At 43.7% G+C, this 138,379-nt stretch overlaps 4 protein-coding genes across 6 annotated transcripts; 2 read left to right on the forward strand and 2 right to left on the reverse strand.

The window, feature by feature from the left end:
- Positions 1-970: 970 nt before the first annotated feature.
- On the reverse strand, positions 971-39,880 carry gnptab (N-acetylglucosamine-1-phosphate transferase subunits alpha and beta). Of its 2 annotated transcripts, none has more exons than XM_055650529.1 (22): positions 39,734-39,880; positions 38,296-38,502; positions 36,939-37,024; positions 29,649-29,768; positions 29,427-29,465; positions 27,428-27,633; positions 26,075-26,139; positions 24,618-24,752; positions 19,551-19,712; positions 18,399-18,578; positions 16,902-17,072; positions 16,512-16,635; positions 15,337-15,528; positions 13,592-14,763; positions 11,579-11,778; positions 10,552-10,771; positions 9,084-9,197; positions 7,426-7,511; positions 6,535-6,633; positions 5,770-5,937; positions 3,748-3,838; positions 971-2,280 (listed from the first exon to the last, which is right to left on the reverse strand). In XM_055650529.1, the coding sequence occupies exons 2-22, from the start codon at positions 38,422-38,424 to the stop codon at positions 2,203-2,205; spliced, it is 3,837 nt and encodes a 1,278-aa protein (XP_055506504.1). In that variant the 5' UTR covers positions 38,425-38,502; positions 39,734-39,880; the 3' UTR covers positions 971-2,202. The 2 variants fall into 2 exon arrangements, with proteins under 2 accessions (XP_055506504.1, XP_055506505.1); XM_055650530.1 differs by having other exon boundaries at positions 39,809-39,830.
- A 194-nt stretch (positions 39,881-40,074) lies between these two features.
- On the forward strand, positions 40,075-62,791 carry chpt1 (choline phosphotransferase 1). Its single transcript, XM_055650531.1, has 8 exons — positions 40,075-40,362; positions 51,329-51,476; positions 53,093-53,234; positions 55,139-55,223; positions 56,075-56,206; positions 56,292-56,450; positions 59,106-59,231; positions 59,825-62,791. Exons 1-8 carry the CDS (start codon positions 40,126-40,128, stop codon positions 59,951-59,953), a joined length of 1,158 nt encoding a protein of 385 aa, XP_055506506.1. The 5' UTR covers positions 40,075-40,125; the 3' UTR covers positions 59,954-62,791.
- Positions 62,792-88,496: 25,705 nt separating this feature from the next.
- On the forward strand, positions 88,497-115,075 carry dram1 (DNA-damage regulated autophagy modulator 1). Of its 2 annotated transcripts, XR_008725036.1 has the most exons (8): positions 88,497-89,654; positions 102,358-102,425; positions 104,236-104,378; positions 107,330-107,507; positions 110,969-111,027; positions 111,479-111,571; positions 113,431-114,294; positions 114,415-115,075. XR_008725036.1 is itself a non-coding variant. In XM_055650535.1 (7 exons), exons 1-7 carry the CDS (start codon positions 89,524-89,526, stop codon positions 113,503-113,505), a joined length of 747 nt encoding a protein of 248 aa, XP_055506510.1. In that variant the 5' UTR covers positions 88,497-89,523; the 3' UTR covers positions 113,506-115,073. The 2 variants fall into 2 exon arrangements, 1 of the variants encoding a protein (XP_055506510.1); XM_055650535.1 differs by having other exon boundaries at positions 113,431-115,073.
- Positions 115,076-119,478: 4,403 nt separating this feature from the next.
- On the reverse strand, positions 119,479-131,966 carry washc3 (WASH complex subunit 3). Its single transcript, XM_055650536.1, has 7 exons — positions 131,818-131,966; positions 130,956-131,054; positions 128,699-128,764; positions 126,406-126,513; positions 124,616-124,729; positions 124,231-124,295; positions 119,479-122,738 (listed from the first exon to the last, which is right to left on the reverse strand). Exons 1-7 carry the CDS (start codon positions 131,866-131,868, stop codon positions 122,657-122,659), a joined length of 585 nt encoding a protein of 194 aa, XP_055506511.1. The 5' UTR covers positions 131,869-131,966; the 3' UTR covers positions 119,479-122,656.
- Between the last annotated feature and the right edge of the window lie 6,413 nt (positions 131,967-138,379).

The following is a 138,379-nucleotide window of genomic DNA, read 5'->3' on the forward strand; positions in this document are numbered from 1 at the left end:
CAAACACCGTCAGATGGGGTGAGTGTAGATGGGGCATCTTGGTCAGCATGGGCAAGTTGGGCTGAAGGGCCTGTTTCTGTGTTGTACGAGGCTATAATGTGAAGGGCAACTTTTTCCCCTTTGTGGTGGTGGGTATATGGAATGAGCTGCCACAGGAGGTAGTCGAGGCAGGTGCTATAACATTTAAAAGTAGCACTGAACCTCGGTACAAATGACAATAATAAACTAAATAATAAACAGTAGGACAGGTACATGGATAGGATGGGTTTACAGGGTTATGGGCCAAACGTTGGCAAATGGGATGTGACAATGAACTAAACAAAGTGTAGATGGGGCATCTTAGTGCGCATGGTCAAGTTGGGCTGAAGGATCTGTTTCCGTGCTGTATGACTGTGACCGACTGCCACGCTGGCCTGTGTGATTAGACAGAATTAATTTGTTTAAGAACTGCAGATGCTGGAAAAATCAAAGGCAGACAAAAATGCTGAAGAAACGTCTTCAGTCTGCAGAAGGGTCTCTACGTGAAACGTCACCTAATCCTTCGCTCCATAGATGTCGTCTCACCCGCTGAAATTCTCCAGCAGTTTTGTCTACCGACAGAATTAATTTGATCAGGTAGTCACGGTTCAATGTGTTGGAACTGATTCAAAGGACATCAGATGAAAGATTCAAAGTGAAGTACACCAACAACTGTCAAATGTTTCCACAATTTCATTACGAGTCCATGAAGACATCATTGCTAAAAATAAAACCATGACTGCTGCATGACAGCACGCAGAGCTGCCTCGGCATCTTTTACTGCTACTAAATGGCTATGTTTGTTGCGAGCCTGTTTCAAGTATTCACTAAAATGAACAATGGCAATATGCCAAGATTTAATTAAAGACAAGGGAACCAGTTCCTGATAGAGTGCGCTGACACGGTGGTGAAAGACGGGTATTTGTATTTTAAATCTAAACACTAGTCATCGTCTTGCTGCCAACATTTTATTTTGAATTCAATGACCAGAAAAAGTGAACAATCGTACATTTATTCACACTGCCACGGAGATATAACACCAATTGCTGTGAAAAGTATAAAAATGGCTCTCCAGTAAAAACTTCAAACATCCAAGAAACACAATAAAATTTGTCTTTAACCTACTCAAACTACAAAATAAATAAAGATCTAACGCCAGCAGCTCTGACCTGCACCAACCACAACAGGCACTTGTGTACAGAGCCGTGTGGAAGGTTAGTGACTGGAGTGAAAGATGAGGTTAGATTTAAACATTCAAACTTCTTATAGCACGTTCAAATACATCAACTAATGTATTTCACATTAAAATAGAAGTACAAGCACCTTGAGTTTTAGGTCTGTTTGATTTAAGCGTTTTTGAAGTAACGCACTTGTTCATTTAATACCAAAGCCTGGTTTACACGCTCGTAATTTTGGAATAACGCACTCAAATGTACACCTGGCAGTGTAGTCGTGTATATGTATAATGTGAATTATGCGCTGCTTTTCAAGAACGTAACCCTGGCGTAATACGCAAGGTGCCTGCACCACCATGTAGCCCCTTTATAGATCAACTGCGATGTACCCGTGGTTGCATTACATGTAACCAAGTCTGATGCACAGGCCGACACCCCTTACAGGAGCTGGCATTAGAATCAATAATGCAGCTTCTTTGCAGCCCTCAAAGCAATACTACAATCACCTTATTTTACAATATATTGCAGGGAGAAGAGAGATCCATTTAAAAATATATATAGTGCAGTCATTTAAAGTTTCAGTCTGAATAAGTACAACACCGTTTCTGCAGACAGGATGGTGCATCTTACACGGAGTGGTACATCAATGAGTCGTGCGGAGATGGCTCCAACAATTTCCTTTGTGATATCGATTTGTCATCCTTATTCTGGGACTCCTGCAATTTATTTTCATGCTTTCAATAACTTGAGAGAATTCCCAAGTGGCGACAACCAAACAGGATCCCATCTCTGGCATTCAGCGAGAACGCTCGTGTTCTGGAATCATGCGTTCCCGACCCCTGGTCTGCTACTTTCCTGGGTAATTAATTACCCACTTCCATCCCTTTGAGTCAGTCACAGACTTGTTTGCTTCCGTCCGTTATTTAACTCATCCTGCCGAACATTTTCTTATTCTTGCAGGACAAATGTTTGAATAGTGCATGAACAATGTCGAAGCGTCGTTCTGTCCCTACACGCTGCTTCGATTGAAAGCGACATTCATGTATACTCGTCTTCTTGGGAAAATTTTGCGTTTTAGTGCAATTAACTGAAATAAAAACAGTAAGCAATCTTAGTTTAATTTCGAGAAACAGGCCCTTCGGCCCACTGAGTCTGTGCCGACCCATGATCGCCCATGCACTAGTTCTATCCCACACACGGGACAATTTACAGAAATCAATTAACCTACAAACATGCTCCTCTTTGAGATGTGTGAGGAATAGACAGCACCTGTAGTCAGGATCGATCCCGGATCTCTGAAGCTGTGAGGCAACAACTTTACCGCTGCGCTACCATGCCCCAAATCTTTACAAAATCATTTTTAGTGATATTCCGCAGCATAATTGCCTGCATGCATAACCACATAGATAACTGCAGAGAGCAATAGATCACACAAAACTACATTAGGTCAGGCACTGAGTTGATCCACAATATGGCAGGGCATTATTAATTTACTGTGAAATGTTTAATTGGGCAGCTTTTTATTTTTGCACTGTGAACAAAAAATGTATTAGTCAGTGATTAGTCACATGGAGATTAAGAACTGCAGGAACTATTGCAATGTTTAAGAAACATTTAGATGAATACATGCTTAGGAAAGGTGTGGAGGGATAAGGGCCAACCACAGGTAGGTGGAAATAGTGCAGATTGGGGACGTTGGTCAGCATGGGCAGGTTGGGCTAAAGGATCCGTTTACATGCTGTATGACACTAACTACACAGTCTCTTACAATTTGCCAACCACAGCACCATGGATGCATAGAAAATAGGTGCAGGAGTAGGTCATTTGGCCCTTCGAGCCAGGACCACCATTCAATGTGATCATGGTTGATCATCCACAATCAGAATCCCATTCCTGCCTTCTCCCCATATCCCTTGATTGCGCTAGCCCTAAGAGCTTTATCTAACTCTTTTGAATGCATCCAGTGAGTCAGCCTCCACTGCCTTTAGACAGAGAATTCCACTAATTCACAACTCTCTGGGTGAAAAAGCTTTTCCTCATCTCAGTTCTAAATGGCCTACCCCTTCTTCTTAAACTGTAGCCCCTGGTTCTGGACTTCACCAACATTGGGAACATGTTTCCTGCATCTAGCAGGTCCAATCTCTTAATAATTTTATGTTTCTATAAGATCCCCTCTCATCCTTCTAATATTCCAGTGCATACAAGCTCAGTCGTTCCATTCTTTCATAATATGACAGTCCTGCCATCCCAGGAATTAACCTCGTGAACCTACGCAGCACTCCCTCAATAACACAAAGTGCTAGAGTAACTCAGCAGGTCAGGCAGCATCTGTGGCGAACATGGATATGGGACATTTCGGGTGTAATAGGAATTGCAGACATCATTATGTTGGGTTGGATATCATCAGCTAAGCTCAGCAGCTCCATCCAGCACATATTGACAGACTCCGACGTTTAAAGTGTTTTCTAGAAATGCACCTATCATATTGGAGAAGATCTACCTATAATTGAGCTTTGAATTAAAGAGTATCTATGAAAATTTAAGGCTTACCCACCTGTTCAGCAAAGAAGGAAGAAATTGTGAAAACAATTAGAGTGACTAGCACACAATGTGTCCAGAACTTCAACTTGTCTCTGTATGCTCTCCTGTAAGGAAACATTCAGTTAATTACTTTAGCTACAAAGTGTAGGCCTTACAACTAATTGACTCTTGAAACTTTGCATCACAGCAGCCGCGAAACCTCAGCTTTTAACTTTGTCTCTACGTCAAGCCAAATCCAGGTCTGTTCACATGGGCTGTTTGGCATCCAGCATTCTTTCATTCACAATGTTTTTTAGTTTAGTTTAGAATTACGGCACAGAAACGAGCCCTTAGGCCCACCATGTCCGTGCCGACCAATGATCGCCCCTTACATAAACAAATCCTACATCTAGGGACAATTTACAATTTTACCAAGCTAGTTAACCTTAAAAAACCTGTACGTCTTTGGGATATGGCAGGAAACCGGAGCACCAGGGAAAACCCATGCAGCTCATACTGAGAACGAACAAACTCCATACAAACAACATCCGTAGCCAGGATCGAACCCTGGGTCTCTGGCACTAAGGCAGCAACTCTACCGCTGCACCACCGTGCCGCCCCAACTAAGACTGAGAAGAATTCTAATGATCAAAATTACTATGATTGATTTAGGAAAAGACAACATCTTTAATATTTTAACAGTCATATATTTAGACTGGGTATTGTCCAATTCACCTCTACCCCATTGCGGACATTGGACTTGTCAATGGAACTGATGCACTACAGTGCTGACAATTATATTCTGCACTCTGTATCTTCCCCATTACGTTTTGCACAAGTTTGGGGTGTGTGCGCGTGTGGTGATGTGTGTGCGTGCATATTAGCATGTAAAACATAAAAAGACAGCGTGCATTACATAAAATCAGTAAAACAAATCCTTCTACCATGAATTCAGTCTGTTCCCCAGAGGAGGGGAATCCAGAATCTGAGGACGTAGGCTTAAGGTGAGGGGAGGGGAGAACGATCTAATAGGAACCCGAAGGGTATTTTTTTTTCGTGAATAGGAAAGATTTAAAGGGATATGGGCCAAACACGGGCAAGTGGGACTATCGTAGATGGAGCACTTTGAACAGCATGGGCAAGTTCGGCTGAAAGGCCTGTTTCCGTGCTGTATGTCTAATAAACGTCCATCTATTTTGAAGCGTTGACAATTGGAATTATAAACTTCCTAGCAAATTAAAAGGTTGGGATGGTTTGTCTCTAATAAATCACTGCTTTTTGTATATTAATAAAACACAACATATTTTAGAATCAAATTTACCATAACATTACCCTGGTGTTTATAAATAGGTGTGTAATAGTCTGTAATTAAACTTATTAACAGTGAGTGTAAATAGGGCAAAAGCTATTTTTGGTAACACATGATGGCTCATTCCCCTCCGAGATAAACTAATTACTACTGGTCAAATGAGCATGACATGGTTTTATTTTGTACAAGGGGAAATAAAGGGAAAAGTTGAGATGCTGCCTAACCCGCTTAGTTACTCCAGTATTTTGTGTCTTTTTTTCCCCTAAACCAGCATCTGCAGTTCCTTGTGTCTACATATGAGACTGTTACCTGCAATTACCAGGCATTTCACTTCTTAAAATGAGGAATGACATTTGCCATCCTCCAATCATATGCTACATGATGTCTGACCAGTGAAGACATCTAAAAATCTCAGCAAGACCGCACTCAAAAGTCTCCGAGGCACTAGCTGGTGAGGTAAAGTCTAGTGCCATATTTTAGTTTTAGTCTTAGAGGTGCAGCATGGTCTATCACGCACATATTAGGCAGCAACTCCAAACAAAAATAAAGCGCCTTGTAAACTTATGTTGGAAGGAACTACAGATGTGTAGGAAAGAACTGCAGATGCTGCTTTAAAATCGATAATAGACACAGAATGCTGGAGTAACTCAGTGGGACAGGCAACATCTCTGGAGAAAAGGAATAGGTGACTTTACAGGTCAAGACACTTCCTTCTTGTAAACATATTACTCTCTTATCTTCACTCACCATTCCCGAAGCTCATGCATATGGAGAAACCGGTTGCGGTACTCCCTTGGCAGCTCAAACTGGGATGCCACGGGGAACAAGGACTCGTAGAAATCTCGAAGCACTGCCTTCACTGTGGCTCCATCCTTATGATTGTGATCAATGTTGTCATTTAAACAAATAAATTTCCTGTTGGAACACAAAGAAGCACAATTAAAACAAGGGTTAAACGATGGTTCATTAAATATTTGAACAGCACATTGAATGTTCTCCAGGGTTCATTATTTGAGGCCTATTTAAGAGAAAGATTCAATATATTTTACGGTGTGCCACAAACCAATCATCGACTCTTATGCACATTCTTTATATGGATATCATTTAGTCTAGATGCTTCCTCTGTGAGATTTGCCCACGTCCCAACACACCTAGAAGGGCCGAATGGCCTACTCCTGCACCTATTTTCTATGTTTCTAGATCATTTATGCTGCATAACAATTTTTCTCACAGTTTGAGGTTAAGTTCCCAATATTGGTTTTGCTGAATGTTGGATGTGCATGTTAAGGCAAAAGGAGGAGGGAGTGACCCGGGTGAGACTCGTCATTGATTATGCTGGTGGCCTTACCGAGTCAGCGTGCAGCGTAGATGGAGTCAACGGAAGGGAGTTTGGTTTGTGTGATGATCTGGGCTACATCCTCAACTCTCTGTAATTTCTTGTGGTCCCAAACGGCTGGGAAGAAACTGTCCCTGAATCAGGAGGGATTACCATGGTTATTCTTGCAAACATACCTCGGATTTCTTCGGATGTCATCCAATTGTCCAACCACATGAGAAACATTAGTGCGAATCATTTTAAAAGCTATCTCTTCTTCTCCCATGATTTCAAACCTGTGTATATAATAAGAGGACATTTATTTAGAAACTCTTATTCAAAATGTTTAATGTTACTGCTTACCTATTCAAATTCTGAGTGGAGAACAAGAAATAGGTGCCGAGCAAGGCATGGCCCAGGCTATTAAAACACACATTTATTGAAGATTGGAGCATTTCTTGGGCAAAGAAGTTTAGTGTTTACTTTCTCTAATCCTGGGGTGCCTGATGTCCACACATCGCTCAAAATGAAAAAATAAATCCTTTTAGAAACATCATCAAGTCATAAAATAAAAATGAAACAATTTTTGTTACAATGCCTTTTGTTACAAATCAGTTTAATTGAAAAATACACAATTTGGAAAGACACAAAGTACTGGAGTAACTCAGCAGGTCAGGCAGCATCACTGGAGATGTCCAGGGGTGATGTTTTGGGTCAGGATCCTTCTACAGACTGATTGCTGGGGTGGGAGAAAGAAAGTTACAAGAGTGGAGGGACAGGACAAAGACTGACAGGTCATGGCAGAATGGGAGTTCTGTGGGACCCTCTCTCACTGCTCTCCATCTGTGATAATGTCACTCCAGCATTTTGTGTCCTTCCTTGGAAAACCAGCATCTGCAATTCCTTGTTGAAGGCGTTTTTGGAGCCACTGTCCTGTAGGGTCTCGACCCGAAACGTCACCCATTCCTTCTAACCAGAGATGCTGCTCCAGATTTTTGTGTCTATCAGGAGTTCCTTATTCCACAATACACAACTTGGGTTTTATCATCTAAAAATACCACTTTGAAGAGGAAAAGCTCGGTAAATACTTGTATTTATTTTTGTCCTTGTAAGCCTTACGGATCCGATCAGTGATTGGTTTGCAGTTGATCACAAGTCCTTTAGTTACTGCAGGCTGCAGAAAGCAAGATAGTTAAAGACATTCAAATGTTACTGAAAGGAAAGAACAATGTTTGCCACATTAATGTTACAGCATGCTAAGCAAACATGAAAGTAATTCTATCTAGTGACGACATTAAATGTAAATGTTATGGAATTCTTTCCCCAAGGTTCTCGTCGCCAATGACTTCCTGAAATTTATCTATGCCAAGATTTTGGTGGATATTTTCACTTTGTTCATTTACCATCCTCATTTCACAGAGGGACCGTGTTCAATAAAGTACACTTGAACCATTGAATGCAATCTCTGTGAAATTGAGGTGTACTTCGAAAATGGACAAAGTGAAACTAAGAGAGATAGATGCAAAATACTGGAGTAATTTGGGTCAGGCAAATATAGACACAATTTGAGTTACATCAGCATTTTGTATCTATCTTTGGTGCAAACCAGTATCCAGTTCATTTTTATTACATAGAAAATAGGTGCAGGAGTAGGCCATTCGGCCCTTCGAGCCTGCACCGCCATTCAATATGATCATGGCTGATCATCCAACTCAGTATCCTGTATCTGCCTTCTCTCCATACCCCCTGATCCCTTTAGCCACATCTAACTCCCTCTTAAATATAGCCAACTACCTTCAGTGGCAGAGAATTTCAGAGATTCACCACTCTGTGTGAAAAATGTTTTCCTCATCTCGGTCCTAAAAGATTTCCCCCTTATCCTTAAACTGTGACCCCTTGTTCTGGACTTCCCCAACATTGGGAACAATCTTCCTGCATCTAGCCTGTCCAACCCCTTAAGAATTTTGTAAGTTTGTATAAGATCCCCCCCAATCTTCTAAATTCTAGCGAGTACAAGCCGAGTCTATCCAGTCTTTCTTCATATGAAAGTCCTGACATCCCAGGAATCAGTCTGGTGAACCTTCTCTGTACTTCCTCTATGGCAAGAATGTCTTTCCTCAGATTAGGAGACCAAATCTGTACGCAATACTCCAGGTATGGTCTCACCAAGACCCTGTACAACTGCAGTAGAACCTCCCTGCTCCTATACTCAAATCCTTTTGCTATGAATGCTAACATACCATTCGCTTTCTTCACTGCCTGCTGCACCTGCATGCCTACTTTCAATGACTGGTGTACCATGACACCCAGGTCTCGTTGCATCTCCCCCTTTCCTAATCGGCCACCATTCAGATAATAGTCTACTTTCCTGTTTTTGCCACCAAAGTGGATAACCTCACATTTATCCACATTATACTGCATCTGCCATGCATTTGCCCACTCACCCAGCCTATCCAAGTAATCTTGCAGCCTCCTAGCATCCTCCTCACAGCTAACACTGCCCCCCAGCTTCGTGTCATCCGCAAACTATATTTACAAAGTGAAAATATAACTAAATTTCCCTGGATCATGCTGGTGTGGCTCCTAATTGTTTGTGTACATTAGCAATAGAATTGATGAAATAAGTATTGTTTGGGTGAACACCAAAAAAATTTCATCAACAGAAGTATTACATTTTCGAAGCATAATAAAGTTGATCATATTAGATCAAGCAAGGTGTGTGGATTAGTATACTTGCAGTTCTTACCAAGTTCGGGTCATAATATGCCTCCTTGGTGGGAGAAACTCTGTCGATATGAGTTTCATTTGCAGGAAGTATTTTTGAGCAATTGATCAGCATTTGTTCCAAACTGGTTAAATCCTGAATATTAATAAAAACAGCAATTAATAGATAAGAAATGCTGACTGTTCAAAAGAGATATCTACCCCCAATCCCGTTTCAGTAAAACAATTAACTAAATATGGTCAGCAAGCTTTTTTGGGCGCAAAAAAGAGGAAGAGAATGGTTGGTGCCTGCAACATATATGGCCATGGAAAGTGGTGGAAGAAGATACGATAGAAATGTTTAAGCCGCCTTTAGACAAGCATGTTAACAGATAGGGAAAGAAGGGATGTGGATCACATGCAGGCAGATGTCCGGTTAAATTGGCACCAAAGGGCCTGTTCCTGTGTTCTACTGTTCTATGCTCCATACAGAACTGCAAAAGCAAGACACACAAAGTGGTGGAGTAACTCAGGTCAGACAGCATCTCAGGGGAACATGGACAGGTGACATTTCGGGTCAGGACCGGGAAATAAAATTAATAAAAATGAAACGTTCTTATTAATGCAATGCCTTATACCTTTCATTTAAAAGCCAGCAGATTCACTTATATCTGCCAGGTTTCAAACACTTAACCGAGTAGATGCTTAGCATTCTCAATGTTGGTTAAAGTGCAACCTCCCACCACAATAAAGTAACATGCCAGTGGAAGTTCATTGGTGCACCAGACTGCTGCAGGCTGGGCAATGTTTCCATTGGGCATACACAAGGATAGTGGGAAAGATTGGTTTGCCCAAAAAAGAGGAAAGCAGACGGTTTAGTTTTAGAGAAGCGGCATGGAAACTGACCATTCAGCTCACAACGACCATCGATCACCCATTCACACTAGTTCTATGTTATCCCACTTTTATATCCACTCCCTACATACTCGGGGCAATTTACAGAGGCCAATTAACCTACAAACCCACATGTCCTGAGGATGTGGGTGAAAACCGGAGCACCCAGACAAAATACAAGCAGTCACAGGGAGAATGCACAAATTCTACACAGACAGCACCGGAGGCAGGATTGAACCCAGGTCGCTGGCAATGTGAGGCAGCAACTAACCAGCTGCGCCTGTTCTTCTGCATTACTTAAGTAGATTATCATGGGTGTTTGTGGAAGGATTTGTAAATATATTCATTTTAAATGTTGATTTTTTTCTTCTCATTTTCATGTTGATTACAGATTTTTGAAAAAGATAAATCCTTGGTGTTTGGAACGGTGCATTATCAAATGTGATCACATAGCCCCATCATCTGATCAACTGAAAGCCTCATTGCAAGAAACAGTGCAGTAAGTCCAAGCATTGATAATCTTGTTGTCAACAAAAAATCTGCACCAACACACACAGTATTGGCTCGCCACTTAAAATCACACAAAACAGCAACCTGAATAGAATATACAGATTTACCTGCAAGCTCAGGGGAAGTTCATGAATCCTGGTTGCTAACGTCCTGATTTCCCGATCAGAGAGGATTCCTGATCGATCGGTGTCAACCTCATCAAAAACATCGGATAGGTTTAATGGCTGTAGTGCACTCATTACGTAGTAAAAATAGGAAAATGCAAACTGCATGTCCTCAGAATGACGGACCTTATGGTCAGAAGACTTGTCAAAGGCCTCTGGAAAACTATCAGAAGATAAATGAATTTCTGTAAGTGAACAAAATAATGCTAGTTCCAAAGCGAATCAAAACATTACTACATTGGAAAAATTAGCAAAGCAGCCATCATATATATTCTTCCAGTTTTCCCACACCTCCTCTCTGAAGAAGAGTCCCGAAATGTCACCTATCAATACTCTGCAGAGATGCTGCCTGACCCGCCAAGATACTCCAGAACTGTGTGTCTTATTTTGTAAACTAATTCCTTGTGTCTGCTCTCTTAACGTACTGGTGCCGGAGGCCTTACGATTTCTGTACACTTTGTTGCCATAAAAATCCACCCAAAATAATCTCATATGCAAGAACTTTCGACTATGCAGAGAAGAAAAAAAGATCATGATGGCAAGTCCAATTCTACCCTACACTGTAAACCTAAAGAGGTTTCTTGCATTATTTAATGCCAGGCTTTCAGTATGGCTGTAGCCACAAGCAAGCTGATTTAACAATAAACTCAAATGCAAGCTGATGATGCAACATGCGTACAGAAGAATGTGCAAACATTTAATACTTATTTTTATCAAGATTTTAGACTGTTACATTAGATGGTATATTAATACCAAAACATTTCCCAGTAAGACGATCTTGGCAAATTCAAAGTACTATAAGGCTAACTAACATAAGGGGAGTATTAAAATACTGCCATTTTTTAAAATTATGCTCCTGTACAAATTAGAATTAGAACACGTTACAGCAAAAAAATGGAATCACAAAATAAATATTAAATTTATTTAAAAAAAAATCAAAGCTTGAATAACAAAATTGACAATATCTCACAGATCTTGAAGATCACTCATGATAACACGATCAACCATGTGAGGCATGTGAGCAGGAACCTTACGAGAAGTAAATCCAAATTTGGTATTGAGAAGTTTATTCACATAGCGCAATGAGTCTGCAAACGTGTCCTGGAGTTTTCTTCCCATTTGTTTACTGTCAGTGTAATATGCATACGCCTTCTCCAGCTTTGCCTTCTCCTAAAATAAGATGTTAGAGCTCATGAGATTTTAATTTAAAAACTTGTAGCTTAGGTATCTTCAGATGTGAACTGATATATTTTTAAAAGACAATTATAAACACATTACTAAGGGTTAGACTTCAATTCAACATGGACAGGATCAAAACATGCTGCAGATTTGCAATTAAGTTAAAGGAACACATTAGGCAGGAAATGGTGTTGGGTAGACTGATGGGACTGAAGGCTGATAAATCCCCAGGGCCTGATGGTCTGCATCCCAGGGTACTTAAGGAAGTGGCTCTAGAAATCGTGGGTGCATTGGTGATAATTTTCCAATGTTCTAGAGACTCAGGATCAGTTCCTGTGGATTGGAGGGTAGCTAATGTTATCCCACTTTTTAAGAAAGGCGGGAGAGAGAAAACAGGGAATTATAGACCAGTTAGCCCGACATCGGTGGTGCGGAAGATGCTGGAGGCAATTATAAAAGATGAAATAGCCGCATATTTCGATAACAGTAACAGGATCGGTCCAAGTCAGCATAGATCCAAGTCAGCTGCCTTACAGCGCTTGCAGTGCCAGAGACCCAGGTTCGATCCCGACTATGGGTGCTGTCTGTACGGAGTTTGTATGTTCTCCTCGTGACCGCATTAATTTTCTCCGAGATCTTCGGTTTCCTTCCACACTCCAAAGACGTACAGGTTTGGAGGTTAATTGGCTTGCTAGAAATGTAGATTGTCCCTAATGTGTGTAAGGGCAGTGTTAATGTGTGCTGATCGTTGGTCAGTGCGGACTCGATGGGCCGAAGGGCCTGTTTCTGCGCTGTACCTCTAAACTCTAGAGGCAATTTCTTCGAGCTCCTAATCACCTGATTAAAGGGCCTATCCCACTTAGGCGACTTTTCAGCAGACTGTCTGCGTCCTTCAAGTTTGAAAACCGCGAACTGGAACAGCGAGCGTCAGAGTGGTCCCAGGGAATGCGGGGAGCATTGTTTGAAATTCACACGACACACACCGGAGATGAACAAATTTCTAGCACAGTGTACAGTAAGTCCTGTAAAAGAGCACACTTAGAGACACTTTTAAGAAGCCAGACAACTTTTAATAAGCCAGAGATACACAGTTGTGAAGTTTAGTGGGCATTTAACATTACTGGTCGGTTTTCCTTGGTTCTGAAAACTCGTGCTTACGTTTTTTTTCCCCCAATGAGCCAATTAAAATGTCCGGTCACGAGAAACTACCTGCGGCTACCTCGACTACCTACAACGACATGGCGACCCCACTACAATTGCACATACAACTGCAAAAGTATCGATTTTCTCCATGGCGACCAATTTTTGGACACAGAAAAATTTCAACATGTTGGGCCTGTCACACTTAGGCGACTTTATCAAAATGTTGAAAAATTTGCTGCGACCATACTGAGGCCGCGACTAGTTCCCAGAATGCAGGAACTTCTCTCGACCATGAAGGAGACTCACCAGAGACCACCAGTGAACATGTGGCGACCATGAGGTGAGCGCAGTCTCCTGCACTCACCTAAAAAGTCGCTTAAGTGGGACAGGCCCTGTACAGCTCTATTTCCTTCCTAAAAATAGATGCAAAATATTAAAATCTCTGCCGTTTCCTTTTTGTCCAGTATAATTTATCCTGAATCAATTCTAAGGCACCCACAATAAACTTTAGCTAATCTTTTCCACTATACACATTTATAAAAGCTCTTATCACCTACACAGAATAACTCGAAACAATTTAGTAATTTTATCAGAATTAATTTGTGATAGTTTTCTGTAATGCAGGCAACCGAGTGAATCGTGCATTTTATAAATCACTTACTTGCAACAGATCTTGAAAATACCCTTGTTTTTCCCACGGTAGAAAGCCAACATAATTTTCAACATAATAATGCAGTTTTCTGTTGGCATATCCTGTACTGATGCTTTTAAATTCAACTTCTGACGTCACAGTGTTGACCTCTCTTAATGCTTCAACTCTTTGCTCTTGAGCCTTGAACTTTGTATCAATCTCTTTGGCACTCTGATCCTGTTTTAGCTTGCTGCTGTCATTTGGAATAAGAATATGAAGAATTCTCTGTGAAGTGATGGGTTTGACATCTGATTTTTGTAACACTGGGATATCCTTGGGTGGGTCTTTTAATATGGCACTCATTTTCATTGCAGAGGAAGAATTCAGAGTTACTAGATTGTCAGCTTGTTCATTTCTTCCTGCTTGGCCATTCTCAACACGCTCTTTTGTCAAATGGTTCTTAGCGTTTTCATCCTTACCCATATACTCTGCATCAGTAAATCCCTTTTCTAAGAAGTCCAGATCCTTTACCAAAATATTTTCTGTGCGCTGATTCCCTCCTTCATTTTCATTCTTTTTTGAAGAATAGATAAGATTTCCAATAGGTTTCAAAATAAATAACTTTGTACGATTATACCCTTTAAGTGTAATATCACCTTCTTTCAATTTTGAATCCAATTCTTGCAATTGATTTTGTACAGAAATAGGCAGAAGTGATACATTAACAGACTGAAGATGGAGCAGAAGGCTGATGTTCAAGTCATCCAAAGTCCTTTCATGAATTTTGGGGAATAGCAGTTCTTTAGGAATGTCTTTGAATGGCACCTCTATTTCCAGTGGGGCTGCAGTGACATTTTTTGCCTTTCTTTCCTTCAAAGTGGAAGTTTGGGTTGTTTTCAGACTTTCTCTGGTGTCAACTTCAACAGCAAGGTGCATTTTAAATTCCTCATCATTTTTGTCCAGGAAAGTCAAATTAAAATAGACAGAGGTTGTATTAATTCCTCTGTGCATGATCAAGTGAATTGTCTTCCATTTGTTAGCCACGGAAGCGTGCCAAATAACTGCATTATCTACAAATGATGCCTCTGCGATCTTGTTAGCAAACCCCTCAAAACTGAAGTAAGTCAACGCCTCACCTTTCGGAATCACATAATGGGTCTGGTTGTGAAAAAGAATCACGCCGTACATCTGATCAAAGTGGTCTGTAAAGATAGTTGGAAAAACAGTCAATATAAAATGCCTTTAAGCAGCAGTTTTCTCTCAAATTTCCATCCTCTCTTTTCAGCATAACTGAAATCAATTGAATGCAAAAAAGAGTCAAACATATTTTTGTAAAATATTGGCAATAATCTGAAAAGCTAATATAAAAACAATTGTGCATCTTCTGAGATAAAGTGCACAAAGAGATTGAATGGATACATTATTCAAGAGAAAGGAAGTTAAGAAATGATTCTAAATGGATCAGATAAAGTCCATCCAAGCTTGCTTTACGCTGATCATTGGAACCTGAATTTCAACCTGCATTTGAAGTGTTTAAGTTCAAAACTAGCTTGCAAAATATTATTATGGTGAGGAAATGTAAATCATGGAGCAGACATCAATGGGGTTGAAATTAATTCTTCAAATATCTTGTTTAGAACACTTTTTTTCCTTTGTCATGATGCAGACATTGTTGGCAGTACTAACATTGATTGTAAAACTCCAGAGGGTTTGCTGATGCTGTTTAAAATTAATCTAGTCCAGTATTCCAAGATATAGAGGTCAGTTTAACTTACCTTGTCCACAATCACCAGCGTCAAATCCACATGATAAGACGTTACAAGCTTGATCACAAAATTTATCAGCCAGCCAAGAGTTGGCGCAACCTTGGTTGCAATACGTCAGTCCTGGAAGACCACCAGCAAACTGCCAGGCCTGTGCATTCACCACTCCTGCAGCACCACCGCCACGATTACTTGCAGTGTTACCTGTAATCAGAACACACCGTGTAACCTATTCAACAGTTCAACACAAAGTGCTAGAGTAACTCAGCAGGTAGACAAAGATGCTGGAGAAACTCAGCGGGTGAGGCTTCCTCACCCGCTGAGTTTCTCCAGGATTTTTGTCTACCTTCGTTTTTTTTTCAGCATCTGCAGTTCTTTCTTAAACAGAGAAATTCAGTAAGTCAGGCAACACTTGCGGAAGGTACGGACAGGCACCATTTCAGGCCAGTACACTTCATTCATTGTGTCTTTAATAGTGGAATAATGTCCCAAAGGATTTCAGAATAGGGTAAATACAGAGTTTTTTTACCTAGGGTAGGGAATCAAGAAGCGGAGGACATAGGTTTAGGGTGAGAGGGGAAAGATTTAATAGGAACACGAGGGGTATTTGTTTGTGGTAGTCGACCTTTCACAGGTACATGGATAGGAAAGGTTTAGGAGGATATGGGCCAAACACGGGCAGGTAGGACTAGCATAGATGGAGCATCTTGGGCTAGTTGGGTGAAGGGCCAGTTTCCATGCTGTATGACTTTTAAAATTTGATACTAAGCCTTGCAGTTTCACTTTGAAACAGATGATCTAAAGTTTGATCAAAGACCAAACGGGAGATTGAACTGGTGCTTCAAATTATACGTGGCTTAGAAAAGATAGGAAGGACCCAAAGGTGAGAGGGAAAGAGGGAGAGAGGCGAGAGAAGACATTAACTAAAGGAGGCACAAGATGAAAGATGTTTAGTTTCTGCCCCCACCAAGCAGAATTCGAGGATGTGGATCATCCTCTGAAAGAGTGTTGGAGGCAGAAACCTCCATCACATTTAAGAAATAACCTGATTTCTGCATGAAACAATGTGGCCTACAATGCTAGAGAAGGAGTTGGGAAATGAGATCTGCCTGCACAGTTGAATCTGCCCACGTATATCATTGCTTTTATGATTCTTAAAGCGATTGAAACCATTGGGTTTAACCTACCAAGACAATCGCCTCCATCCCAATCACAAGCTGAATTATTGCAAGCCTTGTCACAGTAGCCATCTTTAATCCAAGAGCCAGGACATCCATCAGCACAATTTGGAACTGGCCAGGTGAGGTAAACCTAACAAAAAAGTTTGGTTGGTTTCTTAACATTAACCAGCAACATGAACACACTGCAAATTTTAATTTGATTTAATATGTTGGTATAAATAGACAAATTAGTTGTCAAAGAAATGTATTTTGTGCCTTTCAAAAGTGTATGATTTTGCATTGTTACCAGAATTTATCAGAGAGAGAACACAATTACACTGCATACGTCAAATAAAAATGCAAGGTCCATATAATGTTGTTTAAATAGTACATGTGGTAATTAAAAGTACTGCTTACCTTTTGTCCATTCGAATGAGAGTAAAAGTCATCAGGCCACACTTCCTCTCCAAACATGACATCATCATTTAAATAGATGAATTTCTGAGAAAGGCCGGGAATGCGATGGAGATGTGTTTCAATGGCTGGCGAGCTAAAGGTTGGCAAATGGCTGAGATTCCTGAAGATCTCCTAAGGGAGGAAGGTCAAACATGAAAGTCAATCTTGTGTAAACAAAATTTATTACCGTTCCAAATTCAATTCCTGGAAAACGGGTTCACAGCAAACCAACACCGAATGCCAGCTTAATGATCTAAACAAATACAAAATAACCTGGAAAGGCTGGTGTCATTATGATAAATGTAGAGCAGAGATTGGTAAAGTATAATGAACAGGTACAATACAACTTAAACAGCAGTATTCTGCAAGGAATGGAACAGAACAGGACAGTATATGGCAGCAGGTACAAAAATAAGTCAGAGACAGCATGGAAACAGGCTCTTCCGTCCAACTCATCCATGCTGGCCATCATGCCCCATCTAAGCTAGTCCCATTTGCCGGTGTTTGGCCCATATCTCTCTTAATCTTTCCTATCCACATACCCGTCCAAGTGATTTTTAAATCCTACCTAAACTACATCCTCTGGTAGTTCATTCTATATACTCAACACCCTGTGTGGGGAAAAAAGTTGACCCTCTGATTCCTTTGAAATCTTTCCCCCTCTCACCTTAAACCTCTACCCTCTAGCTCTTGATTCCCCTACCCTGGGTAAAAGACTGTGCATCCATTCCATCTGTTCTCGTCATGATTTTATACACCTCTATAAGATCACGCCTCAGCCGCTCCATGGAATGAAGTCCTAGCTTCCCCAACCTCTCCCTGTAGCTCAATCCTTCAAGTCCTGAAAACATCCTTGTAAATCCTGATTTAACTATATAGTGGCAAGGTGGTAGTCGCTGCCTGACAGTGCCAAAGACCCAGGTTCAATCCTGTCGACAGTGCTGTCTGTACGGTGCTTGTACGTTCTTCCTGTGACTGCATGGGGTTTTTCCGGGTGCTCTAGTTTCCGTCCATACTCCAAAGATATTTGTATGTTGTTTGGCTTCTGCAAAATTATCATTAGTGAGTAGGAAAGAACTGGTGCACGGGTGATTGTTCGTCAGTGTGGACTTGGTGGGACGCGAGCCTGTTTCGATGCTCCATCTCTAAAAAACCTTAAATTAAAATCACATAAATAAATAGAAAAAGTGAATGCTACCAAAGTCAAGTAAAACTAATGGTATCAAACTTGATTCAGTGGTAATATTAAACACTTTAGCCAACATTGGAATGCTGATCGTCATTTTTCAAGCCTTTATATTCATGCAGATTAAAAATAATCTGCTGTAATTTTTGTTATTGATTTTGAGGCCTTTCTTTTACATCTCTATTTGCTACTTATCTTTACCCACAGAATCACGGCTCTAATTTGGAGCTGTTATACCTACATCTCTACCAACAATAAGAGAAGGAACTTGCCTGATGCGTTACGATTGTTACACGAGGATTGTCCAAGTTCAACCAAGATGGAATTTGGCCATTGGTTACGATAAAGACATGGCGTATCCATGGTGCATATCTCTCCACAGATCGCAGAGAGTAGCGCAATTCCTCATTGTCCTCAAACCGACTGGCTGAAATATCATCATCCTGCTTGGACTTGTGGAGAAGAGTGAAGCTGGTAATGAATGGACTATCTGTGTTATAGCTATCAACAGCTTGTTAAAAAAATCATTGCAGTAATAAACCGTAAATGATCCCCACATCTAATCCAAGTACACTATAATCGAAACACACGCAATGCTGTTACAAAAATGTCAACTTTTATTTGTGTAATGTATTTACACTATCTCAATTTCTCTTTCCACAACTGCAGTGTCTGACTTGCTGAATACTTCCACCACTTTGTTCAGATTTCCACACCCATAAATTATTAAACAGACACAAACATTTCCATTATTCTTTTATATAAAGATTCACAGGCTCACAATAATGAACGCCCAAGTTAAAATTCCAGAGCATGCCCCAAAATGCATTGGCTCATTGGCGAGGACCAATGAACAACCATCCATGGATGAATTGCTAGAACCATTTATTTGCTGGATGGTTTTAGATAATGAGACAATTTTAGCCGATTCCATTTGCCTGCAATTAGGCCCAAATCACTCTAAACCTTTTCTGTTCATTTATCTGTCCTTTATTTTTTAAATGTTGTTATTGTACCTGCCTCGGCTACCTCATCTGGCAGCTCATTACATATACCCACCACCCTTTGTGTGAAAATTTTCCCTACGGTGTTTATTAAATCCTGTGCTTTCTCACTTAATCCTATGTTCTTTAGTTCTTGAAATTCCGTGAAATTTTCATTTGTTTTCGATTTTCAGCATCTGTAGTATTTTACTTTAAGATTGGTTCCGCACTTTATTATGGTGCTTCGAGGAAGCAATCCTTTACTTGAAATAGACAGCATGGAACTTTTGCCGTTTCAGAAAATCAAACTGGAGATATTCACAAAAATTGTTACCCTGTCATTTTAGATAATTTGCTGTATAAAAATATTTTTAAACTCTTAACACAAGTGTACAATTCAAAAGTCCACATACACATTTGCTTACTTTGTGGATCACCTACCTGGCTGATAGTGCTGAGATCCCACAATAAATAGACAGGGTTGACTGTTATCTCTTTCCCCTCTATAGTCATGTTATGCTTGGGCTGCTTGGTTAGTTCCACAAAATCTCTTGGATCTTTGAGTAATAATAGCACCACACCGGCTTCAGAATATAACTGCAGCTAGAGGAAGAGAATCAAATTGGGAATTTGTCATTTTAAAATGCCTACCAAGATAACATTGATCACAATAGTCAGCAGCTTGTGAAAACTGTACACGTGACAATAAACTAAACAGGCAATAACAAATTGTTATGAAAAGTGCACAATTGTAATCAAATTGTAATCATATCATAATAATGGCACAGGAGGTGGCCATTGAACCAAGTATAAGCAATGTAATGCACACCCCCATATTACGTTGAAGATATGAAATGTTTCTTCCAATTACTGTTTTATTTCAATGGTACTTTATTGTCACACATAGTGAAATTATTTTTGCATACTCAACTGAGATCATCGATCGAATGCAGTAATGAGGCAATCCTGTATCATTAGAAATGTGCTTTACAATTGCACGTTTCCTCACTATTATAAAAATCTGAAGTACTTAATTGCTGGATAGTCTGTCCTTAAGTCCAAGGCAATTGGTTTTATCTTACAGTATTGGTACAAAGGTCCATTTACAAATCTTTAAACACCTTAGGTGCAGAGCCAGAGTTTTGAGTAGGGTATTTTCGGAGAAGAAATTCTTATGGATTAGCCAGTCGTAACATCATAAGATGTTTATTTCTTCATCTGTTTTAAGTTGTCATGTCACCATAATGTTTGGTTTTAGGTACTTACCACTATTATAACAGAATTGGTTTATATTCAAGATTGGTGCTCGGGAATAGGAGAAAATAATATTTCTATAAATTTGACAGACTAATCCACTAAAGAAGGTTGGAGTCAAAGAACAGAGCTTTTCCCAAAGGGGAAGGTTAAGAATGACTAAATGAAGGTCAACACCATATCCATGCTGCTTATAACAGGGGTCATTGAACAAGTTAGCTTCATAGCTAGTTTGAGTGAGGTCTGTCTACCAAACAGCAGTCACTTAAAAAAAAAAAAATAGAATAAATCATCTCCCTGGATTAGAACGTTCATATGCTCCCAATCTGATAGTTTACAATCAATACAGTTAATGCAGATGACACATCACTAAAGCAAAACTTGCATTACACATGAAAAAATGGCATAAAGGGAAAAAAAAACAGCAATTAAAATTAAACACTTTAAATAAGGAACTGCTTAAGTTTGGAAAGATTCACTGCATCATCCTCAAATTCATTGGTAAACTACAAACAGAATAATTTATTGCCATGCTACTTTTAGTATGACTTTTACACGATAGTCTAAAAATATTCCTTTAGCTAAGGCGTAAAGATCTACTATGTTTGTTGAGGCTTTTCAAGGAAAGAGGTTAAGGGTAGCCAGGACAATTGAAAGATGACCCTGAGCAGTGGCTGACTGATATTCTGCCAAGCTCGATTTGAATTTCCAATATGTCATTCAACTATGTTGTTGAAATGCAGAGAACCATTTAGGAGAATACATAGATCCCGTGTCTAATTTCCAAAATCCTGAGCGGTGATCAAACAATTTCCAATTACCCTGTGACAATCTTTACATTAGAAATTAATTTAAATCACTGCTGCAGTGTCAAACAAGTTCCTGATCTTTGAAACTTGTTGTAGTTTAAATGGAGATGCTGCAGAATATTGTACTGCTGTGCTTGCCTTACATGGTGCAGTTCAATGGAAAACTCCATCTACAGTCTCGTTATATTTTTCTGAAAAGAACTGGGAAACTGTGCAGGAAACTTACACTTTATCCCGAGGAAGTGGGGAACAAAAGTGGAAGATGTTGATAAAACAAATCAATTGCCTGATACCTACAAAATACCAGTGGACAAAAAATGGCATGCATCTTTATTGACATTATCTTTCTTTAATTCTAACAATTGCCAGGCTAATTTAGTAACCAAATTAAATTAAAGTCAGATATTAATTTAGAATCTATCCCACTTATGTTTAGTCGGGCAGAAGGACATTGACAAAAGCTTGTTTGTCGACTCTGATCCCAATTAAGAGACAATTGGGACAATTGGCTAGCTTTAGTGTGCATCTCAAATTAAAAAATAGTTTCCCCCACCCAAGTTGCACTTGCTTCTCATTTTCACCCTACAAACAGCTTACAATGGTCTGTTTCCTTTATCATTGTTACTTTTTTGCATAACTTTCATTCATTGTTCTTTATCTCTTCACATCACCGTCTATATCTCTCCTTTCCCTTATCCCTAACCAGACCGAAGAAGAGTCTTGACCCGAAATGCCACCCATTCCTTCTCTCCAGAGATGCTGCCTGACCCGCTGAGTTATTCCAGCTTTTTGTGTCTATCTTAGATTTCTAAGTGGGCTGATTCTATTGATATGGTCTATTCTAACTTTTTCCTACCTCATGGGGATCAGAGTGCATTCTGCAACAATAAGAAACCAGCAATCCTTGATCGTATTTTGCTGGCTTTACCTTGCACTATATGTTATTCCATATCATGTATCTATACAATGGCTTGAATGTAATCATGTTCAGGTGCTCCCCGATTTACGATGCTTCGACTTGCGATATTTCAACTTTACCATCAGCAAATGGCCGGCAACAGCAGCGAGCAACACGTAACTTTCAGTCATGTGATCGTAATGTATTAAATGCGTTTTCGACTTGCGATATTTTCGGTTTACGATGGGTTTATCAGAATGTAACCCTATCTTAGGTCGAGGAGCAGCTGTATTGCCTTTCTGCTGACTGGATAGCAGCAACAAAAGATTTTCATTGTACCTCAGTACACGTGACAATAAACCAAATTAACTAACTAACACGAATGGCCATTCAGTCCACACTCATGAGGAGGCCCAAGTGGAATCGCACTCAAGAATGCAGATGTCATCAATGCAGATGGCTACCGTGACACAGTATAATTTCACTAGTTTGCATAGAAATGGTGGAGATAGCAGTGGATGATGATTAAATAAAAGGCGTAACATCCCATTTATTTCTGTGCCTGAAGAAAGCCTCATCCAGTTTACAAAGGTGAATAGATAATTATTTTGTACAAAACTAAAGGGGAATAATGCCAACACAACAAGGTCTGGAGAAGGTTTCCAACCCGAAACAATCCATATCCATGTTCTCAAGATATAGTTCCTGACCCACTGAGTTACTCCAGCATTTTGTGTCTAGCAAGGAGGACATATCTGCTCAAGGTGCTCAATAAGGTGCTTGCCTGAGTGTGGCTGAAGATATCATTCTGCTGCCGCTCTTAATAAATAATCCCTCCAAAATTAACTTGCGATTAAGGTTACCATTCTGCTACCCACGATAAATTCCACATGGCACAATATACTTGAAGATTAAACTAATCTACTATACCTACACCGTGTACTAAAGTATGATTTTTGTGTATAGGTACATGTGACAATGTACAGAAACAATGAACTGCAGATGCTGGTTTATACCATTGACACAAAGTGCTGGAGTTACTCAGCGGGCCAGGCAGCATCTCTGGAGAAAAAGTCTAGATAGGGGGTCACAATCTGAAAGGTCACCCATTCTATTTCTCCAGAGATGCTGCCTGACCTGCTGAGTTACTCCAGCCCTCTGCATCTATCTTTGACAATAAAGTACCAGTGAACCCAAGGACAACTACTAACTAGATTCAATTGAAAATGCAGGTAGCACCATCTGGTGGCTGAAATTAATTAGTCGTCTCCAAAACAAGGAGTGTTGATGCAGTACTGTGGGGACAAGAGATGCAACTGGGTTGGGCCAGTTGCAGTCAGCATTCATGTGGGAATAAGAGTGTGTTTGCCAATGATGTCCCCAGAGGGCATCAGGCAGTTGAGATGTAGAAGGAGGCCACAGGTTGTCCTTGGAGAACAAAGGTAAAAGAGAAGCAAGTGCAGGTGACATGCTTTCTAAGTGGTCTAGTTCCACCCAAGCAATGGAGACAAGAGGTCAAGAGGACATCGTCAAAGGCTGCAGGAAGCACCAGAGTCCAGAAGGATTGGATGATGGGGGGGGAGGGGGAGAGAAATATGGGCCAAACATGGACAAATGGGACTATCTTGGTCAGATTTGGCCAAAAAGCCTGTTCCCGTACTGTGGCGGATCCTAAAACACAATTGAAGGCAATAACCAAATCAGCAACTCCGGAATTCTCTGTAAAGCCACAAAGCTGGAAGACATATTCCGTTTGGGGAGAGGGATGGTACATTCTCCCAAGTTAGTCCTTGCTGTAGCTCCCCTGAGTCTTCAGCCTTCTGGCTACTCCTCCTTTTCCCTTTCTTTTGGCATAACCCAAGCATTGAAAAATGGCCCGAAACGTTGCCTATTTCTTTGCTCATTGCCAATGAGTTTCTCCAGCTTTTCTGTGTAACCTTACATTATTTTATACTGTGGCGGATCCTAAAACACAATTGAAGGGAATCAGCAAGGAATTAATGTAAAGAACAAAGCTGGAAGACAAGGATTGAGAGGTAATGGTACAAAGTTAGTAGAGTTCAGGATTGGCATAAGCAAGCATTAAAATGGTCATCCTTGCTCATTGCCAATGAAGAAACAAAAGTGTAGTCATTATTACCATCAATAGAATCTTAAAATACAAACTCATAGCTCAGTTTCTAGCTACTTATATCTGCAGATACGCTAAATTTCACCCACATGCAGACTGGTTTCACCAGAGACAAATTTTCCTTGAGTGAGCATTAAACTAGTCAGCAATTTTGTCCATTTGCAGAAGTCCTCGTTTTCTTAAGGGTATCGAGCATAATAAAGAAACAGGCAGCAGAATACAGCTGTGGCCAAAACCAGATCAGCCATAAACTTACTGTGTGACTTGAGGCCCTAAATGACCTACTTCTCCTTCTATGTCTTATGTTCTCATGGAATACTGAGCTTCAAGCAGCTAAATTCTGATTGTAATCAATGAAATAACATACATAACATTTCCCATAAATTCCCAAAGCAGTTATAAAGACAAGATCTTACTTGTTTCATCTTGCCAGTAATAACTGGCGGTAGTTTGGCTCGGATATATTCCTCCTCTTTGCAGGATGCTGGAAAACCACTCAGGAACGCAAGATTCGGCATTAGGACCGATCCAGGAGATTCTTTATCTGTGGTCTAGCAAATAGTTTTCAACCATTATTTTTGCATAGTTTCAGTAAACTCTCATTTGTCTGGTGTTCATGCATCTAGGATTCTCATGGTACTGGCAAAAACGTTTAATAAAAAATAAGCTGAAACAGTGAATTTAAATTCACGTGTTATGCAAAATAGGTCAGTTACAGTCATACAGCCTGGAAATAGGCCCTCGGCCCAACTTGTCCATGCCTACCAACATGCCCCAACTAGTCCCACCTACCCATGCTTGGTCCATGACCCTCAATGCCAGTCCTATCCATGTACCTGTCCAATTGTCTTCTAAATGTTATGATGGTACCCGCCTCAGCATCTCTGAAGAACATGGATAGGTGACATTTTGTTCCTCAGTTTCTTGTTCTATCACATGGTGTTAAGACGATCAATAATTTATATGTTAGTAAAACAAACCTTAAAGCAGATGTTAACCTCAATCCTGAAATTACTTCTGTACTGTTTTCCCATAAAGCATGGTGGGTATTTGGAGGTTGTTGAGGCAGATACTGAACAAAGATTTAAAAATACTTTTGAACAGCTACATGGATAGGAAGTGCTGAGAGGGATACGAGCCAAATACAGGCAGGTGGGACTTGTGTAGGCTTGTTTCCATGCTCTACAAAGTGGCATAAATTTGCCGAAGGGTAAAGACATTAAACCGAGACAATTAATGCAAATGGTGTTGATGTATTACAAAGGCTACTGATGCATAATTTTACACACAAATTTTTCCAAGACTTCAAAGAAGACAGATGTACATTGAAATAAGAATATCCAAAATTAGCTATCATGTTATTTGCTTTGCAAAAATGGCATTTTACGTGTCTTTCTAACTTGATTAGGTTTTTTGTTATGGTTTGCGGGTTTGCAATTTCATGGATTTTAGTGGCATTTTTAATCTTGCGGATGGGGTTGCCTTTTTAAACTTTAGCCATTAGGTTTTTGAGGATCGATGATGTTGAAATTACTTGGACTTTTTAACTTTCTTGATTTTGCAATAGATCGTTAAATTTCAGCTGACCAAGATTGTGAACAAATAACATCAACACTGCAAAGATAAGACCTGCAATGAAAATATAGCATGGGACCTCTGTGGTAAGCATAAAACAAATATTCTGCAAATACCAAATTCGCTTAAATAATATTACAATTTATGACTAGATTAGAAAAATAGCCTTAATATTTATCAGTACAGATAGGCAACGAGTGCAGCTGAATATCCAGTAGCGTTTTAGAATTGATTCATTCCATATATTTAAGCATATACATGTTTGCTCCAAGTACAACATTGGAAAATAAACACATACCAGATATCCTCTCCATGCCAATCGTTTATCATTTTGGCTTTGTTTTGTTGAAAGTGCATCATCCACTAAAAGAAGAAGTTTAAATATTATATTCCTACAGATTTACGATAATACGTTTTGATTGCATGAAGCTTTATTCACTTCAGGATAATGTAAGCATTCAATTCTGAATATGGATAAAACAATATGAATTATAGCTGGTAATAACAAAGAACTGCATATGCTTGTTTAACCAAAAAAAGACAGAGTGCTGGAGTAACTCAGCAAATCAGGCAGCATCTGGCGAAAATGGATAGGTGACATTTTAGGTTGGAGAAGGGACCCGACCCAAAATGTAATCTATGATGTCTTCCAGCTATGCTGCTTGCCGTGTTACCCCAGGACTGCGTCCTTTGTTAACTTACCGTAGTACGTCCTAAATCTGGAGTTTTATTGCTGACAGGAGATACAAGAGACTGCAGATGCTGCAAACACACAAATTGCTGGAGGAACTATGTGGGTCAGGCAGCATCCGTGGAGGCAAAGAGATATCGGCATTTTAGGTCAAGACCCTGTAGCAGGAGCCAGTAAGGCCCACCCCTATGCCTCCATAAATGCTGCCTGATTCACTGAAACTTTTTCACTTTACTACCTAACCTAAGCTTCACAGATATGACGTTAAATACCGCGTCAAACTAAATACTGTATAAACCAAAAAAAATGTTTTACATAGATTGTTACAGAAATGTAGTCACTGAAATAATTTAAAGCAAGATCCCACAAAAGCAATAAATGTTCAATCTCCAGCAGAACTTGCATTTGATCGAGAGGTGCAGCGGGTAGAGCTGCTGCCTCAGTGCCAGAGACCCAGGTGCTGTCTAGGTGGAGGTTGCACATTCTCCCTGAGACCACGTGTCCAGTTTCCTCCCACATCCCAATAACAGCGGGTTTGTTGGTTAACTGGTCTCTGTAAATTGCCCCTAGTGTGTAGGGAGTGAATGTGAAAGTGGAATAACGTTGAACTATTGTGAAGAGGTGATCGATTGTCGGCATGGACTCGGTATGCAGAAGGGCCTGTGTCCAGGCTGGATTTTTCAATCAACTGTGAAATCTTACGAAGAGACAACAAATACCAGTTTTCCTCCTCACACAAATTTTCGCTGCTTCAACCACAATTAATTCTACAGAACGCTGAAAAGAAAAGTTCTTCCCCCATAATATCCAAAACCCAACATTTAACTTTACACTAATCATTTTTTTGATTTATAGCTTACTTTACAAAGGAACATCATTCATTTAATCAATTCTCTAAACAATATTAACCAAAACTTTCTATTTTAGCAAAAATACAGTTTCAAGGCACTTTATATTTACCTTCTTTTTGATTATCAAACATAAGCACAGTAATATTGGACAATGGGGTTTTCAGCTTTGGTATCTGATAGAGATGCTTTACAGCATGGAAGAGAGGGAAGAGAGAAGGCAGTTCTGTGACGGTAATGTTTGCTGGTAAACTCGGATCCAAAACAATCATGGGACCCTTTACACACTGCGATAACATGCATTCTGGTTGCTTCTCACTGTAATAAATAAATCTGCATTTATTACAAATATAAACATGAAACGCACTACAGGCAGTAATAAAATCATTCACTACACTCACTGCTTTACTTTCTTCAGTGATGATACTAAATGTTTGTGGCTATCATTAGTTTTGGAGCAAGCGACTGCCATTCTACCCATTTTCCAGACTTGCATTGCTTTCCCCTCAAAAGAACCTGGATAACCCCAATCCTCCAAGTCGGAGGCACGAGAAACTGCAGTTGCTGGTGGAAAAAAACCCACAGAAAAGTCCTGTGTAACTCAGCAGGTCAGGCAGCATCGCTGGAGAACATGAAGCGGTGATGTCTCAGGTTGGGACACTTCTTCAGACCGTTTGTGGAGGAGGGGTGAGGGAGGGAAGAATTCTCACTTCAGACCTGACCTTAAACATCATCAACCCATGTTCTTCTTTATTAAACTGCAGCATTCCCCACTCCAAGAGAAGAATTCTCACTTCAGACCCAGGTTCACTAATTTATACAAAGTACACTCAAAATGTCCAGTTTAAAGTTTTCATCCTAACCAGAAAATCCAAAATTTTCTAGCTTTTAACTAAACCAGGAATAAAACTTGATTGTCTAAAACCAATTGCCTTTAGTCATGGTTATGCCATTTGGAAAGTTGTAAACAAGTCATCGCATAACTCTTTTCATGACTTATATCTGCTGAATCACGTACAGGCACCTCACATTTAATGCCTTTTTAAAATAACACGCTTGTTAATGGCTAAGATTTGAATGCGGTGAGGTGCCAGAAGACTGGAGGGTGGCAAATGTTGTGCCTCTATTCAAAAAGGGCTGCAGGAGGAAGCCTGGGAACTATTCCTTGGAGTGCAGGAGGATGAGGGGTGATCTTATAGATGTATACAACATCATGAGAGGAATAGATCGGACAAATACACAGAGCCTTTTGCCCAGAGTAGAGGAATCGAGGACCAGAGGACATAAGTTAAGGTGAGAGGGGAAAGATTTAATAGGAACCCGAGGGGTGACTTTTTTTTATTTACACAAAGCGGGGTGGGTGTATGGAATGAGCTGCTAGAAGAGTTTGTTGAGGCAGGTACTATCGCAAAGTTTAAGACTAATTTAGACAATGACAAGAATGAGGTAGATTTGGAGAGATATGGGCCATATTGGTTGGTGTAGGCAAGTTGGATCGAAGGGTCTGTTTCTACACTTACTGATTTAATGACTCTGGTAGTGGTATTTTTTTTAAATAACGCACTCAAATTTGCACTTGTTTAAATATATACATTTAGTTTACGCATTTTTGAATTACGTGCTGATTTTCAGGAACACAACCCCTGCGTAAAACACGAGGAGCCTGTATTTATACAACATTCAGAATATGGCAAGATTAAATAGAACAAAAGTAAATCAATTCATATCACTCTGCCATTTGAAAATAAGGGATACATTCTTTAAAAATGTAACACATTTTTTTAATTATTTTACTTCTACCCCTACAGTGAAAAAAGACATTCACAGTAACAAATTATAAAAACTGCCTCCAGGAAATTTAGTGGCTTATCACAAATGTCTAGACATTTATAGATCAATGTATACCGAATAAATACTATTTTCATACCCGGCTCCAACACTCTATCAATCTCTTTGGCCACACATCAAGACTTGTCAAAACTAGAAAGGGCAATTGTCAATAAAGTCTGCCCTCTCCAGGGTTTTGTGCAATAAAAAACGATTCACAAACCAGAATAACAAGATTCAACTCTTGAAAGGTTTTTGTAAATCAGTTTCACGTACTAGTTTACCTTTTCTTTGTGGCCTCTGTGGCGTTGCCAAGACTTTCTCTAAAAGAAAAACATTTGCATTAATGGAATAAAACAAAATGAGGAACAATTAAATTTAAATCATCACTGAAATACCATGCAATTCCTGATCTGAGCAAAAATATCAATAATGAGAAAACCGAGAAATTAAAATTGCAAATTAATGCCTAAAGAAATGATTAAAAGGTTGAAGGAAAAATACACCTCAGTTTATTCTGGTCGTTCTTCATCTGTTCCCTTAATTCTTGGAGCTCCTTTAGTAAACCGGGATCTGTACCATTCACCCATGTATATACCACATCAATTGGCATTGGCAAACATAACCTAATTATATTAAAAAATGGTAACAAAATAGTAAATTGGTCATTTCTATTCCAGTTTACAGGTATCTAAATTTATATATACAGAACAATTATTTAAATTAACCACAACTTATAGGAATAACAAGTCTGACAAGTATTTTAATATCAAACAAAAAATTCCTTAATGTACACTGAGCAAAAAACAAAGTGCTGGAGAAACTCAGCAAGCTAAGTGTTCCATTAGAAAGAAGAAAGGATAGATGTTTCAGCTCAGGACCCGCCTTCAGACTGACAGTGCCTGTCCATTCACTCCACGGATGCTGCCTGACTTGATGAGATGTCCCAGCACTGTTTTATGCTCAAGATTCCAGATCTGCAGTTTCTTGCGTCTCCATTTAATGTATAGGAGACACATACACATACATGTGAAGGTTCAAGGTCGGCTGCGGGAGTGGTCCCGGGGCACGGAGGCTGAACGGTAACCATTTAAGGCGGGGGACTGTGCCTTCACAAGTCAATGTGCCTGGGTCAATTAGTTGGTGGAGTGGGCCACTGGAGGCCCTGCAGCAGCCTGGGGTTCGATCAAATCAGGCCAGGGGCCAGGTGCATGGAATGGACGCTGAGCGGTGAAGACATCGACCACATCATGTGGCCAGGCCAACCCAGTGTCACTGCCAGGTCAATGCCCTTTAACGCCAAGAAAATACTCTACAAGAATACCAGATGCGTCGGAAACATGGCGATTCTTGCATACTGTCTCAGTGTAATCTATTATTCTTACACTCTTGTGCTCAAGCATGATTGTGTCTGTGCATAGTAAGATTTTGACTGAGGAGTTTCATTCTACCAAGGTACACGTGACAATAAAATACCATTGAGCCAGTAGACATTATAATCAACTTTGCCAAAACATTAAACAATTGCCTCACTATTCAGCTGACTTTCACTGCTTTATCTGATTGCAAGGCCCTGCCACGGCAACCATTTTAAGCATGATATTTCAGTCACGAGAGTTTACTGAAGCTTCAGAGACCTTGTAGTATAATGTCAAGTGTTCCTCTCCCTAACGCAGCTATGCGAAGGCTGGAGGCCCTGCAGCAGCGTGGATCTGGCACGGCTCCATAAGACCTAGCGCACTTTGAAAATGCCTCCAAATCTGGCAACTCAAAAAATGAATTTCACTGTGTTATGCACGTGACAATAAAGCACAAGGCCACTACAGAGTACAACTGACTTGCTAAATTCAGCATTAATAACCCACAAATACCTTATTTGAAACACGATTTCAACAATTCAAATTTAATAGCTATTCCTTACTATACTAGATATTAAGTACCAAACGTTGAGCAAGGCTCATTGTTCTCTTTCTTTCACATTTGTAACCACACCTTCAAGGACACCAAATGCACTACTGTGAAATACATATATAGTTCCGCCACCCTTGTGATCACCAAGCCTACCATTTTATACTTTGCATACACTGAAACAAAGTTAAAGGTACCATGAATTGAAATGGGTGCTGAGTGTTAGAAAAACAACCCTTGATCAAAAGCTGAAAGGTCCACTCAAACGCAAAGCAAAAAAAACTTTAGACTGGCACGATAACTTTTCCACCGTTAAAGTCCTTCAAAGTACTGAGGCTCTGCTTTCCTTCTGCATTGAAAGCAAAAAGAATCACTGCAATTTTTGTGAAGGATAAAGGAGATCACCAGATATCCAGGCCAATATTTCTCTTTCCAATGATTACAATCTATATTAGTAATTATCTCCACATTTGTTTCAGTGATTTCCTCATGCAGTGGTTTTCTTAGAGTGCTAACGGCACTTCTAGTGGCTATATATTAAGTCCATGGGTACAGACTTCCCTCAGATAACAGAACAAAAAATACAATACCACAAGATGTTCTCCTTTGTACCCAACCTAAATATATCCTACATTTTTCTAATAGCTTCAATATACCTTACAGATAAATTAAATATATAGCACAGGAACAGGCCCTTCGGCCCACAATGTCTGTGCCAAACATAATGCTTATCTGCCTGCACATGATCCATACCCCTTCATTCCCTGCACATACATGTACCCATCCAAAAGCCTCTTAAACGTCACTATCATATCTGCCACTACTACCACCACCCCTGTCAGCATGTTCCAGGCACCCACTACTCTGCAAAAAAAAACAAAAAAACTTGCCTCTCACCTTTCCTTGAAACGTTGCCCCTCTCACCTTAAAGCTAAGCCCTCTAGTATATAATATATCAATCCTGGGAAAAAGGTTCTCTGTCTACCCTATCTATGCCTCTCATGGTTTTATATACTTCTGTCCCGCAACCTCCGGTGCTCCAGAGGAAACAAAACAAGTCTGCCCAACCTCTCCCTGTAGCTAATACCCCCTAATTCAGGTATAATTCTGGAAGATCTCCTCTGCATGCTTTCCAAAGCCTCCACAACCTTCCTGTAATAGGGTGACCACAACTGCACGCAATACTCCAAATGTGGCCTTGAGCAAGTATACTTAAAAGAAAATGATGATGAGTAATAAATTACTCCCACAAAATTTACACAGCACTGCTTGGTTTTGAAATCACAGCTGTGCAGAGAAAATATTCTCTATTAGATCATAAGATCGTAAGCGACAGGAGTAGAATTAGGCCATTCGGCCCATCAAGTTTGCTCCATCATTCAATCATGGCTGTCGGAAAGAACTGCAGATGCTAGTTTAAATCGAAGGTAGACTCCACCAGTCAATCATGGCTGATCTATCTTTCCCTCTTAACCCCATTCTCCTGCCTTCACACCATAATCCCTGACACCTGAATGCACAGAGCAGGGAGCCACACAAGTGGTCTACAAAACACTATATTTATACAGACAACAATTCAAAGTCAGTCAAATTTATTTATAAAGCACATTTAAAAACAACCCACGTTGACCAAAGTGCTGTAAAAACCAGAGCAGGTAGCTTAAAATCACAAAAAGAAACAGACATACACAGGAATGCACACAGCACACAGGTACAAATAATCAGCTCCTTTAATGCAAATACATTAATTGGCTTCTTTAATGTAAATACAATTATGTTTCCAAACAAATACATCTATATACCAGATAGCACCTGAAGCTGACTTTACAATATGCTAAAAGGACAAAGTGCTGGAGTAATTCAGCAGGTAAGGCAGTATCTCTAGAGAACATGGATAAGTGTACGTTTCGGGTTGGGATCCTTCGTCAAGTTCTCCAGCCGACCATCGACGCCGAACATCGGGTCCGCTGACCCGCGCCACCGGACTCTTACCATCGGGTCCGTTGGCCCACGCCTCTGGACCACCACCATCGGGTCCGCTGATCCCCGCCACTCCACCTCCCCCCTACAACCAACAGCCGTCGCCTTACCTGGAGCCTGGACTCTCCACTGGGCCTGAAGCCCTCACGCTGCTCACTCCCTCTCTCCTGGGTTCGACTCCACTGGGTCCTAGTGCCAGTCGACCCAGCCTTGCTCACCTCAGTGGCAGTTCGACTGAGACTGAGTCTCCTCCCCCCACCCCCTCTAACTGTAAGTCTCCTCCCCCCACCCCCTCTAACTGTGTGGCCCCTGCTCTTCCCCACCCACACCACAGCCCTCTCACCCCCCCACCCCCTGACCACCCACCCACCCCCCCACCACACATCGCCTCGTCCCCACCTGCCTTCCTCCGGACCCAACCCCCATCCCTGTCGAGTGTTCACCATCCCCCCCGACCCCCCCCTCTCCAACACCGAACGGTCCGTCCTCAACAGAGGTCTTACCTTTGTCCCCCTCCGTCCCCACCTCAATGAATTCCGCGCACACCACGACTTGGAGCGCTTCTACCGTCGCCTCCGCCTCACAGCGTACTTCCATGGGAAGGAGTCCTCGCCCCCCACTGATGACCCCTTTTCCCGTCTCCAACGCACCCCCTCCTCGTGGAACCCCCCTCGTGGCCAATTTCCGGCTTTAGAACTTTTTATCAATAACTGCCGTCGCGACATCAACCGCCTCAACTTCTCCACTCCCCTGTCTCACTCCAATCTCTCACCACAGGAACGCTCTGCCATCGACTCACTCCGCAACAACCCAGATTTGGTTATCAAACCCGCTGACAAGGGAGGTGCCGTGGTAGTCTGGCGCGCCGATCTCTACAAAGCTGAGGCCACGCGCCAACTATCGGACACCTCCTCCTACTTACCCCTGGACCATGACCCCACTGACGAGCACCAGGCCACCATCTCCAGCACCATCACCAACTTCATCCACTCCAATGCCCTACCCGACCGAGCCTCCAACCTCATCGTTCCCCAGCCCCGCACAGCCCGATTTTACCTTCTCCCTAAAATCCACAAACCAGATTGTCCCGGAAGACCCATTGTCTCCGCCTGTTCGTGCCCCACCGAACTCATTTCCAAATACCTTGACTCCATCCTATCACCCTTGGTTAAATCCCTCCCTACCTATGTCCAAGACACCTCAGACACTCTCCGTCGTCTCCGCGCATTCAATTCTCTAGGCCCTCACCCCCCTCATCTTCACCATGGACGTCCAATCACTATACACCTCCATCCCCCACCACGATGGTCTCACAGCCCTCCGGTTCTTCCTCGACCAGAGAAGCAACCCATACCCAGCCACTGACACTCTCCTCCGCCTAGCGGAGCTGGTCCTTACCCTCAATAACTTCGAGTTCGACTCCTCCCACTTCCTCCAAATACAAGGCGTAGCTATGGGCACACGCATGGGCCCCAGCTATGCCTGCCTATTTGTAGGTTACGTCGAACAATCCTTGTTCCATACATACCAGGGCCCCATCCCCAACCTCTACCTCCACTACATCGACGACTGCTTTGGTGCCACCTCCTGCACCCGCACACAACTGACTGACTTCATCCACTTCACCACTAATTTCCACCCGGCACTGAAATACACCTGGACCATCTCCGACACTTCCCTACCATTCCTTGACCTCACTATCTCCATTGCAGGTGATAGACTTCTAACCGACATACACTATAAACCCACTGACTCCCATGGCTATCTGGACTACACTTCTTCCCACCCTGCTTCCTGTAAGGACTCCATCCCCTACTCCCAATTCCTCCGTCTACGCCGTATCTGCTCCACGGATGAGGCGTTCCACACCAGGACATCTGAAATGTCCTCACTATTCAGGGAACGGGGGTTCCCCTCCTCCACCATAAATGAGGCTCGCACCAGGGTCTCTTCCATACCCCGCAACACTGCTCTCTCTCCCCATCCCCGCACTCGCAACAAGGGCCGAGTCCCCCTAGTCCTCACCTTTCACCCCACCAGCCATCACATACAAAAAATAATCCTCCGTCAGTTTCGCCACCTCCAACGTGACCCCACTACTGGCCACATCTTCCCATCTCCCCCCATATCTGCCTTCCGCAAAGACCGCTCCCTCCATAACTCCCTTGTCAATTCTTCCCTTCCCTCTCGGTCCACCCCCTCCCCGGGCACTTTCCCTTGCGGCCGCAGCAGATGCAACACTTGTCCCTTTACCTCCCCCCTCAACTCCTTTCAGGGACCCAAGCAATCGTTCCAGGTGCGACAGAGGTTTACCTGCATCTCTTCCAACCTCATCTATTGCGTCCGCTGCTCTAGATGTCAGCAGATCTATATCGGTGAGACCAAGCGGAGGTTGGGCGATCGTTTCGCCGAACACCTCCGCTCGGTCCGCAATAACCTAGCTGACCTCCCGGTGGCTCAGCACTTCAACTCCCCCTCCCACTCCGTCTCCGACCTCTCTGTCCTGGGTCTCCTCCATGGCCACAGCGAGCAGCACCGGAAATTGGAGGAACAGCACCTCATATTCCGTTTGGGGAGTCTGCACCCCGGGGGCATGAACATCGACTTCTCCCAATTCTGTTAGTCCTTGCTGTCTCCTCCCCTTCCTCAGCTCCCCTGCTGTCTCCTCCCACCCTCCAGCCTTCCGGCTACTCCTCCTTTTCCCTTTCTTGTCCCCACCCACCCCCACCCCTGATCAGTCTGAAGAAGGGTTTCGGCCCGAAACGTTGCCTATTTCCTTCGCTCCATAGATGCTGCTGCACCCGCTGAGTTTCTCCAGCTTTTCTGTGTAATCTCCAGAGATCCTGCCTGTCCGGCTGAGTTACTCCAGCACTGTGACCATTTGTGTAAGCCACATCTCCAGTTCCTTCTTTCTACATTTGTACAAATACACCAACCAGTGGCTAGCAAATCAGTAGGTAACAGTGACCAAGTGCAAACTAATAGAAACATAGAAAATAGGTGCAGAGTAGGCCATTCGGCCCTTCGAGCCTGCACCGTCATTCAATATGATCAAGGCTGATCATCCAACTCAGTATCTTGTACCTGCTTTCTCTCCATACCCCCTGATCCCTTTAGCCACAAGGGCCACATCTAACTCCCTCTTAAATATAGCCAATGAACTGGCCTCAACTACCTTCTGTGGCAGAGAATTCCAGAGATTCACCACTCTCTGTGAGAAAAATGTTTTTCTCATCTCGGTCCTAAAAGATTTCCCCCTTATCCTTAAACTGTGACCCCTTGTTCTGGACTTCCCCAATTTGGGAGGTTCAATGGTATTTCATTGTCACATGTACCCAGGTACAGTGAATATTCGCTCTTCTGACTGCGCCATCCAACATGCGCCATTCAACATGCCGAGCTATTATCTAGACAATATGATTGAACAAGCACAATTTGTATTCAGCAGCAAAAGAACAGAGGCGTCTTCAGTTGTACAAACAACTAAAACTTTTGTTACATTAGCTTCCCATTGTGAAATGTATTTCATACGGCATCAATCAAATCCCATTATCAAACACATCCTTGTTTATCATATTACAATATTACAATAAACAGAAATAAATTAGTGAAAAATAACATCACATTAGCTACAATTAACAGATATTCAACTTGTTTCCAATCCTGAAAGGTCTCAACCCAAAATGTTGCCTAATCATGTTCTCCAGAGATTCTGCCTGACTGAGATTCTGTTACTCAAGCACTTTGTGTCTTTTTTTCCCCCCATAGAAACCAGCTTCTACAGTCTCTTGTGCCTACTCTTGTTTACACCCAGATTGGACAATAAAATTCTGATAATCTGCTAAACTGTGTTCTGCAATGTTCTAAATCAGTAATCAAGGAGGGTCTGTAAATAGTGTTTTCTTTACCTGTTTTGAAACGATTTTCCAGCTACATTGTCACGATATGAATCAAACATAACATGATATTGATCCCGACTCCATTCCAAGACAACCTAGAAAATAATCAAATTATATAATACATCTTTTGTTTGCTCATAAACACACACATCTCATGCAACATCATCTGACTGAGAGAATAATCTTACAGTATCAAAATGTAAGCTTACTAAGTCCATTTCCTGACTTGTATTGGTTAAATTAATTATCAGTGTACATGGGGCACAAAGGCCTTGGTGCAACCATTTATGAAGCAGTTTGTGTGCAATAGCCATTGAGGGTGGTTTAAACCCAGCAGTGGTAAATTATTTCCTCGATTTTGCTGTAATAATTATAATATAAATATCATTATACTGTGAATAATAATAAACCTAAACCTGAAGTAGACGTTTTACATTCCTGTTTATCATAGTTCAGTATGATTTGTCTCTCGGTCAGTCTGTTGACAGAATTATTTCTGAAGGCCAGGGACAGCTTGTAGCCTGTATATAACTGTAACGAACTGTGAAAGTTAAAATTTGCACCATAGAGATCACTAGTGCAGTTTACTCACTTTGTACTCGGTGTTGAACGTTGTGCCAAAGCTGCTTCAACTTTATTTAGTTACTATAAGACTGATCCATTATTCGGGTACAAACCCCGCACTAGAATAGTACTTTTTTATTTATTGAATGTTGTATTTTGTTTATTTATTATGTTATCTTTTGAGTACTGTGTTTACAGACCTGTTGTGCTGCTGCAAGTTAGAATTACATTGTTCTGTTTAGGTACATATGACAATTAAACTTTTGGCTCTTACTAAAACAGTTACAAACATACAACTGATGTTTTTCATTGTAGACACAAAATGCTGGAGTAACTCAGCAGGTCAAGCAGCATCACTGAAGAAAAGTTAGAGTTGACGTTTGGGGGTCACTAATATTTCTGTTTATTGTAATATGATAAACAAGGATGGGTTTAAAAGTGGGATCTGATTGATGCCATATGAATTAGGTAGATAGAGCTCTTAGGGAAAGTGGAGTTAAGGGATATGGAGAGAAAGCAGGAACAGGGTACTGATTGTGGATGATCAGCCATCACATTGAATGGCTGATACACAAAAACATTGGAGAAACTCAGCGGGTGCAGCAGCATCTATGGAGAAAAGGAGATCGGCAATGTTTCGGGCCAAAACCCTTCTTACATTGAATGGCTGTGCTGGCCCGATTGACCTATTGTCTAATTGCCTTTAACAAGTTGTATCTCCTACAATGGCAGCAGTAGAATTACTAAATTACTAAATTTTCCATTTAGCAGATTAAGTTTACAATTTTAATGATTCACTCACCTCTCCGAACTGAAAGGCAGACACAATCATGAGCACTAATCCTCCGAAGCAAAGGTATAAGCCATATCGGTGAGACAGGCAGGTGTACGTCTGCCTCTGTACCAGCTTCAGCATTGAATTGAGGACCATGACCGATCCAGCATAGTCCTTATCACAAATAACCAAAAGTTCAACAGTTGGAAATGCAAGGACAGCAGAGGCCACTTACTGCAGACAGAAAACAAAAGTTTCACGATGTTATCCACACCAAAGGATTTTTTATCATTACCACACATTGAAGATGCACCTTACATAATGTAACATATGTAGGTGCATTTTAACTTTAGCTGCAGAAATGGGCAGATGAGAATTTAACCCGACCAAGTGTGAATTTAGTTTAGTTTAGAGATACAGCTTGGAAACAGGCCCTTCAACCCACTGAGTCCATTCCGACTACCATCCATTTGTTCCATCCTACATAAAAGGGACATTTTTTTTACAGAATCTAATTAGTCTCTGGCACTGTAAGCCAGCAACTCTACCACTGAGTCGCCTTGTGAGATGTTATGTTTGGGAGGTCAAATGTAAGGGGAAATATACAATTAATGGCATGACCCTTGACAGCATTGATGTACAGAGGAATCTTGTGATGCAAGTCCACAACTCCCTGGAGAAGATAGAATGGTAAAGGCAGCATATGAAATGCTTGGTTTCATGGGTCAGGGCATTGAGTACAAGAGTCAGAAAGTCATGTTGCACATTTATAGGACTTTGGTTAGACTGCATTTGGACTATTGCATGCCCTTCTAGGCACCCTTTACGGGAAGATGTGGAGGCTTTGGAAAGGGTGCAGAGGAGGTTTATCAGAATGACGCCTGGATTATGGGGTATTAGCTACAGGTAGAAGTTAGCCAAACTTGGATTATTTTTTTCAGGAACGCCAGAGGTTATAGGGAAACCCCTCCCATTCTCTCCCACCAGACCCGTCGTCCCTCACCCACAGTCCCCCTTCCTTCCCAAACCCGATCCGCATTCTCTCTCTCCTCGTCCCCAAACCCTCTTCTTGAGACTTATCCCGCCTCACCCACATCCCCTCTCCCAACTTCCATCCCCCTCCTCTACTAGATGCCTCCCCCTCAGTCCTCTCCCTTAAACCCCCCTCCGTCACCATCTTACCCTCCCCCCTCCCCACCTCACACCACTCCTCCTTTCTCCACATCTCCTCCTTCTGACTGGTCCCCCTCACCCCCATCCTCTCCCAGATGCCTCCCCCTCAATCCCCTCCCTCCCGCCTGTCCCCATCCTCCCTCTCCTACCCTCCATCCTCCCTCTCCTACCCTGCCCTTCCCTCCACTCTCTTTCCTCCTGCAGCCTCCCTCCCTCAATCTCTCTCCCTCGTGTTTCTCTTCTGTCCCCTCCCCACTGCCACCCCCTCACGCCGCAGCCCCGGGGCCCACACCTGTCCGTGTCCCGGCCGCGGCGCCGCCGCATTCCGCGTGACTATCTCCGACAACAGTCCCAGCAGCGCGCTTACATCACAGGCACGTCAACCCGAGCGTGCGTACGCTATTTAACCCCTCGCGCGGGGCCTTGCGGTCGCCATCTTGAGTGTGGCATCTAGGGTTGGAGGATAGATGGGCGGGGCCTGCGGGCAAGTTTGGTCTACTCCTCGGACCTCCCATCCCTCCTCACTCTCCCACCCGTTCTCCCGCCCCCTCACCGGCTCCGTCCCCTCTACTCCTCCACCCCTTGCCATCCCTCCCCTCCCGCCCCACCACGCCGCCCTGTGGCCCCGCCCCCCCCCCGTGGGCCTGGCCTTCTTTGGCTGTGACTGTGAGACGAGACGCGGCGATGGGAACGCGTTTGCTGCGGCCGCTGAGCGAGGCGCAGCTGAAGCGGTTGGAGGACCACCGGTACCGCGCGGCCGGCCGCTCGCTGTTCGAGCCGGCGCTGCAGCTCTACTGGTGCTGGCTGCTGAACCTGGTGCCCGCCTGGCTGGCGCCCAACGCCATCACCCTGCTTGGCCTCGCCACCAACCTGCTCAGCACCCTGTTGCTCGTCTACCACTGCCCCGGCGGCACCGAGCAGGTAAGCTCGGCCCGTGGGCCCACGGGTAGGGAGGGCAAAATGAGGAGGCTGGGGTGATAGGGCCCTGGGCGAGGTGACTGGGACCCGTGGGTCCTGGGGAGGTCGTGAGTGGGTCCCTTGTAGTTTGTTGCTGAGGGGGTGTGTGGAACCCAGGGGTGCTGGGGAAGAGGTGAGTAGGTCTGGAAGCAGGGTTGTTGGGGGTGGAGTGCATGGGTCACAGGGGTGCTGGGGAATGGCTAACAGTGATCCAAGGGTGTTGGGTGGGGTGGTTAGGTTGCAAGGGTTCTGAGGACAGGGTGACTGGGTGCTGAGTGGGACGAGAACTGAATGTGTCCGGGGGGGGGGGGGGGGCAGCTGACTGGGTCCCTGAGGATGTAAGGGGTGTTTTGATCCCAGAGCGTTTGTGGATGACGGTACGTGTGGCGTGCCCAGTGTTCCCCAGGGTGTGGGGTGGGAGGATGGGTGTAACTGGGTTGAGGGAGCAGCCAGGTCATGGGGATATGTGGGGTATAGGGACTTTGACCGAGCCCGTCTGAAGTCGCCCTAATCATTACCCTTATCCCTCTCCATGGCAATTAGACTGTTCATAATCTCGGTGTCGTGAGATGAGTTTCAGTCTTCATGTCCACATACTCAATAAATCTGCATTTTATCAAATCTGTCACATCACCTGACTCTGCCTCGTCACTGAGACCTTTGTGCCTTTACTGTGCCTTCACCCAGTTGTTCTGCTGATCTACAATCTGGTCTTCTCCATTGTCTATGTTCTAATTCACTCCAAATTCCTTTCATCAATTTCTAGCTAACCCGGGCTATGGTTAAAGGTTGTACAGGGTTGTAGAAGATGGTTGATGTAATGCAGCTATTTGTTACCTCCAGGTTCTCGTGCTCCTGCAGCACCTTCCCTATGGTAGCAGCGAGTGAGAGTTTGGTCAGGTTGGTGTGGGTTTTTGATGATATTGGCTTCCTTCTTGAGGCAGAACCTCCTGTAAATCCCTTCGATCTTGTGGTATCTCTGATGGACTGGGCAGTGTTCACTACTTTCTGCAGCCTCCTCCATTCCTTGGTATTCGAGTTACCGAACCAGGCCGCGATGTAACCAGTCAGTACACTCTTTACGATGCACCTGTAGAGGTTTGATAGAGAATTCAGAATAACTTCACCTCTTCCAGATAATGTTTTGCTTTTTTTCTGTTCGGATGGTGCTGTGTGCCTGTAGTTCTGTGCAGGAGAGCAGGTGTGGATTGTGTAGCCAAGGGTGAATAGTGGGAGCTGGACTCTGATTTAGAAACAACCACCAATGATCAGAGCTAACCGTAGATATTTACTTGTTTTAGGGTGTGGGTGGGAGGATGGGTAGCCAATTTCATGTTGTTAGCCTTCATTATGATTAGTTCAGTATTAGTTAGCCTAGTTACACACCTAAAATAGTATTTTGTAGTCGTAACTAGGATAATAGCTAGGAGCTATGTTTCTATGTTAGCTAGGAGCTATGGAGCTCTAATAGCAAGGAGTTATGTTTCTATGGTACCCCTTTTTTCAGATATTCATCAACCTCGCTCACTGATGGGAAGTTTCACCTGAAGCTCAGTACACACAAAAGCCAAATCAGAAACTGTGCACTAACGGAGCTAGTTAAAATTGACTTTCTTGTCTATAGCATGCCAGCTAGCCATCATAATCTAGTTCACCTAATTGTGTTCTCCAGAGATGCTGCGTGACCTGCTGAGTTAATTAGGGAATTTGTGTCTTTGCTGTGAAACCAGCATTTGCAGTTCCTTGTATAGGAAAGAACTACAAATCAAAGATACACACAAAACGCTGGAGTAACTCAGAGGGACAGGCAGCATCTCTGGAGAGAGGAATGGGTGATGTTTTGGTCTGAAGAAGGGTCTCGACCCGAAATATCACCCATTCCTTCTCTCTAGAGATGCTGCCTGTTCCGCTGAATTACTCCAGCTTTTTGGGTCTATCTGCAGTTTCTTGCTTTTACTGTCTGGTTTCACCACAGCCTGGTTTCAAACACATTCAAATGGTGACTGATTCTACAGGTTAAAGGGATTTGCTTATCTCCTGCCAGAAGCAAACTCAAAAGTGCTCTTTCAGCTTTAGTCTGTTTCAGGTCAATGATTGCCACAGAGCACAAGTCAGGCCTATTTATCAGACCAGATCACACAAAGGTGGCTGACTGATTTGTGAAAGACAATTCCTGCCTGGCATTAAAGCGGCTGCAAGGTACACTGAGAGAGAACAATTCCTGCAACTATTGTGTACACTAATGGAAAAAAGCTTAAACCTGCCATTAATCTGCACTGTCCAGATACACGTATATGGGTTTCTATGCAAAGTACAAAGTGCTGCAGGAACTCCACTTTGCAATCAAAACCTGCTTGGACACAAAAGGAGAAGCGAAGTGCTGAGTAGGGATCCCAACCCAAAATGTCACCTATCCATGTTCTCCAGAGATGCTGCCTGACCCGCTGAGTTACTCCAGCATTTTGTGTCTATCTTCTATGCTGCCTGACTCGCTGAGTTACTCCAGCAGTCTGTGAAACATCACCTATCCATGTTCTTCAGAGATGTTGTCTGACCCACGCCAGCACTTTGTCCTTTTTTGTAAACTAGCACATGCAGCTCCTTGTGTCTACATAAGATCAAAAAAGTTATTTTTTGAAATCAATTATCTTCTCAGCTGGAGCACCGGATCCATTTATTTGTGGTGCAAATTGCCACCTTCCTTCTCTCATCCAGTACTCTCGTCCTGTTTCCACCCACAGGATCAAGACCTCCCCATGGCTCTCTGAGAGCCCCCCTTCAATGCTTGATTTTGCCATCCAAGTTCCCCGAGTCAGCATTCCTCACAAAATGGTTCACACTGCAATTGCCACATCTCTCCAATGATCGTGAGCAGAACTATGGGGAATTTTTGCTCATTTCTTGTTCGTGGTAGTTTGGGAGAATTTCCGGTACCCTCCATACTTTAGTGCAGCAAATTCTCCAAGGGACCGACTGAGGCTGCTTTTAAATCTGGGATGAACAATAGATTTTTGTCAACTATCAGTAGAATTTGACCAATAGCTACTGTTCATCCCAAATGTAAAAGCAGCAACTATCGTGTATTAGGGATAAGGTAAAAAGGATGGTGTGTGTTAAATTCACAGTTCAGCCATGATATAGAGAGCAGAACAGGTTTAATGGGCCGAATAGTATCACCCAGTTTCCCCAAAGAACATAAGCTAGGGGCCGGCAGATAAGCTAGGGTACTGTCTGATTTGCCTCTACCTCATTGAGGCCATTGGACTATCTCTGAAACTGTTGCACTACAATACTGAGAACTATATTCTGCACCTGTATCTTTCTTTTTGATCTATCTGCTGTACTTGAGTTTGGCATGATTGTATTCATGTACAATATATCTGATCTGATTGGATAGCATGCAAAACAAAGCTTTTCACAGTACCATGATACATGTGACAATAGGAGCTTCAATAATCTTTGAATAATAAACCTGAACCTATACTTTATCCGCATGGTTGCTCTAGTTTTACATTATCAAGGACATGCCCCTCCCTGCAGCTTAATGGGCTGCTTTTGTCATCTTCCCACTTCTGACAGTCTCAAACTGAAACATTACCTCTGTTTCTCTTTCCACCGATGCTGCCAGACCTGAGTATTTCCTGCATTTTCTGATCTTTATTTTGGATTTCCAGCATTCACATTTTTTATTTTTCATTTCCACTGTTTATCCGGGAACTAATTTCTCAAAAATACAATTTAGTTATTAGCGCTTTGCTGTTTCAGGAACTTATCTGCGAGCATTGCCACTTTCATTTCACTGTATGTGTATGTGACGAATAAACTTGACTTGACTTGACTTGACTTATTGTGTAAGAATAAGTTGCCATAGTTCCTGCGTTACATTGCAGATTATACTTGTATTTCCTGTTACTGTTGAACTTTGGTTATGCAAGATGGTTATAAATCTGTCATTAATACAATGGTTTGATTTATTAGTATTACCTAGAATCAGTGGAAACACTTGGTTTGGTTTGTCATCCATTCATATACTGTACATTAGTACATCAGGAAGTGCAAAAGAGAGGAAACAAAGTGTAGAATACAGTGTTACAGCTACAGATAAAGTGCAGATTAAAAAATAGTGCAAGGACTACAACAAGGTAGATTGATAGATCGGGAGTACATCATTAGTTTATGTCTGATAACAGCGGGGAAAAATAATTCTTGAATTGGTTGGAGCGAGCTTTCAAGCTTTTGTATCTTCCTAATGGAAGAGGAAAGAATTGGATTGGATTGGATTCAATTTATTGTCATTGCACTTTTCAGTGCAACAAATGGTTTAGCCTGCAGTCATAACATAGAATAAATAACAAACACTCAACACAGTTTAAAGTCCCAAAGTCATTGTCTCTTCCCTCCTTGCTCTCCCTCTGCGCTGAGGCAATCTAGGCCTGCGATGTTGCGACCCCGCCAGGTGATGGTGAGCAAGTCCCGCGGCTGAATCCGTCCTCCACAAACGGGCCGGTTCAAACTCCGCGGCCCGGGGCGGTCGAAGCTGCCGAAGCTGTCGCCGTCCAGTCCAGCGGACGCAGCTGTAGTTGCGGGAGCTCCGGAAAAACAGGTCACCAACCTGTGAGCTCCCGACGATATTGTACACTGGCCCGCGGCCGAGCCTCCGAGGCTCCAAAGTCGGGTCGGAAGTTGGGTCGCCCCGCAACCACAGCCCCGAAGTTGCCCAGCCTCGTGTTGGCAAGTCCTGGCTCTGCCTCCGCAGCCTCGAGGTCGGTCGCAGTTGGAGGCCGCCAGCTCCGCGATAGGCCTCAGCGCAGACGGAGACGGGGGATACGGCAGGAAAGGTCGCATCCCCTCCCGAAGGAACAGTCAAAAAACATACCACACCCACCCCCCACACATACACAACTAAATAAACCGAAATAAACTGCAACAACGGGACAAAAGAAAACAAAAGAAGGGGGAATGGATGTGGTGTGAGTGGTTCTTGATTATATTGGCTGCTTTCCCAAGACAGCATGAAGTGTAGATGGAGTCAGTGGTGAGGAGGCTGGTCTGTGTTACATCCACAACTCTGCAATTTGTTGCAGTCTTGGGCAAAGCTGTTGCCACACCAAGCCGCAATGCATCTCGATAGGATGCTTTCTATCAGGGCAAGAGGCTTGCTTCAGTACACAATGTCTTGGCATGCATTTATTCTGAATTTGTGAAGGTTTAATTGTAGCCTGGTATCTGCCAATGAAGTCTGGTATCTGAGCACTGAACCAAGAACCAGACCTTCAGCTAAGGTACACAGATGTTTAATATCTGAAAAATACAGAAAGTGCTGGAGCAAGTCATTGGGTCAAGCAGCATCTCTAGAGACAATGAATAGGTCACGTTTTACGTCAGGGCCCTTTCCCAGTCTCAATAATTACTTAATCATTTTTAGTTTAGTTTATTATTGTCGCGTGTACCGAGGTACAGTGAAAAGCTTTTGTTGTGTGTTATTCAGTCAGCAAAATGACTATACATGATTACAGTCAGGCTGTCCACAGTGCATTGATACAGGATAAAGGATATCATATTTAGTGCAAGATACAGTCCAGTAATGTCAGATTAATGATAGTCCGTGGGTCTCCAATGAGGTAGATGGGAGATCAGGACCACTCACTAGCCGGGGAGAAGATGGTTCAGTTGCCTGTTAACAGCTGGGAAGATACTGGCTCTGAATCTGGAGGTGTGTGTTTTCACTCGTCTGAACCTCTTGCCTGATGGGAGAGGGAGAAGAGGGAATGGCCAGGGTGAGACTGGCCTGATTTTTCTGGTGGCCTCATGCCAAAACATAATTTGTGCTTGAGAAAATATCTCCTTGTGAACCTTGTTCGTGGGTTCTGCCCTTTTGGCTACAGTTACCAACAATTGTGGCATTGGAAGGCCATCAAAACCTTCAATAGTTTTGAACAGTTCCATTAAGCCTCTTCAGTCTGCTCCAGGCAAACAATGTCATCTCTCCCCTCAACCTACCTAAAATATCAACTGCAGATCTGATCTATAAATTTCAACTTATTGTCTGTGTAGGTGCTGACAGTGGGAGATTTGTTGGTTCTCATTTTAGATTTATTAGGTTCTAAAGCTGTAAACTTAGAAAAGTGAAAACCGTCGAAGAGTCTATTACCCGCAGCAGTTACTCTCTGCACATTAATCATTCCTTCCCTACGGTTACTGGAATCTTATTTTCATATTATGAGTACATAGGATAAAGTATCTATCTAGAATTACTTAGAGGTGTCTGCCACAGCAGCAATGGAAATCGCAAATGGTTGTACTCAGATTATAATCGGGGTAGGAATGCACAGTGTTACTGAAATACGATGCAAACCAAATAAAATGTGAGGTGGCTGATGCGTATGGCAATCGATGTTTATCGTGTAAAGATGTAAGAAATAGAGCAGGAGTAGATCAACAGGCCCTATTGGCATGCTCCTGATTTCCATCTGATTGTCAACCTTAATGCCATTTGCAGCTCTAACACCAAATTCTTTTAATGTCCAGGAACAGATTGGGTGAATGCACAGAGTCTTTTTCCCAGCGTAGCAGAATCAAGAACTAGAGGACATGGGTTTAAGGTGAACGATTTAATAGGAACCTGAGGGTTTTCACCCAGTGCATATATGGACAAGCTGCTAGAGAAGGTATTTGAGGCAGTTATTAAACAGCTTTAAAAGACGTCCGGACAGGTACATGGATAGGAAAGGCTTAGAGTGATGTGAGCCTACGTGAGCAGGTGGGACAAGCTTAGGTGGGGCATCGTGGTCGGCATTAACAAGTTGTGCCGGAAAGAGACGAAATGCTGGAGTAACTCAGTGGATCAGAAAGCATCCCTGGAGAACATGAACAGGTGGTGTTTTGCATCAGAACCGTCTTCTGACTGGGCTGGTTTTCATGCTGTGTGACTCGATAACTGACTAATTCTGTCAATCTGCCTTTGGAATGATCGCAGTGACTGAGCCTCCATAATCATAAGGGCGAAAGTCGTCAGTGGACATACCAACCGTATAACGTTTTATTTGGTTTGCATCAAATTTCAATAACCAACTAGATAATAATCTGAATGCAGCCATTTACTATTTCCAGTGCTGCTATAGCATGCACCTTTGTAAGTAATTCCAAATGGATTATCTTATCTTCATTCACAACATGAAGATAGGATTCCAGTGAGGATGGAAAGGGAATGGTAGACATGCAAAGAGGAATGTCAATGGTCAGTATTCCTTACGTACAGCACACAGAACAGAACACAGTTCTTCCAAACTTTACACCAACTTGCGTAACTTGGGTGTAGATATAAGGGAATGCAGATGGAAACAAGGAACTGCAGATGCAGGCTTACCACGGAAAGACACAAAGTGCTGGAGTAACTCAGTGGATCAGGCGGCATCTCTGGGGGACGTGGCTAGGTGGCGATTCGACTCGGAACCCATCTTCAGACTAGTTGCAGTGCGAGAGAAAGCTGGAAAAGAAGTGGGGCTGGACAAAGTCTGGCAAGTAGTAGTTGCATGCTGGTGAGAGGGGGGGGGTGCTGTATAGGCAGATGGATGGACACAGGCTAGAAATGAAAATGAGACACTAGGATAACTGAAAGAAACAAAAGGGTGTTGATAAGGAGAGGTGAGGTTTGAAAGAGGAGTGAAATGTGAAGCCAGAAGGGATGTAGATGGAAGGGGATTGGGTAGAGGCTAGGGTGGGGATGGGATAGTGGAAGAATGGATGTGCACTGAGGTCAGAAATGACGGGTGGGTAGAAAAAGTTTGGGGTGGAGTGTAACCCAAAATTGTAGAATTAAATGTTCATACCATTGACTTGTGAGCTGCCCAAGCGGAATATGAGGTGCTATTCCTCCTCACTCTGGCAATGGAAGTGGCCCAGGACAGAAAAGTTGATATGGTAAGGGTAATGGTTAGCAACCGGGAGACCCAGCAGATTATTAACTCCTCAGGTTCTGCTGTTCATCTGCGCACCAGGGCTAATTTACAGCAGCCAATTATTCTCCGAGCCTGTACATCTTTGGAATCTGGATCATAGGAAATATCTGTGACAGGGTGAGTTTTGATGACCTGAGGTAACACTAAAATCAGTGGTAGACAAAATTGCTGGAGAAACTCAGCGGGTGCAGCAGCATCTATGGAGCGAAGGAAATGGACAACGTTTCGGGCCGAAACCCTTCTTCAGACGCTAAAATCAGTGTATGCTTTTTTGCCAAACAATATAATAAAAGAGCTAAAAAGATTATCAGCACAAATGTCCTTTCTAATACATAAAGAGTTAATTATCTGAAATTTGGGGGTTCAATATTGAGTCCTAGAAGAGGCTGAAAGATGCTCAGACAGAAGGTAAGATGTTGTTTCCCAAGCTGGATGGCACAGAGGTGCAGTGGGTGGAGCCTCTGTCTTACACCACCAGAGACCCAGGTTCAATCCTGACCTCGGTTGCTGTCTGTGTGGTTTGCCTGTTCTCCCTGTGGCCGCATGGGTTTCCGTGCTCCATGGGTTTCCTCTGGTTTTCTCCCACATCCCGAATACGTGTGGTTTGTAATTATCCTCTGTAAATTGCCCTTTGCGTGAAGGGAATGCATGAGAAAGTAGGATAACATAGAACTACTGTGAACAGGTGATCGATGCTCAGTGTGGATTCGAAGGGTCTGTTTCCATGTTGCATCACTAAACTAAATTATTTCCAGACCGAGTTTCCATGATAGAAGATTCCAAGTTGTAACCAACAAAAGTTGTATCTGCACTGGAAGGGTAGGAGCCATAAATATCACCAGTGACCCTTCCAAAGAGAGCATTGGTTATTATCTATGTCGGTTTAACTTGTTTGTGCATGATGCAGCTATCCAGCTCCCAAAAGATGACGTGTTATTCCTCAAACTTTAACTGAATTTAAAAGACGATGACTTCTGAGAAATACAAATCAATTTGGGTAATGGATATAAACCAGTTTGTGTTGCACAGAAAGCAGCAGAATGCTGATTATCTCATTTGGTAACCACATCCAAGATAGGGCAATGCAGAATGATTAAACATTGGTTTAGGCTGCGGTGTCGAGATTAGGGAATTTAAATGAATTGTTTCCTTTTACATTGGACACATGTCACGTAGGATGATTTATCAAGCTGTGTATAAGTCTGTCCCTGTGCAGAAATGTTATAGCTCTAGTTTATAGTTTTATTTATCAGGTTTTTCAAATTTTGTGCAACTGTGCCTTTTTTATACCCTGGGCCTTAATGAGTCCAGTGCTCTGCTCACTGGCTTCCATACTCTGTGAGCTAGAACTCATCCATAAATTCTGCTCTGTAACTGAGCTTGCACCAAAATCTGTTCACCAGCCTTCACCAGCTTGTATTCTCCCTCAAAAAACAAAGTGCTGTAGGGTCTCAGCGGGTCTGAAGTGTCCCAACCTGAGACGTTGCCAATCCAGTTCCCTCCACAGATGATCTGACCCATTGAGTAACTCCAGCACTTTGATCATTTCTCAAGAATCCAGCATTTACAGTCTCTTGTGTCTCGCTTCTTTAGATTTTCAGACTTTGGAGATACACGCGGAAACAGGGCCTTCGGCCCACCGAGTCTGCGCCGACAAGCGATCAACCCGTACGCTGACACTATCCTACACACTAGGGACAATTTTTACAACTTACCGGTCAATTAACTTACAAACTTATACGTCTTTGGAGTACAGAAGGAAACCGGAGCACCCGGAGAATCCCCACATGGTCACAAGGAGAACGTACAAATTCCATACAGACAGCACCAATAATCAAGATCAAACCTGGGTGTGTGGCACTATGAGGCAACAACTCTACTGTTGTGCAACTGTGCCACTTCTATTCTCCCTCATCTCATATCCCTCTGTCCCCTTGTCCGTCTCTTGGCTTTACAATCTCCTCCAACCCGACAGCACTTCCAGATCTGTTTTCTTACAATTTCTGCTCTTTGTGTAAACCGATGGGATTTCTGTCTTTGCCTCATCTCTGGAATTTACTCTCTGAATATCCCGGTCTTCCTGCATGTGATGCTGTAAACTTCCCAAGTGAAATATGAGGTGCTGCTCCTCCAATTTATGGTGGGACTAACTCCGGCCATGGAGGAGGCCCAGGACAGAAAGGTGGGATTTGGAATGGGAGGGGGAGTTGAAGTGCTGAGCCACTGGGAGATCAGGTTGGTTATTGCGAACTGAGCGAAGGTGTTGGGCGAAGCGATGCAAAGATTTTAGAGCTCCTTTTATATGATAATGGGAACACAGTTCATATTCTAAGCTTTCAGAGTCTTGTCAAAGAGGACACAGATGTTGAAGAATATATTACATAAAGAATATTAATTGAAGATGGAGTTGGTTGTACTGGGCTGGAATCTATTAGAAACACTGACCCATGGTCAACTGATGATTACTTGGCACCCTTCACGTTTTCCTACGTTCTCGTTCGAACTGGGAAGGTCCTGACAAGGCATCTTTGAGCTGAAACATGAATTTGTTTCCCTCGCCACAGATGCTATCTGACCTGTGGAGAGGATGTTTCCACTCATGGGAGAGTCTAGGACCTGAGGGCACAACCTCAGAATAAAAAGACGTACCATTAGAAAGGAAACAAAGAGGAATTCTTTAGTCAGAGGGTGGTGAATCTGGAATTCCATTAAAGTTATATGAGATCCATCTTCAGCCCTGTTTAGCAGGTCATGGGTCAGACTAAGCATAGTACTAAGTAGTCTCTTGCATTAAAATAGCTTCATAAGACACAAGCAGAATTGGTCCATTCGTCTCATTAAGTTTATTCCGCCACTCAATCATGGCTGATCTATTTTTCCGTCACTATCTCATTCTCCTGCCTTCTCCCCGGTTAGGTTTAACTTAATGCAAATCACTCAGTCTATGACCTGTTATTCTCCCTCCTTTGCAGGCACCGGGGTATGTATATATGCTGTGCGGTCTCGGATTATTTATTTACCAGTCGTTGGATGCCCTTGATGGGAAGCAGGCTCGAAGGACCAACACTTGCTCTCCACTTGGGGAACTGTTTGACCATGGTTGTGATTCTTTTTCTACAGGTATGTGGACTGAAGGAACATTATCTGTTTGGTGCACAATAACTACCAGCAATATTGGTCTTGGTTTATTATTGTCTCGTGTACTGAGATTAAATGAAAAATATTGCATGCTATGCAGTCAAATCATACTGTACATGAGTACCATCAAGCCATGCACCAATGCAGCGTGTAGAATATACTGACGCAAGCTACAAAGAATGCAAACTATGAACTGAATTGTTTCAAAATCCATCCAATTTAAAGGCAGAGTAGTTTATGGTAAACACCTCATTATAAGATGAATGCACAGTCTTTTACCCAGTGTAGGGAAATCAAGAACTAGATGACAGAGGTGAAAGGGGAAAGATTTAATAACATGAGGGGGCAACATTTTCACACATAGGGTGGTGGGTGTGTGGAATGAGCTGCCAGAGGAAGTTTGAGGCAGGTACTATAACAGGGTACATGGGTAGGAAAGTGTTAGATTCATATGGTCCAAAAGCACGTAAATGGGACTAGCTTCGTTGGGCATCTTGGTCGGCATGGAGAGCCAGTTTTCGTGGCTGTATGTCTCTGTATTATCTTAACTCAGGCAGGTCCTCGGATTGGAGGTGACCTGAGTGCCCCTCTGGTTCCTTGGGTTCAGAGCTAGATGATGGGACCACTATGTGACCTGTAACTTCTGCCACAGGTTGGATGATGGGATGAGCTACGGGGTTGATGGGGAGGTGGTGCATTCCTCTTGTTATATACACCAGGCTACCAGCTAATCTACTTGTGATTCCAACTGCATCATGGAGGAAAGGTATTGGAGAGCTTTAAACACATTGAGGTAGATAACTCCCTGGGACTCAATCAAGTGTATCCTAAGGCATTGTGGCAGCTAAGACCAGGGTTCGATCCTGACTGCGGGTGCTATCTACCTGTGTGAGTTTGTACATTCTCCCTGTGTGGGTTTTCTCCGATGCCCTGGTTTACTCCCACACTCCAAGACCTACAGGTTGGTAGGTTAATTGGCTTTGATAATTTGGTAATCATAAAATGATCCCTAGTGTGTAGGTTAGTCCTGGTGTAAGGGGTGATCACTGGTCGGCGCAAACTCGAAGGGTTAAAAGGCCCATTTCCATGCTGTATCTCTAAAGTTCTGCATGATAGGCTGCTATAAAAGAATAGATTACATGGGGTCCAGATCAAAGTTGACCATTGGATACGGAATTGTAGGAGACAGAGTTCTGGTGATAGAGGGTTGTTTTATTCAGACTGAAGGGATGCAACCTCACAGGGATCAGTACTGGGTTCATTCACCTTTGTACATTATTTATATTAATGGTTTGATGTGAATGTAATTAATAGGTTTGTTGATGACACTAAAATTGATGGTATATATGCAATTACAACGTAATCTTGATGCACTGGCCCAAAGGGAGAGATGGAATGTTATAATTCAGATAAATGCGAGGCTGAAGTGTTGACACGTGTGTCCTAGTGCTGACTGTTGGAGAACACAGATCAGAACTGGGGCAGAGTTTGTTTTTGATCTCCCTAAAGATGGCGTTCCCTGCAAACGTTGACCATTCCGAATGCTGCCGCTTCACGTGGTTTATAACTCTCTTCCCGCCCTTGTTTTTCCTCTATAGTTGTGGTCGGTTTGGGAACCTGCCTGGCCACTCGCTTGGGAACCGATTCTGACCTGATGTTCTTCTCCTGCTTTATCGGGCTGTTCCTCTTCTACTGCGCCCACTGGCAAACGTATGTCTCAGGCTCCCTGCGGTTTGCAAAGTAAGTTTGCTTGTTTCATTCAACACAAACCTCAAAATAGAGTCTAGCTAGGAGAATTCTTCTCTGGTGTGGGAGATGTATGGAGGGTGGTGTGGAGACAAGAATGTAAACCACTAACATACTAATATCTGATCCAAGTTCAGAGCTTGGCTTTGAATTGATCTTTAGCGTAATGGTGCAGTGGGATTTGAACTTGTACCTCTCATCAGTTGCCCAGTTGTTGGTATATGATCAGTAGGCTCCTTACATAGGAGTAGAATTAGGCCCATCGAGTCTGCTCCGCCATTTGATCACGGTTGATCTCTTTTCCCCTCCCAGCCTCATTCTCCTTCTTCTCCCCGTAACCTTTGACACCCTTTCTAATCAAGAATGTCAATCTCTGCTTTAAAAATACCCAATGACTTGGCCTCCACAGCCGTCTATGGCAATGAATTCCGCAGATTCACCATCCTCTGACTAAATAAATTCCCCCTCATCTCCATTCTAACAGTATGTTATTTTATTCTGAGCTGTGTCCTCTGGTCCTAGACTCTCCCACTACAGGTGGTAGAATAATGATGTGTTAGGTTGCCACCGTAAAACCCGAGCTGTAATAATGCAGGGAAGGGCAAGAGTCAAGAGTGTTTAATTGTCAGATACATCAGAACAATGAAATAAATACGCAATAAGCAATAAAAATCAATAAATTATGTTATACTAGGTGACTATTTCTTCATAGTGCAACCTAGTACAAGTATCTGTGATGGTTCAGGTAGGGTTGAGGTTTGTGTTATACAGGGTGGTTCAAGAACCTAATGGTTATTGGGTAGAAGCTACTGTTGAACCTGGTGGTCAGTGTTTTCAGGCCTTTGAGTTGTTTACCACCTTTGAGATGGTAGCAGCGAGATGTGAGCGTGGCCAGGGTGGTGTGGGTCTTTGATATTAGCTGCCTCTTTGTGTCTGAGCGACCAGAACTGAGCACAGTACTCCACTTGCATCCTGACTCTTACACTGCCCTGACTGATGAAGGCAAGCGTGTCAAACACAGCCCTTTCTACCTGTGTGGCCATTTTCAGGGAGCCATGTACCTGCACACTCGGGTCTCGTGAGGTGATACAGGGGCGCAGCAGTAGAGTTGCTGCTTTACAGCACCAGAGACCCGGGTTCACTCCTGACCTCGGGTGCTGTCTGTGCGGAGTTTGTACGTCCTCCCTGTGTCCGCGTGGGTTTTCTTCGCATGCTCCAGTTTCCTCCAACACTCCAAAAGTCTTGCGAGTTTGTAGGTTAATTTGCTTATGTAAATTATCCTGTGGATGTAGGATAGAACAAGTGATCGTTGGTCGGCGTGGACACGGTGGGCTGAAGGGCCTGTTTCCATGCTGTATCTCAACTAAACTAAACTGAGCCCAGTATTCCCCAAGTGTGGTCTCATCAATGACTTGTACAATTGCATTATGACTCTTATAATCACTGCCCTGACAGATAAAGACAAGCAGACCAAACAGTATAATAAAGAGTCATAGTGATACAGTGTGGAAACAGGCCCTTCAGCCCAACTTGCCCACACCGGCCAACGTGTCCCAGCTACACTAGACCCACCTGCCCGCGTTTGGTCCGTTTCCATCAAAACCTGTCCTATCCATGTACCCGTCTAACTCTTTCTTAAATGTCCCAGGAATAGTCCCTGCTTCAACTACCTCCTCTGGCAGCTTGTTCCATACACCCACCACCCTTTGTGTGAAAAAGTTACCCCTCAGATTCCTATTATATCTTTTCCCCTTCACCTTAAACCTATCTCCTCTGTCCTTGATTTACCTACTCTGGGCAAGACACTCTCAGGGCCCCGCCATTTACCGTGTAAGTCTCGTACTGCGCTTTATTCAAGTTAATTCTTGATTAACCAACTGGTCTCTCTGTCCGATTAGAGTTGATGTAACTGAAGTTCAAATCTGCATAATGCTCATCTTTTTCTTGTCTGCCATTGGAGGAGCAACACTGTGGGACAACGTGGTGAGTTATTCGATAAAGTAACGCTGACAGTCTGATTTAGTGACGCGGGTACTGTGTGAAACAAAAGTGGAGAGAAAGCACTTGTATTTATCTCTCGGGCCTGGGCCAAATCATTTATGTAGAGGTGTAGCGCACCAGTTCTGGAGACAAAGTCCAATGTCCACAATGGGGTAGAGGTGAATCAAATCATAATTTTTTGCATTCAGTTCATTAAAAATCTTACTTTACATAGGCACGATCATACTTAAGTCCAAGAGTGTAGGAATAGTGGATTACACTGGGGCAATACACAAACGTTATTTGAGTTTGACTTCGTTGTATGTATATATATATTATTATTTGATTGGATAGCATGCAAAGCTTTTCACTGTACCTCGTAACACTTGACAATAACAAGTGTACTTGCTAAGACAGTGCTCCATTTCCATGTACATTCCAATCTTGTGTTGACACAAAGTTTGTGTTGCTTTTTGTTATGTTACATTCTGCTGCATGTGGACATCCCCCATAAAACTTTACGCAGGATGGCTAGAGAAAGGTAATACACACTTTCTGAATGTGTTCTGATCATACCGAGTGAGTAAGGTTCAGAGTGAAAAGAGATATGGTGGAGTCTCTGACATTCACAGATCCTTTTTGCTGAAAAGAAGTGCTGATGTTTTATAATAAAAAGAAACTGCTGGTGTATACCAAAGATAGATACAAAGTGCTGGAGTAACTCAGCGGAGTAGGCTACATATCTGGATAACATGAGTGGGTGACGTTTTGGGTCGGGAGCCTTCTTCAAACTGATGTTTTGATGTTCTTGCTGCTGTTATGCATGGTTACAGCTCTTATTTCTTCCCACCAAGATTCCAGTATTAGGAATACGGATGAAAATACTTCCAGTGTTTGGGATAATCGCTGGCGCGATCTATTCATGTATCAATTACTTCCAAGTCATCTTTACTGGCGGCATGGGGAAAAATGGCTCCACAATAGCGGTAGGCAAACATGGCAGATCTTCATGTTGTTGCCATTCTCTAGCTCCTGATGTTTATTGTCACATTTCCTTCTTCCTTTTCCCAGGGAACCAGCGTTCTCTCACCAGCCTTGCACATCGGGCTTGTTATAGTAATGGCCACAATGATCTACAAGAAATCCACTACACATTTGTTTGAGGAACACCCTTGTCTCTATGTCCTGGCATTCGGATGCGTGGCTTCAAAAGTCACAAACAAATTGGTGGTAAGTTCATCTCAAACTCATCTCAATGACAGCAGTTCACCTTTTACTTTAACCAAATCTCATCATTCGGCATTGTCGTTGAGTCATGCTGCACAGAAACAGGCCCTTCCACTCAACTCAACCATGCCGACCAAGATGTCCCAGTTTCTTACATTTGGCTCATAAGACTCTGAACCTTTCCTGTCCATGTACCTATCCAAATGTTGTTATAGTGACTGCCTCTACCTCTTCTTCTGGCAGCTTGTTCTGTATACCCACCATCTGTGTGGAAAAAGTTGCCACCCGGGTTCCTAGTAAATCTTTGTCCCCTTCACCTTAAATCTATGTTTTCTGGTACCTGATTCACCCTATTTCTCTCATGATTTTATACCCCTCATCCTCCTGCGCTCCAAGGAATAAAGTCCTAGCCTGCCCAACCTCTCCCTATAGCTCAGGCCCTCATGCCCTGGCAACATCCTCGTCGGTCTTCTCTTCAGCCTTTCCAATAACAAGGTGACCAAAACTGAAAACAATACTACAAGTGCGACTTCGCCAACATCTTGTACAACTACAAGATAACTTCCCAATTTTTATACTCAACTCCTTGTCTGATAAAGGCCAGTGTGCTAAAGACCTCCTTCACCACCCTGTCTACCTGCGACGCCAATCTTGGACTACAATGTGCTTGACGGTTTATCGAAGGTTCACTTAGCTGTCCTAACCTTCAATCCCAGCCACTGGCATGGCCAGCTCTGCATACCTGAACCAGCGTCATTTGATGGTGCTTTCCACGTAACTGTGGAAATCTACATCAAGGTCAATGTTTGGTCTGGTTTATAGCTGTTACATGAACTGAGATACAGTAAGAAAATTGTGTTTTGTGTTCTATACAGGTAAATCTAGCATGCATGTGTGCAACAGGTAGTGCAAAACAGAAAATAAGCAGAGTGCAGAATAGAGAGAAACAGCTACAGAGGAAGTGCAGATAAAAGTACAAGGAGGTAGGTTGGTAGATATGGAAATTCATTCTTGGCTTCGGAGAGGTCCGTTCACTAATCTGAATATAGCAGGGAAGAAGCTATTCCCGAACCTAGAGGTACATGCATTCACGAAGGGAGTGGGGAGACGAGGGAGTGACCAGGGTGCGAGTGATCCTTGATTATATTGACTGCCTTCCAAAGGCAGCGTGAAGTGCACAGGGGGTCGATGGTGGGGAGTCTCCTCTGTGTGATGGACTGGCTACACCTACAACTGCAATTTCTTGTGGTTGTGGGCAAGGCATTTGTCATACAAAATAGCAGTGAGTTCACTGATAATCAAAGATACTAGAGGAGTTCCTCTAGTATCTTTGCTGACAATTTTGTTTTAATGCAGTAATTATCTGAAATGCATCTGAAAGTTGCTCCTCAGGTTCCTATTAAATATTTTCCGGTTCCTATTAAATAGTTTCCCTTCTCACCAAAAACTTATGTCCTCTGGTTCTTGATTCACATGGCCTGGGGAAAAGGCTCTGTGCATTCACCCTATCTGTTCCCTTCATGATGTTATAAACCTCTATTAGATAACCCCTCAGCCTCCTGTGTTGTAGAGCCGTGGGTAAAGGGGTGATGGGGCAGTGGTATGTGTCTATGAATGCCTCTTTCAGTTTACTTCTATGGACCCTAATTGGTGCTGGTGCTCCCTCTGAAGACCTTGGATCAGAAACCAATCAATGTTTATTAGCCAGCAAATAGCTCCATGTGTGAGTCTACTAAAGAGCATCAGGTTTGTTTTGTGTGGGTGTGGCTTGTTTGTGTTCATTCATACCTGCTGCATTCAGAGGTCGGTGACATCTGTCATGTTCTGTTTAGTTAAAAACAAATTTAAAATAATGGTACGGGCTCCCATCAGAGAGAAACACACAAAGTGCTGAAGGAAATCAGCGAGTTAGGCAGCATCTGTGGAGGGAATGGACAGGCAGTGTTTCATGTCAGGAATCTTCTTCAGACATGAAATGTCACCTGTCCATTCCCTCCACAGATGCTGCATGAGCCGCTGAGTTCCTCCAGCACTTCATTTTACTCGAGATTCTAACATTTAGTTTGGTTTATTGTTTTGACGTGTGCCGAGGTAGTGAAAAGCTTTTATGTTGCCTGCTATCCAGTCAGCAAAACATGATTACAACCAACCTGTCCACAGTGTAGTCACAGCATAAAAGGAATATGTTTAGTGCAAGATAAAGTGAATTAAAGTCTGATTAATGATAGTCTGAGGGTCTCCAATGAGGTAGACGGGAGATCAGGACTACTCTCTGGTTGGGGAGAGGATAGTTCAGTTAGTGATTTGCGTTCTTTATACAAAATGAGCTTGATGGATGTCTGTTGGGAAGGGACTGAAGGTGTCAGGGGTGGCTCGATTGAAAGAAAGTGCCGCTCTCGTAGCACAAGATCTGAAGGATTGTTGAGGATGGAGTAATCAACTGTGGGTTCAGGTGCTGATGGGCTGATGTCTCATTGGAAAAACACATGAAGGAGGTGAAATCATTGCAGGGCTTTTGGGGGAAGAGTCTCACAAGGAGCATGCACAACTGGTTGTACGGTGGAAAAGAATGATTACTTTACCGTCTGAGGTGTCAGTAAACTGCACACTAGCATTTCAGATTACTCTATAATGACACATTTGCCTGTCACTTTGTAGGTGGCACACATAACCAAAAGCAAGATGAAGCTACAAGACACGGCATTCATCGGACCTGCACTGCTCTTCTTCAATCAGTACTTCAATAGCTTTATTAATGAGTATTATGTACTGTGGGTAGCAATGGTAAGTACCATACCTTCACCTAGCATGGCTAGGATTTAAGTTGAGATTACACAGGGTCATGAGGGGCATGGAAAAAGTGAATGCTCAGTCTTTTTCCCTGGGTAGAGGATACTAATACTAGAGGGCAGTCAAAGCCACAGACGGGTAATGCCAAATTAAATATAGCATCACAGTTACAGAGGAAGTGCAGATAGAAAACAAGCACAAGGGCTGCAATGAGGTGGGTTGCGAGATCTGGACTACACCCTACCTTATGGGAGGACTTAACGGCAGCACTGGCACAGCAGTAGAGTTGCTGCCTTACAGGGAGAATGTTCAGAGTTTGTACAGACAGCGCCCGTGGACAGGAACGAACCCGGGTCTCTGGCGCTGTGAGGCAGCAACACTACTGTTGCCCCATCCGTGCCACCAGTGGTGTTACATGCTTTCAAGCTTTTGTATCTTTTGCCTGCTGGGAGAGGGAAGAAGAGGGAATGACCGGTGTGTGAATCGTCCTTGATAATATTGGCTACTCTCCTGAGGCAGTGTGATGGTGGTGGTGGGAGGCTGGTTTGTGTGATGGACCATGTGAGCCCTGTTCCGGTACCTTTCAGATCCTGTCTCTGTGCGACCTGCTGCTTTACTGCACGACCGTCTGCATTCAGATTGCGGCACACCTGCGCATTGAGGTCCTCCGCATCCCCCTGCAAGCAGCAGAGCAGAAGCAGAGCCACAACGAGTGACAATTTGTCCAGCAGGAGGAGGGAGGAGCGGCGAGGGACCACCAGAACAATGCCACCACGACCAAACACTAACCCCACACCTCCTCGTTAATCATGTGTAATTACAATTTAAATGATCTCAATGTTTTGATAATGAATGGGAAGGAACCGCCTAACCTCCTTGCCCATACCTCGGTGCCAAAAGAGTGCGTGAATACATTTGCCCTTGTAACAGCAACCCTGCAATGAATGCTCGTGTTGGTACTCCAGCCCCCCACCTAGGCAACCTCCACACAACAAAGAAAGATCAGATCTGAAACACGAGTCTGAAGAAAGGTCCTGACCCGAAACGTCACCCATCCTTTTTCTCCCTCTCCAGAGATGCTGCCTACCTGAGTTACTCCAGCACCATGTTTATCCTTGGTATAAACCTTCAGTTCCTTCCTACACATAGAGGAGGCCCTTCGGCCCACAATGTCCGTGCCTTACATGGTACCTTTATTGACAATGCGAAGAAATTAGCAATTGCATTTCCCAAAATTTGACGTCAAATTGTGTCAAATGAAAGTTGATTTGAGGCCAAATTGCATCCCCTGCAAATGCCTTAAATCCTCCGAGTGTTTGGAGTTGCATGATGCAGAGGCACAGGATATTTGGAGTGAGAGGCTCGGTGTTAGCGGTGAGCTGGGCTGAGGTATAACTCGAGGTAGAGTGAACCTCGCGTGGGGAGGAGAGGGGAGTAATCGAATCTGACTTTCACCCAGGTTGCTCTCCAGCTATTCCCTGTAGAATGCAAGTAACTAGTTGATCCATCAAGAACGTGCAGTCAAACAGGTCTGCTGTCTTGTGGAGGACGGGTGATCCGAGCTGCCCTGTGCGTCACAGAAACGATTGTGTTTGCACACAACCAACCGAAGTGTAACATTGCGTTTGGAATGGGAAATCTCCTCGTCCTGTTGGGCAAATGTCTTTGTCTGAATCACTGTAAAACACTACTGCATGCTCTTGCTCGCATTTTATTTTTGTTCTGCAAGACTACTTCAAAAAATCTGTCTCAATGTGGGTAGAATATTCCAGTGGTTTCTGAGTTCTTTAGTTCTAAGATGCAGCATGGAATCAGCCCCTTTAGCCGTTTCATGAAAATTAAAAAATGAACGCGTTAAAAATTAAGCATTTTTAAAATCTACACAAAAATAATGGTGGCACAGTGGTGCAACTGCTGCCTCACAGCACCAGACACCTGGTTCAGTCCTGACCTTGGGTGCTCTCTGTGTGGAGTTTGCACGTTCTCCCTGCGATTGTTGGGGGTATCCTCTGGTTGTTCAGATTTCCACCCACACTCCAAAGATGTGTGGGTTTGTAGGTAAATTGCACCCAGTGTGCAGGGAGTGGGTGAGAAAGTGGGCTAACGTCGAACTAGTGAAATGGTCAATGTGGATTCAAGGGCCCTGTTTCCATGTTGCATCACTAAACTAAAACATTTTCATACTGAGTTTCTATGACAGAAGGTTCTAAATTTTGTCAGAAGTTGTTGTCGAAAGTAATTTCCTAACTTTGATCTTTGCTGGTGTCTGAGGGGAAATAATGATGTTGATGCTCATAGCCTTCGATACCACAGTCCACGGGACTCAGTTTCTGTACATCCAGTAACTAAGTCTCTGCTGCTGCTGTGACCGTCTCTATGCTGCTTCTGTTCTCTAAGGGCTTGGCCGCCTAACTTAATTAATAACAACGGTTTTTTAACTTACATTTTTTTTGTAGTAAATTATGGAATTGCAAATTAATTGAAGAGCATAAGAATCAATATTCCAAAAATTTGGAAATGTGTTTGTAACTTTTGAAAGGCATTGGTCTGCAATACCGTCACATGCAAAACTCTGCTTGTTGCTCTGCCGTTCAATATATGATAGCGTGCGGGAACCAGGGAGCTGCCAGTTTTATTCTGATCTACGGGGACAACCTGGAGTTGGGCACACAGGCTTCAGAGTCTGAGGCGTGCATGGTGGATCCATGTGTGGGTCGGTGGTGAAGGCAAACCATTCAACATGATAAATTTCCAAAGGTTGACCACACTCTGTAATCACCTCCACTGCCCAGGCCAGTCATCACCAGCACCTTGTCAAGGGGCAGACAGCATCAGTGGAAGGAATGGATACACCTGATCTGGCATCCTTTTGTCTCCTTTCCACCTCCAACCGTTCTCACTTACCCTACCCATCTGCCAATCACCCCCCTCACATGTATCCATCTATCACTTGCCAGGCTTTGTCCACCCCCACCTCATTGGGTTGACTGGAATCATGCATAGTCTTTCTGCTGACTGATTAGCACGCAACAAGAGATTTTCACTCTACCTCGGTACACGTGACAAACTAAACTCAAACTTTTTCAGTCCCATCCCAAAACGTCATCTGTCTATTCCTTCCACAGATACTGATTAACCCGCAGAGTTCCTCCAGCACTTTGTGTTTTGCTCAAGGCCCCAGCATCTACAGTTCCTTGTGTCTCCACCTCTTGTCAAGGGAATTAGGGATTAAATACTAACAGGCGTGAAATTTACTCTAAGATGTCGAAAACTACCAAGTGAATTATGTGTTATCTGGGATCAAGATGCTGTTTCTAAATATTAGCTAAGATAGTTTTGGTTCATGGTGTATACTGTGTTTAGTGCAGGCTACATAGAGGAATTATGGGTTTACAGTCCAGTAAATGTTGATCTTCATGTATAACTGAATTATAAAACGTGCAGTTTCTCAGGTTGTGATATTTATAAACTGGCTGGGAGAAATGATTTAGTTCAGCAATCGCCAAATCTTGTATTTACTTTGTACCTTTCCATTAAACTAAAAATCAAACGTGCCTAAATATTATTTGGCTCTTTCTTGTGCTGAGCAGAATGACAATGCAACATCTTCTCAATCGGTATTTTAGAGCGTGGAAAATTTCAATTAATCAAAAGTAAAAGAGGCTACTCGGTCCTTCAAGTTCTGCCTTATTCCATTCACCTGACCCATCATAATAATCCTTACTCAACAAACATTGAAGAATGAGGGTGGATATGTCACTGGATATGCAACTACACCTTCACAGCTTTGTAATGGATGGCATCAAAACCACGTACAAAAAAAAAAAAAAGAAAAACAATGAATAGAAATGGAGAGAGGAAACTAGTTCTTGGTTTCTCAGAAGGAACGTACATCAAGCTTTTGAAGTTAATAATATTGTAGGAGCTCTATTGTATAAAAGTGTGTCCATAAGTCAGGTTGAAATGTTCTGAAGACGTGTACCGACCTGAAACGTCACCTATCCATGTTCTCCGAAGATGCTGCCTGGCCCACTGAGTTACTCTAATATTATTTGTCTGTCTTTGGTATAAACCAATATCTGCAGTTCCTTTTATTCCATGTTAAAATTAGATTTTTTTTTAAAAATTTAAATGTACCTGTTGGAGTCGGGTTTAAACTATACTTAATGTGGAAATAAGGAACTGCGAGCACAGGTTTACAAACTTTAGGTATATTTTGTGTGCACATTTTAATTCATGTGGAAGGCCAGATCACACCGAGAGACAAAGTGCTGGACTAATTTCTAGAGAAAAGGAATAGGTAATATTTCGGTTTGGGACCCTTCTTCAGATCCGAAACAAGACCTATTGTCTGACCCGATGAGTTACTCCAGCACTTTTCCTATCTTTGGCATAAACCAGCATCTGCTGTTCCTACACAGAAGATATGGGGTTCAGTCATGGACTGAAGGGCAGGGCTGGATATTTGGACTTAAATCCCCATCATGGCAGCTGAAGAATTTAAATTCAGTTCACTGAATAAATCCAGAATTTGCTCTTTCCCAAAAGAGAGTCCAAAACTAGAGGGCATCAGTTTCAGGTGAAAGAGACCCGAGGGGCGATTGATTTGCGCCAAGAGTGAAGGGTATATGGACTGAGCTGCCAGAGAAGGTTGTTGAAGCAGGTACTGTGACAATTTTTAAAAGACATTTGAACAGGTTTAGGTTTATTAATATCATGTGTACTGAGGTACAGTGAAAAGCTTTGTTTTGCATGCTATCCAAATAGATCAAATATACCACACTGATGCATTCAGTTCAAACTCAAGTACAATAGGTAGAGCAGAGGGGGATACAGAGTGCGGAATACAGTTCTCAGCTTTGTAGCGCATCAGTTCCTTATGAGCTAACTGCAGGCAAATGAGGCTAACTTAAAAGGTCAGCATGGCTGAGATGGGCTGAAGGGTCTATTTCCTTGACTCAATTAGCTGCCAACTGTGGCATGGTGGTGCAACTGTAGAGTTCCTGCCTTTAAATGCCAGAGACCCAGGTTCAATCCTAATAACGTATGCTGTCTGAACACCATGACCATGTGGGTTTTCTCAGGGTGCTCCGGTTTCCTCCCACACTCCAAAGATATACAGGTATGGCTTCAGTGATCGTTGGTCGGCATGGATTCGGTGGGCCAATGGTCTTGTTTCTGCGCTGTATTTCTAAACTAAACTGCTCTGTCAATGTTGAGCTGGATGTGAGTTCATGTCATGGTTTGCTGCCACAAACATGCCCGACACACCCAGCTGTGCATTGTCCCAGCTCCACACTCATCCCCTCTCACTGCACCTCACCACTCCTCATCCTAACCTCTCTGCTGGGGCCTTGGGCCACATTGGGCGTGTGGGCAGCTCTGTGATGTGCAAGTTGCTGCAGGAAACTTCTGGAGAAAGTGAACACTGAGAGCTTGCAGTGTGCACAGGAGCTAGTTTATTACGTCGATCATGACCTTTAATTTTCACGAAAAATCACTCGCTGAATCCCTTCAACAGTTAATTTAGTTTAGTTTTAGATTCTTAGTTTAATTTATTTTATTTAGATTTAGTTTTTTTGTTTAGTTTAGTAACTTTTTCACACAAAGGGTGGTGGATGTATGGAATGAGCTGCCAGAGGAGGTGGTTGAGGCAGGTACCATCACAACGTTTATGAAACATTCAGACGGGTACATGGATAGGATAGGTTTAGAGGGATACGGGCGAAAAGCAAGCAGGTAGGACTAATGTAGATGAGACATGGTGCTTGGTGTGGGCAAGTTGGGCTGATGGGACTGTTTTCACTGTACGACTCTGATTCTAGCTTAAGTATTAATTCAGTTACGTCCCGTGTACTGAGGTAAAATGAAAAGCGTTTTTGTTGCGTGCTATCCAATCAGTGAAAAGACTATACAAGATTACAATCACGCCATCCACAGAGTACAGATACAGGATAAAAGGAACAACATTTAGTGCAAGATAAATAAATAAAGATTTAAAAGAGTGGGGCGATTGTAATGAATGAGAACAGATCCACCTCTGGGACCAGCACGCAGAGTCGTCTGGTTTGGGTACCATCTTGGCATGCTGATAGCCACAATTCTATTTTCCTTTCTCTGCATTACTACTTTCATTCATTCCACTTTACCTACAATAGGCTCTCTGTGTGGAGTCTGAATGCAGCCAAAGTCAGAACAATTAGCATTTATTGTTTTGCAATTTCCACCTTCCCTCCCCTGCTTTCATTCCCCTGCCCCTTCCCATCACCTCATATGTACACATTTTTCCCACTATCTCCCGTCACCTCGACCCCATTGTAAATATTGGACTTTGGCTCGAGAACTGATGGACTACAATGCTGAGAATTATATTCTGCACTATGTATCTTCCCCTTTGCTCCTGATTTGAACTGATTGTAACTATGCATGGTATCTTTTTGGTTAAGCTTTAACAAAGCTTTTTACTGTACCTCATACAGGTGACAATAATAAACCTAAATCCTGCTCCTTTCCCCTTCTCCATACTCTCACCTCCCATCCCCGAGTTCCACTGTTGAGCACAAAGCGACGTCAGTCAACACTTCAAACATGAAGTGCAGTCAGTAATCCCATCACAGTATCTCTCTGATCTTTATAATCTTTACCAAGTACCGTGTTGAAGGCTCCACTTGAATCTTGCTTTTCCCTGTCTTTCATATCAGAGTTCTTTCTCATTAGTCTTATTCCATCAGAAGAAAAATAAATTGAAACATGGGTTCATTAAATATTTCGTCGGTCTAAAACAGTTTTTCCAGTCATTAGAAAATGCTAAATATATCATTTCCTTCAGCATGATTCCCTATTTAGCTAAAATATAGATATTAGTACTGTACAGCTCTAATTATGAACTCTGCTACCACTGCTAATCTTACATCTGATCCCTTTCAATTATTGACTCCAAATTAGCTCCCTCATCTTGTCCATGAATCTCTTCAATGAAGGGTCCCTCTGAGATTCTTCACCGTAACTCCCTTTGTTCTGCAGGCTTCCAAAAACTATGCAAATACTATCAATTGGAAAGTTTGTTTCTCTCCAAGTTCCCTCATGAACCTCATCTTGCACTAAACAGTATTCACATTATTCCCACAATGTGGATGGCTTGATTATAATCAAGTAGTCTTTCCTCTGACTGGTTAGCACGCAACACAACCTTTTCACTGTACCTCAGTACACGTGATAATAAACTCAATTCCATCCCTGCATATTCATGACCAGATCTAAAAGTCTCCTAAATGTCATGTCACTGACTTGTGGGATTACAGCTCAGGACTTGAGAATAGAGTAGTAGCTGGGAAAGCATCAAGAAGCTCAGGTCCAGATCAGGAGCACAAACAGGAGAGGTGCACAACCCAACTTGCAAACACCAGCTGCCCCTCATCCCCAGAGGCTGCTTATGACAACATGATTCACGCAGAGTATAAGGAACTAGCTGCCAGGGGAGGTAGTTGAGGTAGGTACTGTAAAAACATTTAAAAGACATTTGGAGCACCAAGGCAAATTCCTTGTATGTATACATACTTGGCTAATACTATGTATTCAATTTAATTCAATTCAATTCGACAGGTACATGGATAGGAAATGTTTAGAAGGATATGTGGCATACGCTGGTCAGATGGGACGAGTGTAGATGGGGCACCTTGGTCAGCATGGACAAGTTGGGCTGAAGGGTCTGTTACTGTGCTGTATAAGTCTATAATGTGAAGGGCATCTTTTTCCCCTCAGAGGGTGGTGGGTATATGGAATGAGCTGCCACAGGAGGTAGTTGAGGCAGGTGCTATCCGTATAACTATAAAACTCTGATCTTGGATGTGGATGTATGTGTGTGTTTGCATGTGTATTTATTAGTTTGTGTGCGATCATATCTACTCGAAGAAACGATGCACTAATGGGACAATTTTTATATATTCCGGTATATTTATCCCGTGAAATCATAAATCGCCTTATTTGAAAATTTCACGCATTATTTCTCGAGTTATTTATGAAAATGTTCACAAATCTCAAATAGAAAATAAACGAGATTGTCTCGCTGATGACGTCACAATGGATCTGACTGCCTGCCTCTGCTCGCGCTGCGAGTAACCCCTGTTATGTCTTCTGTACTTCTTGGCTGCTTAACTTTTACTTCTTTAAATTTGTCACTTAGCATTTTTAAACTGCTACTCAGATTGTGCTGCGCGCTCCGCTGGGCTCCTTGAAGTTCTAGAACATTATGGCGGCGGCGGCCGTTATCGCCGCGCGGGGCAGTGCGATGGGAAGGAGGCCCTGTGCCTCCGTGTCCCTCTCTGTGCCTCCGTGTCCGTCTCTGTGCCTCCGTGTCCCTCTATGTGCCTCTGTGTCCCTGTCTGTGTCCCTCTCTGTGCCGCTGTGTCCCTCTCTGTTCTTCTCTGTGCCTCTGTCCCTTACTCTCTAACCCGCTCCCTCTCTAGCCGTGCCTGCGAGTTGGGGGCTATGTATGAGTGGATAGGGTGGGGCATGGGGTAACAGGAGTGAATGAATAATATTCATATAATATCAATGGGGGTGGTTAGTGTGTGTGACGCCGCAGGCCGCTCCCTCTCCTCGCAACCGCGCGTTGAGGGGACGGGACCCAGCGGGTACCACTTGGTCTTGTATCATTTAAAAGCACCACTGTACCTCGGTACAAATGACAATTATAAACTAAATAATAAAATAATAAAGGATGGGTTTAGAGGGTTAGGGGCCAAACATGGACAAACAGGATGTGACAATGAACTAAACGAAGTGTTGATGGGGCATCTTAGCGAGCATGGTCAATTTGGGCTGAAGGATCTGTTTCCGTGCTGTATGACTGTGACTGACTGCCACGCTGGCCTGTGTGATTATAAACAAAATTAATTTGATCAGGTAGTCGTGGCTCAATGTGTTGGAACTGATTCAAAGGTCATCAGATGAAAGAATCAATGTGAAGAACACCAACGATGGTCAAATGTTTCATGAGTCCATGAAAAGACATAATTGTGAAAAATAAAACCATGACTGCTGCATGACAGCACGCAGAGCTGCCTCGGCATATTTTACTGCTACTAAATGGCTATGTTTGTTGCGAGCCTGTTTCAAGTATTCACTAAAATGAACAATGGCAATATGCCAAGATTTAATTAAAGACAAGGGAACCAGTTCCTGATAGAGTGCGCTGACACGGTGGTGAAAGACGGGTATTTGTATTTTAAATCTAAACACTAGTCATCGTCTTGCTGCCAACATTTTATTTTGAATTGAATGACCAGAAAAAGTGAACAATCGTACATTTATTCACACTGCCACAGAGATATAACACCAATTGCTGTGAAAAATGTCTCTCCAGTAAAAACAGATCACCTCAAACATCCAAGAAACACAATAAAATTTGTCTTTAACCTACTCAAATATAAAATAAATAAAGATCTAACGCCGGCAGCTCTGACCTGCACCAACCACAACAGGCACTTGTGTACAGAGTGAAAGATGAGGTTACTGGACCGGAGTGAAAGATGAGGTTAGATTTAAACATTCAAACTTCTTTTTGAAGTCAAAATATATCAACTAATGTATTTCATTTAATAGAAGTACCAAAGCCTGGTTTACACGCGTTTTTGAATTTTGGAAAATGCACTCAAATGTACACCTGGCAGTGTAGTCGTGTGTATATGTTTAATGTGAATTATGCGCTGCTTTTCAAGAACGTAACCCTGGCGTAACACGCAAGGTGCCTGCACCACCATGTAGCCCCTTTATAGATCAACTGCGATGTACCCGTGGTTGCATTACATGTAACCAAGTCTGATGCACAGGCCGACACCCCTTATAGGAGCTGGCATTAGAATCAATAATGCAGCTTCTTTGCCGCCCTCAAAGCAATACTACAATCACCTTATTTTACAATATATTGCAGGGAGAAGAGAGATCCATTTTAAAAATATATATAGTGCAATCATTTAAAGTTTCAGTCTGAAACAGTACAACGCCGTTTCTGCAGAGTGGGATGGTGCATCTTACACGGAGTGGTACATCAATGAGTCGTGTGGAGATGGCTCCAACAATTTCCTTTGTGACATCGATTTGTCATCCTTGTTCTGGGACTCCTGCAATTTATTTTCATGCTTTCAATAACTTGAGAGAATTCCCAAGTGGCGACAACCAAACAAGATCCCACCTCTGGCATTCAGCGAGAACGCTCGTGTTATGGAGTCATGAGTTCCCGACCCCTGGTCTGCTACTTTCCTGGGTAAGTAATTACCCACTTCCATCCCTTTGAGTCAGTCAGAGACTTGTTTGCTTCCGTCCGTTATTTAACTCATCCTGCCAAACATTTTCTTATTCTTGCAGGACAAATGTCTGAATAGTGCATGAACAATGTCAAAGCTTCGTTCTGCCCCTACACGCTAGCAAATCAGTGGGTAACAAGGACCTTGCAAACTAATTTGGGAGGTTCAATGGTACTTTATTGTCAGATGTACCCAGGTACAGTGAAATTCACTTTTTGCATTCATTCCAGTAAAAACCTTAGTATATATCGGCACAACCATACTTAATTACAAGAGTGAAGGAATAGTACATTACACTGAGACAGTATACAAGGTTTGAATGTAATAGGAGACTACATAAGTGCAAATATTTACTTTGAGGGGTTAATTTGTATTCCATTAACACGATGGTAACATTCGCTCTTCTGACTGCGCCATTCAACCTGCCGTGCTATTACCTAGACATTTTAGCAAGAACGATTTTTATTCAGCAGCAAAAGAACAAACTGAGAGGCGCCTTCAGTTATCCAAACAACTAAAACTTTTGTTACATTAACTACCCATTGTGAAAGGTAATTCATATGCCATCAATTGGATCGCACTTTCAAACCCATCCTTGTTTATATCACAAAAAACAGAAATAAATATTAGTGAAAAAATATTACCACATTAGCTACAATGAACAGATATCCAACTTATTTCCAATCCTGAAGGGCCTCAACACAAAATGTTGCCTAATCATGTTCTCCAGAGATTCTGCCTTACCTGTTTTGTTATTCCAGCACTTAGTGTCTTTTTAAAAAACATAGAAACCAGCATCTGCAGTCCCTTGTGTCTGTGCCCCATTTTCCAATCTCATTTTAGACTCACTTGGGCCCCATTCCCTACGCTCCTTTTAAACTCAATGTGTTCACTATTAGGTTTATTATACCACTATGTAATATTTGAAAAACAGCAAATATGAATATTATGCACTGAACCATTAGATGTCATAGTTCAGAAGTGAAGGGTGTTGGATTAACAGAGTTTTGCTACATTAGGGTCTGCCACTACATGAGCCATCTGCAATGTTCTAAACAGTAATCAAGGAGGGTCTATAAATAGTGTTTTCTTTACCTGTTTTGAAACAATTTTCCAGCAACATTGTGACGATATGAATCAAACATGGCATGATATTGATCCCGACTGCATTCCAAGACAATCTAGAAAATAATCAAATTGAATAATACATTTTTTGTTTGCTCATAAACACAAACCTCATGCAATTCGTCATCTGACTGAGAGAGTAATCTACAGTATCAAAATATAAACTTACTAGGTACATTTCCTGACTTGTATTGATTAAATTATTTATCAGCAAAGATACTAGATCTTTGGTTATCAGTGTACATGGGGCACAAAGGCCTTGCTGCAACCATTTGTGAAGCAGTTCATGTGCAATAGCTATCGAGGGTGGTCTGAACCCAGCAGTAGTAAATGATGCCCTGGATTTTGCTGTAGCAATAATAATAAAAATATCTGTTTGCTAAAAAAATACATCTATTGACGCTCCTGAACACATCAGTGATGTAACCTGGGGTCATTGGGTGTTTCGGGTCTTTCAACATCAGACACCCTCACCAGGCGACCCAGCCGTGGTTGATTAGACCACGACTTGTGTTCAGGTGGCATTCGCTCCTCCCCATGGACCTTCTCTCCTGATCCAGAGCCATGCTTCTGTGGTGTGCTTGATGGCTCTTCTCCTCGCCACTCCGTTGATGCCCAGTGCACTCAAGGTTTTGTAGAGCGATTGCCCTGCAAAACCTCTGCAGCCAACCTCGATGGGCATACATCTTGCCTTCTAGCCCTAATTACGGCAGTCTATGACCAGCTCTTCATCGACGTCCTGGTCGAACTGATGCCAGACTGCCGTCTTGCGGGCCTGAGGCCATTTGACTCGAACCTTCTCCGGAGAACTGTTCCAAGGCACTAGTTGCGGCTCTTGGAGGCTTCAGGCTCTATGGGGTGATTCCGGGTCCGGCTCCTCCTGCGTCTCGCCAGGTAAAATACCTGTGCGATGTGACACACCCTGTCCCTCCAAACACTTCATCCGGGTCTGGTGAATCTTCAGGCTCGGCTGTTCTTGCACACCTTACTACATCTGCATTTGATACTCATAGTCGGTTGTCCAATGCCATTAGTCGTTAACCTTTGATCCGTCAAATTGAGGTGCTCATCCTCCCCCCACCTCTGGGGCTATAATAATAAACCTATATCTGAAGTAGAAGTTTGATATTCCTGTTTATCATAGTTCAGTGTGATTTGTCGCTCGGCCGATCCGATGATAGAATTGTTTCTGAAGGCCAGGGACAGTTTATAGCCTGTATATGGCGGTAACAAATTGTGAAAATTAAAATCTGCAGAGATCACTAGTGCAGTTCGCTTACTCTGTCGGTGTTGAATGTTGCGCTAAAGCTGCTTCAACTTTATTTATGACTATAATCCATTTTTCAGGTACAAATCTCGCTAGAATAGTTCTTTTTCGTTCATTGAACATCTTATTTTGTTTATTTATTATGTTATCTATTGAGTACTGTGTTTACAGACCTGTTATGCTGCTGCAAGTTAGAATTACATGGTTCTGTTTAGGTAGATATGACAATTAAACACTTTTTTTTCCCGATTCACTTATCAGTTTATAAAATGTTAAAAATGAAGCTGTACGAAAATTGTATATTTGTTATGCCGATTGCTATATTCTTGTACAATTGCTTCTAATTAAATAAACATTAATAATAAAAATAAACAGCGCCACCTCATGTCGGATGGCGTCTCTGCAGTCTGACTGCCGTCAACAGCGCCACCTTCCGGCCGGATAGTGTCTCTGCGGTCTGGCCGCCGTCAACAGCGTCAACTCTGGTCGGATGGTGTCACTACAGCCTCCAGTTTCAAGCACATCTTTTTTTTATCGTACATTGGACAATTCGAACTTTGGTTTCCTGTCCTATCTTACTTGATTCGAACCATAGAACTTTCAGCATCCGACCACTTTGGGCTTTGCTATATGTTTGTTCACTGTAGGTTTTTTTCCCTTCCATTTTACACTGTAATGACCTAGCTTAATATTGCTATTAGTTCCTTGTCATTTCTTTGCTGTTGTATTTGCATTGTAGCCAACGTCTCCCAGCCATCGCTGGGCGCCATATATCACAGGACACGATACGTTGCTGGTCGACATGTCGGGACTGTACCTTGTCCATCCTGCGGCTATTGCGTTGTTCTACTTGCACCCCTCGGCATATGACCGGGATGGCCCACAGCCAGAGCGTCGACTACGCCCGCGGGCCCCACCGTCCCGACCCACAGCTAGGGTGCCCCCGACCCACAGCAGGAGCCGCCCTCGATCATGCTCGCACATCTTCTGGTAGTAGGTGAGCGCGCTCCATCCCTTTTCGACGTGTGGGGGGAGTGGCTGCACCCGATGGTTAGGCCACTTGCTATGCAAATCCTCGGCAGTCAGGGTAGGGTCAAGTGACTGGGCAATGGCGGGAAACATAGAAACATAGAAATTAGGTGCAGGAGTAGGCCATTCGGCCCTTCGAGCCTGCACCGCCATTCAATATGATCATGGCTGATCATCCAACTCAGTATCCCGTACCTGCCTTCTCTCCATACCCCCTGATCCCCTTAGCCATAAGGGTCACATCTAACTCCCTCTTAAATATAGCAAAGGAGTAGTCACGGGATACAGGGGTGTGCCTTAGTATGTAACGAACCCCGGGTCAACCTTCCCTCTATCACTTCCTCTTCCTCTCTCTTTGCGTGAGTGGCCTAGGAGCTCAGCTCGAGCCCACGAGGCAACAGCCTCACAGCAGCAACAATTTATTTGGTGTTAGAGGACTAAACGTGCATGTATATCTAACCTATAATGCCTGAATAGAGAAACCGTTTATTTACGACGTTTGGTGCCTCTACACACTCACCGCTCCAAACTGAAAGACAGACACAATGTTCCCAATGTTGGGGGAGTCCAGAACCAGGGGCCACAGTTTAAGAATAAGGGGTAAGGCATTTAGACCAGAGAGTTGTGAGTCTGCGGAATTCTCTGCCTCAGAAGGTGGTGGAGGCCGGTGCTCTGGATACTTTCAAGAGAGATCTTGATAGGACACTTAAAGATAGCGGAGTAACGGGATATGGGGAGAAGGCAGGAATGAGGTACTGATTGTGGATGATCAGCCATGAGCCATGATCACATTGAATGGCAGTGCTGGCTCAAAGGGCCGAATGGCCTACTCCTGCACCTATTCTCTACAATCATGAGTACTAATCTTCCAAAGCAAGGGTATAGGCCATATCGGTGAGACAGGCAGGTGTACGTCTGCCTCTGTACCAGCTTCAGCATTGAATTGAGGGCCATGACCAATCCTTATCACAAATAACCAAAAGTTCAACAGTTGGAAAGGCAAGGACAGCAGAGGCCACTTACTGCAGACAGAAAACAAAGTTTCACGATGTTATCCACACCAAAATATTTTTTATAGTTACAACATATTGAAGATGCTCCGCTCTATGATCTTTGCCCAGCAGCGCGCTTGCATCACAGGCACATCCATCCGAGCGTGCGTACGTTATTTAACCCCTCGCGCGGGGCCTTGCGGCCACCATCTTGAGTGTGGCATCTAGGGTTGGGGACAGATGGGCGGGGCCTATGGGCAAGTTTGCTCAACTCCTTCCAAAGTTGTTCAATTAGCCAGAGGTTCGTGAATAGGGTTGACAACTTTCCCGTATTAGACGGGACTTTCTACATATTGGCTTAAGTTGGTTTGTCTCATACGGGACCGCCCTTGTCCCGTATTTAACTGCTGCTACTCGGGTCGAGTGGACTGTCGGGTTGGAGCGCTGCGTCCGGCCTCGCCTCACCGACGTAGTGCAGCCCATAGAGTGCAACAGAAGTGCCTCGCCCGTGGCCCCGTTGGTTGGCAGCCCGGCCAGCTGTCTGGCCTTTGGACCTTCGCTTACCACCGACACCACCACCCCTCTTTTTCATGGCCGATCATTGGTTCATGAGTTGGATGAGGTGCCGGACTTTGCGCACTACGACGCTCGGGCCTAAACTTCTCAGGTGGCCCACCGGCCGGGCGTTGTGTGCAGTCCAGCACCCAGGCCAACTCATCATTCACCCAGCCATGGCCCAGTCGGTCCATGAATTGCCGTCGGAGTCGCTTATTTTGACCTTTTGTTCCTTGTTTGAGAGTGAGAAAATTGGCAACCCTATTCGTGAATGATGCCATCTCATAAACCCAAACCACAGAAAAGTTGTTTTGCACTTAGTTAAATTAAATGCAGGCAAATAAAAACTTACTGGATTGTGGTGGGATCTTAAGCATTATGAGAGGATGCAGAAAAGATTTACACAAATGATCCCATATAGATTGTAGCCGCAGGGTTCAGGTCTGCCAACTCCCATGCATTGAGCGTGAGACTCACGCATTTCATGAAATTCTCACACTCTCATGCTGATCACAAATTTTTCACCCTCAAATTTAAAATAAATAAATAAATAGTCACAAACAATTCAATTCGCCCAAGGCTTCCAGATTTCCTCCACACTCTCCAATGAGAATAGTTTTCTGTCAGTGGGTTTCCTGTAAAGAACGAGCAATTTAATTGTCTTAGACCCTTAAGAACACTATTTAAAATGGCAAGCTGCAGACGGGGAGGGGGGAGAGGGAAAAGCTCCCCGGGCGTCGCCAAGACTCCGCTCACTACGGATGTTGTCGCCGCTTCACTGACACACACTCTCACACACACACTGGCTCATACAAGGTTTAAAGGGATATTGGCCAAATGTGGGTAAATGGGACTAGCTTAGATGGGGCATCTTGATCTGCATGAACAAGTTGGGATGAAGGGCCTGTTTCCATGCTGCAAGTACACATTGTACAAAGGGTACAATTGCTCTGGAGAGGATCCAGGGGCGATTTATGAAGAGGTTGGCAGGGCTGGAATTTTTTTTTCACTTTGAAGAAAGATTTGATAACTGGGATTGTATTCTCTGCAGCAGACTTAGTTGAGGTGAATAATATTATGAGAATAGGACCTGTTTCGCTTAACAAAGAGTGTATGAAGGAACTGCAGATGCCGGTTTAAACTGAAGATAGATGCAAAAAGCTGAAATAACTCAGTGGGACAGGCAGCATCTCTGGAGAGCAAGAATAGGCGATGTTCCGGGTAGAGATCTTCAGACTGAAGAGTTTGAAAACCAGCCATAAAACACAATGACTATAGAAGTCTGAAGAAGGGTTTCGGCCCTATTTCCTTCGCTCCATAGATGCTGCCTCACCCGCTGAGTTTCTCCAGCACTTTTGTCTACCTTCGATTTTCCAGCATCTGCAGTTTCTTCTTAAACACAATGACTGGAGATGTGTGTTATCCAACTAAGGGCAGAAATCAGAATCATATGTTCATCTTCATTGATGTTACACCATAATAAATATATTACAGGAAAAATAATTTAATGAGGTGGCACGTTGGCGCAGCAGTAGAGTTGCTGCCTTGCAGCACCACATACCCAGATTTGATCCTGACTACGGTGCTGTCTGTACAGAATTTGTACATTTTCCCCATGACCACATGGTTTTCTCTGGAAATTCCGGTTTCTCCCACATCCGAAAAAAGTGCAGGTTTGTAGGTTAATTGGCTTCTGTAAATTGTGCCTGGCATGTAGGATGGAACTGGTGTTTGGTAGATTGCTGGTTGGTGTGGACTTGGTGGGCCGAAGGGCCTGTTTCCATATATATGTTTTACTTCATTGAAGTAAATATGTTTATATTTCATTGAACCATATACGATTGAATATGTGGGATTATTTTTATCTTGTTTCTATAGTCAAAGGGTAAGGTTGATTGATTTATTTGTGCAGAACAGTGATGGAAGTCCGGCTCTTGCCTTGTCTCTCTGTTTTTTACTCTGTATATATGCATAACAGCATGAATTATAATCTGATTTCCATATATGAATATACTAAGGTCATTCATGTGCTGCACCTGTTGATCAGAACCTGGCTCTACTGTGGAATATAATTAGGAATGTAATTTAGCCTAACCTTATTCATACCTAATCTAATCTGAAGCATAAATGTTGGATTCAAGTGCTACAGTATGCACCAGATTGCACAATTTAAAGCTGAAAAATGCAAAAGGGTGTGAGAGGGGGGATAGCTCCCTCCCACACCCTTCCCCCCTCGGTCGCTACGCTCCTTCGCAATTTCTCACTCTCCACTCTCACCCAATCTTGGCAGCACTAAAGGTAAGACTTGAGTAACTTGCATTGTACAAAGAGCCGGCTTTAGGTCAGGACCCTTCTTTGAATGTCATCTATCCAACCCCTCCACAGATGTTGCTTGACCCATTGAGTTTCTCCACAATTTTGTGTTTTGCTCAATGTTTCAGCATCTGCAGATTTAGCTTAGTTTAGAGATACAGCATACTCACAGATGTATCAACCAACCATCAATCACCCATTCACACTAGTTCAATGTTAACCCACTAGACCCCCTTCCCTCTCTACAACCATTCTGCCTGACCCGCTAGAACATTTGTGTCTTTTATTTTGTAAACCAGCATCTGCATTTCCTTGATTTTAGAGCTTAAATGGGGGAATCTTGGTCACCATGGACAGGTTGGGCTGAAGGGCCTGTTTCCGTGCTGTATAACTTTATGATTCTACCTCAACCATATTGTGCCCCTATTCTCTTATCCTTTGATTATTGTTTATTATTAGGAGATTATTGTTGACTTCAGGCAGACCAGAGGAGGCGGTCATACCCCCATCCATATAAACGGGACTGAGGTGGAGCACGTCTCCAGTTATAAATTCCTCGGAGTACATATCTCAGAGGACTTGTCCTGGTCCCTCAACACCTCCAAGCTGATCAAAAAGGCACAGCAGCGCCTTTACTTCCTGAGGAGGCTCAAGAAAGCCCACCTGTCCCCCCGGATCCTGACCAACTTTTACCGCTGTACCATAGAGAGTATCCTGACCACCTGCTTCACGGTATGGTACAGCAGCTGCACTGCTGCGGACAGGAAGGCACTACAACGGGTGGTGAAATCCGCGCAGCACATCATCGGTGCCCCGCTCCCTGCCATGGATGCCCTCCACCGAAAACGGTGTCTGAGACGGGCTGGGAAGATCATCAAAGACCCCTCACACCCCAACCATGGACTGTTTGCCCTCCTCCCATCAGGGAGGCGGTACAGGAGCCTCAGGTCACGTACTAGTAGGATGAGGAACAGCTTCTACAATTATACCATCACATTGCTGAACTCGGAGTCCCGCCGATAGATTTCTCCGGTCCCTCCGTCCCCATTGTTTAATTATTCTGCATTTTTTAATTATTCTGTATCTTCTCTTTTTCTATTTTTTTAAATTTTTTTTAAAATCTTTTTTATTTATTTATTTATTTATTTTTAAAATTTCTTCATGCACAACTACTACGGACTGACGCAAAACTGCATTTCGTTGTACTCATACTTGTATTTGTGCGATGACATTAAAGTTGAATTGAATTGAATCGAATTGAATTTCTTTATTTTACGGAAATTTTAGTCTGTGATTTGATGGTATGTTTGTTTCTGTTTATTTGACAATTTATTTATTATGTTTGAGAAATGTAATGAGATCTGTGACCTCGGTAAGTACAGTCACTGTAGGCAGAGGTCATATGAGTCATTTATTTAATTCTTCCAGACAGTTTTTGGGTGTGTCGCTTAGGCAGCAAACAAAGCAGACTGTAAAATATGAGTCTCCTGAGTATTACATGGTCAGTTTATTTTACTTTACGTTTAGTAACTTTCTCTTTGTTACAAACCTCAGCATGTTTATTATTAAGAAGACACTGAAACAATTCAAACTTGCTAGACCAATTGACCATCATTGTTTTTCACCAGAATTTGACCTCTTTGTGTTCCTAAAATCAGTGGTGGATTTATGAAACAATATATGCAGATATATATGAGGAAGTAGTTGAGGGAGTTACAACAATGACAATTAAAATACTTTTTTTTTAGAGATACAGCACGGAAACAGGTCCTTCGGCCTATGCTGACCATTGACCGCCTGTTAGCACAAGCTCGATGTTATCCCAACGATAGAAATAAGATAATCTGACCAAATATGTCACCTCCAGAAGTTCTCCAGAGATGCTGCCTGACTTGCTGAATTACTCCAGCATTTTGTGTCTATCTTTGATATAAACCAGCATCTGCAGTTCATGTTTATTACATCTATGTTATCCCACTTTGGCATCCATTCCCTGCTATATACGGGCAGAGTTACAGAGTTGAATTAACCTACAAACCTACTCATCCTTGGGATATGGGAGGAAATCAAAACATCTGGAGGATACAGATCACAGGGAGAACATGCAAACTCCACACGGACATAATCTGAGGTCAGGAATGAATCTGAGTCTCTGGCACTGTGGGACAGCAGTCTACCAGCTGTGCCACTTTGCAGCCCCACATATGGCAGCTCATTCCATACATCCACCATCCTTAGTGTAAAAAGCTGTGTAAAAATGTTGCTCCTCAGATTCTTATTAAATCTTTCCCCCCTCACCATAAACCTATGTCCTCTGGTTTTTGATTTCCCACAGTTCCTCAATCACTTTGTTCTTTAGCTCAAGTTTAAACTATAATCTCAAATGTTTAGAATTATTAATATTACTAAAAGATTATTACTGAAACGTTAATAAATAAAATGTATTAATTAACACAGTCAGACCCTTAACCAACTTACGCAACTTATAAGATGACAATCACCAGAGATACCAACAGAAAGGAATGGTATGAATTTGTCTGAAAACAAAAACACTTTTTTTTATTGTTCCTGCTCAATGATCAACAATATATAATTCCATATTCTGTGGCGATATTACAGTTCAAGTGGTTCATAAATTGCCAATTTTCGTAGGGGGCGCCATCGAGTATGGCTGCCCTGCCAGCAGCTGTTAGTCCTTTCACCTTTTTTTATTTTCAGTGAATTAAAGTGTTTGTTTTGGAGGTCTTCTAGTCTTTTATGTGGTGGGTGGGGGGAGGGGAAGGGGGAAACTTTATTCCTAGTCCCTACCTGGTCGGAGAGGCGGCTTCCCTCCGAGCTGCTTCTTCGCCCCCCTCCTCGCGGCCTACCATCGAGACTGGAGCGGCCTTTCCTGTTGGGACCGGCCGGGACTAAAGCTTCGGCGACGGAACAGCGCAGGGACACCATCACGGAGCGGCCGATGTCTTACCGGGTCGCCGTGCGGTAAGCGCCGGAGTGCTGTGACTGCCGACTTCAGCATCCAAGGAGCTGTAGCTGCGGGCGCCCAGCTGCGGGCGGTGCTGGATTTGGAACACCGCGGAGCCTGGGATCTGAGATCGGCAGAGTCGGAGCACTAGCCAGCGCGGTCTGAGGACTACAGGTTCTGCGGTCTCCGAGGGAGGGAGCAGCCGCTCCAGGCATTTCCAAGCCGCTGAGGAGTGTTCACCCGACGCCAGAGTTCCAGCTTTCTGGCAAGAGGTCCTGAAAACATCGGACTGGCTGCGGAGACTACAATAGGCCCGACTATGGGTGAACAGGGGATGGAACTGGACTTTGCTGCCTTCCCCCACAGTGGGAACCATTGTGGGGGGATGTTTTTATGTTTATTGTTAAATTCTTTAAAGTTGTGTCTTATCATTATTCGTGTGCTGCAATGGCAAGTCAAATTTCACTACACCATTTGGTGTATGTGATAATAAATGTCATTTGTATCCTTTGTGTCCTTTGAATTTAGTTTGTTGCTATGACAATCTGGAATGTACCTTGTTAACCATCGTGTTTATTCATTACTTGGACAGGTTAATCATCATCCAGGTGTGCTTGACACAAGGTTTCTCCTCAACCTAACATGTAAACTATTATATCTGAACGAATGTTACGAGAGCAGCTTTCTAACAAGCCTCCCTCAGGAGAAAAGCACACAATGCTGGAGGAACTCAGCGAGTCAGGCAGCATCTGTGGAGGGAATGGACAGATGACGTTTTGGGTCGGGACCCTTCTTCAGACTGATGGAGTAGTGGGAAGAAAGCTGGCAGAATAGATAGCTGGTATCTCCTCTCTACTCCATCAGTCTGAAGAAGGGTCCTGACCTGAAACATCGTCTGTCCATTCTCCCCACAGATGCTGCCTGACCTGCTGAGAAACATGCACTTTGTGTTTTGCTCCAGCAATAATGTTTTCTCTGAGCAGCGAGACAGATTGGAGATCAGGTGAAAAGACTATGTCAAAGAAATATCCGTACATTTAAAATATGTCATAAAGTGCTAGAGTAACTCAGTGGCGCCAACGTCACCTGTCCATTCCCTCCACAGTTGCCACCTCACAGTATCAGAGACCCAGGTTCAATCCTGACAATGAGTAATGTCTGTACGGATTTTGCTTAACTGCATGGGTTTTCTCTGGGTGCTCTGGATTCCTCCCACATTCCAAAGACGTGCAGGTTTGTAACTTAAATTTGTTTGCAAAGTTGTAAAATTATCCCTTGTGTGTATATCCTAATTATTATGAGGATATTTTACCTCAGAGCCACTTTCTTGCAATAAGCCCCTTAAGATATGAACTACACAGTTTAAAGGCTTGAATGCCTCATTTAATTAATACATTTTATTTTTTAAACTTTTGTTATTACTAAATATTTGGAAATCTAGTGTTTCACTTTTTAGAGGTGCTGGTACACCATACTGGCGCATAGTGTCACAATACAAGCACTGGCGGCCAGTCAAGTATTTGCAAGTTGAGATATTAGAGGGGAACCTGTAGGCAGTGGTTGAGGTCACAGACTTTAGTTTAGACCTTACAGATACAGCACGCCAATAGGCCCTTCGGCCCACCTTGTCCAAGCTGAACATTGATCACTTTAGAGATAGAGCGTGGAAACAGGCTCTTCTGCTCTCACCCCAACCATGGACTGTTTACCCTCCTACCATCCGGGAGGCGCTACAGGTCCCTCCGTTGCCGAACCAGCAGGTCGAGGAACACACCGCGGCTGACCAGTGATCACCCCCCCCCCCCCCCCCCCCCTTACACTTATTATTATTTATTCACTAAATGCACTACACACAATTAAAATTGAATCTGAATCTGAATCTGAATCTGAAGTCAAAGACAGCAGTAACTTAAATTTGTTTGGAAAGTTGGAGGATATTTTACCTCAGAAATCTTGCTACGCTGTCACTTAAAGGCTTGAATGCCTAATTTAAAATACATTTTACAAACTCTACACAGAAAATAACCGTAGTCAGGATCAAACCCAGGTCTCTGGCGTAGTGAGGCAGCAGCTTTACCACTGTCAGGATCCCCACCAAGCGGGCCTACAGGTTTGGGAGATGTTGGCCAAGTATCCTTGGAAAGCAACTGCAGTGCATTTTGTCAGTAGAACGCAATCATAATCAAATCAAATGACAAGTCAAGAGTCAAGAGTGTTGTAGTTTGGTTTAGTTTAGAGATACAACATGGAAACATGCCCTTTGGCCCAATTCAGTCCATGAAGCCAATTAATCTACAAACCTGCACATCTTCAGGGTGTGGGAGGAAACCAGAGCACTGGATCTGAGGTCTAAGCCAGGGCTGCCAACATTGGGTGAGAGTTGGGAGTGAGAAATTGTGAGCGACCAAGCCCGAGGGAGCGTAGCGACTGAGGGGGTGGGGGAGAGTGTGGGAGGGGGGTGCTCCCCCTCCCATTGGTATGGAGCTTTTGCATTTTTCAGCTTGAAATTGTGCAATCTGGTGCATACTGTAGCAAGTCTTTTAACTTACACTTGAATGCAATATTTATGCTTTAAATTGGATTAGCTATGATTAAAGTGAGGCTAAATTACATTCAACAGTAGAGCCAGGCTCTGATCAACAGGTGCAGCATATGAACGATCTAAGTGTATCCATGGATGGAAATCAGATTATAATCAAGCACTTGGCCCATGTTGACCAACCTGGGTCGTACTGCACACCTGATACTACTCCTGACCCTGACTCCAGTTGCATACCTTCTCTCAATCTTACCCTGAGTCCAGCCTTACACCTGGCCTATTCTAACCTGATCATAGCTGCTTACTTGCTTAGGTTCCCAATGCTGAACACTGCCATTGTCCTGGCTTTGATTGGACACTTAGTACTATTCCAGACCTTGACTCTGGATGCACACTTGGCCTTGCTTCTAGCCCCTCTGCACTGACAATATATCTGGCCCACACATAAAGCCCCATATCTGTCTCCCTGGACTCAACCTATTATGTTCAAGTCCACAGGTGCTTATCTAATGCAGTAATCGTTTATGGGGCACTTCACGGACCAAGCTACGTACATTAGCTTCCTTGTATCTAACATGCTAGTTACTTTGTCAAATAAGTCATCAATTGGTTGAACAGCTCTGCCGTATAAGTATTCTGTTACCATTTCCTTCATTTTCTGAACAAACTGTCCTGAAGTCATTTTCACCATCAATATTTTCAGTAATTTGCTGTCTTCCTCTCAACTGGGACTTTTCCGAAATGCAAAGTCCAATAACTATATATTTAAGCAATAATATTCTATTTAATGTGATCTTGAGAGTGCATAATATTTTCTGCGGTATTCATAACACAACAATGACAAAAAGATCTTTGTTTTGATTGCACCTATCAACATGCGTACATTATTATATTACAGTTAATATGTACCGAGGGCAAATTTTGGTTCCAATGCTCCCCATTCCCAATTACTTTTACATTGAAGTGATTGAAATCCAAGTGAAGTTTAAATGGCATCAGAAAAATGAAACCTCCCGAATGGATGATATTCATTACATGTTGGCTGGAGTCAGTATCAGCACAATTACTATATTAAACTTTGAATCTTCAGATGTCCTGGTTCAAGCTAAAACTAAAGACAAATAATAACCTCCTCATACATTCCCCTGCAAGTATCTCTGTCACTCCTTTAAAATATGCCCCATCTTTCAACAAGCTCTTAAACATCGCATCTGAATCAGTTTCCATCTGATTACACTCCTTGAGGATGTTCATCTACGTGTTCAATTAATAAAACAATTAGATTCCACCATGCATGAATGCTTCAAAATCAAGTGGTCGAATTTTATTGCCATATACTCAAGCATAGAAAAATAGAAAATGGGTGCAGGGACAAGCCATTCGGCCCTTCAAGCCAGCACTGTCATTTAATATGATCATGGCAGTTACAGTAAGTGAAAATCTAGCAGGCAAGCAGGATGCTTTCTCCAACCACTCCCATTTGAAGGCCGCTATCTTCCACTGCTTCTACCCAGTGCTTGGTACCTACTTCCAGCAGTCACTGGTTGTCCTCCAGGGTGCACCAAACCACATGCCGGTCACCAGGGCGAATTCGGCACAGAGACTCTCACGGCAGCGGCGCAACGCTTCTAACGAACGCCCGGGACTCTTGCACTGAGGCTGCTCCATGGCCGGAGCTGCAGCAAGCGACTCGCCAGCCTCGCAAACACTCGCCAGCCCCGGCTCCCCTTCCGCATCTGCCCCCGCCGCCCCGTCCCTCCCTCCGCCACGGCTCTCCAACACACGCGGCCCATGCAGTTGATATTAGTTTTGAAATTCACGACAGAGCGTGAGAAATTTTATGATCAGCGGGAGAGCGGGAGAATTTGGCAAAATGCGTGATTCTCATGCTCAATGCGTGAGAGTTGACAGCTCTGTCTAAACCATCAGAACATTCCGGCAGTTGCTGAGATGTTAATGATTTAAAATCTGAGGTATGATATTAACTGATGTATATATTGCTTTAGTTCCTGTTAAGAAATGATTTGTGAGTTTCAGATTGTGTCATTTAACTGTTGTGAAACAGTGTAATTTCCTGTACTTGACACCCAGATTTATAATTCAAGGTTCACCGGCGATCTGCCAAAATGGACCGTAGCTAGCAAGCAATAAATCGGTAACTTCATAGAAAATAGAAAATAGAACTGTACAGTGCAAAAACAGGCCCTTCGGCCCACAATGTCTGTGCCAAACATGATGCCAATACCAACTGTTATCTACCTGCACTTCATCCACATCTCTACATTCCCTGCACTTCCATGTGCACTTCCAAAAACCTCTTAAACACCACGATTGTATGTGCCCCCAGCACCACCCCTGGCAACACGTTAAAGGCACCCACCATCCTCTGCTTAAAAAGTTTGCCCTGCACATCTCCTTTAAACTTTGCCTCTCTCACCTTAAATTATTAGATATTTCCATCGTAGGGAGCAGGTTCTGCATAAGATGCGCTGTCGAATGCATTTTATCGAGACGCATCACACCATGGTTTGAGAACAGCTCCATCGAAGACCACAAGAAATTACAGAGAGTTGTGGACGCAGCCCAGACCATAACACAAACTAACCTCCCTTCCATTGACTTCATCTACACTTCACACTGCCACGGCAAAGCCAGCAGCATAATCAAGGATGAGTCTCACCCCGGTCACACCCTGTTCTCCCCTCTCCTATCAGGCAAGAGGTACAGGAATGTGAAAAAGCATGCCTCCGGATTCAGGGACAGTTTCTTCCCAGCTGCTATCAGGTAACTGAACCATTTTACCAATAAATTAGAGAGCGGTACCGAGCTACTATCCACCTCATTGGAGACCTTCGGACTATCTTTAGTCAGACTTTACTGGACATTATCTTACACCAATCGTTATTCCCTTTATCACATTTCTGTACACTGTGAACAATAAACCAAACTAAAAAAAAACAAGAAAACTGAGCACTGAGCACTGAAAACTGAGAAAATTGATCCATCCCATTTCCTTTCAAGTCTTTCTCTAACTGTACTGATTCATTTGCTTGGTGTTTTTGCATGTATCTGTTTCCCACAATGTCTGTTCCTCTGTGGCAACAGTCATGACTTTACGCAAAAGTTACACCAGTTGTTTGAACCTTGGAGATAAAAACACTAAATGTTGGAGGAACTCAGTGGGTCCCGAGGGGTGGGAGATTGCAACCTTCACGTGGTCCGCCCTATTTCGATGAATGCAATCAACCTGGCGTGCACAATCAAATAAGATCAAATAGAACAAGTTGTCCTACAAATTTAGGCTGTGCGCATCATACACAAGAAGAAGAAGAAGAAGTGAGTCCAGAAGCATCTCTGGAGAACGTGGATAGGTGACATTGCAGATGTCTTCTTCAGAGTGATTGTGGGTGGAGGGGAGAGAAACCTGAAAGAGAGGTGGTGCAGGACAGAGCCTGGTAGGTAGCAGGTGGATACAGGTGATTAAACAAAGGCCAGAGATAAAGAGTATCCCGACCAGACACATTACCTATCCATCTTCTCCAATGATGCTGCCTGACCAGCTGAGTTAATCCAGCACTTTGTGTCTTTTTATGAAAAGACAAAAGACGGTGAGATGAGGATATAAGTGGGAATTGTGAAGCCAGAAGAAGGAATGTACACCTCTCAGTTTAATCTGCTGCCACTCCTCAACAGCTGACATTGACAAACATCCAAAAGACGATCGTTTTCCTGTGGTGTTTTAAAATAAAATTAATAATTTTGTTTTCTTTTGATTATTTTTGAATCAAGATATAGCAAGGACAAGTTTAGAGAAAATTAGAGATCTACATTTTATCTGTCCTTACTGTTGGCAATGAGATTTGTTCAATGTCGTGTCAACCATCGTATAAACACAAGGCTGACTTGTTCATATAAACTTCCAAGGACAGAGAGAAAGCACACTGTTTAATCTAGACAGATTACTAGCTGGAGTGAGATGTCATGACAAGGAACGGGGAACACTTTCCTTGAAAGTGGCGTCACAAGTTCTAGATAGTTTGGTCCAGAAGGCTTTCAGCACATTGCCATTCATCAGTCAGATTGAAGATCGACGAGAGACGTTGGGACGTCATATTACAGTTGTACAAAACATCGGTGAGGCCACATTTAGAGTATTATGTTCAGTTTTGGTTACCCTGTTATAGGAAGATGTTGTTAAGCTGGAAAGGGTGCAGAGAAGATTGACGAAGGATGTTGTCAGGACTCGAGGGCCTGAGCTATAGGGAGAGGTTGATCTGTCTAGAAGCGCATGAGGATGAAGGGTTATCTTATAGATGTGTAAAGATCATGAGAGGAATAGATAGGGTAAGTGCACAGTCTTGCCTAGAAAAGAGAACCAGAAAACATAGGTTTCAGATGAGGGGGGAAATATTTAATAGGAAACTATGGGGCAATTTTTGTACACGAAGGGTGGTAGGTATATGAAATGAGCTGCCGGAGTAGATAGTTGGGGCAGGTACTATCACAATGTTTAAGAAACATTAAGACAGGTACATGGCTAGGAAAAGGTTTACAGGGATATGGACCAAACGCAGGCAGGTGGGATCAGTGTAGATTGGACATGTTGGGCGGTATGGGCAAGTTGGGCCGAAGAGCCTGTTTCCACGCTGTATGACTCTTTGACTGAACTGTGTAAATGTTTGCAGAATCGATGGGCCAAATGGCCTAATTCTGCTCCTATGTCTTGTGGTTTTAGGAACTTCAGAAGGCGCACGTGTGCACCCCAGCTAGTCCAGACTCCTCCACAGAACCACCAGCAAGCTGGCCTGGTGACGCCGTTCCTCTCAGCAAATGCTGCTGGACCTGCCTGGCATTCGCAGTTCTTTCAGCGTTGGATTAAATTTTCATTGGCCAGATTAAGCATTGGCCAGATTATTTTCCTTTGTATCAGGGTGAGCAGGACAAGGGGATGGCACAGTGGTACAGCAGTAGAGTTGCTGCCTTACAGAGCCAGGGACCCAGCCTCTCTTTATAACTTCCAATCCAGTAACATCTTCAAGAATAATTTTCTGCACCCTTTGCAGCTTAATGACATCCTTCCTGTAGCTGGGCGACCAGAACTGCCCAGGGTACTCCAAATGTGGCCTCTCCAAAGAAGTGTACGAAATACCCCAACTCCTGTACTCAGTGCCCTGACTGATGAAGGCAAACATGCCAAATGCCTTCACCACCCTGCCCATATCTGTGTCGCCACTTTTGGGGAACAGATCCCACTGTTCTACTGCTCTGTCCAGGACATACCAGTTACTGTGTAAGCATTCCCACATCTTCTACTCTGAACTTCTGCAAATCACACGTTGAAAAGTCCCAAATGAATCATCTCCCACAGCCCTTTCAGATCATGAGACCTCACGTGAAGTCCTCCTGATGTATAAAACTTTGTCAGACCATATTTGGAGTAATGTATACAGTTCTGGCCACCCATTATAGGAAGGATGTGGAGGCTTCCGAGATGGTCCAGATGAGCCTTATGAGAATATTACCCGGATTAGAGGACATTAGCTGTAAGGAGAGGTTGGGCAAGCTTGGATTATTTTATGCAAGCATCAGAAGCTGAGAAGCAACCTGATAGAAGTTTATAAAACGCTGAGAGGCATAGATAGGGTCGATTACAGTAACTTTTTTTCCAGGGTGGAAATGTTAATTATTGGAAGGCATGTGAGGGTAGGTTCAAAGCAGATTTCTGAGGCAAGATTTTTTTAATACAGAGAGTGGTAGATGTTGGAGGCTGGACAAACTTGGAATGTTTTTTTCTAGAGCATCAGAGGCTGAGAGGAGACTTTGAGTCATAGTCATACAGTATGGAAATAGGCCCTTCTGTCCAACTTGCCCACATGGACCAACGTGTCCCATGTACACCAGTCACTCTACTCTCCTCCTTACCTCAAGAACTGTCTGTGTGGAGTTTTCATGTTCTTCCTATGACTCCTCTGGGAGCTCCAGTTTCCACTCACATTCCAAAGATGTGTGGGTTTGTAGGTTAATTGGTCCTCTGTAAATTGCCCCTTATGTGTAGGGAGTGAAAGTGAAATAACACAGAACTAGTGTGAACGGGTGATCAATGGCCGGATGGACTCGGTGGGCCGAAAAGTCTGTTTCCACATTGTATCGCTGAACTAAACTAAACATTCTGGAGCAGGAAAGAACTGCAGATGCTGGTGTACACCAAAGATAGACACAACTTGCTGGAATAACTCTGCAGGTCAGGCAGCATCTCTGGAGAAAAGGAATAGGTGACATTTTGTGTGGAGACCCTTCTTCAGACCGGTGAAACATCCTAGTGAATATTTTCTGCACTCTTTCAGCTCAATGAGGAGTATGTTGTAACATCTGAACTTGTGTAAACTCTCCAGTCACTCCCATCTCCTGCCAGATTGCGACTGTATGTTTATCCCTTTCGATTTCCCGTTCCAAGTTTCCATTTAGTCTACTTCCACCATGTGACTCAGACTGTGACTCATCTAGAAACAAGATAAGGGACGGTGGATGCTTGAATCTGGAGCTATGTTATAGGTGCTGGAGGAACTCAGTGTGCCAGGCAGCATCTATGGAGCAAAGTGAAGAAGGTACAGAGTAGGGGGTTGATCCTGTTTTTTTGTTTTTTTTGCACTGATTGATCCTGGTCTTTTCTTACTCTTCACCCCACCTCCTCCACAAATAAACTGCAGATGCAGGTTTATACCAAAGGTAGACACAAAGTGCTGGACACAAACAAAGTCTTAAGAAAGGTCCAAACCCGAAACGTCACCCATCCTTTTTCTTTAGGAATGCTGCCTGACCCACTGAGTTACTCCAGCACGGGCAAGTTGGGCTGAAGGGTCTGTTTCCCGTGCTGTCCAGCTGAGAGTGTGATGAAATTTCTCGCGCTCGCCGGGACTGAACGACTCTTGAGCAATGCCTCAGTCAGGAGGAGACCAAGGGAAGTTGCCAAATTTCCCAACATTGGTTTTGTTTTAAACTCTTCTGAAAGTTGCTTAAACTAGTCTTGTGTTTCGCAGCGGGGCGGAGGGAAAGGAGGCGCCTCGCCTAAATCCCACTCCCCTCCTTTTAAATCTTCGAGACTCGCGAATCATTGCTGCACATTTGAGCTGTGACTGGACCCGGAAGCAGAGAGTGAAGCCGGCCCAGCGCTCGGGGGCAGAGGCAGGAGTTGCAGCGATGTGTTGCCTGAAGCCTGTTCTTCACATCCTGCCAATCTTCCTGGTTATTTGGTCCTGTGCCGGCTTCATTATAACCTTCATCATCGCCGTGGAGCGCAGGGACGTCGTCCCGTTCATCCCCTTCATCAGGTGAGATGCCTTTAAACTTTTCCGCTTCGCCCTGGAAGCGAACCCCTGTCACCTCCCGTAGCGCGACAGGTACCCATTGTACAGCCAGCGCTAGCTTTAACTCTTCGTGTGCCGACGTATGGAACACAGTGCGAGGCTTGTCGGCATTGTACAGACACGAGATGCTGGAATCTGGTGCAAAAAGCTGCTGGGGGAACTCAGCGGGTCAGACAACATCTGTACAGGGAAATTGGAGATCCTCCGACTCTCTTTAATCGGACGTTAGCTTGCACTAAACGCTATTCCCTTCATCCTGTATCTGTACACTGTGGACGGCTTGATTGTAATCGCGAAGAAACAAAGAACTACGGGATGCTAGTTTATACCAAAGATGGACACAAAGTGATGGAGTAACTCAGCGGATCAGGCAGCATATTTAGGCTTTAGAGTTTAGATTATAGAGAAAAAGGTAACAGGCCCTTCGGCCAGGGGCGGATTAAGGCTCACTGGTGCCCTAAGCACTGACCAATCTTGGTGCCCCCCTCCTTTCCACACTGACCCAGTCCATTTTAGTTGTTGACATGTCTGACCAGATATACAATGCAGGTTGCAGCGGTACAAAAATGTATTCATATGATAAGACAATATACTGTACAAACTAAGCCAAGCTTGGGCTACATAAAGTTCTACAAAAATGCAATACAACATCTATTTTAATATTTCACAAGTTAAATGTATGAAAGTTCCAATATTCATGACCTGAAAGGCATTTTTCTACATTTCATTTTCGCAAAATCACTGATAACATCCTCGAAATTAATACTTCTCAGAATGTCTGCTTGAATTATTAATATACATAGTGAGTCGAGTTTTTCTTGAAGCATAACTGATCTATTTGGGTTTTTTATACGTTTCAGTTGTGAGAAAGACCTCTCTGTTGTGCAGTTGGTGACCATTAATGTTAAAAATATTCTTAAGGCAATTTCAACATTTGGAAAGGCACTCTCTAGTTTGTCTTCTGTAATTGTGTTGTAAAGTTCCATGTGAGTGAAAGATGTTTTCTTGGTTGTTTTAAACTTATGAAGAACATATGAATGGAACTGCTGAAGCTCTGTAGACAAAGTGTTGTTCATGTCATCTGGATAAACATCAATGAGTGTCTGACAAGTCTTTGAGTACCTTTCACTTTCTGATAATTGGGAATTAGCACCTTGTTGGGTGGCATTAGGAACATCTGTCAGACAAGAGAATCTGTCTGCTATTTCAGTGACACCTTTCGTCTCCTCATTTCCGTTTCTAACTTTTCAACAATTACATAAAAAGTGGAGATACGGAATTTTTTACAAATCTTCATTTGTTTTTTTTTCTTTTCACCCTTTTCCCAACTTTGTGGTGCCCCCTTTGGCCCTGGTGCCCTAAGCACGTGCTTAGTCTGCTTAATGGTTAATCCGCCCCTGCCTTCGGCCCACCGAGCCAGCGCCGACCAGCGATCACCTATGCTATATGCACACCTATGCACTATCCTATACACTAGGGACAATTTACAATTTTGCAAACGCCAATTAACCTACAACTCTGTACATCTTTGGAGCGTGGGAGGAACCCGGAGCACCCGGAGAAAACCCACGTGATTACAGGGAGACCTGTATGAAGAAGGGTTCTGACCAGAAATATCATCTACCCTTTTTCTCCAGAGTTGCTGCCTCCACTGGGTTACTCCAGCATCTTGTGTCTATCTTTTGATTGTAATCACGTACTCGTTTGGTGACTGGATTACACGCAACAAAAAAAGCTTTTCACTCTACGGTACAAGAAACATGACAAGAAACTAAATTAAACTAAATCTATTGAATATTATGCATCTTCTTTAAATAACATAATTACATTCTCTCTAGTTGGGTCTGTTGGTGTTCTTTCACTTTCCATTCCCCTGCTGGTCCAGCTGCAGAGCCTGCAAGGGGAACTGAAATAAGACCATGTCTGCAGTTTCTCTCCTTAAATAGTGACTTTGGCCCAACTCGCCCACGCCGACCAACTTTCTCCATCTACACTAGTCCCACCTGCCTGTGTTTGTCACATCTCCCTCTAAACCTTTCCTATCCATGTAGCTGTCCAAATGTATTTTAAATGTCGTGAGAGTACCTGCTACAAGTACTCCTCTGGCAGTTCAATATACCGTGAAAAGGTTCCCCTGTCAGTTTCCCATTAAATGTTTCCCCTCACATGAAATTGATGCCCTCTAATTCCTGATTCCCCTGCCCTAGGGAAAATATTCTGCATTCACCGTGTCTATTCAAGAGAGAGAGAGTCAAGAGTCAAGAGTCAATTTAATTGTCATTTCATAGTTTTATATACCTGTAGAAGATCAATCTGTGCATTGGGGTCAGGTTGGCTTTGAACAAAGTTATAAGTCCTTGGGCTTGGATTCAATCAGACCAAGTCAACTCTGTAAATCCCCTGTTAAATCTTTCCCCTCTCAACTTACACCTATTGTCCTCTGGTTTTTGATTTCCCTATCCTGGGTAAAAGATTCTGTGTATTCACCCTATCTATTCCCCTCATGATCTTATACACCTCCATAAGATCACCTACAATGTTGAGCTATGGATAAAGGGATGGTGGGCTATTCACCCACTCTGTGTAGGAGACACTATCCAATCAATGGGAAGCATTGGGACAGCACAGTCAAAGAGCTGAAACAGGCACAGTGGGAAGAGTGGCCTCATAGAAACATAGAAAATAGGTGCAGGAGGAGGCCATTCGACCCTTCGAGCCAGCACTACCATTCATTGTGATCATGACTGATCGTCCCCTATCAATAACCCGTGCCTGCCTTCTCCCCATATCCCTTGACTCCACTAGTCCCTAGAGCTCTATCTAACTCTTTCTTAAATCCATCCAGTGACTTGGCCTCCACTGCCCTCTGTGGCAGGGAATTCCATAAATTCATAACTCTCTGGGTGAATCCATAAATTCACAACTCTCATGTGAGGGTCACGGTACTACGGAAATCAGTTAGGAGCAGCAGGTGACCATCTAGACTCTCAAGCTTGCCTGGTTATTTATGATGATCATGGCTTATGTATTGGAGGGTGGCACAGCAGGTAGAGTTGCAGTCCCACAGCGCCAGAGTCCTGGGTTCAATCTGACCTTGGGTGCTGTCTGTGTGGAGTTTGCACATCCTCTCTGTGACCACATGGCTTTCCTCCAGGTGCTCCGGTTTCCTCCCACATTCCAAATATGTGCAGTTTTGTCAGTTAATTGGCCTCTGTAAATTGCCCCTAGCGAGTAGGGAGTGGATGGGAAAGTGAGATAACATAGACAGACAAAGTGCTGAGCAACTCAGTGAGCCGGGTAGCATCTTTGGAGAACATGGATAGGTGACGTTGTGGACCAGGACCCTTGCATCTATGGTATAAACCAGCAACTTTATTACATTGGGATAACATAGAACTAGTGTGAACACGTGTTCGCTAGTTGGTGCGGACTCGGTGGGCCAAAGGGCCTGTTTCCACGCTGTATCTCCAAACTAAACTAAACTAAAATCTCCTCTTAGCCTAGCTCCCATTATTTTACACTTTTGTTCTCTTGCCCCGTATCCCTGAGTCTCTTAACATATATAAATCTATCACAGTCTGTCTAGCCTAAACTCAGTGACTCAGCCCGACAACTCTCTTGGATAGTCAATTCCAAAGACTAGTTTTGTTTAGTTTAGTTTATTATCACGTGCACTAATGGACAGTAAAAAGCTTTTCGTTGCGTGGTATCCAGTCAGCGGAAAGACTGTACATGATTACAATCGAGCCGTCCACAGTGTACAGATACAGGATAAAGGAACTGGGGAAAGAGTCTGAAGAAGGATTTTGACCCAAGACTACCTATTCATTTACACCAGAGATGTTGCCTGTCCTGCTGAATTACTCCAGCATTTGTGTCTATATAAGGGGAATAACTTTTAGCGCAAGAAAAAGTCCAGTGAAGTGTGATTGTAGATAGTCTGAGGATCTCCAGTGAGGTTGATGGTAAATCAAGACCGCTCTCTAGTTGTTGGCAGGATGGTTTAATTGCCTGATGCCAACTAAGGTTGCCAACCCTCTTCTCCACAGTGGCCAACCTCCTCAAGCCTCAAGCCAACACTCTCCCTACCTCTACTCCGGATCTCTGCAACTCATTCCTCCACTTTTTCGCTGATAAAATCAGCACTATCTATCAATCTTTATCCCCTGTACCCGACTCCCCAGCATCTACTCCACCACCTACCAAGGCCCCTCCTTTCAACATCTCTACTGACCTCCTTACCCCTCCTCCACACTGCTTCCTCTCCCAGTTTGACCTGGTCACCCCTATTGAAATCTCCAAACTCATCTGCTCTTCCAAACCCACTACCTGCTCCCTCGACCCTCTCCCCACTGCCCTGTTGAAGTCCTGCCTCCCCGTTCTCTGCCCCTACCTCACTAATCTCTTCAACTCCTCATTGTCCCAAGGAATTGTCCCCTCCGCTTTCAAAACTGCTGCTGTTACACCAATCTTAAAGAAACCTGGTCTTGATCCCTCCTCTCTCATTAACCACCGCCCAATCTCAAACCTCCCCTTTCTTTCAAAAACCCTGGAGCATATCGTTGCGTCGCAACTTCATTCCCACCTCCTTGCGTATAACCTACTTGAACCCCTCTAATCTGGCTTTCGCCCCCTCCATAGCACAGAAACCGCTCTCCTCAAAGTCCTCAACGACCTCCTCACCTCTGCTGACACTGGTTCCCTCAACATCCTCATCCTCCTCGACCTGAGCGCAGCCTTCGATACAGTGAACCATAACATCCTGCTCACCAGACTCAAAGACCTCGGCATTGAAGGCTCTGCACTCAGCTGGCTCGTTCCTACCTTTCCAACAAATCCCACTTCATCTCTCTCCACAACCACACCTCTGCTACAGCCACAGTCACTCAAGGCATTCCCCAAGGCTCCGTACTTGGCCCCCTCCTCTTCATCATCTACATCCTCCCCCTTGGTCAGATACTCCGCCACTTCAACCTGGACTTCCACTGTTACGCTGATGACACCCAGATCTACCTTGGCACAAATCCCCCCACAACCCCCCCCTCTCCCATATCAACTCCTGTTTGTCAGCTATAAAAACCTGGATGCAACATAATTTCCTCAAACTCAACAGCGATAAGACAGAATTCCTCCTCATAGGCTCCAAAGCCACACTCAGCAAAATCAATAACCCCACTCTCACCCTCGACGGCACCACTGTCTCCCCATCTCCCCAGGCCCGCAACCTTGGCGTGATCTTTGATTCCACCCTCTCCCTTGAGCCTCACATCCGCCATGTCTTTAAAACCTCCTTCTTTCATCTCCGCAACATCGCCAAACTCAGACCCTCTCTCACACTGCCCGCTGCTGAAAGACTCATCCATGCCTTCATCTCCTCCCGACTGGACTATTGCAACTCACTTCTCCTTGGCATCAACTCCACCTACATCAACCGACTCCAACTGGTCCAGAACGCAGCCGCCCGACTCATCACCCACACCAAATCCTGGCATCACTTCGCTTCAGTCCTCAAACAACTTCACTGGCTTCCCATCTCCCACCGGATCACCTACAAAATCCTGATCCTCACCTACAAAGCCCTCCACCATCTGCCCCCCCCCCATATCTCACTGACCTCCTCTCCCCTTACCAACCCTCACGGTCCCTCAGATCCACATCAGCCGGTCTCCTCTCCATCCACAAGTCCAACCTCCGCAGTTTAGGGGACAGAGCCTTCTCCAGGGCAGCTCCCAGGCTCTGGAACTCCCTCCCCCAACTGATCCGCAATTCCGTGTCCCTCACCATCTTCCAGTCCCGCCTCAAGACCCATCTCTTCACCTCTGCCTATCCTTAGCCCCACGTCCCCCTCCCTTTTCATCTGAGCATTAATTGCCTTATTATTGTGTTTTGTATTGAATTCTGTCTTTACTTTGTGTACTTGTCATGTCTCTACTATTTATTTCATTCCCCTTACATGTTTTTCCTCTACCTGCAAAATTTTTGTAAGGTGTCCTTGAGACTCTTGAAAGGCGCCCATAAATAAAATGTATTATTATTATTATTAAGGTGTTTTTGGGGCAGCACAATGGCGCAGCACTAGAGTTGCTGCTTACAGCACCAGGGATTCGGTGGGTGCTGTCATTTGTGTGTTCACGCTCTTACCATGTGGGTTTTCTCCGGGTGCTCCAGTTTCTTCCCACATTCCAAAAACTTGCAGGTTTGTAGGTTAATTGGTTTCTGTAAATTGACCCTAGTGTGTAGGATAGTGCCAGTGTGCGGGGTGATCACTGGTCAGCGCGGGCGGCCCAGTGGGTCGATGGGCTTGTTTCCATGCTGTATCTCGAAACTAAACTAAAGTGAGCTGGTGGAATTTGCCTGAGTTTGACCCATATATCTTTAAACATAGAACTTAGAAACATCGTACAGTACAGCACAGGAACAGAGCCTTCTTCCCATGATGTCCGTACCAAACATGATGCCAAGTTAAATGAATGTCCTCTGCCTGCACATGATCCATATCTCTCCATTCCCTGCATATCCATGTGCCTATCTAAAAGTTCCTTAAATGCAGTCGCTGCCTCAAAAAGGCTGCCAGCATCATCAAGGACCCACACCATCCTGGCCACACACTCATCTCTCCGCTGCCATCGAGTAGAAGGTACAGGAGCCTGAAATCTACAACATCCAGATTCAGGAACAGCTTCTTCCCCACAACCATTAGACTATTAAACACAACTTCAAACAAACTATGAACTATAACAACCTATTTCCCTTTATCTGTTTACTGATGTGTGTATATATATATATATATATATATATATAAATATACTGATCTGTATTTATGATTACAATATCCTGTTGTGCTGCAGCAATACAAGAATGTCATTGTCCTATCTGGGACACAAGAATAAACTCTCTTGACTTTTGACTATCATATCTGCCTCCACCACACTCTGTGTAAAAAACAAACTTCCCCTGCACATCTCCTTTAAACTTTGTAGAAACGGAGAACTGCAGATGCTGCTTTTCAGAATCAGGTAACATCTCCGGAGAACATGCATATGTGAAAGGTCTCCACACAAAACAACACCTATCCACGTTCTCCACAGATGCTGCCTGACCCGCTGAGTTACTCCAGCACATTGTGTCCTTCCTTTAAACTTTTCACATTTGACAATGCCAGCTGGTCTTTGACATTTCCACCCTGGGAGCAAGGTTCTGACTCTATATCCTCTCTAATGCCTCTCATGATCTTATACACTTCTGTCAGGTCTCTGTTCAATGTCTGATACTCCAAATATTTCCTGTCCATGCACCTGGTCAAATGTCTTTCAAATGTTAATTTGTACCTGCCTCAAACTTCTTTTGGCAGCTCGTTCACAAACCCATCATCATCTGTGTTGGCAAATTACCCCTCTGGTTCCCTTTATTACTTTCCCCTTTCACATTAAATCTAAGTTTACTAGTTTTAGGCTCTTTGTCCTGGGGAAAAAATCCTGTGAGATTCTACCTTATTTTATAATCAGTCCTTCCTGATTTTAGAAACTTCCCACTGCCACCGTATGTGTTTCCTCCAGGTGATCCAGTTTCCTCTCACATCCCAAATACTTGTGGCTTTGGAGGTTAATTGGCCTCTGTAAATTGTCCCCTAGTGAGCAGGGAGTGGATGAGAAAGTGCATTAACACAGTGAGTCACACCTCCATGTCCTTCACTCCAGTGAACAAATTCTAAGCCTATCTATCCTCTCCCTATAACTCAAACTATCCAGACCGGATGATAATAATAATAATAATAATACATTTTATTTATGGGCGCCTTTCAAGACTCTCAAGGACACCTTACAAAATTTAGTAAACAGAATACAAAACATGTAAGCGGAATGAAACAAAACAAAAAATAACGACACAAAAAATAAAAAATAAATAGTAAAGATATCAACAATACACAATTCAAAGACACAATTCAAAGACACAATTCAAAGAGAGAGCAGCGGCAGCTAATTGTGCCAGCGTTCACTCTCCCTTCCGGCAGCCATCTTGGAAACGGAACAATAAGGATCTTTAACATAAAAACATCCCCCCACAATGGTTACCATTATGGGGGAAGGCACAATCCCTTTTCATCTGAGCATTAATTGCCTTATTATTGTGTTTTGTATTGAATTCTGTCTTTACTTTGTGTACTTGTCATGTCTCTACTATTTATTTCATTCCCCTTACATGTTTTTCCTCTACCTGCAAAATGTTTGTAAGGTGTCCTTGAGACTCTTGAAAGGCGCCCATAAATAAAATTTATTATTATTATTATTAAGGTGTTTTTGGGGCAGCACAATGGTGCAGCACTAGAGTTGCTGCTTACAGCACCAGGGATTCGGTGGGTGCTGTCATTTGTGTGTTCACGCTCTTACCATGTGGGTTTTCTCCGGGTGCTCCAGTTTCCTCCCACATTCCAAAAACTTGCAGGTTTGTAGGTTAATTGGTTTCTGTAAATTGACCCTAGTGTGTAGGATAGTGCCAGTGTGCGGGGTGATCACTGGTCAGCGCGGCCCAGTGGGTCGATGGGCTTGTTTCCATGCTGTATCTCGAAACTAAACTAAAGTGAGCTGGTGGAATTTGCCTGATTTTGACCCATATATCTTTAAACATAGAACTTAGAAACATCGTACAGTACAGCACAGGAACAGAGCCTTCTTCCCATGATGACCGTACCAAACATGATGCCAAGTTAAATGAATGTCCTCTGCCTGCACATGATCCATATCTCTCCATTCCCTGCATATCCATGTGCCTATCTAAAAGTTCCTTAAATGCAGTCGCTGCCTCAAAAAGGCTGCCAGCATCATCAAGGACCCACACCATCCTGGCCACACACTCATCTCTCCGCTGCCATCGGGTAGAAGGTACAGGAGCCTGAAATCTACAACATCCAGATTCAGGAACAGCTTCTTCCCCACAACCATTAGACTATTAAACACAACTTCAAACAAACTATGAACTATAACAACCTATTTCCCTTTATCTGTTTACTGATGTGTGTGTATATATATATCTTGCCATCTTGGAAACGGAACAATAAGGATCTTTAACATAAAAACATCCCCCCACAATGGTTACCATTATGGGGGAAGGCACGATGTCTAGTCCCCATCCCCAGTTCACCCGTAGTCGGGCCAATTGAGGCCTCCACAGTTGCCTCTACGGAGGCCCGAAGTTCCAGGCCGTTCTCGCCGGGAGACGGTGCTCCAGCATCGGGAGAGTCCTCTCAGCGGCTAGGGACACCTGGAACGGCCGCTTCCTTACCAGAGACCGCGGCTTCCGAAGCCGACAAGGCCGCGACGGTTGGAGCTCCACCACTGGCGATCTCATCGAGAGATCCCAGGCTCCAGATGTTGAAGTCAGCGCCGCCGCCCGCAGCTGCCCGCTCCGCAGACCCGCAGCTCCGCGATGTTTTTATCGGCGGTCTTCAGCTCACCGGAGCTCCAGCGCGGCGACCCAGGCAAGGCATCGCCCGCTCCGCTCCGCGATAGCGCTCCAGCTCTGTGCAGCCGCAGAAGCCGAGGTGCTGGGCGGTCCCCTCGGGAAAACGCCGCTCCAGGCCCGCTGGTAGGCCGCGAGGACGGGTCGACGGTGCAGCCCGGAGAAATGCTGCCTCTACGGCCAGGTAGGGACCTAGAAAGTAGTTTCTCCCTCCCCCCCCCCCCCCCCACATAAAAAAGTCTAGACCTCCTAAAAACAAACACTGAAACTCACTAAAAATTAAAGAAAAGAGTGAAAAAGACGGACAACTGCTAGCTAGCAGCCGTGTCCCAAGGTGGCGCCCCCCATGATATCCTTGTGAAACCTTCGACACCCATTCACGCTGTTTCTGTGTTATCCACTTTATCGTCCACTCACTACTCACTAGAGGCAATTTACAGAGGGTCAATTAACATACAGACCTGAACGTCTCTGGGATGTGTGTGGAAACCGGAGCACCCGGAGGAACCCCAAGCCGTCAAAAGGAGAAATTGCAAAATCCACACCAACACCATCTGAGGTCAGGATCGAACCTAGGTCGCTGGTTCTGTAAGGCAGCAGCTCTACTTGCTTCACCAAAGTGCCGCTCCTAAAGCCTTTACAGCTGAATGAATTTTGCCATTTATCTTCCATCAGAAAGCTGGCAGCAAATGTTGGCAGCAGATAGCATATCAGTTCAGCAAATAACAAATATTGTAAATAAAAACGGAATGTACTGCAGATACTCATCAGGTCAGGCAGAGTTAACTTTCTCATAAGCCATCAACAGATGCTATCGGACCTGCTAAGGATTTTTTAAATTTTCTATCAATATTTCAGGTTTTCAGCATCTGTAGTTTCTTTTTTGCTTTTGAAATAGTAGGTGAGATTATTTGTGCAGGGAAGATTCAGCCTGACTAAGCTTTTATTTTCAGGAAGTTTAAACAAGAGGTTTAAAGTCTGAAGGAGGGTGCCGACCTGCAACGTCATCTATTCGTGTTCTCCAGAGATGCTGCCTGACCCGCTGAGTTACTCCAGCACTTTATGTCCTTTTGAGTTTAAACATTGGAATGTGAGCGCTGTGCTGTATTTCATTGCTACAGTTTGTTAGACGTTGGAAACAAAACCAACACATTATCAGAGCATGATTTGCACGGGGCGACACACTGGTGCAGCGGGTAGTGCCACTGTCTCACAGCGTCAGAGACCCCTGTTCAATCCCGACCTTGGATGTTGTCTGTATGGAGTTTACACGTTCTCCCTATGACTGCGTAGGTTTCGTATAGGTGCTCCGGTTTCTTCCCACTTCCCAAAGAAGTTTGGAGGTTCACTGGCCTCTGTAAATTTCCCCCTGAATAAGCATCTTGGGTAGCATGGACAAGTTAGGCCGAAGGACCCATTTCCATGCTGTATGATTCTATGACTGTTCTAGAATCACAAGTAGGACTGACATATGACTACACAAGGAACTGCTGATGCTGGAATCTTCAGCAAGTGCTGGAGTAATAAAGAGGAACTGCAGATGCTGGTTTATACCAAAAATAGACACAAGAGTATTGCGTACAGTTTTGGTCTCCTAATTTGAGGAAGGACATCGTTGTGATTGAGGCAGTGCAGCATAGGTTCACAAGATTGATCCCTGGGATGGCGGGACTGTTGTATGAGGAAAGTTTGAACAGACTAAGCTTGTATTCACTGGAGTTTAGAAGGATGAGGGGGTATCTTATAGAAAAATATAAAATGATAAAAGGACTGGACAAGCTGGATGCAGGAAAAATGTTCCCAATGTTGGGCGAGTCCAGAACCAGGGGGCACTGTCTTAGAATAAAGGGGAGGCCATTTAAGACTGAGGTGTGAAAAAACTTTTTCACCCAGAGTTGTGAATTTGTGGAATTCTGTGCCACAGAGGGCAGTGGAGGCCACGTCACTGGATGGATTTAAGAGAGTTAGATAGAGCTCTAGGGGCTAGTGGAATCAAGGGATATTGGGAGAAGGCAGGCACGGGTTATTGATTGGGAACGATCAGCCATGATCACAATGAATGGCGGTCCTGGCCTACCCCTGCACCTATTTTCTATGTTTCTAAGATATGGGAGTAACTCAGCGGGTCAGACAACATCTATGGAAGGAATGGACAGATGACATTTCAGGTCTGGACCCTTCAGGCTGAAACAGATTGCTAGGCAGGAACAGATGAGGAAGTGAGAGCGTAGAAAAAGCAACAAGGTAGTCGGGATGAGTGCAAACTTAGGAACGGGGTGAAGAGAAAAAATGGTATCTTGCTAAGTTGTAGTTTTTTTGGCAAAAGTAGCCAGGGACCTTGGTCAGATCTAAAGAGACTCAAGAGTGCTATAATTGTCATATATAACGATCTTAGTTGCTGCAGCTTAAGAGGCCCGTTAATGAAATAATACACAGTAAATGAACAATAATCAATAATACAAGAAATGAATGATTGTAATACTAGATAACTATAAGATTATGAGCAAAGACACAGCTCACCATGATTTATAGTTGCAATGGTTTGTGTTAATCAGCATTTGTGAGCAGCATAGTGGCACATCGGGCAGTAAACATAGAAACATAGAAATTAGGTGCAGGAGTAGGCCATTCGGCCCTTCGAGCCTGCACCACCATTCAATATGATCATGGCTGATCATCCAACTCAGTATCCCGTACCTGCCTTCTCTCCATACCCCCTGATCCCCTTAGCCACAAGGGCCACATCTAACTCCCTCTTAAATATAGCCAATGAACTGGCCTCAACTACGCTATGCGTGCAGTAGAGCTGCTGCCGCATAGCGTCGGAGACATGGATTTGACCCTGATTTTGGGTGCTGTCTGCAGGGAGTTTGTACGTTCTCCCTATGACTGGATGCGTTTTCCCGGGTGCTGGATCAAATCCGGGTCTCTGGTGCTGTGAGGCAGCAACTCTACCACTGTGCCGGCACTGTTCCACAGAGATGCTGCCTGACCCGTTGACTTATTCCAACGCTTTATGTTGTTTTTTATTGTTATCTTCTCATGGCTTGGGTTCTGCTTCAATGTTGGTTTAATAGATGTCTGTGTTTTGAAGTTACCAGTGTCTCAGTGTTTTCTTCCAACATTGATCAGAATCGTCGAAACCTGGTGGTGTTCCATTACATTCTTTCTAAAATATGTTTTCTTCTTTCCCTACTATATTTCTTTGCAGTGACACTGGGACAACTCCTCCAGAGAGCTGTGTTTTTGGATTATTGATCAATATATCGTCTTTTCTGGGTAAGCGCAGAAATCTCTTCTATGTTTGACAGTAGATGTTGAATGATGGAGTCTTTAGACTTTAGAGATGCAGACCAGAAACAAGCCCACTGGCTCCGAGTCCATGCCGACCAGCGATCACCCCATACACAAACACTATCCTACACACTAGGGACAATTTCTAATTTACTGAAGCCAATTAACCTACAAACCCGCCCGTCCTTGGATTGTGGAGCACCCGGAGAAAACACGTGCAGTCACAGGGGGAACGTACAAACGTCATACAGACAGCACCTGTACTCAGGATCGACCCTGATTTTCTGCTTTACAAATCTATCAGAATTGGAGCAGAATTAGGATGTTTGGCCCATCAGGTCTACTCCACCATTCAATCATGGCTGATCCATCTTTTCCACTCAATCCCATTCTCCTGCCTTCTCCCCATAACCCTTGACACCCCCTGTATATCTCCCTGTATATCTTTGACAAGCTTACTAATCAGGAATCTGTCAATCTCCGCCTAAGAAAATACCCAGTGACTTGGCCCCTATGGCCTCTACTCTCTGTTATCCCACTTTCTCATCCACTCCCTACACACAAGGGACAACTAACATAGGCCAATAAACCTACAAACCCACACGTCATTGGGATGTTGGGGGAAACCGGAGCACCTAGAGGAAACACACCTGGTCACAGGGACAACGTGCAAACTCTGCACAGACCACATCCAAGGTCAGGATTGAACCGGAGTCTCTCGTTCTCTCTCTCTCTGTTTCACACTGTCTCTCTCTCTCGCTCTCTCTTTTTTTTGCTTTTTCAGAAGTTACAATGTATCAAATAATCATCATAGTACAACAATGCATTCATTATTTACAATCAACTCCACCCGGTGACCAGCACCCACGGAAGGACGGAAGGCCTCCAGAGTCCCCGGGGACACCGTGTGTTCCCGCTCCAGGGACACGCGCGCACGGACGTAGGCCCGAAAGAGGGGCAGGCAGCCGACTCTAGCATGACCATCGACCGCCCGCTGCCTGGACCCACGAATGGCCATCTTGGCCAGACCCAGGAGCAAACCGACAGGGAGGTCCCCCCCCCCCCCCCCCCCCCCCCCCCCCCCCCCCCCCCCCCCCCCCCCCCCCCCCCCCACGAACGGGCTCTCCCCACTCCCTGCCTTGTGTCCAAACACTAGAATCGTGGGACTAAAATGCAACCAAACTTGAGGAACAACCCCTTCAGATATTGATACAGGGGCAGTAACCTCTCACACTCCATATACACGTGGAACACGGTCTATTCCTCACCGCAGAAAATACAGGCGGCCGACGAGCCCGTGAACCGACTCAAAAGTTTATTACATGCCACCGCTCTGTGCACACTCTCCAACCCAGGTCCCCAATGTAAAGGGGGACCACTCCCTTGTAGAGAGACCCCACTGGGGACTGCTCCCGCCTTCGGGTGGTAACACCGACCGCCATGGATCTCTCTCTCTCTGTCTCTCACTCTCTCAATCTGTCTCTGTCTCTCTCTCCATCTCTCTATGTCTCTCTCTCTCTCTCTCTCTCTCTCATTCGCTCACAACCGCATCACCATCTCTGCGTGGATTTCATTGCTCTCTGTCCCAACATTTGTCCTGGTTCCATTTTCCCACGTGTGCAACACAAGAGTTGCACTGTTATATTAAACGCTCCTCACTATCAGGATTGAGACCCTGATACGAAGTGGCTGTAGTTGTTAATAAAAGAGCTCTTGAAAGAACAGCTGTTTCGTGAAAGATCTATTTAACTCCTCACCTATGCCACAGTTTGACTGCTCTTGTGCTCTTTTCCAGGTGCGTTCACCATCTACATTCGATACAAGATACTGCAAACCCTAAATGAGGCAAACCCCTTAGTGAAGTCCCGTCTAAACTGTGTTGCGTTTCTGTGCGGTTTACTGGCCTGCCTTGGGATGTGCATTGTGGCCAACTTCCAGGTAGGTCTAGTCTCGCAGAATCCTAGTTTTGCACAGCATGGAAACAGGCCCTTCAGCCCGCCTTGACCATGCCAACCAGGTTGGCATTCTGGGCTGGTCCCATTTGCTTCCATTTGGCCCCTATCCTTGTAAACCCTAGAGAGACACAAAATGCCGGAGGAAAGGGGCAGCATCTTTGTAGAAAAGGATAGGTGACGTTTTGGGTTGGAACCCTTCTTCGGACTGAAGAAGGGTCTCGACCCGAAATGTCACATATTTCTTGTGTCTCTCTTAGGTATAAACTAGCACCTGCAGTTCATTCCTGCTCCTTCTAAACCCTTCTGCCCAAATATCTGTCCAAATGTCTTTTAAAAATCACAATTGTATCTGCTTCTATAGCTTCCTCTGGCAGCTCGTTCCAGGTATGGACTACCCTGTGAATGAAAAAGGTTGCCCCTGAGATCCCTCTTAAATCTCTCCCCTCTCATCTTAAGCCTATCACCTAAGCCTAGGTTTTGAATCCTCGGGCAAAAAGACTGTAAACATTTACTTTTACAACTCATGATCCACTCCAAAGAAAAGAGTCCAAGTCTATCCAACCTTTCCCTGTAAGTCAAGCCAACAAGCCTGGGTAACATTATTTTTCTTCAAAGTCTGATGTCCCAGGGGTGTGGGAGGAGGCAGATATAATAGTGGTGTTTAAGAGGCTTTTGGATAAACACATGGATATGCAGGGAGTGGATCACATGCAGGTAGACAAGAGTCAGTCTTGGCCTCAGGTTTGACAAAACAATATTGTGGGCTGAAGGGCCTGTTTCTGTGCTGTAATGTTCTATTTTCTATGACATTATGGGCAGAAAGGTATGTTCATGTGCTGTACTATTTTATGTTCTATTTTCTATGATATTGTGGGCCATAGGGCCTGTGGCTGTGATGTGATGTTCTTTCTCTATGCCATTGTGGGCTGAAGGTCTCTTTCTGTGTTGTACTGATCTATCTTCTCTGACATTGTGGGCATCCTGACATTGTGGGCCCCTCCAATTGTTTTCTGAAAGCTACCATTGACTCTGCCTGCTTCACTGTGGACAGCAAGTTCTGGATCACTGCCACTCTCTGCATAAAGATGTGTGGGTTTAGGTTTATTATAGTCATATGTACCGAAGTACAGTGAAAAGTTAGTTTTGCATGCTATCGAGCAGATTATATATACCACACATGAATACAATCAAATCAAACTCAAGTACAAAAGGTAAAGCAAAGAGGAAGATACAGAGTGCAGGATATAGTTCTCAGCATTGTAGCACATCAGTTCCATAGACAAAGGCCAATGATGTGAATCGGACACATCCCTAGCTTCTGGAAGGACCGTTCAGAAGTCTGTTAACAAATGGGCAGAACCCTACCCTGAGTCTGGTGATGCGTGCTTTCAAGCTTCTGTATCTTCTGCTGGATGGGAGCAGGGAGAAGAAAGAATGAACGGGGTTGGACAAGTCTTTGATTATGGTGGCTGCTTTTCCGAAGCAGCATGAAGTGTAGATGGAGTCAGTGGTTGTGAGTGTGGTCTGTGTGTTAGACCGGGCCACGTCTAGAACTCACTGCAATTTCACACAATCTTGTGAAGAGCTGTTCCCAAGCCAAGCTGCGATTAGTGCGTCCATGTGTTTATATCCTTTTGTCTGTGAATAACTACTCTTGTATATGTGACATAGAATTGTGCAGCACAGAAACAGACCCTTCAGCCCAACTCTTCCATGCCCTGAATGATATCTATCTTCGCTAATTACATTTGCCTGCATAAGATCTGGATCTCTATATTGCCTTCATGTGTTTGGCACGCATCCCTCTACTCTCCTCCTATTTATGTACCCAGGCACTTGCTTTTTCAATATTGTAACTGTACCTGCCGCTACCACCTCCTCTAGCAGCTCGCTCCATATAACCACCACCCTCTGCGTGAGGCAAGATGTACAGAGGTGTACCTCCATACCTCCAGATTCAGGGACAGCTTCTTCCCAGCTGTTATCAGGCTATTGAACCATCCTACCAGCGAGCGGTCTTGACTTTCCATCTACCTCATTGGAGACCCTCGGACTATATCTAATTGGACATTACTGGATGTAATCTTGCAGTAAACGTTATTCCCTTTATCCTGTATCTGTACACTGCGGATGGCTTGATTGTCATCATGTATAGTCTTTCCACTGACTGGATAGCAGGCAACAAAAAAGGTTTTTCACTCTACCTCGGTACATGTGATAATAAACTAAAATATATATTTTTTAAAGTTGCCCCTCAGATCTTTAATTTCTTCCGATGAACCCTAAGCCTGTGCGCTCTAGTTATAGACTTGTCAACCACAAAAAATAATCTATCTACCCTAGCTAGGCACGTCATAATTTTTAAGCCACCGTAAGGTCACCCCTCAGCCTCTTACCTTCCAGTAGCTATAAACTCATCCTATATAGTCTTTCCTTATATTGATAGCTCCCCACTACGGCAAAATCCTGGTGAATCTCATCTACACTCCCCCCATTGTTGCTGCCATCAGAACTGTACACAATACTCCAAGTGTGACCTGGCCAATGTTTTGTACAACTTCCAACGGGTGTGTGTTCTGTTCCAACAACCCGAGAGTGAATCAAAATATCCAGAAAGCGACCCAGAGATGTTGCATAAATATTGGTACGTTGGTTGAATGATATGATTTTCATTGACACTGGAACTTCCAATAATGGTGTTTCCACTAGTGAGAGAGTCTAGGACCAGGGGCGACAGCCTCAGAATAAAATAACGTGCCTTTAGAAGGGAGATGACGAAGAATTTCTTTATCCAGATGGTGGTGAACCTGTGGACTCCATCAAGATAGATCAGCCCTGCTTGAATGGCAGAGTTGACTCGATGGGCCTAATTCCGCTCCAATGACTTATGAACATGAATAATCTTACATTTTCTCTTCCCTATCTTGTGTCCAGGAAACCGCCTTGAGGGTAGCCCATGATATCGGGGCATTGCTGGCTTTCGGCATGGGAACCGTATACCTCATCTTGCAGGCTGTGATTTCCTTCAAGATGTTGCCACTGTGTAACGATCGCTGGGCGTTTGGCTTCAGGGTTTTCATTGCTGCATTATCTGTTTTAGTCTTCTTCCCCAGTATCCTTTTGTTGCAGAGTCTCGGTAGCACACTACACCGATCTCTAGTATAACACTAGTGGGTGGGGAGGCTGGCGGGTGGATAGGGGTGGGGACGGGGGGTCTACCGTCATGGAGAGCGGCAAAGCTACAGATTCAGGGACTGTTTCATCCCATCTATCGTCAGGCAGCTGAACCATCCTTTCAGCAACTAGCGAGCGGTCCTCAGCTACCATCTACCTCATTGGAGACCTTCGGGCTATCTTTAATTGGACTTTATCTTGCACTAAACGTTATTCCCTTTATCCTGTATCTGTACACTGTGGATGATTTGATTGTAATCATGTATTGTCTTTCAGCTGACTGGTTAGCAATCAACAAAAACATTTTCACTGTACCTCGATCCACGTAGTAATAAACTAAACTAAACTAAACTAAATTAAACCTCCATGGGCAACTTCATAAGTAAGGTTGGACATAAAGTACTGGAATAACTCAGCAGGTCAGATAGCATCTCTGGAGAAAAGGAATAGGTGACGTTTTGGGTTGGAACCCTTCTTCAGCACAGCCTGAATCTGAAAAAGGCTCCCAACCCGAAACGTCACCTATTCCTTTTCTCCAGAGATGCTGCCCGAACCGCTGAATTACTTCTGCATTTTAGCCTATCTTCAGTATAAACTAGCATCTGCAATTCCTTCCTACACATTTCATGTGAGGTTAGTCCCTTCAGAGTCATGGAGAGAGAGAGAATGAAACAGGCCCTTCAGCCCATCAAGTCCTTGCTGACCATTACCCAACCATTTACACCAATCCCAGTTCCCTCTCAATCGCTCCATATTCCACCCCTCACTTACCGACTTGGGGCAATTAACCCACCGACCCACATGGGGTGTGATTGGGGGGGGGGGAGACTTAATAGGTACCTGAGGGGCAATGATTTTCACAGAGTGTGGTAGGTATATGGATTGAAGGTGCAGGGGAGGTGCTATTACACAATTTAAAAAAGCATTTGGACAGGTATATGGATAGGAAAGGAAAGGTTTAAAGAGATGGGCCAAACGCAGGTAGGTGGGACTGGCATAGATGGGGCATGGGCAAGTGGGTTGAATGACCCATTTCTGTGCTGTATGGCTATGACTAATCATAAGGAGAATATGTAAAAACCATGCAGACAGCACTTGTGGTCAGGATCTAACCCATTTCTAACCAGGCCACCTGTTGACGGAAAGAATAGAAATGCAAAATATGATTTAAATGAAGTGTAACATTGTGAAGTGTCAAGAGTGTTTAATTGTCATGCGTGTCAAGAAGTGAACCATGAAATTATTCCTTGCTGCAGCTTTACAGGCACATTAACGCAATAGTAACAACAATAAATGTACAATACATGATTTTGAGTAACGCGGGGCTTAGTGAAAAAACCAAAGTAGATGGAGAGTTATTTTAGTTTAGTTTATTTATTGTCACATGTACCAAGGGACATTGAACAGCTTTTTGTTGCATGCTATCCAGTCAGCAAAACGAATGGAATGATATATATTTATCATATATATGAATTATGTGTCAAAACATACATGATTCAATACACATGATGACACCAGTCCGCAGTGAACTGGGATAAAGGGTTAAACGTTTAACCCTGGGATAAACTGGGATAAATGTTTAGTGCAAGATAAAGGATAGCAAAGTCCAATTAAAGATAGTTTACATTTCAATGATTTAATGATACTTTATGTTTAAGAAAGAACTGTAGATGCTGGAAAAATCGAAGGTAGACAAAAATGCTGGGGAATCTCAGCGGCTGAGGCAGCATCAATGAAGCAAAGGAATAGGTGACGTTACGGGTCGAGACCCTTCTTCAGACACTTTATTGTCACATGTACCAAGATCCAGTGAAATTCTTTGTGTTTGCATACAGTACACAAAGTGCACAAAAGAGTCGCCATGTTTCAGACACCGACAATGTTACAAAAGTAAGTCTGAAGAAGAAGGGTCTCGACCCGAAACGTCACCCATTCCTTCTCTCCAGAGATGCTGCCTGTCCCGCTGAGTTAGTCCAGCATTTTGTGCCTACTCATTAGTCATGTTTGTTACTCTATGTTCTCTGTGTCCCCCACCACACTTCCACCCCATCTCCATCCTCCTGCCGGGTCTCTGTTTGTTCTCGGAGTCTTCCCTCAGTCCTTGCGATAATCAGCGCAAAGCCAGATCACAAACCAAATGCAGGAAATTTAAGCCAGACATAAATTGAATATGCGCTATTTTTGAAATTGAAAATCACCTTCTTCGGTTATCGACAATGATATTTAACAAATGTCTTTGAGACCCAGAGGCCAGTGTTGGTGTTTGATGCTCGCTTCCATACCTATGGTCAGGATTCTGGGAATTGGCTAAATATCCTTAAATATCCAATATCCTTAGAGATGGCTGGTAAGAGAATAGCGAGATGTTTCCATCAGTGTTGATTTCATGAAGTCATAGAGATGCACAGCAGAGGAAAAAGCCCCACCAGGTCAAATTCATCAAGTTTCGATCTACCGGAGATGTTCCCAATTGATGAGAGTTTCGTTTTGTTTAGAGATACAGTGTGGAAACAGGCCCTTCAGCCCACTGAGTCCGTGCCAACCAGCGATCCCGCACATTAACACTATCCTATACACACTAGGGACAATATACAATTTTACTAAAGCCAATGAACCTACAAATCTGTACATATTTGGAGTGTGGGGGGAAACTGCAGCTCCCGGAGGAACCCAACGCAGGACAAAGGGAGAATGTACAATTCCATACAGCACCCATAGGCAGGATCGAACCTGGGTGAATGGCGTTAAAAGGCAACAACTCTACTGCTGCGCCACCAGGGTGGGAGGTTCGTGTCACCAGAGACTTAGGTCAGACGAATCATAGAGCTGTACAGCATGGAATCAGGCCATTCAGCCTACCAAGTTGGCATGCTGGGCCAGTCCCATTTTCCTAAATTTGGCCCACATCCCTAACCTTGCCATATTCCCCACAGGGGCTAGAGCAATAGGGTGTAGGAGCTGAAGGGGATTTACAAAGATGGAGTAGGGTGTAGTGAGCAATCGGGGTTACAGAGACAGGTTGGGGTGTAGTAGCCAGAGGGGGGTTACAGAGACAGGGAGGGGAGCAGGGACCGGATGGGGTTAGAGAGATGGGGAGTGGGGTAGAGGTAGGAGATTACAGAGATGGGGTGGTGTGTAGGGGCTGGAGGGGTGACAGGGATAGGATGCCGGGACCTAAGGGGTACAGGAGAAATTCTTTTTGGGAATCAGCCACTCCCCCGAGGTCCGTCAGTCCTTAGACATGGAGGAGGTTTGGATCCCTGCAAGCACCGTCACTGTAAATGGTGACATTTTACTGGCCTCCCTGTGGCAGTCACAGGTCCTGTCCTCAGCTAAATGAAATCACTTTAATATCTAACAGAAATATTGTTGACCTTCCTTGACCTTTGCCTGCTCCAGTGATCGCCTGCTATTTTGTAAGCGGGGAATCAAAATTAAAATGGGATCCAATGGATAAGGTAAGGATATGTCGTATATGGGGGGAGGGGGGGGGGGGGTGGGGAGAGGGGGAGGGGGGGGGGGGCTGGGGAGAGGGGGAAGGGGGGATAGGGAAGGGAAGGGGAGATGGGGCAAGAGGCAGGGGGAGAGGGATTTGGGGGTAGGGAGGTGGGAGAATGAGTGAAGAAGGGGGCAAGAGGGTGGGAGGATGGGGAAAAGGTGCAGGGGGAAGGGAGAAGAGGGTGGGGAAGGGGAAGAGGGAGAGGAGAATGAAGGAAGGGGAGGAGGGAGGGGGGAACGGGGGAAGGGAGAGGGGAATAGAGGGGGGGAGAGGGAGAACGTGCAAACTACGTTCAGACAGCATCCAAGGTCAGAATTGAATTCTGCTCTCTGACGCTGTGAGGCAGCAACTCTACTGTGCTGCCCATAAATGAGTATTTAAGTCTTGCTTTCTCCTTTTGTTTTCACCAGGGCTATGGCAATCACGTGACCAGTGCCCTTTGCGAGTGGATTGTTGCATTCTGCTTTAACTTCTTCTTCCTGACTTATATCAAAGAATTTCAGGTATGAATTGTTCTGAACTACAAATTTCAGTAACTTCAGTCATACAGCGTGGAAACAGGCCCTTTGGCACAACTTGCCCTCACCGACCAACATGCCCCATCTACACTAGTCCCACCTGTCTGCGTTTGGCCAATAGCCCTCTAAACCTGTCCTATCCATGTACCTGTACAAATGTTTCTTAAATGTTGCGATAGTACCTGCCACAACTCCCTTCCCTGTCAGCTTGTTTCATATACCCACCACCCTTTGTGTAAAAAAGTTACCCCTCAGGTTCCTATTAAATCTTACCCCCTTTGTTTTAAACATATCTTCTGTTTCTCGATTTCCCTACTCTGGGCAAAAGTCACCATTTCAGTTTTCACTCATAGTGGATTCAAGACCCACATCCGTAATTACAGCTCTTTTAGTCCAAGAGTGACTTGGGTATTGGCATTGGTTTATTATTGTCCCAAGTACCGAGATACAGTGAAAAACCTGGTTTATCGGACTTCTGTTCAGTGGTCTGATAACAGCGGGGAAGAAGCTGTTCCTGAATAAGGTGGTACATGCTTTCAAGCTTTTGTATCTTTTGCCTGATGGTAGAAGAGGGAATGATTGGGGTGTGAGTGGTCCTTGATTATGTTGGCTGCTTTCCCAAGGCAGAGTGAAGTATAGATGGTGTTGATGGTGGGGAAGCTGTATGATGGACTGGGCTACATCCACAACTCTCTGCAACTCTTTGCGGTGCCCTGATAGTCATATAGTGTGGAAACAGCCCCCTTTACCAACCACACATTTCCCATCTACACTTCAGAATCAGAATAGTACTTTATTTGCCAAGTATGTTTTGCAACATACGAGGAATTTCATTTGCCAAGTCAGTCATACAAATAAAAAACAAGTGATCACCTGAAACACATTTTAACATGAATATCCACCACAGTGACTCCTCCACATTCCTCACTGTGATGGAAGGTGAAATAAAGTTCAAGTCTTTTCCCTTTGTTCTCCCGCGGTCGTGGGCCTCGAGCCCTCCGTTGACAGGACGATTTTGACTCCCGTAGCCGGCGGCGTTTTGACCCTCCGCGTCGATACGATCAGCTCCTGCATCGGGGGGGGGGGATGCTAGCTCCCCTGCGCTGGGCGATCAGACCTCGCGTCGGGGCGTCGAACCTTCCGAGACGTTGGAGCTTCCCGACTCGGCCTCTCCCGAGACTGCGAGCTCTTGATGGTAAGTCCGCCGGCCGAGTTTGGAGCGATCCCAGGCAAGGGATCAGCTCCGATGTTAAGTCCGCGCACTGCGGTGGGGGTCACGACAGTCCGAGGAGGCCTCCAGCTCCATCGATGGAAGACCGCAGAACGTCCGGAGAATGTGATGCAAAAATCAATCGCATCTCTGGCAAGGTAAGAACCTGAAAAAAAGTTTCCCCCGATCCCCTCCCCCTCCCCCCCACATAACAAACCGGAGAACATTAAAACAAACTTTTAACAAACACTAAAAATTTTAAAAAAAATTAAAAAATGAATAAACTGCCGGCGGAGCTGCCATCGTACGGAGCCCCTGGTGGTACACTTGCCCACACATGTCCCATCTACAATAGTCCCACCTGCCCGTGTTTGGCCTATTTCCCTCTAAACTTGTCCCATCTATGTATCTGTCTAAACCTTTCTTAATCCATACTTTCATCAAAGCACAAAGTACTGAAGTAAGTTAGCAGTTCAGGCAACCTCACTGGAGGGAATGTAGTTTATGTTTCAGGTCGGGACCTTTCTTCAGGCCTTTATTGTGAACACACCATGGCCTGGGGTCCTGGTGGAAACTCTGCATTAATTAAGGCTGAAAATGCCTTTGTAAATCAATGTTCCTTTCTGACCAACAGAAATTTACTCTACGCATTAAAACAGAGCTACATCCAGACTTCCAGAATGACGTTTTGACCCCTATTCTCTCCTGACAAGTGAATCTGCAACTTCTCTCGGGAAACGCAACGTATACCATCAGAATTCTTGCCCGTGTTTTAAGACGGTTTACTCTTTCAACGCCATGTGATTCCTGCTCGACACTCGACTCCTGAAACAGGCACACTACTACGAGCGAGGGCGACACGCCATTTTCAGGAGGGTGCAGGATATAATCTAAGGATCTCCAGTAAACATAATTGGAAAGTCCAACATCCTCACCAGCCTGTGGGAGTCGAGACCATGACCACAGAAAGGACTGTTGATGCAAACAGGAAGGGTGATATTCCTCAACAGACCTCGATATTCCTCAACAGAAGCATGAGGAAACCAAGTTCAAATCAAAGGAACCTACAAAGTACTCACACAACTGTCCTGCTGATTCCCATCTCGTTGAGTTTTAGTTTAGAGATACAGCGTGGAAACAGTTTTTTTTTTTTTTACTTTAATGCAAATTTATTTCACCAAACCAAAATTCTCAAAAATGCTGCGTGATTATTAACTCTTGTCTGTGCCTAGTGGCACCAAAGAAATCAGTTTACTGTAAAGTTAACAAAAGGGGACCAAATATAGCATATAGCAACTATACCAAATATGGGCTTGGACAGTTACATTAAGTTGCTTCTTCCAATCTGTTTGTGTTTTCTCATAACACCGCCCACAGAAATGGTTCACAGCTTCAGAACGGTTGCAAAAGCCACCAGGTTAGAGAGTCAGTCATCTCTCTGTGGTAGGAAGGAACTGCAGATGCTGGTCAACACCGAAAATAGACACAAAATGCTGAAGTAACTCAGCGGGACAGGCAGCTCATCTGAAGAGAAGGAATAGGTAATGTTTCGGGTCGAGATCCTTTTACCGACCTAAACCGATTTCTTCTATCCGTAGATGTTGCCTCTCCCGCTGAGTTATTCCAGCATTTTATGTTTATCTGTGGTTACAACCAATGCTCATTTTGTGACGACTGGTGCCTCTAAAATCTTAACAACTAGATCCAAGTGTTAGTATTTTTCATCATTGTACACTATTTTTATATGTTTCATTTTTTAAACATGGAGTTCATACCTTTATCTAAGGGGTACATTAATATAAAAATATTGTAGATAATAATTCATATGCGTACCAGCTCTTTTTTGTCTACGGAAACAAAAACACTTGCAACAAAGCAGCATATAATGGAAACCTAAAGAACAGCAGCTGCTGGTTTACAAAAGAAAGGCACAGAGTGCTGGAATGACTTAGCGGGTCAGGCAGCATTCCAATGCAATTAATTTCTTTAATCAGGCCATCAGTGACTAATTGATAGAACTTCATTTCAAATGGTTAAGGGAACTTACACATATGTCTATTTTAATGTATTAACATTTCATTACTATTTGATACAGATTATTTTATTAATAAAAGTATACTTTATTAAATTGTGTTTACTATTTTGTATTTTCAATCCTTCCTACCATCCCGACCTGGGTGGACAGTAGACACAAGGAACTAGGTGATGATTTACCAAAAAAAACCACACAAAGTTCTGGAGTAACTCAACAGGTCAGGCAGCATCTATTGAAAGCATTCATAGGTGATGTTTTCGGTCGGGACCCTACTTCAGGCTAAGTGGACAAAGAGTTGTCCCTCTTCCTGACTCTAATGCAATGGGTAGTGACAGACTCTTGACGTGTATCAGACAATCAGAATATAGGTTTACAATGGAGGCTATTTGGCCCATCAAACCACTGCCTAACCACAACAAAGCTGCCAGGTCTAGTCTCCTTTCTACAGTCTACATGTACGAGCTTGAGTCTTCAGAGGTATTTGTCCCAATGTTTCCCCAAATGTGCAGAGAGCATGTGCTATTCAGGCAGAGATTGAGGTACCAACCAGTCATTTAACTTATTTCCTTCTATCTAATCTGTCTGATAAATCTTTACCCCTTAGTGATTGGCCTCTCTGTATGCAGTTCAGATCACCCAGCTCTAAAATGAATGTCACTAAGTTGGAAAGAATGCAGAAGAAATTCGCCAGGATGTTACCTAGGTTTGCCAGAGGTTGGATAGTTTGTGATTTTTTTCTCTTTGGAGCTGAGAGATGACCTTTTGAATTGTACAAGTGAATGCCCACAGTCTTTTTCCCAGGGTAGAGGACTCTATAACTAACGGGCACAGGCATAAGATGAGGAGGAAGCGATTTAAAAGAATCTTGAGGGCAACTTCTTCCACTCAGAGGGTAGTACGTATCTGAAACGAGTTGCCAGAGCAAGCTATAGAAGTGGATACAATTACACCTTGTAAGAGACGTTTGGGGAGATATGGATAGGGAGGGTTTAGAGGGGCCCCCTCACATTCCTGAGTGGTTAGTCATTTATCTCAAAAGGGAGAAAGTTATGGATTTAAATTCCCAATTGGTCAGAGTGAGGCCACACGCAAACTGGAGGAACAGCACCTCATATTCCGCTTGGGTAGCTTACAACCCAACAGCAAGAACATTAATTCTCCAATTTAGATAACACGACTCTTTTTTTTTCAACATCTTTTTCTTGTGGGCCACCTATTTCTCTCACTATCCTGCCCACCCCACTATTCTCTTCTAGCTATTCCCCTGTCTCTTGCTTTACATTTTACTTCCGTTCTACTTTAGTTTAGTTTAGAGATACAGAGCGGAAACAGGCCCTTCAGCTCACCGAGTCAGCGCCAACCAGCGATCCCAGCACATTAACACTATCCTACAATTAACCTACAAACCTGTACGTCTTTGGAGTGTGGGTGGAAACCGAAGATCTCGGAGAAAATGTCACGGGGGAGAACGTACAAACTCTGTACAGACAGCGCCCGTAGTTGGGATCGAACCCGGGTCTCTGGCACTGCATTCACTGTAAGGCACCAACTCTAATGTTGCGCCACCATGACCACCGTTATCTGATACCCCTTTGTCTCCCTTTAGAAGATGATTGAATGACGGAATAGACTTGATGGACTGAATGGCCTAATTCTGCTGCTATGATTTATGAACATGTACTCTGGCCTTTGTCTACCCATCTGTCAATCACCCCTCCCTCTAATCTGAATCTACCTATCACTTGCCTGTCATTGGCCCCACCCCTCTTTTCCAACTTTCTCCCCCGACCTCCGTCATTTAGAGCAGAGATCTTTGATTTAGAGGAGAGGGTTCCGGCCCAAAACGTCACCTGTCCTGTTCTCCACAGATGCTGTCTGACCTGCTTAATTACCCAGCATTTTGGGGTTTACTCAGGATTTCAGCATCTGCAGTTCCTTGTGTCTACTCTACATACTGCAAGCTCCCACTTTTAACACAGAGCTGGCCAATAACGCCCTTTAAATGTTTAAGAAGGAACTGCAGATGCTGGAAAATCAAAGGTACACAAAAAAGCTGGAGAAACTCAGCGGGTGCAGCAGCATCTATGGAGCGAAGGAAATAGGCAACGCTTCGGGGCAAAACCCTTCTTCAGCCCTTTAAATGTTGTCTGTTCCCAGTGGACAAGACTGCCCTCAGGTGGTTCATAGTGGAAAATCGGAACGAGGCTCCTGAAGACTGCCAGAGGTTTAAAAGCCCCCCATGTCAAGAGCCAAGAGTGTTTTATTGTCATTTAGTTTAGTTTAGATTAGAAATATAGTTTGGAAACAGGCCCTTCGGCCAACTGAGTCCGCGCCAGACCAGCGATCACTAGTTCACACTAGTTCTGTCCTAGGGACAATTTACAGAAGCAAATTAACCCATACACCCGCACCTCTATGGAGTGTGGGAGGAAACTGGAGCCCCTGGAGAGAACCCACGCAGTCACAGGGAGAATGTATAAACTCTGTACAGACAACACATGTAGTCAAGATCGAACCTGGGTCCCTGGCACTATAAGGCAGCAACTCTGCCACTGCGCCAATGTGCCACATGCACTCAAATGGAACAATAAAATTCTTACTTGCAGAAACAAAACAGGTTTGGAATCACAGTATACCATAGATTATATAATAAATAAACATTAAAAAGTTCTGTAAATAGAAAAAAAGTGTCAAAAGAAAAAAAACAAAACAAAGCCCCGAATGCAGCCCAAGGCAATTTGTAGTTTAATTAGTGTTCGATAGTCTGATGGTTGCTGGGAGGAAGCTGTTCCTAACTCGGTGATAACGGTTTTCAGGCTCCTGTACCTTCTTCCTGATGGCAGGAGTGAAATGAGAGCGTGGCTAGGGTGGTTCGGGTTTATGGGTTAATTGGGCAATGTCCATCACTTTTGTAATCTTTGTTCCTGGATGTTCAATTTTCCAAACCAGGCCATGGATGATCCTTGATTAACACACGTTGAAGGCCCATCACAGCATCTCACATTTACATTGCACAGTGTAAGAAAATATCCTCCCTTCATGGGAAAACAGAGGCAGTGGGCAGCACCGTGGTTAAGCAGTAGAGTTGTGGCCTCATAGCGCCAAAGACCAGAGTCAAATCCTGACTTTGTGTTCTGTCTGTGTGGAGTTTACATGTTCTTCCTGTGACTATGTGGGTTTTCTCTACGGTAGGCGCTTCAGTTTCTTCTTACACTTCAAAGACGTCAAGGGTGTCAGGGGTTATTGGAAGGCCAGACAATGGGGTTGGGATGGAAAGATAGATCAGCCATGATTGAATGCTGTGGACTTAATGGGCTGAATGGCCTAATTCTGCTCCTATCACATATGAACGTGCAGGTTTGTAAGTTAAATGGCTTCTATAAATTGTCCCTAGTGCGTAGAATAGTAATGTACAGGTGATTGCTGATCGGCGTGGACTCAGTGGGCCAAAGGGCCCGTTTTCACATTGTTTCTCTAAACTAGATCAACTGCACTCCACCCGGCCAACTCCTGGCCCAGTTCTTGCCCTTCATGTGGTTCACATGGAGAAGTTGGCGTGCATTGGAATAAACAAATATTTGATCAGTCAACCCACAAATACATTTTCCTGCCCATGTTCCTTTTGTGCAATCTTTGAAAAGAACATGAACCCTTTAAAAAAAAACTCAGCCAAAAATATATTCTGACAAAAGAATGAAGACAGTTTTTAAGCAAAATGTCTTTATCACACAATTATTATAGTATAGAGTCAGAATCTTTTTCTAAGGGTGGAAATGTCCAACACTAGTGGGCATTTAGGTAAGAGGGGGAAAACTTATTGATGTGTGGGGCAAGATAGATAGGGAGGGTTGTTGAGGCAGATACGATAGGCTTTTGGATAGGCAGGGAATGGAGGGATATGGATGATGTACAGGCAGATGAGATCAGTTTCACTTGGCATCCTGTTTGGCTCAAACATTGTTCCCGTGCTGTGCATTTCTATGTTCTATCAGCTTTCTAAATGTTCCTCAACAGTTCTCAATAGTCAATAGACAAGATAATAGTCTGAAGAAGGGTTTCGGCCCGAAACGTTGCCTATTTCCTTCGCTCCATAGATGCTGCTGCACTCACTGAGTTTCTCCAGCATTTTTGTGTAGACAATAGACAATATTCTCCTTTCACTATACTCTTACTCCCAACTCTGTCTCCCCACACTGCTCTGATCGCCGGCCTTGTGTTCTCTTCTGCAAATCACTAACATTGATAGAAGATGAGAAGAACAACTTTTTCAAGAAATCTCTCATCACAATGATGTAGCAATACCCAAGAGGTGCTGAAGGCTGGTGGAGTGGGTGGGTACGCGAATGCCTTGTGTTCCACTTTTCTTCCTTTGAGATGGGCTTTCACTTGTTTACGGCTCTTTTTGCTGCCACTCTCTCATTACAATGATACAGCAATTCCCAGGAGCTATAAGGTTGGTGGAGTGGGTGGGTATGAGCATCAGGGTCAAGTATTTTGGCATTGTCAGTCCACCACTAGTTGCTGGCATTTAACCATATCTGGGAACCTTGTGTTCCTCGTAAAATGAGACACAGAACACGTCAAGATTTTATTTTCAGTAAAACGCAAAGAAAACTGAATTACTGAGAGCCAGAGGTTATAGCCCCATGAAGTAAAAATTGTTTAAAGATTTATTAATTAAATCATATAAAATAAGGCAGTTCACAAAATGAAAGGAATGCAGTTACGGGTCATTTAAAATGAGTTGGCCATGTAATATTAAAGGAAGGACTGAGGGATATCTTCATCAAAGGTAGAGATATGGACCACTTGTAGGTGCATACATATACACACTAAACTTTTTTTTCTCGTTTATTATATTGTTTACAGTGTTCAATGTTTATATATTCTGTTGTGCTGCTTGCTGCGTCAGAATTTCATTGTTCTAACTGGGACATATGATAATAAAACACTCTTGACTTTGAGCAACCCTAGGAAACTGCTTGCTATATCATCACAAAATGTCTTAAAATCACGTGAAACTGGGTAGTTCCGAGTCAATTAACATCCTGAATTCAAATGAAGCAAGAATGTACATATAAAAACAATGCAGGGAAGAGAGATGAGACGAGACTAGCAAAGATCAACAGCTTGCTAGTAACAGACTGGTGACAGACTGAATTGCTAAATAAACAGGAAAGAAATAATACAATTTATCTAGTCATGGAAACAAGGAACTGCAGATGCTTGTTTTCCACACAAAGACACAAAGTGTGGGAGTAACCCTAAGGGTCACGCAGCATCTCTGGAGAACATGGATAGGTGACATTTCGGGTCGGTTCCTAACAAGGGTCCCGACCTGAAATGCCACCCATTCATGTTCTCCAGAGATGCTGCCTACCCAAGTCCAGCATTTTGTGTCCTTTTTTTTTTAGTTATCTAGAGGGTTTCAGAACCCCTGGACAAATTACAATACCTTTCCCTCAACACACTCTTTGAAATGATGCAACATCAAATGGAAGATATAACATGGAAACAGGCCCTTCGGCCCACTGAGTTCATGCCAACTATCAATCAACCATTCTCACTAGTTCAATGTTACCTGCACGTCTTTGGGATTTGGGAGAAAACCAAAGCACCTGAAGAAAACCCACAGGAACGCAGGGAGAACATGCAAACTCCATACAGACAGCACCCGAAGGTCAGGATCGATCCCGGGTCTGGTGCAGTGAGGCAGCACCACTGTGTCGCCCAAACCACGAGAAGCGGATGAACGGTGAATATTAAGTTGGAAGGACTGCTCCTTTTGAAACAGCTGGCTACTGTTCTGAGTACTGGTAGATTTTCCTTGTTAAATACACAGCTGGAGCTTTTAATAATTGCAGCATTTATATAAGGGATTTCTATCAGTGTTAAAGCCAGAGGCATCAAGATGAAGTCTGGCTCAAACCCCAGCCTCTTAACGTAAAGATGAATTTGGAATTGATTTCAAAATCCACTTGTCATTTTCATAATTTCGTGAAAGAAAACAGCTAGAGTGTTTGATAGTGGGTAGTAAATGCTGATGGCAGACACATCAATCGAATCAAAGACTTTAAACTGTGCGATATTAAAGATTCAAGTGTACCTCTTTTTAAAGCAAAGGTTTCACTTTCAAGCAGTATTAAGTTGCAGCTTTATGTTAAAAATTGCTTGATTTAGGTAGGCATCCCAATGTAGAATCTCCTCCCATCATAAACGTGAACGAGACTACATTCAGAATCGCACCAGTTTTGAGGAATGGCATTAACCTCGAGCTTGGCAATGTTATTTTGAAAACACGGAATGGTGCAGAAACGCACAGAAAGACACAAAGTGCTGGAGTAACTCAACAGGTCAGGCAGCATCTCTGGAGAGCATGGATAGGTGCCATTTCGGGTTGGGACTCTTCCTCAGACTGAAAACCTGTGTGGCCTTGGGGGCATCACCGAAAGCTAAGCATCCGATCCGTCCTGTTCAATCCGCACCCACTGTTTATATGGAGCCTGAGAACGGTGCACCCAGGTTCAACAGTTTCTTCCCGGCAACCAAAATGCTCTTGAACACTGCACAACACTAACCTCAGCTTCTATGGATTGTGTTTTTGGTTGCACTATTATGGTTATTAAATTATTTTGTTTAGTTTAGAGATACAGCATGGAAACAGGTCCAATGAATCCACGCTGACCATCGATCACCCGTTCACACTGGTTCTAGGATATCCAGCTTTCTCATCCATTCCCTACAAACTAGGGGTAATTTACAAAGGCTAATTAACCTACAAACCCACAAGTCCGTGGGGTGTGGGAAGAATACGGAGCACCTGGAGAAAACAGAGAGCACATACAAACTCCACACAGACAGCACCCAAGGTCAGGATCGAATCCAGCTCTCTGGCGCTATGAGGCAGCAGCTCTACCAGCTGCCCATATTGTATTTTTGACCATTATATATTATCTGTGTGTTAATGTGTTTATGGGCCTGTTAAGCTGCTGTGTGAGAATTTCATTGTTCTACCGTTTCTACTATATGAAAAGTAAACGTTCTTGACACACGAGGAACCAGTTCTATTCCAGCATTCGTTATGGAGCAGTCTGGTGACGAGGTGCACACTTGGCTGTACACTTGTCCTGAAATAACTTGGGTCAAGGAAACGTATTCTTCAACAGCTACTTGAACTGCTGCAGAATACATAGAAAAGGACAGTGCAACACAGGGACAGGCTCTTTGGCCAACAATCTCTCTGCTGTACATGATGCCAAGATAAACTAATCTCCTTTGCCTGCACGTGATCCATATCCCTCCATATCCATCATCCTGTTTAAAAGCCCCTTCCTTAAATGCCAAGAATGTGAGATTTGATCAAAAGACGAGCAATGTCTTCACATTTACCCACTTTGGTGCTCAAAAATATTGAACAAAGGATTGTATTTATCTGGCAGGGTGTTTATTTATTCCCCCAAGATAAATATGCACATGACCCGTGAACTAATATAACGCCAGGCAGATTAGAAATAACATTCCCCTGTGCTCTGAACTGTGTAGATGCACAGTGCAAAAGAGCACTAAAATTACAGTAGAATTATGTTCATACATAAATCAAAGTGGAACAGACCAAGACTTGATTTACACTGGCAATGGGTTTCTCAAGCTTTAGAACCTATCTGCATCAGTGACATGGTTGCAAACAAGAATAAAGCTGCTTTCAAACAAGCAATAGAAGAGGCACATATAATCCAAGCTCAATCCTTCTCCATTAAATAAATAACCTGCAAACTCAGCTCTCCACGTGCTCCAGTTTCAGAACCAAAATTTCCCCTGTCAGCTCTCAGTCACTGAATGACGATTCACTGCCAGAACTGTCCCCATCATCCTCCTTAACCCCGTCTGGGACCAGGGCATTTGGGGTCCTGTAGAGAGAAGCAAGAAGTGCATAGAATCAGACTGCTCAAACTTCATTAGATTTTGAAACTTGGTATGCAGCAATTTAACTCACTTTAAAACTCAAGCTCAACAATGCCACAGTCATAAGACATAGGAACTGAATTAAGTCATTCAGTCCATCGAGTCTACTCCGTCATTCTGTCATGGTTGATCTATTTTTCCCTCTCAATCTCATTCGTCTACCTTCTCCACATAACCTTTGATGCCCTTAAAGTAAATATTAGTTCCCTCAAGTAAATATTGGTTATTGTAATTAGCATAGACATATACGGACTAATTTTAAGAGTTAATGACTTTATTCCCAAATCTGCAGGCATACCAAGTGTCAGAACATATTTGGGAATAAAAAATAAACTTGGGTTGGGTTGCCCCAGTAATCAAAAATAAACCAGTAATATCCAATTAAAGATAGCCCGAGGGTCTACAATGAGGTAGCTCAGGACTGCTCTCTAGTTGTTGGTAGGATGGTTCAGTTGCCTGATAACAGCTGGGAAGAAACTGTTCCCGAATCTGGAGGTGTGCGTTTTCACACTTCTATACCTATACGCATCACCGTCTAGTCAGACTAATGGTCCTGGCCTGAAACGTCACCTGTCCATGTTCTCCAGAGATGATACCTGGCCTGCTGAGTTACTCCAGCACTTTGTGTCCCCTTATGTATTAACCAGCATCTGCAGTTCCTTGTTTCTACTGTACGTTCCTTCAGTTTCTACATACTGCCACCTGGGCGTGGAACATTGGCAACACTTCATTCCATCATGGAGACTCATGGAACTGGGAACAAGGAATACCTCCAGATTCAAGGACTGTTTCTTCACAGCTGTTATCAGGTGACTGAACCAGCCTACCAACAACTAGAGAGCAGTCCTAAACTACTATCTACCTCATTGGAGACCCTTGGACTATCTTTTATCGAACATTACTGGCTTTATTCTGAACCTCGGTACACGTGACAATAAACTGAACTCAAAATGCAGATAGCCAAAATTACTGGAGAAACTCAGCGGGTGAGGCAGCATCTATGGAGCGAAGGAAATAGGCGACGTTTCGGGTCGAGACCCTTCTCAAAATGCAGGTGCTGGATTACAAGAAAAAAAACACAAAATGCTGGAGTACTCTGTGGGTCAGAGAGCAGCTCTAGAGAATATGGATAGCTTACAGTTTTCTTCCTCTCCCCATTCACAATCAGTATGAAGGAGAGTCCTGACCCGAAATATCACATATGCATGTTCTCCAGGGATGCTGACTGACCCGCTGAGCTACTCCAGCATATAGTGTCTTTTTTTAAAAATTCAATCGTACCCCGATCAGAGATAGACCATCTGAGCACAAAAGCTATAGGCTCTCCAATTTAAATGAAACTTGCATCCCTCTATCGGGATGAGACAGATGAAACAATAAAAGCATTTGAAAATCTTTTAGGAAAAAAACATTTGGCTCTGATTAGAGGAAACTCACTCCAATAGTTCAGGGTTGAGTCCTTCAGAAATCATCTTGTTCCTAATGGCCATTACAGGAACCCCCTGAAATAGAGAATAAATGAAGCATTCCGTTAGTATTGAATTGCTGAGAGGCTGACGACTAATATCAACAGAATATAACTTTATATACTTCTATCGGGGGAGACCTGATAGAATGCAAAAAATTATGAGAAGCAGAGGGTAGACAGTCAGAACATTTTACCCAGGGTATCAATGACAAAGACTGGAGATCATAGCTTTAAGATGAGAGGGGCAATGTTTAAAGGAGGTGTGTGAGGCAAGTTTATTTTTTCAGAGTGGTCGTGGGTGTCTGGAACATGCTGCCAGTAGTGGTGGGGGAGACAGATCGATAGTTAACTCACCACTTGCACCATCTTCAGGTATCTTGCATATCGAGGGTCTTTGGCTACAGTAATAGCATTTTCTGTTGGTGAATCTGCTTTGATTTGAATTGACGGTTCAACATTTTGTTGGTCCTGAAAAATAAAGGTGCAATTATAGGTTTATCATCTTAAAGATTAGATGCTCAGGACAAAATATATTATGATCCCAATGCACAACAGGCAATATTAACTCAAAACACCTCTATGTGCAGCTCACATCTAAGAGAGGACTGTGACAGGGGAGGATTTAACAATTTTATACCATGGATGGCTTAGGATATCTCACACCTGCCTTTAGTTGACAACTGCCTGAATCCCCAGTACAATAGAGGAATTATGAAAGGTTGATGATTTTTACATTGGAGACCGAAAGCCAGGACCCTGTACTGCTTTACTCAATACAAGATCATACAGGAAGGTTCTTCAACCCAACTTGTCCATGCTGATCAAGACCAGCCATCTAAGCTAGTCCTATTTGCTCGCACTTGGCCCATATCTCTCTAAACCTTTCCTATCTTTATCCCTGTCCAAACCTCCCCTTCCATTGACCCCATCTACACTTCATGCTGCCTCAGCAAGGCCACCAGCATAATCAAAAACCAGTCTCACCCTGAACACTCCCTTTCCCCCCCCACTCCCATCAGGCAAGAGATACAGAACCTTGAAAATGCATATCTCCAGATTCAGGGACAGTTTCTTCCCAGCTGTTATCAGGCAACTGAAACATCCTATCACCATCTAGAGAGTGATGCTGAGCTACCATCTACCTCATTAGTGACCCTCGGACTATCATTAATTGAACATTATTGGACTTCATCTTGCATTAAATGTTATTCCTTTTATCCTGTATTGTACACTTGGAACGCCTTGATTGCAATCACGTAGTCTTTCCGCTGCCTGGATAGCACGCAACAAAAGCTTTTCACTGAATCTCAGTAAACTAAACTAACTAAATATTATTATTGCACTGGTGATCATGACAGAAGTAATATTTATGCACTTAACAGGAAAGTCATCTGCATTTTACATTGGTCCAAAATTTAGGTTAGAAGGCCAGTCTACCTTGATGTAGATAATGATATACAACAACTTTTTTTTCTACAGTGTCTTTAACGTGCTAAAATGCTCTGGATTCTGCACAATTTGTACATCTAAATGATCCGATCTGCCAAAGACTGAGACAAGCCACATGGAAAGGAGAACTCAAGGTTGATGGCAGTGAACATTTGAGGAGCATATTAAAGGAGATGAGGGGTTTAAGGTAGTATAGGTCCACCACCGGTTTTTCCAGCAACCGATAGGCAGGCACCTCCTTAAATCTAGACAAAATTATGGTTGTGCACTTGAAATCTACCCCAGAAGTCCCCACAAAAATGTAGCGCCTAGGTCGGGTGAGGTGGACAATCTAGGACTCATCGGGACTGCCACGGTCTGACTTCCGATTTGCGAGTCAAATGTGTCCTGTGCAGCCGGGTCTCTGGAACTTTGGCCGGGCCAGAGCCAGCGGATCTATTGTGGGCAAGTATCTCCCCCCTCCTCCCCCACGGCATACGTGGACCATTCGATTCCTCTCGGGGAGGGAGAGAGAGGCGAGAGAGGATGGAGGAATTTGAATAGATGGATGAAACATTGCCAAATCCAGAAGGTCAATGAACAGAGAGCATCATTCTACCCCTTCACAAATAAAATCCAGAGATAATGAAAGATGAAGAAAGGGTGATGGGGACAGTCGGCGCTTTACTGAAGTGCTGGGCGAGACCATCACTTACCTGTGTTGGAGACGGGTGGTTCTGGTTGGAATTAGGGCCATTTGAAACATTGTGACTCTGGATTGATGGCTCTAGTGTAACGTCTTCCAGGCCAGGTATTGATGAAAGCTGAGGTGTACAAACACAAAAGTTAGAGCAAAACTTCTCATGAGACGTAGCCCTGTGCAATAAAGATGCACATCATCTTTTGCACCCATGCAAGAGGAATGCATTGTCTCATCCAAATGAACACAGCACTTGTTTAAAGGTTTTACACCAATATTGCAATTTCTCCCCTCTGCATTCAGGCAAGAGGAACCAGTGTGAAAATGCATCCCTTCAGATTCAGGGACAGTTTCTTTCAAGCTGTTATCAGGCAAATGAGCCATCTTATAACCACCTAGAGAGTGGTCCTGACCTACCATCTACCTCATTGAAGAACCTCAGACTATCTTTAATCGAACTTTACTGGACCTTATCTTGCACTAAACGTTATAGCCGTCAGCCAAATGTATTTGTATACATTGTGTATGCTAGCAAAGACTTTCACTGTGCCAATTCACATGTGACAATAAAGTATTCCTATTATCCTGTATCTGTACCCTGTGGACAGTTTGATTATAATCATGTATAGTCTTTTCGCTGACTGGATAGCACACAATAAAAAGCTTGTCCCTGTACCTTGGTACACGTGACAATAATAAACTGAACTAATGTTTTTCACAATTCTGACTGACAGTATTTTTTAATGAGCAATGATTTTTCCTCGAAAGATGGTAACAGTGGTAGTACCTACATGTCTCATGAAGGCTTGGGGTCACAGAGAATAGAAACAAGCGCTCTGTCTCAGAGCACCCATTTCATTACTCTCATCAACTCACTCCATATTCTACCACCCAGCTATGCATAAAGATTTCCAAAATATCAACCATGCTTCAAAATATATTATAGCCAACTAAACATGTTAAAATGTAGTCCCTGTTATGACCTAAACCAAACTCTTCTTGGCTTTGCAGAAACAAGAAATATCAAATGCTGGCTTAAACATAAAAAACATAAGGTGCTGGAGTAACTCAGATCAGGTACCTTCTCTGGAGAACATGAAGAAGTGTCCCAACACGAAATATGACCTATCCATGTTCTCCGTGGATGCTACCTGACCCACTGAGTTATCCAGCACTGTGTGTCTTTTTTTACTTCTTTGCTATGCTCTCTTGCAATTCAAAAACAAGTTTCCATTTGATTTTCTTAAAAAAAATTCAACCATTCTTGAAAACCCTTCTATTTCCTCCACTGTGCACTCTAACAAATACAAGGAACTCTTGGATTTCCTGGGGTCCATTGATTTAGATACCTCCAATGCAACCTCCTACCCACTAGCGCACACTCTATCTGGCCAAACGTTTCAATGTTCCAACTTGTTCCAGCCTTAAGCATGCTTTTTCTCTCTTGCAATTCAAAAACAAGTTTCCATTTTCTCTCATTTATCTCCATTGTGTCGGTGTAACTCAGTAAGTGATGCAGCATCTCTGGAAAACATAGATGGGGTGAAGTTTTGGGTTGGAACACTCCAGCATTTTGTGTCTTTTTTCATAAAGCAGCACCTGTATAAAACACTAAATGCTGTTTGTTCTCTGGAGAGTCTACAACCAAGAATAATAGTCGGGATAAGTGGTCGGCCATTTAAACTGAGATGAGAAAATTCTATGTTCGGAGGTTATCCATCTTTGAAATGCTATACTATTCAGACTACCGTCATGTTCATAAGTAATTGGAGCAGAATTAGGCCATTCCGCTCCACCATGCAATCATGGCTGATCTATCTTTGCCTTTTAACCCCATTCTTCTGCCTTCTCCCTGTAACCTTTGACACCATTTATCAAGAACCTGTCATCTCCACTTTAAAAATACCCAATGACTTCGCCTCCCTAGCAGTCTGTGGCAAAGAATTCCACAGATTCACCACCCTCTAACTAAATAAATTCCTCATCTCATTTCTAAAGGTCCGTCCCTTTATTCTGAGGCTGTGCCCTCTGGTCCTAGACTCTCCCACTAATGCATGTATCCTCTCCACGTCCACTCTACCCAGGCCTTTCACTATTCGGTAAGTTTCAATGAGGTCCCCCCACATCCTTCTAAAGCAGTACTGGATGATTTTGAGTGAAAGAGACAGATGCAATCCAAGATGAGGCGTAAGTCAGGCACGATGTTGATAATATAACAGAGCATGTTGCAGAGGTTAAATTGGCTCCTCTGCTTCTATTTCTGTTCTTGAAATTCGAGACCCATCCGCCTTGAGTCCGTTTCAACTCGCCTTTGCCTCCAAAATATTCAGCGTTGTTTCAATCTGCTGAATCCGAAGGGAAAGTGTTGCCAGTTTCTGGAGAAGAAAGAAATCTTTGAATAAGGAAATGTTCACAGGATATAGTGAGTTGGTTTAACATGCTGAAAGACATTTATTAACATCTAATCGGATGTTATAATCAATGATCAGCTCTTGAAATGAAAGGACTGATGAACTGTTTTATATTAAAGAAACGAATGGGCATATGATTGGAGTAAATGCGAGAGTAACTCAGCAGGTCAGGCAATATATGTGGAAGGAATGAGTGACTATATTTACATATCTGTTGTGCTGCTGCAAGGAAGAATTTCATTGTTCCGTTTCAGGACATATGACAATAAAACACTCTTGACACTTGAATGCATTTAAAGAAGGATCCCGGCCGAAACGTTGTCTGTCCATTCAATCCACAGACATCCTCTAACAGTTTTTTTTTTCTCAGGATTACAACATCTTCAATCTCTTGTGTGTCTGTCCAGATGATTTATGTAGTCTCATATGGAGACATGCAACACAGAAATTGGTCTTTCAGCACATTAAACTGGTAATATTATCCACATTAATATTAAATTAATCCCATTTTAATTTAATTTTGCCTCAATCTCAATCTCAATTTTAAGAGTTAGATTTAGCTCTTAGGTCTAAAGGAATCAAGGGATATGGGGGAAAAGCAGGAACGGGTACTAATTTTAGATGATCAGCCATGATCATATTGAATGCCGGTGCTGGCTTGAAGGGGCAAATGGCCTACTCCTGCACCTATTTTTCTATGTTTCTAATCTCATCAGCTCGGAGGACTCCGCGACTACGGCCTGGAAAGGAGGAATCCATCGAGCCGCCGCTGCTCATCCCCCGAAGACCAGGTGTCGGGAGCGACAACGGACGTGACGGGAAAGGAGAGAGTCCAGTAGGAGAGGAGAGGAATCCAGGGTCTTGCCCACCACGCCCTTGAGGTCGACTGCTGGAGGCATCTCAGGGGAACATAGGTTGATGGCTGAGGAGAGGATGTCACTGCTTGACGTTCAAGGGAAGGTAGCAGCCTGGGGTTTGCCTCAACTGGGCACTGCCCATAACAGCTGGAGCATGGACTGGGCTTGGAAAATAACGTCAAACATGGTGCCTCTTGCAATGCGATTCAGTAGACTATTTCTATACAACTACTGATCGGGGGTGGTATAGTGATCCTCTACTGGACTGTTTGTAAGAAAACAAATAGGTCAGGTCGGGGTGAGTTCCCCGGGTACCATGTAATCCCGCGCTACCTGCTCCGTGGTCGGATAGTCGGCGACTAAACCGTCTTCCCCCACCTAGTTTGCCAGGTGAGGGGGCTGTGGACCCCTAGCAGGACCAAAAACAAGGCCTGTCAAAGGGCGGATGAGCTTCTAGCGAGCCAACGCCATTCACACTTCAGTAGAAGCTGCGACCACTGTCGTACATAGCATTGTAAGGAATGATGATAAAGCACACACACCAAAATCCTATACTCCAGCGGCTGAAGTCCACAGGAACTGGAGGACAGAAATGTGTGATTCTGTCATTGTTCCCGTCGGAAACCAGCACCACTCCGCCGCTAATGTTTCCACTGTTTCACTGTGTGTTTGTGACAAGAAAGCACCATTGAACTCCCAAGATCCAACCACACAACAGCAATTTACAGTCGCCAATCAAGCTACAATCATATGGAAAATTCACAACTCCACACAGACTGCACCTGAGATCAGGATTGAACCTGGATTACTGGAGCTGAGGCAGTGTCTTACCACTTACTGCTTGGGGAAATAATGTTTAATCTTAAACTTTCAGCTTAAACTCATTATTTACCACATCAAATTAGGCACTTTAAAAACATAAGAGAGAATATCATGTGAATAATTATACACAACAGAATATGCAAATGAAAAATAGTCACACAAGGGGAGAAACACAAACTGCTGGAGTAACTCAGTGGGTCAAGCAGCAGAGTCTGAAGGATCCCGACCAGAAACAGCATCTATCCATGTTTTCCAGGGATGACGCCTGACCCACTGAGTTACTCCAGAGCTGTGTCTGTCTTTTTTGTAAACCAACGTCAGCTCAAGGTCTGAAGAAGGGTGTCGACCCGAAACGTTGCCTATTTCCTTAGCTCCATAGATGCTGCCTCACCCGCTGAGTTTCTCCAGCATTTTTGTCTACATTCAGCTCAAGGGGAAATCCCTCGGAATGAAAACAAGATGAAATTGTTAAGTACCTCTTCGCAAACTGTTGAGAAACGATTCAAAAACTGAACAGTGTGTGCAATAAATTGATTAAGGAACGCTACTGTCCTCTTCTGCTGAATGGCTGGGACCTGCAGTGACAAATACATTGATTAATTGCATGTAATAAGAAAAAACCCAAATCTTGCATTTATTTTAAATGGAAAATATAGGTCAGTGAGGGATGAATGGGTAAAGGGCCTGAGGAATGAAATGGGAGAGGAATTTCTTGAAGGGCAGCCTACTGATGAGGAAGAAGCTAGAGGGGGAGGGGGGGAGCAACTCAAGGGAAGGAGGCAGCCCGAGGGAGGGTGTGGCCAGCTCGGGGAAGGAACATGGCCTAGAAGGAGGGAGGGACAGCCCGAGGGAAGAGGTCAGCCTGAGGGAGGGAAGGAAGGAGGGAGGGCAGCTGGAGGTAGGGTGAGGAAGTGATGGGGTGACAGAAACCCACGGAGGGGGGGAGGGGATGAGGGGGGGGGGGGGCGATGAGGGAGTGAATGAGGGAAGGGGGTAGGGGTGGGGGTGAGGGGATGAGGAAAGGGGGGAGGGGATGAGGGGGTAGAGTATGGGGGGAGGGGATGAGGGTAGGGGATGGGGAGGGTGGGGATGAGGGGGGAGGGGATGAGGGAAGGGGATGAGGAGGGGGGTGGGGATGAGGGGGGGGGGATGAGGGGGGGGGGAGGGGGGGGGGGGAGGGGATGAGGGAGGGGAGGGAGGGGATGAGGGAAGGGGATGAGGGGATGAGGGAGGGAGGGGAGAAGCAGTGAGGGAATGAGGGAGGAGTGAGAGCAGCCCCAGGGAGGGAGAGAAGGAGGGTGAGAGGGGGTGGGGTTGATATCCTCTTTCCTCCCTCACCCGGGTCAGGTCGATGCCGGAGCCGACCAGCGGCAGCCCGTCCGCGTCCATCCTCCTCCCGCCGGAAGCCGCGCGGCGCGTGATGGCAACGGCCGCCCTCCGACCCGGAAGGGACCGCGGCCCGGCACCATGGCAACGTGCGCGGCCTCTAATCCCTCGGCAGGCGCTGCCAGACCCGCCGCGTTCCCCCATCCCCGGGGGCTGTCAACGCGCTGGTCCACAGACAGCCTGGTAGTAAGTCTTATTGTGAAATTATCCAATCCCTTGAATGAAAATAAAGCGGAGCTGATTAATAAATCTAGAGGTGGCACAAAAACCGATGGTGGTGATGGTTGTAAAATGATACAGCAGGATATGGAGATAGAGAAGAGAGAGTAGTTGGGTATAGAAATGACAGATGCTGTTTAATCTTGGTTGAGCAATGGGACTAAGACCTGGAGCAAATGGCCAGCATTAGATTACATACATAAATCTCAGAGTGGTAAATATAAGACGATCACCAACTATCCCAACATTTAAGAAACAGCTAGACAGGTACATGGATAGGACAGGGTTGGAGGGATCTGGACCAAACGCGGGCAGGTGGGACTAGTGTTGCTGGGACATGTTGGCCGGTGTGGGCAAGTTGTGCCGAAGGGCATGTTTCCACACTGTATCACTCGATGACTCTAATGACCAATAAATCCAACTAGGAATCCAGAACTGCAAGTATGAGGTATTGCACTTTGGGAGGGTCCATTCTGAGAATGTATACATGACCGTTAACAGATTACTCCCTAACTGCCAACGCTTGATCAAATCATCTCATCAATATCTTAAGGTTGCCCAGGGAATAATCTGCAGATGAGATCATTTAATCGCTGGGTCAATTAGGGAGTAACTTTTTCAATACCATGGCGATTCAGATTCTCCACCAGCTTCCCTCAGCACATTGGAAAAGTCCGTCAGCCGTCAGATCCTCTCAAAACCATCTTTGCTCAAAACTGTGTCCTTTGGTTTAGACACCATGGTGATGGTGAACAATGATAATGAATGGTGAACCGTCAGTGATGGGAAATATAGTGAATAGTCAATTAACATTTAAAATTGATAATCAGCAACAGGGAAGAACTATTGTGCGATTTTCCTAACAATGATTGAATAATGAGTAGCAGTGAATAACAATATCAGAGAGGTATATCGGAGCTGACAATTATCAGCTTTCTATCCAGGAAGCTACAGATACAGGATAGGTGATAGTGGCTCAGTAGGTAATACACCTGCTTCTGGCGATTGCATTTTCAAATTCCACTCCAAAGGTTTGATATTTTCAGGTCTCCACAGAGAGTGTTGGACATCAGTGGTCCTACTTGATGACATTTGACCCAATAATTCTCACTTTGTGGTACTATGTTTAGGTTTATTATTGTTACATGTATTAGGTACAGTGAAAAGCTTTGATTTGCATCTGATCCAAACAGATCAGATATACCATACATATACTATCAAGTCAAACTCAAGTGCAATAGGTATAACAAGGAGGTAGATACAGAGTGCAGAATATAGTTCTCAACATTGTAGGGCATCAGTTGGATAGACAAAGTCCACAATGAGGGAGAGGTGAATTGGACATTAACCTAGCTTATGGTAGAACTGCTCAGAAGCCTGAAAACAAAAGGGCAGAAGCTGTTCCTGAGTCTGGTGGTGTACGCTTTCAAGCCTCTGCCTGACAGCAGCAGGAATGACCAGGGTAGGACATGTCTTTGATTATGTTCTTAGCTTTTCCAAGGTAGCGTGAAGTGTAGATGAGTTTACAGGAGTTTAGCATGCACATTGGTTGCGGTGTTTCCTACAATGGTGACTGGACTTCAGGGATAATTTCTTGAGTCCAAAATATTCTGGAAGTCATAAAAGGTGCTTTCAAAATAAATAGTGTACTCTTTATTACATCCAGATGCTCTCCCTTTATCTCCACCAATGAGAAAGGAATAATTTTCTGAATAAATGAATTTATTGACTTTCAAAATGGTCACAAGTCATTAATTTTTGAAGATATTGTATTTAATAGCCAAATCTCCTACACATTTCTGTGAATTTGCTTGTGTTTATTTGGGCCATTCCTCAAAGTAAAGAGATCAACACGGCCTTTGGCAAAGTAAACAGTTAAGTATGCATTCTTGCTAGACAGAAATCTTTCCTCTTTAAACCACATGAATATGTTTACCAAAGGTAAATAACAGAAGAAACTAAAGAAAGGGTAAACTTTCACCTTCATCAGCTGTGGAGTTGGATGGAAGTGGATACTCTCTCAGGGTTGTCGTGCACAGAAATGGGCCTTACAGCGCACCATATCTATACTAATCCTACTTGCTTGTATTAATTTTAAATGCATTTGGTGGTGCCACAGTGGCACAGCGGTAGAATTGCTGACATACAGTGCCAGAGATCCAGGTTTGATCCTAGCTATAGGTGCTTGGCTGTACAGAGTTTATACATTCCCCCTGTGCCAGCAGGTTTGTAAGTTAATTTTCTTCTGTAAATTGTCCCTAGGATAGGATAGAACTAGTGTACGGGGATCTCTGGTTGGTGTGGACTCGGTGGGCTGGCGGGCCTGCTTCCACGCTGTATCTCTAAACTAAATTCTATGCCCCTCCATGTCCTGCTCTTTCCAGTGCCTGTCAAGATAGCAGGTCATTCCAGATAACAACCCATCTTAATCCTAAACCTTTTATTTCCAGATACCTCTCCCATGGGAAACGGAGACTGGCTATTTACCCTTTCAAGGCCTCTGATAATTTTATATACCTCTATCATACCACCTCTCGGACTCGTTCACTCCAAGGAAAACAGATCTAGCCTATCCAATCTCTCCTTTATAAAGGAGGAGGCATAGGGATTAGAGATACCTGCACACCCTCAATTCCAGCCTCACGCATTGTTTTAAGTGCTCAAACAGCAGTGGCTGTATATTCACCAACCTAAAACTTAAATTCCATTTATAAACTCTTCAACTTCCTTTAAGATTTTGTTTTAAATCTACTTCATTGTCAGAGATGAACACTGAGGGAGGAACAGTCTGGAAGAAGCATCATACACTGAGGGAGGAACCTGGAAGAAGCATCATACCCTGGAGAGGTTAAACTGACAGTTGAACCAGTGGAGGGGCAGGACAAGAGGGTGTACACTTATAGAGAGGCTGGTGGAGTTTCTGGGCTGAGGGAGTGCTATACTGTCGAGAAGAAGGACTGAGGGAGCGTCACAGTGTCAGAGGAGAAGGACTGAGAGTGTTGCCCTGTCAGGAGGGGGGGGGGGGGGGGGAGAATATGAACCATCTCCCAGGGATCCTTGATGTGTTCAATTGGAAACTCCCTCCCCCAACCAGTGCAAAAAGCTCACAGACGTCAGAAGTGTCCAGACCAGAATCTTCCACAGAGGCTGCCTGACCTATTGCGTTCCTCCAGCATAATGTGTTTTGCTCAAGATTCCTGCATCTGCAGTTCCTTGTCTCAGAGGTCTTTGTCACTGAGGCTCAGATTATTGGATCAGCACACTGCCTTTTCACTTCCTTTCCTACTTCCCCAACCCGGCCTCAAACTCCTACCTCTCCCCAGATTCCCCTCTCTGAAATCATCTCTCCCATGAGATCCATCTCCTCTTCTCTCATTCTTATTCTTTCAGTGCCAGAAATTCCTCAGGAATCTATTTGGGTGAAGATCAGTGGAAATTCCATTTGGTCATCCATCTGGAATTATCCCCACTCCGCCCCCACCAATTTTCTGTCCAGCTGATCAGGAACCAGGGACAGAAATCCCCACAACATCTTTCCAATTCAACATGTCAAATAAAGGGAAACATTGACACCAAGTAACATTTAATACGCACTCAGCTTAATTGCAACCCGACAATGGTAATGGAAATTTATTAACTTCTTGATTTTAGACAAGCTGTAATTCGTATACAGAACTTTATCACTGGTGACTGTTTAACAGTTTAAAATTAATGGAAAAGTATAATGAGTGCTACATTCTGCACGGATAATCATCATTTTGGCTGACAGATGTTATGGTTGGATCACTTCAAATTGCATATGGAAAAATGAACAATCTGACCTCAATATACTTAACTATCGTCCCACTTAATCTAAGAGCTCTCCAGGACTTTGCTAATCTAATTGGACCCCAGTGCCTAAAGAACAGAGAAGCTAATGGTTCTTGTAGGGACGCAGTAAATTCCTTCACCAGGTTTAGTACCAGAACAGATTGTGCTTTGTGGGAGGTTTCATGTTCTCGTCTCATTTGTTCCAATTTTTGCTTGGATTCCTTTGTTTAACAGAAATAAAGTTATAATCACAGTTAACCGCGCGTAATTCAAAAACGTGCAAATTAAACATATACGCGACCAGGCGGTCAGCAGTAAATTTGGGCACGTTAATCAGAAAATATCAGCATGTAAATCAAGCTTTGTTATCAAAGGAACAAGCGCGTCGTTTTAAAAATACGTAAATCAAACGTGTAAAATGCAAGGTGCCTAGACTTGAACAAACATTTTGCAATTCACTGTACACTGTTTCTAATCTGCTCATAACTGTATTAAACATATCTAGCAGAAATGGTAGTGGTGAGTGCAATTGCAACATTTAAAAGACATTTGGACAGGTGCATGGATAGGAACAGTTTAGAGGGATGGGCCAAATGCAATCAAGTGGGACCTGTTCAGCGGGTAGGCAATTTGGTCAGCATGGATGAGTTGCGCTAAAGGACCTGTTTCTGCACTGTATTAATCTCGGACTTCACCCACTTTGAAGACATGAAAATACCCAAAACGTATTAGAAATTTATTTCACTTTCCAAAATATAAAATCAATCCCATAAATGGATAAATTCCTCAGCTACTCATTTCCATTTCAGACTTGATTGGACAACACACCAAACAGGATGTGACAAATTCACAACAGTTCAATGGTGCTTTATTGTCACGTGTGCACTTCACGGCGAGATTCTTTTTGCATAGATACATAAGTCACCATATTCTGGCGCATTTACAAAACATCCACCGTCTGGTCCACATGCTCGATGTATTGGAGTGGCTTCCGATCCAGGTAAGCTCCAGACTGCAGCCGGGCCTTCTCCGTCGCCCTCGACCACCTCGGCACGTGAACCAATGTTCCTCTCCTTGCCCGACCCTCTGTGTCCCAGGGATGCCTCCTGCAGACGGCCTTGAAGGCGTTGGAGGCGATACCCCAGTCCCTTTCCTCCCGGCTCTCTCCTCATGTCCGTCGTCACCCATGGCTCCTTCCACCTCAACTCTCTGGTCTTCTGGGTGGAGCTCGGTGGCTTCTGAGCATCCTCTCTGCAGGCAAAGCCCGCCGGCTCTGTTTTCGTGGGTGGACCAGCACCCACTCGCATGGGAACACATCACATTAGTGTAGGAATTAACTGCAGTTGCTGGTTTAAACCGTAGACGCAAAAAGCTGGAGTAACTCAGCGGGCCAAGCAGCATCGTTGGAGAGAAGGATGTTCCTTCTCTCCAGAGATGCTGCCTGTCCCGCTGAGTTACTCCAGCTTTTTGTGCCTAACCTCGCAAGTAGTGATGTTCACAAATGCCGTCCGCTGGAAAAGCTCAGCCTGTTGGTCTGAAATTTCATGGGCAGCATTCCTTGCTAAGTGACAAAGCTGTGGGCTCAAATCCCACTCCAGATATTTAAAAAAATCCAGCTGAGGTCTCCAGTGCACCTCTCATTTGTACAATCTTTTCTCTCGGATATCAAAGATCCCATACTGGTTTGTTAAAGCACAAGTGTCTTTAAAAATATTTACTGCTCACTGAGGGTTACTAAAATAGATTATCTGGCTCTCTGTCATAGCTGTGTGGGTGCTTGCTATATGTGCATTAGTCTTGTTTATCTTACATCTGTAACTGCACTGTAAAAATTTCCTTTTTCTAATGCCACCAAGAGTCTTCAAGATTTTGAAGGAGCCATTGCTAGTGAGGCTCTTAACTCTCAATCCTGGATTCACTAATGATTTTTATAAATGGAAAACTGACTGATTCCAATATGCTATTTGTTTAAGAAGGAGCTGCAGATGCTGGACCAATCAAAGGTAGACAAAATTCTGGAGAAAATCAGTGGGTGAAGCAGCATCTATTGAGCGAAGGAATGGGTGATTTTTCTGGTCGAGATCCTTCTTCAGACCCGAAACGCCACCTATTCCTTCGCTCCATAGATGCTGCCTCACTCGCTGAGTTACTCCAGTATTTTTGTCTACCTCCAATATGCCATTTAATATGATCTGAAGAGAGCTCAGTGAAGTTACAACAGAGGGGAATGTTGAGATATCTAGCACATCAATATTGCTCTTCTTCACCTAGTTTCCTTGAGAGGGTGCCAATGGGAACTTAAGATACACACAAAAAGCTGGGTCAGGCAGCATTACTGGAGAAAACGAATAGGTGACGTTTCAGGCCAAGACCCTTCTTCGGACTGAGAGTCAGGGAAAAGGGCAACAAGATAGATGGTGATATAGAGAAACAGAACAAATGAATAAAAAATGTACCAAAAAAATAACAATGATCAAGGAAATGG

Source organism: Leucoraja erinacea, chromosome 19 (genome assembly GCF_028641065.1).
Source record: "Leucoraja erinacea ecotype New England chromosome 19, Leri_hhj_1, whole genome shotgun sequence".
NCBI classification, from domain to species: Eukaryota; Metazoa; Chordata; class Chondrichthyes; order Rajiformes; family Rajidae; genus Leucoraja; species Leucoraja erinaceus.

Bases quoted from the DNA above. Each gene is read 5' to 3' on its own strand.
- gnptab (XM_055650529.1), bottom strand. From the start codon at position 38,424: ATGGTCCTCAATTCAATGCTGAAGCTGGTACAGAGGCAGACGTACACC. The intron at 19,713-24,617 runs GTAAGATCTTGT...CTCTTCCTCTAG, and splicing joins TTACTGGCAAGATGAAACAA to CTGCAGTTATATTCTGAAGC. The intron at 3,839-5,769 runs GTGAGTGAAGAT...GTTTCCTTACAG, and splicing joins ATGCATGAGCTTCGGGAATG to GAGAGCATACAGAGACAAGT.
- chpt1 (XM_055650531.1), top strand. From the start codon at position 40,126: ATGGGAACGCGTTTGCTGCGGCCGCTGAGCGAGGCGCAGCTGAAGCGG. The intron at 55,224-56,074 runs GTGAGTTATTCG...CTTCCCACCAAG, and splicing joins CAACACTGTGGGACAACGTG to ATTCCAGTATTAGGAATACG. The intron at 56,451-59,105 runs GTAAGTTCATCT...GTCACTTTGTAG, and splicing joins AAGTCACAAACAAATTGGTG to GTGGCACACATAACCAAAAG.
- dram1 (XM_055650535.1), top strand. From the start codon at position 89,524: ATGTGTTGCCTGAAGCCTGTTCTTCACATCCTGCCAATCTTCCTGGTT. The intron at 104,379-107,329 runs GTAGGTCTAGTC...TCTTGTGTCCAG, and splicing joins GCATTGTGGCCAACTTCCAG to GAAACCGCCTTGAGGGTAGC. The intron at 111,572-113,430 runs GTATGAATTGTT...TCTGACCAACAG, and splicing joins CTTATATCAAAGAATTTCAG to AAATTTACTCTACGCATTAA.
- washc3 (XM_055650536.1), bottom strand. From the start codon at position 131,868: ATGGACGCGGACGGGCTGCCGCTGGTCGGCTCCGGCATCGACCTGACC. The intron at 131,055-131,817 runs GTGAGGGAGGAA...TTGTCACTGCAG, and splicing joins CCGGCATCGACCTGACCCGG to GTCCCAGCCATTCAGCAGAA. The intron at 124,296-124,615 runs GTGAGTTAACTA...TCTCTATTTCAG, and splicing joins ACCTGAAGATGGTGCAAGTG to GGGGTTCCTGTAATGGCCAT.